Source organism: Chelonia mydas, chromosome 7, assembly GCF_015237465.2.
Source record: "Chelonia mydas isolate rCheMyd1 chromosome 7, rCheMyd1.pri.v2, whole genome shotgun sequence".
NCBI lineage: Eukaryota > Metazoa > Chordata > Testudines > Cheloniidae > Chelonia > Chelonia mydas.
Genome location: NC_057853.1, coordinates 105,627,292 through 105,771,470, shown reverse-complemented (window position 1 = coordinate 105,771,470; position 144,179 = coordinate 105,627,292). Strand labels below are relative to the sequence as shown.

Below are 144,179 nucleotides of genomic sequence, written 5' to 3'. Positions count from 1 at the left end.
TGGGAAGGAAATGAGCATTTGGAAGTCTTGAGTGAGACAGCAGTGTACATAACCAGAGGCAGAAATATAGGTCTGAAGGAAATTTTACCCTGAAAACTTAAGAGCCAAGCAAGTATAGATGCCCACTGGGTTCAGTAAAAGATTCGTGGATTGCAGGGAAGTCAAAACTGGGCCTGAATCCTGGACTTAGGCACCTAAGTATTTTTGTGGATCTGGGTCTAGATGGGTAGAACTGGAGTAGGGCATTGGCAAGGACTAGTTCTGTAACATTGTTCCCCTGACAGAAGCCCTGGGAGCATGTCTGGAAGTTGTGAGGATGGCTGCTGTCCATGGAATCATACCTCCCTTCAAATCCACATGTGTTTGCTGAGTAAGATAATGCTGAACTCTAATGGACAAAATAACTCTCTGGAGAAGCCATGCTGGCATTGCAAGGAGGCTGTCAGTGCAGAAGTAAGAGGTCTCTCAAGTGTACTGAGACTGTTCCTGCTTTGATTTGGTAAGTAAAATCTCTGGGTACATAAATAATAAAGTAAACAATAAGAGATATCAAATCTCTTGTAGTTCAGTGACCCAGTCAGACCATGATTACTATCATCAGGGCCAGGTTATACTAATTAAAATGAAATTGGGGTGATCCTCTCCCAACATTGGTTGTTAACCTGTCTAAGTGAAATAGGTGTGCTTTGGGGGAGCTTTAATAGACCCATTGCCAACCTCAACTGTTCAAAAACCACCAGTCAGGCCACAAGCAACTGAGATTTAAAACCAAATAAATATTGGAGGTGGTATTTACCTTTTGGTTTTTGAGGCTGTAGGGTACACTTGGGTAACCTTTCCCATGTGCAGACTAGAAATTATTTTAATTTAAGCTGAGACTGAGAGCTGGGACTCTAAGAAAAATACTAAATGTTGTGGCTGGCAATAAATTTGATTTGGCAACAGCGTTTATTGTTTCTGACTACAATTCTCACAGCTATAAGAATTCACCAGGAAACTCTTCAAACACTTTATTTTCAAGGATATTATTTTACTTTATTTCAAAGAGTTCTAAGAAATTGAAATTCTGAAAAACAAATTGTGATATTCATGTGCAGGCATTGTACTGATCAAACTGAAAGGTTAAATATAAGGTATTGCTGTTGGTGTGCAATTCTGATTATTAGATTATCTCTTGGCATTGTCGTCCTATTTTAGTGAGTACACAGCAGTTTGAAGGAGTGGATTTTTATCCCTCTTAACACACAGTCCTTTTAAATGGTGTAAATTGATCACTTTCAAGATAGCTAATGCATCAGATTAAATGTGTTCTATTACTTTTATCTTTAGAATGCAGTACAATTGTTAATGCAGTGATGAAAAGCCATCAAGCTCCCATTTCTGGTTCCTTCCAGACAACACAAGTGGATAATCTTTGTAAAAAGATATACCAGAGACATGTACTGGTATTGTCTGTATACAAACCTGCAGTGTTATGCTACCATTGTAAATTAGTTACATCCTCATTTCCTCCTCTCCTCCCAGCCATATTCAGGGTTCTGTGTTGAAGGCCATGTTCAGCTGCCAAGGATTGGCTTAAACTTCTAGTGACAAATTCTGCACAAATTGATTAAAAAATATAATCACCTAGCTCAAGTGCCCCAAGCTAATATTTAGGTTTCAGAGTAGCAGCCGTGTTAGTCTGTATCCACAAAAAGAACAGCAGTACTTGTGACAACTTAGACTAACACATTTATTAGAGCATAAGCTTTTGTGGGCTACAGCCCACTTCATTGGATGCATAGAATGGAACATATAATAAATCTGTGTATGTATATATAATATAAACATAAACACACAAAGTTGGAAGTTACCATACAAACTGAGAGCCTAATTAGGTATGAGCTATCATCAGCAGGAGGAAAAAAACTTTAGTGATCATCAAGATGGCCCACTTGATCATCATTACAAAAGTTCTCTCCTGCTGATCATAGCTCAACTAAAGAACTTTTGTAGTGATGATCAAGTGGGCCATCTTGATGATCACTAAAGTTTTTTTTTCTCCTGCTGATAATAGCTCATAACTAATTAGGCTCTCACAGTTTGTATGGCAACTTCCAACTTTGTGTATATTATACACATACACAGTCCACAAAAGCTTATGCTCTAATAAATGTGTTAGTCTCTAAGCTAATATTTAGTTTCTAGCTGCTTACTTAGAATAGCATCATTTGTAATTAACTTTTTTCATTATGAAAATCCCAGAGCAGGTGATCCCTTTTCAAATTCTTGATAAGGGATGCATGTTGCTCTGACTTTCATGCTGTCTGTGGCATCGCGTAGGCCTTAATTGCATTCAATTACAACAGTTAATTGCATAAAAGAGGAAGGAATGGAAACATAGCTTGCATTATGTAATTTTCTAATAAAGTTAGGGATGGGAGAATCTAATATCCATCCACTCAAATGACTCAATATCCTTTGCCTCATCCTTCTTGTTTCAGCAGTGTGTTCTGGTATGCAGGGATCTTCTAGGCTGGCCCCACAAGAGCAACCAGCTGTCACCTTGTGGAGCGCAACTGCTTTACAATACAATATACTATTATCATGGAGGCAGTAAGACTTTGTCTGCCCATCCAGTCTCATGAAAGTCAGGTTCAGTTCAGGAGGTTCAAAAGCCCCTCTTTGGGAATATTCACCCACTCCTCAAATAATCAGGGTGTCCCAGATTTACCAAGGTGTTCAATGTTCCCACCCATTAAACAGTCTCTTTGGGAGTACTCCTATTTGCCAGGCTTAGCTTTTCTACAAGGATGTGCCCCATGGCTCTGCAACTCCAAGACTGAGCCTTTGGCTCCAGCTCCCTTCTCACCCTGGCTCTACAGCAAGTCCAGCCACCAATTGGAGACTTTTCCCTTTCAGGGAGCAGTGTGTCCAGTAAACCTCTGCAGCAACACAGGGCAATCCTTTCAAAACAAGCCACCATTTATTAGTCAACTAGAGTCCAGGTTAGAACAATAGCCACAAAACTGAAGTCAGTCCATGGGAACAGAATTACCTGCCCACTTTCCCAGAGTCTCTTAAGATTTAACTATCTCCCTGCAGGTCTCTCAGAACCCTGAGTACATCTATCCTGCAGCTCCAGCCCAGAAAGACACTTCGTACCAGAGCACTAAAAATAGCTGAGTGGATGTTGTGGCACCAGCAGAGGCTTGGGCTAGCCACCCAAGCCTAGTCCCACCCTAACCACTGGGTCCAAGCTCAGGTGACTAGCCTGATCCTCCCCACTGCTGCAACATCAACATGTTTTTACCACATTGACGCTAGTCTGTCTGGGCAGGAGAGGCTTACCCTGTGTGTCTCTGTCCTGGCCTGCAGCAAACTTAAAACTCAGCATGTTCACACCTGCTCTTTGTCCCAAGTTGCAGTCCTGCTGTGTCCTCATGTTCTCCACTCTGGCGTGCCAATTGACTCTCCAGAGCCCTCCATTCATCTGTGCTAATTCCAATCAGTTCTAGATAGGTCTATATGGCATACAGCCATGCTCTACATCTCTGTCCTCGGGTAGCAATTAACCCCTTCTCACCCAGTAGGTAGCAATACAAATTGAATGGGTAAATTGAGTCACACATGCATTAAAAATATTGCAAAAATTACCACAATGGGCAGTAGAGAGCTATTTTCCATTGCAATGTGTTTGATGGAAAATAGCCTTTTCAATTAAAGGCAATTTTTTTCAGAATTTTGCATTTTCATAAATACTTCAAGTTTTGGAAATCCATGTGTGGTGTGGGTATTTTGTTTAAAGATAAACTCTTAAAAGTTTTAAACCATAATAACTTGGCTTTTGGGTACTGAAACCAACAGATTTTTGGTTTTCGTGTTTTTTGACTAAAACCTGAAATTCTGACCATTTTAATAAATATGAAAAAAAACATTAATTTCATGGGAGGTTGGGAAAAATATAAATGGACAAACTGTTTGGACAAGACCTTGAACCAAACCATTCAGTGAGCATCTGTCATTATTTGTTAATTTATATTATTTCTATGCTGTCTGTGATCCAAAGGATTGGTCCTTTTGAAGGATTGCCCCCCACTTTTTTCAATCCTACAAATAACAAGCTTATGTTTTAATTTAAAGATTTATGTCCACTGGCATCATAGTATCTAAATGTCTCTCAAACATAAATGGATTTATCCTCACAACCCTTCTGGGAAGTATTATGCTAGTATTATACATTGGTAACTGAGACACAGACTAAATGATTTGCCAAAGGTTCACAGGAAGCCAAGAACTGACCCTATATCTTCTGTGCTCCAGGCCAGTACCTTGAGTAGAATACCAACCTTCCTCCATAAGACCAGCCTTTAAGTCTCTGTGGCCATATCTATTCCAGGGTATATTCCCAGATCCATTTTCCCAGTTAGGGGGTGGGGAGATGTATTTCTTAACTCAGTTCCTTTCATTAGTTATCAATTTTCAAGTCTTTGAGAGAACCTCAATGCTGCTATGAAACTTCAAAAGTAGTACTGTGATTACTCCATATGTTTTCTGTACTGCTTTGAAAATGTACCCCACAATGACCAAATATTTAAAGATACATAAAACCAGCCAACATCACTAAGTCATTAAATTGCTGAGAAAAACAGGAACTGAAAGTCCCCATGGACCACACCTGAGCCTTCGGGGAATATTTGCATTAGCATGGTAGGCTACCTCTTGCAAAGACACTCGACTTCCTTTTAAGTGAGTTGGAGACAGGTCATCTTTGGTGTAATCCGTTCTATTTTTAAGGGGTGACTGATCTTTAGAGTCTCTTCTTAAATCTACATTTTAAATCTTACCTTTAAATCTAACTACTCTTTAGTTGTAGTCTCCATCTGTGCCAATCACTGCAACTGTGGTCTTTGTTCATTACCAACAGTCATGGCAAGAGGAAATAAAATATAAATGCTTCAAATTTAATACTAATTGTTGTAGAAATGTGGAAGGCTTGACATGCATGGCAAAAATTTTGCCATGCCAGCTGTGTTAGTGCACAAGTGAATCAAAGCATAGCTTACAGGCTGCATCCCTCTTGCTAACAGTGATTGGCCAGATGTTCACAACTGGATTGCTCATGTTACATTAAATGCAAGGCATTGGCTTCATTTCCATGACAGCAGCAAAGCACAGGCAGGAAATATACCAGCATTTTGCTTTCAGGTGTCCTGTGCAACTGTTTGTGTTTCATGTGATAAGTCAACTGCTTTTTCTTCAAGGACATGTTGAAAGATGAAATAATGGACCCAATATATAGCTGATGTAATAGCATTGAATTCAGAGGCATTATATCAAGGATACTTGCTCCAGTTTGTTTTGAGAGAGGCAAAGTTGTCACAAAGTGACAAGTGTTTTGTACATTAGATTTTAAGATACCCTGTAGTAGAGCCAAAGTTCTCAATCTGTGGTCATGAGGACTTTCTCTCACAAATGAGCTTTGTATCCCAGTGGCTGCATGATTTTTACAACATGGTCTTTTTATGGAAAACATTCAGTTTTTTGTAACTCAACATTAACATTCACAGAAAAAAATCATATAAAATCCACATAAATGACCGACATTAGCTAAGGCAAAGCTTTCCTGTGGTTTCCTCCATGGACTTTATTTCTTTTATTTGGGAGGCAGAGTGGATGGACACTAGGCTGACCTGAGTTCTATTTCAGGTTCTGCCACTGACCTGCTGTAGGGTTTCAGACAAATCTTTGTATGACTATTCTGTAAAATAATAGTGAGACTTGCCTCCTTTGTTTATATAAAAAAGTTGAGATCTGAATGAAAAATACCAAAAACCTAGATATTTATTTCAAGCTTTAGAATATAGGGTTTTTTGGTAAAGGCACATGTATTTTGCTGCTTCTCCTCCCCCACTGTGTGAAACATCTGGAGTGATTAAACATGAATTTTACTCAAAGAAATTCTGCCCCATCTGCTGAAGAGTTCTGAGAACTCCTGCACAAAGGCTATAAATACTTATGGAAAACTGGGCTCTCCCATTTTCCTTTTGCCATTCAGTAAGCCAGATGGCTTTTATTTGTGTAAGGTTATGGTGTTTCAGTTTGTTTCTGGAGTGTGGTGAAGTAAGAAGCCTAAACCTTGGATTGCCTATGGGATTTCTGTTTCTAACAGTTAAATGTGACAATTGTGGCAAAAAACAATGGACTGCAATAGTTCTTGCAGTCTGCTCCATACTTGCATGTGCTGATGAACAAACTACAAAAATCAAGCTAACAAAATCAACTTACCAACAGTTACCATAGCAGACTATCTAAAGGAGCAATGGTTACCTCCTACTCTCAAAATGGGGAAATACTTCAGTATTTGGAAACCAGTGTCTGGTAAATGTGGACTCAGGTAATCACTGTAGGCTAGTCTTAGGTAACTGAAATATACCATCTGCAGCTAACCTTCTTTTTCCATTTCTGCAACAAATATACCTGTGTGAATGTTAAGAGTGGTGGCTTGCATTTCATGATCAGCTCCTTTAAAAACCTTCAAAGAAACCCATCAGATGTTTCACCCCTTCATCTTTCCACCATCCACATCCACAATGGTTTTTAAATCTCTTTACAATCATAACCATTGTTACTAGATATTGTTATAACAAAGCTGTTAGATGGGTAGAGACCTTGACTCCATGATAAGTACAGACCATGTTTAAAAATTATGAATGAGATTTTTTGCAACACAAAGATCCAGAAACAGAAGCATTCCCTGATAAAACAAAGTTAGTTTCAACCAGAATTCATAGCTTGTACACACATTCCCCAAATAGTCACTGTCCTAAACATACAGCTAATGGTAGCATAAAATCCCTCCTTTACCTGTAAATGGTTAAGAAGCTAGGATAACCTGGTTGGCATCTGACCAAAAGGACCAATAAGGGGAAGATACTTTCAAATCTGTGTGGTGGAAGGTTTTTGTTTGTGTTCTCTCTGAGTCAGAGACCAAGCAAGTAATCTAGCTCCTACTGAATGATACATCTAATTTACAGAAATAGTTAGTAGTAGCAAGGAAATGCAGTAGAGGATCTTTTGTTTTAGCTTGTGACTTTTCCCTGTGCTAAGAGGGAGGTTTATCCCTGTTTTTTGTAACTTTAAAGTTTTGCCTAGAGGGGAATCCTCTGTTTTGAATCTTATTACCCTGTAAAATTACTTTCCATCCTGATTTAGAGGGGGTTCTTTTTTCTTTATAATAAAATTCTGTTTTTTAAGAATCTGATTTGGTTTTTAGGACACTAAAAACCAGGGTCTGGTCTGTGTTCACCTGGTTTACCTATTTGGTTGGTAGGCTATTCTCAAGCCTCCCCAGGAAAGGGGGTGAAGGGCTTGGGGGGGGGGGGGGATAGTTTAGGGAAATGGGAACTCCAAGTGGGTCTCTTCCCAAATCTCTAACTCACTTGGTGGTGGCAGCAGTACCCATCCAAGAACAAGGAAGGATTTGTACCTTGGGGAAGTTTAACCTAAGCTGGTAGAAATAAGCTTAGGGGGTCTTTCAGGTGGGTCCCCACATCTGTACCCTAGAGTTCAGAGTGGGGAGGGAACTTTGACAGTCACAAGCAGTTTAAACATTAGCTGCAGCCCATGTCACTTGCAATGTGTTTGGGCCACAACTGGCCCACAGGTTGAGAACCACTGATCTAGTCTGTTGTAAAAGTGACTACCAGAGAGGAGTGCAGCTATCATTCCAGAGATTTAAAAGCACAAGAACAGAGGGAAATAGAACAAACTACTGAAGAGAAGGGAAAAAGACTAGGTACATTGCTTTTCTTTCTTGTTTAATCAGCAAATCTCCTTTAGAGCCTAAAGCAATGGACTAGTGTTGCTTGTTGAGTTCACATGAAAATCAAGTCCCACAATTAAATGCAGTATGTTTTTTAACTTTAAAAATGATTGCAAAACAAAATGTTCAAAAATGGTCTACTGCCACAACTGTTCATGCAATCCCTGTATCTGGGCTTACATGTCATACTGTGCATCTGTGTACCTAATTTGCACTCACAGGTGTAGGTTTTCCAATTGCAAATAAGTTTACAAATGTAAGCAGAGTCAGGATGAGCTCTACCCTGACATCTGGTGGCGAGTCATGGTGGGTTGTGGCAAACTTCAGTGGCTGATCTCATTTGCATAGGCACACCCACCCTGCCTAGACAGTCACTTTGGCTGCTGTAGGAGCCCCAGTTTCTCTGTTACTGGGGCAGGAATAAACTTATTATCCTGATTGTGTGAATCAAGGACAGTGGAACTGTATATGGTCTCTTGTTATGATGGAGGGACTCACCATCAACTAAGCAGCCCTTGCTAGACAAGGGTCATGGATTCCAAAACCCAGTGAATGGAGAGAGGCTGGGGACAGGTATTAATACTTGGTGGTATGCACACCCTGGTGCTAATTGCACTTCCTCCTCTCTCCACTGTAGAATATCAGCTCATTTTGATTCCTTTAGGAGTCTAGTTACAGGCTGCTGAGCTGAGTTCACTTTGGGCTAATGGTGCACCAGCACTGAGGCTCCCCTACTACAAGCTGAAATCACAAGAGCTAAACTTACTAAAAGCTGAAATCACTGAGTTTTAAGTAGTGGGGGAGCCTGAAAATATATTGTGGAGCAGTTTGCGGGATGGCAGGCAGGGCAGAGTGGCTCGTGGAGCAGAGCAGTTTGTTGGATGCCTGGAGCAGCTCATGGGGTGGCTGGCAGAGCAGAGCCCCATGGAGAGGTGGGGCAATCAGCTTTGGACCACATAAAGTGCCCCTTAACCCCCTCATCTCCACCCAGGTTGGGAGGTAAAACTCTGCAGATAAACTTTCAAACTCTGGGGCTGCCCTGACCAGGGACAGACACTTGGGTTGTTAGACTTTTGGGACTTTGGGTGATTTTTGGGTTGCTGGACTCAAGAACCAAAGGGAAAGGACACGCCCCAATTTGCTTGGGCTAGGTTTTTTGCTCATGGCTTGTGTTATGAATCCTGTTGATAGTGGTTCCCCAACATAATGCCACATTGTTTCTCTTTGTTATTAAAAGGCTTTTTGCTACACTCAGACTCTGTGCTTGCAAGAGGGGAAGTATTGCCTCTTGGAGGCACCCAGCAGGGGTGATATATATATTTGTCCCAGGTCACTGGGTGGGGGCTCGAGCCAGTTTTGAAATGGGTTATTGGAATGGAACCCCTAGATACTGAACCCAGCCCTTGTTGCTGCCAACTCTGACAGGCAGAAGGGTTACACAAACAATTCTGAAAGGATTTTTTTTGGGGGGTGGGGATAGGTGGAGTTGCAGGCTTTGGAGGTCATTTGACTGAAGTAGTTTAATACTGTGAATATTCAGATTTAATTTGTAAAATTATACATGCACTATCACAACTATCCATGCATAACATGCATGAGAATTAGGTTCAGAGTTATTGATTCACTTCAAAAAATCTGACAATATACAATGCAGAGTTTGAGTTTTAACTGAAATGCCATTTAGAATGGCCAATGGTGGACATTATCTTTGTAAATATAGGAGTAAAATGATTCATCCAATCTGCACAGAGGATCTCAGTGTTCTTCTCTTAAATGCATAGATCTTAGTGGAAGTTTTTCCATGTGTACACTGGGGACAGAAGATCAGAATCAATATCCACCATATGTATGAGAGGATAAGTTTGCCTAACAGCAGTACATTTAATATAACACAAGCCAATTAACTATGCATGTATCCACCCCAGAAGCAAAGAGTTTAGCAATTTGTCTAAAATAAAATGGATATATAAATGCTTTTAATAAATCAACCAGATTATCTTCTTTTTAGAAAGACAGAATATCATTAACTTCCAGCAGAGTATTAACAGTTGACTCTCAGTGTAAATCTACATGGTGAGAAATAGGATAATTCATAATTAATATTCTTTCACATAATGAGCAAATACACATCAGAGACCTGTATCATTAAATTAGAATTTTATACTTCTGCTGTTCAGTAACTTAACCTGTGTTTCTGTAGGATGGAACTTGATATGATAGGAATAGACTGAGTAGCCATATTAAATATACAAGATCAGATCCCATAAGGGCTAGTTAAATCAATGTATTTAGTTTACACTCAAATTTAAGCCTGTTCCTCCTGTTTAAAGGAATGCAACACTCTTTGTAAGCCCTTTTTCAGGTCCAAGAAAGAGAACCTGACAAGAACACTGTTTTTAGATTATCTGAAATCTGAAGCTGTTTGCTGGTAGTCTTGGGTTCACATAACAGTGGTGACAAGAAGCCCTTCAAAACTGTCAAAGCTTACCCAAGAGGCAAAAACCTATGCGCTAGTCCTGACCAAACTAGCCAGATCCTTTTACTCATCTACCCACGCTGTTGCTTGCCCTCATCACTTCTGTCACCACTTGTGACTGCCACAGTCACTGTCCACAAGCTCATTGACAAAACACTCACTTTCCTAGTCACCTCCTGGGAGGAAGATGGACTAGATACAGTAGAGGTAGCTTCTCCCTGGGCTTGATTTCATTCTTCACCAGACCAAAGAAAACAGTCTAGACAAGGGGATCTCTTCTCCAGTCCTGGCACAAAAGCTAGGAAGCCATGGCTGTCCCTGAAACTTTCATTCTACTGCTGAGTTAAACAGTGGAATTCCCAAGATGAGCTATTTGAGAGAAGCAGCACCTTTGCTGGGGGTGGGGGGGAATCCCACTTGCTCCTGTGAACAAATGCTCTTGCCCCAGGCCTATGGAAAAATAGAACGACTAAAGCTAGTCACTAAGATACTGGAGTTTAATCTGCATCATGCAAAAACAATCTGCAATATCTAGATGTGGTGGTCACCAAATGGCCATCAAAGGGTTGGAGATGCCACTCTGAATGCCTTCAGCCTCTTTGCACATCCTCTTGGCATCTTAGCCCACTAACACACCAGATATAGGGCATTTCTGCTGTGTTTTGGCCATACGCAGTAGAGAAGGATGCCCCTCCAGGATCAGGCTATTTGGACGTGCACAGCACCACTTTACTGGAATGTCTAGTCAGTGGCGTAAAAACAAGCAGGAAACTTTAACGGGGCGGGGGGGGGAAGCAGGCAGGTTACCTGGATGGTTTCAACTTCATTTATGGCTGAGTATTGTAGAAAGCCTCAAGACAGTTAAAGTCCCTTGATATGAACTGTAGGATGAATACATGTGTTATAAAACTCTTTTACCTGTCCTAATGTAACAACTGGAGTTTTTAAAGCTCCTGTAACTAAAATCTCAGAGGAATATTAAGACAGTCATGACACAAATTGATATTACATTCAAGGAGGGATCTTTGGCAATAATAATTTAGCCAATTCACAAATAAACAAAGTCAAGAGTGCCTTGTAAATATTACTACTATGACCTAAGTGCTTTGGTTTTAATATTGTATGACATGCTAAATTTTCAATATTTTTCTTCTGATACATGCAAATCTATATTTCCAGAGTATTCAGAAACAGAATATTTTATTTAAATTGCTACAGAGAAAGAGCCAGAAAGCTTTCATCATGGAAAACACAGCTACAGCTGTAAATTACATATTAAAGCCATCTGTCCCCCTATGTAAGTGCATCATGCTGCTTGAAGAAGAAACATGTAGACGCAAGGATAGTGAGGGAAAGATCTTAACTATGGTGTGGATTCACTGTTGTAACTCAGTTGATCTTAGTTCCATTATGGCTGTTTAACTCAAACTGAAGCGGACTTTGGTGCATGCTTTCTCTCTAATCATAGGGTCTATAACTGTGTGAAATACCCTACAGACAAGGGAAGCAGTTGGCTACACCCAAAAGCCTGTCAAATGTTCCAGCTGGAGGGGACCTTGGGGGGGGGGGGGGAGGGAGGAAGCAGGCTTCCAAGAGCCACTAACCTGTTAGCCTTCAAAAAATGATGTCTTAGAAAAATTTGACACTGCTTAGATAGTGATCTCAGCACACCAGCTGCCTGTCATGCTGACCAATGTTGTACCATTGTTTTCTTGTGCTTCCCCATTTCTCTGTATTCCCCTCTTGTCTTTTACTTAAATTGCAAGATTTCTGGGGCAGGGACTACTTTGTCCTGTATTTGAAAAGCACCTAGCACAATAGGGTCCTGATCCTTAACTGGGGTTACTAGGCACTATTGACATATAATCTATGATCAAGGAAGGTTATACCTGAGGAAAGTGGCTCCCAAAGGCCTGGGAATTATCACCTTATTGGTAGAGAGCAAGAGAAGTCACTCTCCTGACTGGGGAAAGACATTCTTAAGTTGTATCTAGAATAGGCTTTTATTTATTTTGTCAAACTTACACTGTTCCGCTCCATTGCTTGAAGCAGTGACAAGACACTAGTGTAGACAGGGCTTCAGGCTAAGAAGCTGAAGAACTTAACCCAGTGACTTCTGGGGAGTATATCTATACTGCAGCAGGGTGTGAGCCTCCCAGCCTGGGTAGACAGACTTGAGCTAGCACAATAAAAACAGCAGTGTGGATGTTTGTGGCTCAGGTGGCCACCAGGCTTTCAATGTCACAACCAGGGCATGGGTGGTCATGCATAATGGCTACAGTCATGAACCTGGAGTCATGAGCAAGTGGGTCTGGAGATGGAGAGGAATAAGACAGTCACAAGAGTAATCACAGCTACAGGCATAATCATTCAACAGCCAATGACCTGATTTCCTTCAGCCAATCAGGTGGTCCAGCCAACCAGGTGGCCTACTACAGCCCAACTCAGCCCATTAATCTGCCTGGAGGCTGGGCTGGCTAATCTTCAGATGAAGAAACTTACTCTTGATATTACTGACCCACCGGGAAATATTTGCTCCTATGCTCTAGAGATTTGGGGAGTTTCACACCAAGTAAACTTTCAGTCCTCCACTCCAGCATATACACAATCTACAGGCATACACATCAAAGATCTGTGCTCGTTGGTTGCTTGTCTGGTGGGGAAGAGCCCAGGCATTTGGCAACCTGCTCAGTTGTCCAAGCAGCCCTATTAAGGGGTTGCCTGTTTGCCCCAATTTGGGGAAGGACCTCAAAGGTGGGATAAAACAGCTCCCTTCCAACTTCTTTTTACCTGTTGGAATGTTCACATTGTATTAACTGGACTTGAACTGAAAGACCATGAACTTCAAAAAACAGCCATAACTGACAGAACTCCATTAAATGGGTGTCGATGTTGCGGCTCTCAGTGAGATAACTTTCAGAAACTGGATCACTACATGAAATAAACCACCACTTCTGCTAGTGTGGGAAACCTGAAAATGAACAAAGGGTATATGGTGTCAGATTTGCTGTCAGGAAGTTTATCCTTAATGCATGTACCCCTCTGGTATTTATCAATGAGATCATCATGTGGCTGGATGTGAATACAAATTCAGGAACCCTGATTCTTCTGTCCATTTACCAACCAACACTTGACTACTCCAAACAGCACAAAAAAAAGGGGTTCTATTCTCAACTGGAACAAATCAAGAATGCCCCCATAAGGAACATTCTTGTGGTTCTTGGTGATTTGTGTAAGTGTGGGGAAGGACCGGGAGCATTTTGGACACATCATTGGCCAACACAGCATAGGTAGCCTCTATGAAAATGGCCAGCATGTCCTTGAGCTTTGCACCTCTTGTGACCTGATAGTCTTGAATACCTATTTTGCTGGTAGCAGGAGTAGCAAGGTCACATGGAGGCTCCCCTACCCAGAACACTGACATCAGCTTGACCTCATCCTGATCTGTCACAGAAACATTTGTGATGTACTGCATGCTCAATCAATACATAGTTTAGATTGCAACACTGACCATGCCCTTGTCAGGGCCAAGCTCTGATTACATCTTAAAGATCCATCATGTGAAGCCAAAAGACAACCCTCACCTCAACATCACTAACATGAAGGACTCTGACACTTGTGAAAAGTTTTAATGTGCGCTTGAGCATGTCTCTGAAAATGATCAACTTGATTCCCCTGATTCTGACACCTTATGGGAAAATTTCAAGAATAATATACTCACTACTGCCAAGGATGTCTTTGGAACAACAAAGGAAAAACAACCTGACTGGTTTGCAGCATCTGAACATCTGCTGTTCCCACTCATAGAAAAGAAAAAGCAACTTTACTACTCACCTAACTTTACTTCAACAATCAGCTAAGTCCAGAACTCTTAATTTCAAAGAGGCTAAGGAAGGTCCAGAAAGCCATCACAAAATGTACTCGGAAGTATTGGCAAAACCTGTGCAAAATGATTCAGACTTGCTTTGAAAGAGGGGACCTTTGTGGTACCACAATGATGGAAACAAAGAGGCACTTGGTCCAATTTGTAGGAAGACTGAAAGCAAAAGATACTACCATCCTGACTGACAGACAAGCTGGTGGACTGAGTATTGCAAAAACCTCTATTCAAAGGATGCCATTATGTTTGATATTGTCTTAGCTGCCATGTCCCAGCTTCCAACAATACAAGCGCTGGACCGCGAACTCGTGAAGATGTAGAGAAAGCTATTGAAGAGATTGTGCCTGGGAAAGCAGCCAGCAAATCAGATGCCAGCTCTCCCACCCATGCCTTTAGGGTAAGTGACCTCCACATGCTTTTCTGCACCCATTGGGAAGAAAGCCAGGATCTGATAGACTTAAACATAATTACTTTATACAAGAATAAAGGGGACAGAGCAGACTGCAACAACTTCTGAGGGATATCTCTGGTCAGCAAGGTGCTTGCAAGGTTCTGCTGAAAGGACTCAGTCCTTGCTGAGAGAATTTTATCCTGAGAGCCAGTGCAGGTTCAGAGCTGCACGCTCCATGATTGACATCCTTCACAATGTGCTTGTTGCAAGAAAAAAGCCATGAACAACAGGCACCTCTCTATGTAGCATTCATTTGACCTACAAAAGGTTTTTGATTAGCAGGAATAGCATAGACAAGATCCTGTCAAAAATTGGCTGTCCACAAAAAGTGCTCTCCCTATTTAAGGAGTTCCATGAGGGAATGAAGGCAACTATCCAGATTGAAAATGAAACATCAGAGTTTAGCATCGATACTGGTATGAAGCAAGACTACATCTTAGCACCTACCGGCTTTGGCATCTTATTAAGTATGCTTTTGGAAACAATCTGGCATACTGAGTCGAGGACAGATGGCAGCTTGTTCAACATCAGACAATTTCAAGCAAAAGGCATGTCACCAGCTCGCTATTCAGGATCTGATCTTTAGCACATGATGCTGCATATGTCTCTAACCTGATAAATTGCGGATCGGGATGAATGTTTCCCTGATACATTGTATTAAGTCTGACATGCTAATCAGTATCGAGAAAACAGGTGTCAGGTCACAGGGCACCAACATCTGACCTGAAATCTACATCAATGAAGCGCTGGACAATATGGATTGCTTTTGCTATCTTGACTCAATTCTAACCAGTCCACCTAGCCTTGTTAGAGAACTTGATGTGAGAATCGCCAAAGCCTCTGTCACCTTTGATAAACTTATGTCACATTTCTGGAACCCTGAACACAAAGGTGTCCATTTTTCAGGCTTGTGTCTTAAGTACCCTCTTTTATGGCTGTGAAAGATGATTCATGTACTCCACGCAGAAGCAGAGATTGAACAACTTCCACTTTGGCTGTCTCAGAAAAATCCTTGTTACTTGGCACCAACAGCTCATTAACAACAAGATCCTTAAGAGAACCAGCCTTACAGTCTATGCAGACTATGCTGGATGCTCACAAACTTCGCTGGCTAGGGCACATGGAGTGTATGTGTAACGCCAACAGACCCCGGTCGTCAGCAGGCAGGATTGAACTGGGGACTTCTGGAGCTTAGTGCATGACTCTCTACCATATGAGTGAAAAGCCAATTGGCTGTTAGCTAAGTCTGTAGAGCAGACTCATTTTATCTCTCTCTAAGTGGTCTCGGTGCCAGTAGATGGGACACAACACCACACCCAGAAGGTATGTGGGTTACATGTGCATAAAGATTGTCTGTCTGCCGAAGGCTGTGCTCTATAACCAACTCAAGAACTGCCCGCAACACAAAGGAAGGCCGAAGCTCCAACACAGCAACAAGGTCAAGCAAGGTCTCAAGAAATTCAGCATTCCCACTGACAATTGGGAGGACCCTGCCTGCAATTGCTCAGTCTGTAAAAGCCAGGTCAAGGTTAGTGCAGTCATTGCAAGTATGCTTCATCTGGTGAGTGGACCTGTAGCCACTGTGGCAAGGTCTGCCACTCGCACATCAGGGTCTTCTCCCACACTACTGTCAAGCACCATTGACAGGCTGACTTTGCTGTGTTTCCTGTCATCTGTCAAGATGCTGGATGGATACATTAGCTAGTGATGGGCGCTGGGGATGGGGTGGGGGAGGAGCACTGAATTAGTCTGGTTCTACCTGCAAGCTGCAGGCAGGCTGAAATATCCATTGTAACAGATTGGTAGACCTTATTGCCAGAAGAAAGGAAACTTCCAGGTAAATACAGATGCTCTATGAATGGCTTTCCCAGGTTGATAAGCCTGAATAAAACATTTCAGGATGTTCTTTGGCAGACTGGAGAAGAGCTGGTAGTATAATACCACTCGGCCTCTGATTTAGCTGGTGGACTAGAAGAACTTGAAGTGAAAACCTGTTGAGTGAGACTAGTTCTATGTGACTGTATTAAGGATGTACAGTAACTTGCTGTGATGCATTGTGGCTCATTGTAATGGGTGTAGATTTGATTTAACATTGAAATTTCATTTTCCTATTTAGATTGCATTAAAGAAGCAACTGTTGCTATCAAAGGTATACTCAGTTGCTATTGTAATTACATCTGTACAACAGCTACAGTGTGCTCAGGTCTTGCCAATACGTCTACCTAATATCTAAAATTAGAACAAAAATAGCCTTATTATGCCTTCTATGGAAATATATTGAGGTTGTGGAATCACAATGGGAAAACATGAAGTTAGTCTCACAGGCTGGCTTGCAGTGTGAACACATCATGTCATGTTTTCCATGTTGGCTGCATTTAGAGCGCTATACATCTTCCAGTCTAATCCCCTTCTGATAAATACCCATGTCTTTCCCAATCTGCTAAATCAAAGGTGAGGGGAGCTGGAAAATGTTTGTGCACAGTGGCATTTTCCAGAAGCCCCGTCAAGAGTAGGTCCTCATCGCTACAGGTGTTGACCAAAAACATAAGATCTCAGAATTTAAGATGACTAGTAACACAGTGAACGAAGAGAGGAAAATAACAAAATAAAGGCTTTTTTAATTAACATCTGCATTTTTGTTAGTCAACCTGTACTATATGTATAATATACTTGTATGTCCATTCACCTAGCTGGCACTAATTTACACGCGTATTAGCAGATTTCCAGGATAAATTCAATATATTGTACTTCTGTTCTTTTCACCCAGCTCTTAACTTTTTTCCCCCTACAGAATTTTGTTTGAAAGCACTTCTTCAAGGCAGAGTGGGTCATTGTGGGGAAACTTATTAAGAGTGAAAGGCCAGCATGTTTCCTTGTGGGAGTCCTCAATTTCCGAGAACACTTTACACATAATTCCCAAGCCAAGGAGACAATCCTTTGATGGAGGAAAGGAGATGTCTCCAACTGCTGAAACTCTTAGGGCCCACCCCTGAAGGCCAGTCTTTGATATCTGCTTTTACTCTTCCTCTATGCTGAAAAAGGGAATGATCAAAAATGGAAACATTGTAAATAAAACTAAGAATAGGAATACTACCACTGTGTCTAGGTACTAGTCAATTTATCACACTGACATTAGAACCACTGCGCGTAGCTGTGAGTATACTACAACTGCAACTGTTGATAGGACATCCATTGTACCTTGGGAGAATTCTATTGCCCTTCCAAGAACTTCCTTTAAACAAGATGTGATTATTTTAGGGAAAAACTCTAAAACAGCCAATTCTCTCTCCAGTACTTTCATTGAAGAGGGAGGAAAAATTGAACGGCGCTGATGACATAGAATGGAGAGATGAAATACACAACTCCAACAAGACTCCCCGAAGAAATCCATAACCAATGGTGCAGGTGCCTGAGCTCTAACTTTTTTCAGCTGCCTTCTTGATAAAGGATAATATTTTCTTTGTTATCTATTAGTAGATACTGAACTTCAGCAAAGTTCTTGTAAAAGGGTGGCTTGAATGTAGTCTGGAGCTCCTGGGGCTAAAACAGCCCTGATTACAGCAGCATTGAATCATAGTCCCAGGATTAAAAAGGAAGCCCAGGAGACTGCAGCTATGGCTGTAGATACAGCAGGGAGCAAGAAGGCTCCTGCAGGACCTGAAAAGCCAGCAGGAGACAGATCTCTTGGCAAGGGGACTTGGAGAGGACTGTGGAGAAAGTCAAACACCCAGCAGAAGGTACAGGGAAGCACAGACCCTCAGGACGGAGGGGCTGTACCCAGCTAAAACTGGGATAATGGTTGAGAACTTGTTTTATTTTCAAAGACTGTTTTTTGACTACTGTGCAAGTGGCACTGAACCAGGGTTGGGGCCTTGAGGGTTTGGGTGTACCTAGTGGATTAAATAAATGGAACCCTTGTGGGGATTGTTTCAATTGAGTTCTTAAAGGGCCCTGAAGATTTTGGGGGAGGGTGCAAAGCTCAGCATTGCAACTTGATGAACCAGCAGGTTCTCTCTAAAGCATACTCTGGAACAGCTTTTTAAAGCCAAGCTCGTTTGGCCCTGCTGACTGGAAACCAATATTGGTGACACAACTTTGAACTTCTATAATGCCTAGAAGCCAAGAATCTCTCATGCTTCACCAATGTTTAATGGATTAAACCTAATACCTCTTTGAAGTGGAGAACTCTTATCCTCTTAAAGATGAAGAAACCTTATCTGCACTAGAACTATGGCCATGAAGCTTACATCACCAGGGTAAGGAGATACAGTGGAGGATATGGGTAAGAAAAATGAAATGTAATTTATTTACAGCAGTGGCCCGATCGGGCAGCCTCTGTAGTTGCTGAGGTCTGCAACAGATGTTCTCAGTCATTCCTGGATCCAAGTAGCAGGGGCAAAGGTTGTAAATAGAAACTGAGATAAAGGATCTAATATAATGGTGGTTCATCACTCACCCAGATGTAAGTGCAGCACACAGGTCAGGCAGCAACAAGCGGAGTGAAGAAAGAGAAGGGAGGAACCGCTGGACAGAAGAGATGGGGAGCTTATACATACACATGTCATGGTCACCACAAAATATGAAAAAGTAAAGAGCAAAACTTTCTCCTAGGGCATAGCTAACTCTTTTGCTCTGTACTCTGCTCTGGGGAAGGGCTTTGCTGTAGAAGCACCAGAAATGGACCCAACCAGTGAAGTTCAGCTCCAAGCTTTCCAAAAGTTCAGTGGGATTTGAATTCTTATTTCCTGTATAGGCCCTTCTCTAACAGTGCTGCTTCCAATTACCACTTCTGTTTCTTTCTCTACCTCTCATATTGCCTGTCAGAGAAAGAGAAGAGAACTTGGCCTGCTCTAGTGATACCACAATGGTGAGACAGATCCACCATTATGAGGTGGAGAATAGTTACTAGGGCAACAAGATTTGCTTCATTTCTACTATAAATGGCAGCTGTCTATTACTAGATAAATTACCTCAAATTTCTAAGGCCCTCTTGACAATTGGTTGGAGTATTTTGTCAAGAAGTCCTGTAACACGGTGTTGCTAGGTGCTCAATTAAGAATACTGAAGGTCAACCACCATTCTCCAACATTTAAAGACTACTTTTTATGAGTTTTATATTGAACTGGCACCATTGTACCACTCATCTATTGGCTATAACTATGCAATGGTACATAAATAAAAATCCCTGAAATGTAAGTTAAGCAATAACACATGGTGGTGGGTCACATGGACTTGAAATTTGGGCATTGACTCTCATTCAGAAAAATGAAGAAAATCAAAATAAGTATATTTGCATTTCATTTCTACTTGAAATTTGCCTGTTTTTATGTATCCAATGATCAGGTCAGCTCTCTTGGCTGCATCTTCTGTTCCTAGATGTATGACTTAGCATTTGGCCATATGGAAACATTTATTGCTTGTACCTAGTTTACTGAGCAATCCAGATCACTCTGTATTTACCATCAGCCTCAATTTTTGTGTCATCTGTAAACTTGATCAGTGACTTTATTTTCTTTCAAGTTAATGTTAAATAGTGTTGGACCAATAACTGATCTGTGGGCAATGCCACAAAAAACACAGCTGCTTGGTGAAGCTTCCCTACTTAATATTACATTTTGAGACAAATCTGTTAACCAACTTTTAATCCATTTGTGTGTGTAATGTTGATTTTTGTATCATTCTAGTTCCTTAATCAAAATGTGATACCATACTAAGGCAAATGCCTTACACAAGTCTAAGTATATTACATCAACACTATTACCTTTATGAACCAAACTTGTAATCTCATCAAACAATGTTTAACTTGATAGGATCTATTTTCCATAAATATATGTTGAGTGGCACTAATTACACTACCCTCTAATTCTTTATTCATGAAAGTCCCATATCAGCTATTCAATTTTGCCTGGCATCAATTTTAAGCTGACAGGCCTAGAATTATCTGGGTCAAGTTATTTATCCTCTTAAAATATTTTCACATTAGCTTTCTTCCAGTCCTCTGGAACCTCTTCAGTGTTCCAACACTTATTCAAAATCAACACTAATGGTCCTGAGAGCTCCTTGGCCATTTCATTTAAACTCTTGGGTGCAAGTTATCCAAACCTCCTGACTTAAGAATATCTAACTTCAGAAGTTACTGTTTAACGTCTTCCTAAATTACTGTTGGAATGGGGGGAAAAAAAAACAAGGAGTGCTTGTGGCACCTTAGACTAACAAATTTATTTGGGCATAAGTTTAAGTGGGATTTAGCCCACAAAAGCTTATGCCCAGATAAATTTTAGTCTCTAAGGTGCCACAAGTACTCCTCCTCATAGTGTTTTGGGTTCTTTTTGCTGATACAGACTAACAGCTACCACTCTGAAACCTGTTGGAATGGAAAGTATTTTATCTCATGATGTCCTCTCCCTTTTTCCCCAAATAAAGAAGATACAGTTATTGAACACTTCTACCTCTTCTGCATTACTGACAGTTCTACCATCCCTTTCTAGTAATGGACCAATATTAGGACTCATTTTGTTCCATATATACTATTTTTAAATCTCCTTATTGGCCTTAATTCTGCTGTCCATAGATTTCTCCTTGTGTGCTTTTGCTATCTTTATCAATTTTTGTACAGTTGCTAGTTTTGAATTTATATTGTAAGTATCAACTTCCCCTTTTTTCCCTCTTTCCTTTTGCTATGCTTGATTTATTATTTTTATAGCTGCTTTCACTTCCCCTCTCTGCAAGGCTTTTTTTCAACCAGAATAGCTGTCTTTCTCAATTGTGGGATTGTTACTTTTGAGCATATAGTAAAAGGTTCTTAAGCATTTCCAAAGTGTTCACTTTTTCATGTTAAAATCCCCCCCCCCCCCAATGCTTTGGCTCAAAGCTCAACTTTGTGAAACTGACCCTTTTTTAAAGCCCTATATATATTACTAGTTTGGACTTGATTAAACTTTTTTGTATGCATACAAAATAATAATCATGGCCACTTGTACGAAAGCAACAACAAAATTTTAGTTCTGGATACAATTTCTTTTCAGATCCAACATCAAATTCTCCCACATTAACGCTTTCTGAGTTAGAAAATTGTCGTCATTAGAAATTCCAAGGACATTTTAGTATTGCAGCATAACACCTTGATGTATTACTCAGACTGATAACGTAGCCTTTTTTCCCCTACATGTTATAGATAGGAGGAGCAGCTCCTTAGGCAACTGTCTGCTTGTGTCATTTAGTGATCTGTAGCAGACACCAGCTTTTACCCCATCTTTTGTTTTATCTGTTAGAATATTAACCTAGAGGAATTCAAGATCATATTTCAGCAGCTCAAACAGGTTGTAATATTTGATATACAGTGCTAGTCCCCCTTCCTTTTTGCCCACCCAATCCTTAAATAGGCTGTAACCATTTTATTTTTTTTAAACATTCCAGTCATACAAACCTTTTCTCCAGGTTTCAGTAAAACCAATTCGTTTGAATTTTTGCTCATATATAGAACAGGAAAAATATTTGACATCTTGAAAGTTTTGTGAGATGTGAAAATTGTTTCTGTCCAGCTCTACTCCTAAGTAGTTTAGACAGTCTGACCCAGAGAAGCTCCTTTCTACTGAGATGGAGTATTCCAAACTGTACCACTCCCTCTCCAGAGACAGTAGATCACTTTTCCACAAAACCACCTACCTTACACGAGCAGTTCACATCCAGAATCTGTCCTTCCTTGTAGGACACGAACAATATCTGAAAAGATCACTTGGACATATTTCTCAATCATCCTGCTGAGTTTTCTGAAGTTGTCTGTAAGCTGTGAGGTGTCCCATGATGTAGTGTCATTAGTATGTACCTCACCAGTGTATCCTTGGCCAGAAGCCTGTCCAATCCTACAGTTACATCTTCTACCTTAGTTTCAGAAAGACAGAACATAGACCTTTTGTCCAGCTGTCCCTTGCAGAAAGTTCTTTCTGTTCTTAGTATAGAATTTGTAGCAGTGATTGTCCACCTTAGATTTCTGGAGATCCCGCCGTGGACACACTTGATTGTCTTGTAGGCTGGGCTGAGCAGCCATCCACAGGTATGTCCCATACAGTTCTCCATTCCATTTGAGCTGGCCTTTTAGAGATTTGTCTGCAGTTTCCATGCTGAGGACCTGGTATCTATTGGAAACTTCTAGCTTTGCGAATTATTCCTGATCCTCTACTCCGAGTCATAACCAGCCCATGCTCATCTGCTTCTCTTCATGTAAAATGCCACCTCAACCTCTTGCTTCAGTTTCTGAACTGACAATCCTTGTCTAGTTTCCACTCACTCTGTTTCCTTTGTTACTAGTTCCTTTCTTTCTTGAATTGGGGTTGGAGATGCTTCCTAAATCTGGTTGTCCAAAAACTCTTCAGCCTCTCTGTTCTGTAGTGTAAGTACTTGTCCTTCCAAATCACAAGTCCTTCTTCCAGCACAATTACTGACTTGCACTTCAGACAGAAGTCTCAGGCAGGAAAGAAAACATGGCACATCGGCTGCAGGTCATAATTGGTGTTCTATTGCTGGCCATCAGGGTATTGACTGTAGAACTGAGAACCTCAGACCCTCTCTTCTTTTACCTCCCTCTGAAACTCTCCTGTGGTTGCTCTTGTTTGTGGTCCAAGGCCTTGGTCCTTCAGATAACAGAATCATGAGTGGCAGCTTCAGTCTGACTGTTCAGGTTGATTTCTACTAGGGGGGTCAAAAAGAGCAGCAGGATTCTACCGAGGGCACCTGAAAATCATTGAACACAACAGCTGTAGCAGAGCACTTAGTGGCGTTCCACAGTGACCTTGTCATAAGATGTATATGAGGAACCTCCCAACAGCTGAGAAGGGTTATAGTGTAGCAGTAGTGCCACTTAAAACTGTGGTTTCGAGCCATCAATACCAGTCAGAGGAATTTGCCTTGGTACTTAACCCTGTTGATTTAAATTTAGAACATTATGTCTAACTCACAGTGGAATTTGTCTCAATGTTAAGTTTTTGTATTGCCACAGCACCCAGAAGCCCAGCAAGGAGTGGGGGTCCCATTGTCCAAACACATTCAAATATCTCTTCACCAAAGCTTTCTCCCTCACAGCCCACCTTAACCTACTATTTGAAGTGGCAGAGTACTCGGAGCATTGTCCTGTGAGCTGTTTATAAACCTCATTTCCCCTTGGCTTAAGGGAAGTTCAATAATACAGATCCCCCTCATTTCAGGTCAGGAAAGGAAAAATTGTGTATTGTTATAAGATATGCAAGGATATGTCTTGCCTTATTATTCATGGGAAAGACTGTCACTTTCTGAATTATCATTACTATTTTCTGCACCACCCTGGAGTATTCCCTGGAAGTCTCCTCTCTAGCTACTGGTTAAGTAGGACCCTACTTAGCTTGTGAGATCTCACAAATGGTATGCATAACATTGAAATAAACACAAAGGGACCTGATTCACCCCTATCTTAATCTAGTTTTACACTTGTGTAATTCCATTGAGTCAGTTTGCCAAATCCAATAAACCATGGTAATCAAAATCTTCATTTTTTTTTTCCTTAAAAATGAAGACACTAAGTGGAAACAACCCATTAACACAACACTTATGGTTAAAGTTTTGAAGGCACAAATAGTTCAGGTAGTTCAAGGTTAAGGCTTTTTTTTTGGCTACATTCCACCTATATATTAAGGCATAAAAATTATCACCTACAGCAACAGAAAGTACTTTACTAGGTATGTGCAGAGGAGTAGAAATATTGTTACCATGGCTTCCATAATTCTGAATTTCCTGATTTTTAGTGTATATAAAAATCTTTACAATGTAGATTAAATGAAGGAAAAAACTTTTAATATACAGTATATATGAAAGCATTTTATTTTATTTTTTAATCTGCACTTTATCAAGCTCAGTAAGTTAATGTGCTTGCATTTTCCTTAGCTATAACCATGAAATTGAATATGGTTCTTTAAATCAGTCTTGGCTCAGATTTGTTTTACATTATTATTTCACGAAACAGCTTTTTTTTTTTTTTTTTTTAAGTGATTGCTTTTCCCTTAAACATCTATGCCAAGGAAAAACTGGCTTGTCAAAAACACTAACTAATTTAACACATTTCTTGGTATCCTACATTACTTCACATAGATCTCAAATCCCCAATGTTAAAAAATAGATGTTTTGAAGCAGCCTCTTTGAGTCACTCAAGTAAGTACTTCTTGAGATAAATGACTCTAAAGGAAAATGCTCCAATGCTAATAAAATATCTGCTGGTAGCTTATTAGCCACAGCAATTTTTGCTTTCTGTACATGTCTAATAAACTAGAAAATAAATGCTTTCTTGAATTACAGCTAAAGGTCCATTTCACAGCTCTGATACACTGACAGAAGCTCACTTAGGAAAAGATCTCTTTTCCTCTTGACTCTATGGGTCATTTAACACCATGAATGTGCATTTTATATTTTTTAAGATACCCAGGCACAAAACTACCATGGACATCAATAGGAGTTCTGTATGCATTACTGGTGATATTAACCAGTGGTGTGGAGGGCCAGTGCATGAGCCTCTTCCCTGCTCACCCTCCTTGATCGAGCTGTGGGGTAGGGAAGCCAGAGGCCAAATGACTTTAACAATTACTTGTGTGCTGCTGAGGGAGTGATCAACCCTAAACAGGTAGTGTTTGTCTGTATAACTAGAGTGTGTTAGAATTTCCTGAAGAGTCACATGAATGAGACCACTCACAAGAGTTAGGACTACTTTGCAGGAACAGGGATGAGTCAAGATTGGGCTCAAGTGAGTTAAAGTTCCTGAAATTGCCATCAAATGACATTTCTACAGCTCTGATCCTTCAGTGAATGCTGCACAAATGCAGGGGTCCACTAATCCAGAGCTCATTTTAGGATCAGGGCCTAAGTGAAGTAGCTCGCTGTCTCAGTTGATGGGCCAACTGTAACTCTGACCCACCCTTATCTCTCTGAAAGTACCCCCTCTAGGTCTCAGGCCTCTAGCTGTCACCTGGCTCCAGGCAGTATCATGTAATTCATGCACTCTGGGTTGCAGTCCCCTGGTACTAACTGAATACCTCAGCAGGTCTGATTTAAGCTCAGACCTTTCAGTTCTGCTCCTCCAGGAGCAATGACAGTGGTTAATGCTGTAACCAATCTTGCTTTGTTTTTAGGAGGCTCATTTATTATTTAGAACAAAAGCATTTCAGAGAAAGCAGATCTTTAAAAAAATCAACATATCACACTACACATGACTAGCTTATGAGGTATCTAACCAATGTTCCCTCTAATTTTTTATGTCCATGTGTGGAATCAATTTTATGTGCACCAATATGGAGGTGATGTGTGACACATCACCTTCATATTGGTACACATAAAATTCATGTGGTAGGGGTGGGGCTGAGGGGTTTGGAGTGTGGGAGGGCCTTAGGCCAGAGGCAGAGGGTTGGGGTGTGGGCAGATGAGGGGTCTGGCTGGGGGTACAGGCTCTGGGGTTAGGTTGGGGATGAGGGGTTTGGGGTGTGGGATGGGGCTAAGGGCTGGGGCAGGTGGTTGGAGTGCGGGGGGGGGAGGGGTCAGGCTCTGGGGTGGGGCTGGAGATGAGGGGCTTGGGGTGCAGGCTGCCCTAAGACTGTGGTGGGAGGACTCCCCCCAGCCCTCTCTCACTGAAGCAGCTCAGAGCCAGAGGAGAAGCGCCTTTCCCCGGCTGTGGCAGCTACGGCAGGGCCTGGTGGGGCTAGGCTGGGCCAAGGGAGGGGCAAGTCTCTCTCGGCCGTGGCAAGTCCGGGGCAGGTCCATGCTGGGGCCAGCAGGGAGGGGTGCCTCTCCACCCCTTCAGGTCTGTGCTGGGGCAGAGGCATTTCTCCCTACCGCACTCCTGAGCTGTGCTGTTGTATGGCCACGAGCTTTAGGTGTCTAACCATCTTCCACCTGGTGGCCCTAGTAGGACCAGCTCCTGCTAGACTCTTCTGCAGATCCCCTCTGTCAGCTTGTCTCCCTGTCAGAGTTCACTGACAGCACAACATCCCCTGCTTACTCACACCCTCCCTCCCCCTTTGTAGGGAACAAGACACTTTTTTAACTGTTTATGTCCCTTTTGATCTCTAGCCTCTCAGCCTGGAAAAACAATTGTCACTTTAGCCTAGAGCCTGGAAGGATACCATTGTCTTTCAACTGTGTCCTTGAGTGTTTTTTATCTGGGAAGCCATTGTGTCACCTTCCCAGTGCAGACCCTATTGAATTTGAGCATTAAAGGCTTATAATAAACATTTTACTACCCTCAACATAAGTTAGATCAATATAGGAAATTCTAATAACCCATTCTAGTTATACAGTAACTTTACCTCACTTCCCATGTCACATACAATGTTCACAAAATGGTTAATCTCAGTATTCACATTGTTACATAATCAGAGGGTGTCTCAGTGTTGAAGGAGAAGTAGCCTCCCTTTTTTATAGGGGTGTGAAACATGGACAGTTTACTGCAGACATATTAAACAACTTGAAAAAATTCACATGACCAACAGCCATACATAACAATTCATGTCTGTCATACCCACACCGCCTGAAATCCATCTCACCACTGACTTATGTTTCCTTGGCCAAGTCACTTAAATTATCTGTATTCTCATCTGTAAAATGGGACTGATTATTCTGATGTCATAGGAGTAGTATTAGGATTGTCAATTTAAAAATTCCTGAATTAAAAAAAAAAACAACCTGAAAGTAATTTCAAGTACTTCCCTTGCCCTTGATTCCCCTGGCTGATTTCTATTTAAAATCACATTTCCACATATTAAAAATTGTTTTAAAGACCCACTCAAGCACCAGGGGAAACTAAGAAACCGATAATACAAGGCAAATTGTGCAGTAAAAAGTTGTTTTTTTCTCTAATCTTAACAGTTACCTGTAGCAATAGTAGATAAAAGAACTTCTGACAGAAGTCCATTCTGGGTTTTTTGTTTGGTTGTTTTTTTACAGTGATGGTGTCCCTCAAAGCAGTTCACGAGCTGTAGTATGCCTTGATGTAAAGCACTACATACAGGTCAAGTATTACAGATGTGTGGAGGGGCAGATTCTCTTCTAAGTTATACCAGGGTGACTACACTGTACTAAATAAGGAGAAATTGTCCCCAACAGATAAGAGTAGAAATCCATCTATCTAGATTGGTGATGAGGGCCATATAAATACCTTAGTATCAGAGCACTGCACAAAAGGATTAAGTATTATCCCCATTTTACAGATCGGGAACTGAGGTACAATGTCGGTTAAAGGATTTGTCCAAAGTCACACGAGAAGCTTGTGGCTACGGGAGGAACTGAATGCAGGTTCCCCATATCCCAGTCCAGTGACTTAGCCACCAGATTACTTTTCCTTCTAGAAGCAGTCTTTATACTGGAACATTTTGAGATAATCATTTAGTGGAATTAATGAAATATCATTAAAAACAATTTAAAATGAAAACCTCAGTGAGACTGGGAGAAATTTCTTTCCCATTTGATTGTTGGTCTAGTTTAGTATCTAGTGAAAAATTACAACCAGCATTTTTTCCTGGGTAGGAATTGTTTTGACTGATGGCAGAGTTACAGTAGGCACGAGTAGAATACCACAGATTTTGTTTTTATACACCTCCTTTCATACTTAAGATAGTCCCAAACTGATGAATCTGAGCAATTCCTGGGTATGGTGACTGTAAAGGCCAATCTGGCAGTCATTATCTATGACATTAATCTGTGATTCAAGAAAGCACTGGCTTCCTACTTTATGGGACACATAAATAAAATCTTCTCGGGTAAGAGTTCATGTCAGATATTTTATTAGCAATATAGAATCTCCACTAAGATTAATCTATCCACAACAGAAGTCATTGTGTACATTAAAAGATCAGTGACTCTAAGCTGCAGTAAGAGAACATCATTTGTTTTTTTTTAAACTGTGGATATTACTTAACGTTACCTTATGAACAGAAGAATTAGAGATGGACATATACAACCTCCATAGTGCACTTTTGATATTATATACGTCAGGGCCATTGGACATGATTAGGTGAATGGAGCCAATAAGTAAACAATGTGCAAATCATACAACAGAACATCACTGAATAAATGGGAAAAGTTCAGGACAAGTGCAAACCATTTTAAATCACAACATGAAACTTTAATGTCATACAAAGAGAGAAACAGTCTCAGTTTATTTCCAGATTAGTCAGGGGTGACAAAAACATGATTTTCCTCTTTTAGACAATTATAAACACACTTAAAAAAAACCCAAACAAACTTGCACTGCATCTAGTGCTAGGAGTCTGGGTAACAAACAAGAAGAATTGGAATTGCTCATTTGTAATTGTTCATGCATAAATTCAATCTAGTTAGTATTACTGAAACCTCATGGGATGATTTGCATGATTGGAATGTTAAATAAGTTATAACCATTGATTTTTAGGGAGGATTGAGTGGGCAAAAAGGGAGGGAGTGGCCCTGTATGTCAAAAATTGCATTACTTGTTCCTGAGTCACTGATAATTCAGAAGAAAATGATCTTGAATGCTTATGGATCAATGTTCTAACAGATAAAGCACAATATGGGCTATTAGTTGATGTCTGCTACAGACCACCAAATTACACAGGGGAACAGGATAACCACCTCCTTATGCACATATCTATAATGTGTAGGGAGAAAAAAGCTGCATGATCATGGGGGACTTCAAGTTGAATGACACATGCTGGAGGTCCCATGTTGCCGGTACAAAAACATCCTTGGAACTCCTAAGCATTAAGTTGACAACTTCCTAACTCAAAAAGTATTGCAGCCAACATGGGGGAATTTTTTCTTATAACTGGTCTTAACAGATAAAGAGGGACTGATAACAGAACTAAAAATTAATGGTAGCTTAGGTACACATGATCATGACTTGATCACATGTATAATGTGCAAGCAGAATAAAGTCCATATCAGTAATGTATATACTTGGTGCTTTAATAGGGCCAGTTTCATAAAGCTGAAAACAATTATGGGCCAAATCAGTTGGGAGGAAGAACTTAATAGAAAACAGTGAAAGATAATTAGGAATAATTTAAGAACACCTTACTAGATTCCCCAAAGCCTACAATCCCACAACTGAGGAAGAAGGCTGTGCTGATTAAAAAAAACAACCTAGTTTAGAAGAGAAGTAAAGGTAGCTGTCAACATATAAAACAACAGAAGAAAGGGGAATTTGGTTGAAATTAATATAAATCAGATGGTAGGGATTGCAGAAAATTGATAAGGGAAGCAAAGGGACACAAGGCAAAATCTATGGACAGCAGACTTAAGGACAAAAAAAAAGGAGGTTTTTAAAATACATTAGAAACAAAAAAAATCCTGACAATGATATTGGTCCATTACTAGATGGAAATGGTAGAATTATTAATAATAATGCAGAAAAGACAGAAGAATTACATAATTTTATGCTGTATGTGGGGAAAAAACAGATGATATACCCATATATCATATCATGTGGGGATAACACTTTTTTCATTCTACTAGCATCTCTGAAGGATGTTAAACAGAAGCTACAAAAGTTAGACAATTCTAAATCAACAGGTCCAGATGAGGGTTCAGAGAAGAGCCATGAGAATGATTAAGAGATTAGAAAATGTGCCTTCTAGTGAAAGACTCAAAGAGCTGAATCTATATAATTTAAGAAAGAGAAGGGTAAGGGGTGACTTGATTACAATCTACAAGTATCTACATGGGGAACAAATATTTAATAATGGGCTGTCATAAATATAAAGGGAAGGGTACCTACCCTTCTGCATACAGTGCTATAAAATCCCTTCTGGTCAGAGGCAAAACCCTTTCACCTGTACAGGGTTAAGAAGCTAAGATAACCTCGCTGGCACCTGACCCAAATGACCAATGAGGAGACAAGATACTTTCAAGGTGGAGGGGGGAAAACAAAGGGTCTGTGTGATGCTTTTGCCGGGAACAGATCAGGAATGCAGCTCAGAACTCCTGTAAAAAGTTAGTAAGTAATCTAGCTAGAAATGTGTTAATTTCTTTTGTTTAATGGCTGGTAAAATAGCTGTGCTGAATGGAATGTATATTTCTGTTTTTGTGTCTTTTTGTAACTTAAGGTTTTGCCTAGAGGGATTCTCTATGTTTTGAATCTGATTATCCTGTAAGGTATTTACCATCCTGATTTTACAGAAGTGATTCTTTTACCTTTTCTTTAATTAAAATTCTTCATTTAAGAACCTGATTGTTTTTTCATTGTTCTTAAGATCCAAGAGTTTGGGTCTGTGTTCACCTGTGCAAATTGGTGACGATTTTTATCAAGCCTTCCCCAGGAAAGGGAGTGTAAGGCTTGGGGGGATATTTTGGGGGGGAAGATGTCTCCAAGTGGGCTCTTTCCCTGTTCTTTGTTTAACACACTTGGTGGTGGCCACACAGGGTTCAAGGACAAGGCAAAGTTTGTATCTTGAGGAAGTTTTTAACCTAAGCTGGTAAGAATAAGATTAAGGGGTCTACAAACAGCTCAGGTGAGGTCCTCAATCCCCACTCTGGCCTCCTTATGCTAGGTAGAAGGATGGAAGTGTTATAAAAGATACTGAAACGCCTGCTTTCAAGCTAGGGGATGATCTCCCTGGTGCAGGCTCTGGGAAAGACAGATGTCAGGCTGCCTTCCGAGAACCCATCACAAGCCCTGGCATAGAGAGGCTGGGTGTGTGGGGGAGGGGGTGTGTGTGTGCAAAATGGGTTGTTTAGGGCTGGGAGCCACTATTCAGTATGAGTAAGGATTGTAGAATTTGACCTAAAGGGATTAAGTAATTTGCCCAAAGTCACACAGGAAGTTTGTAGCAGAGCCAGTAATTGAATCCAATTATCCAGAGTCCCAGCCCCGTAATTTTATCCACAAGACCCCCCTTCATCTCATTTTTGACTTTTCTGCCACTGTATTTGAATGTTTAACAGACTAATACATCCTATTTAGTACCTACAGAGTAGATGCGGCAGTAATTTACCTCTGCAAATATATCTATATTGTTAATTATTTCATCACAGTATTAGCTGAAAGAGAATATGTTGCCTGGGAAACAGGATTATTCTCTTTTTCAAAAGCTTTTAATCTTTTTTATGGTTAGTTTTATCCCTCATCCACAAGATTAAACTGACCCATTATTGCAGTCTGTCCAACATCATCATAGCATATGACTCCAAATCCTCAGTAGTAAGTTGACTTTTCCTCCACAGAAGTCTGTCCAAGCCAGATAGAACAGAAAATATGTCCATCTTTTTTTAAAGGGGTTATAGGCACAATGCACTGTTCATAACTGCAAACCTCCAGTTATTATAGACAGCACAGGTCACACACAGCCAAGAGCAATAAAGCAGGAGAAAACTCATTCTCTGCTCTGTTATACTGTGCTGCTCTCGTATTGACCAGGGCCCAGCCTTGTTCCAGTTTTCTTCAGACACACGTTAATCTGATCTCTCTGCCCAGTGGAATAATTAGGCACATGCACAGTGAGGAACTGCAAGATTACAGTTTTCCTCTGAGCTTTCTCTGACAGGGTAACAAGCCTTGTGGAAAGGAGCAAGTGGTAGATGTGGTATTTCTTGACTTTAGTAAGGCTTTTGATACTGTCTTGCATGACCTTCTCATAAACAAACTAGGGAAATATAGCCTGGATGGAGCTACAAGTAGTTGGGTGCATAACTGGTTGAAAAACTGTTTGCAGCAAGTAATCATTAGTGGTTCACAATCAAGCTGGATGGGCATATCGAATGGGATCCTGCAGAGACTGGTCCTGAGCCCGATTCTGTTCAATACCTTCATAAATGATTTAGATAATGGCATAGAGAGTACACTTATAAATTTTATGGATGATACCAAGCTGAGGGGTGGGGTTTTGCAAGTGCTTTGGAGGATAGGATATAATTTAAAATGATCTGGAGAAATGGTCTGAAGTAAATAGGATGAAATTCAGTAAGGACAAATGCAAAGTACACCACTTAGGAAGGAACTACCACTGCACACATAGAAAAAGGAGGAGTACTGTGGAAAGGGATATGGGGGTTATTGTGTATCACAAGCCAAATATGAGTCAACAGAGTAATAGTGCTGCAAAAAAGGTAAACATCATTCTGGGATGTATTAGCAGGAATGTCGTAAGCAAAACATGAGAAGTCATTCTTTCAGTCTACTCCACACTGATAAGGCCTCATCTGGAGTACTGTGTCCAGTTCTGGGTGCTATGTTTCAGGAAAGATGTGGACAATTTGGAGAAAGTCCAGAAGAGAGCAACAAAAATGATTAAAGGTGTAGAAAACATGACATAGGAGGAAAGATTGGAAAGAAATGGGTTTGTTTAGTCTGGACAAGAGACGACTGAGAAAAAACATGATAATAGTTTTCAGGTACATGAAAGGTTGATACAAGGAGGAGGGTGAAAGTTTGTTCTCTTTAATCTCTGAAGATTGGACAAGAAGCAAGAGGCTTAAATTGCAGCAAGGGAGGTTTAGGTTGGACATTAGGAAAAACTTCCTAGCTGTCAGGATAGTCAACCAGTGGAACAAACTGCATAGGGAGGTTGTGGAATCTCCGTCGTTGGAGGTTTTTAAGAACAGGTTAGACAAACACCTGTCAGGAATGGTCTAGTTATTACTTAGTCCTGCCTTGAGTGCAGGGCACTGGACTAGATGACCTATTGAGCTCTCTTCCAGTCCTACACTTCTAGGATACCCTTCTGTGAAAAAAAGCTGCCTGAAGGCTGAGGGTAAGTAAAAAAAAACTCTGTAACCTTGAGGGTATGCACTTTCAACCAAAGGTTACTTTTAGCAAGTAGAAGTGGCTTTACCACCCTGCCTACTTGACAGGGTGCATGACCCCTCCATTCCTGCAGCTATTCCAAGGTCAATGGGGAAATCCTATGGAAATTGGGCTATCCGGGGAAAGCTAGGACATTTGCACTGAGGCTCATTGTTTCTGTTACTCTTCATGGCAGACATGGGACTGGGCCAATCGCCAGCATTGTGCAGACTGAATGGCAAGCAACACCATATCACAATGCCCTGAATATTCTATTTCTGTATCTATTTGTAAAAGAGGGTAGAGAGTTTGTTGCAAAGAAATAGGCTCAGAAAAAGTCACAGAATAAAGGTAATGGTAGAGGTAAAGATCATATAGACTGTGAACATTGTAATAATTTTCCTAAATAGAAGCCTCCACATGCAAGAAGTATAGAATAGAAATTGATAATCATCTGTGTTTTATAAAACAAATGTGATCCTGTCCTTGCTGTTACTCAAAAATCCTATATAACTACTCCCAGCAGTTTGTTAATGGAGGTTAAGTCCATTAATCGCTATTAGCCAGAATGGGTAAGGAATGGTGTCCCTAGCCTCTGTTTGTCAGAGGGTGGAGATGGATGGCAGGAGCGAGATCACTTGATCATTACCTGTTAGGGTCACTCCCTTTGCGGCACCTGACATTGCTCACTGTTGGTAGACAGGATACTGGGCTGGACGGGCCTTTGGTCTGACCCAGTATGGCCATTCTTATGTTCTGTTTGCAAAAGGATGGGAACTATCTTGTGGTTCATCCATGAAAGAGGCTATAGAGAAAATTACATTGTATTAGTCATTTTGAACTGGTTTTCATGCACTTTAAAAGGAGAGCAAGGACTTCTCATTTCCTGTTTTAATTGAATCTAACTAAGTTACTTTTATGTTTGCAGTGTTGTTGTAAGTGTCTTGGTCCCAGGATATCAGAAAGACAAGTTGGGTGAGGTAATATCTTTTATTGGACACCTTCTGTTGGCGAAAGAGACCAGCTTTCGAAATACCCAGAGCTCTTCTTCAGATCTGGGAAAGGTATTGATGCTTTTCACTTCCAACTTTCTATTTGGAATTTGCTTGTAGGCCTTTGCCCTTAGTTTGAATATGACAAGGCATTAACATTTATAAATCTGGCTTTGCCTAGGCTGCAGCAAGATGAACATCTGTTCAACAAAGAAAGCTCTCAATAACAGACACTGCTATCAGTTAACAAAGCTGGATAGGTTCTTTTAAATCTGACGCAGGTGGGATTTTCAGTGCCATCCTAACCCAAGGCTAGTGAGCTATTCAGAATGTTATTTTACTGGCAGTGACTCACCATCCACAAAAACCTTCGGGTGAGCCATGATTCACACTCAGCTAGAGCGATGTTAAGGGAGAGGGTGATTATTTCTTCCACTTCTTTTTTTTTTTTTTTCATTTTCCTTCCCTTTGCCTTTCTCAGCAAGATTCTTTTAGGTGTGCAAGGCAAAGTGACATCAGGTCTCAAGAGTTTCAGTTTTAGGAAGAGAAAGAACTGATATTTCGCAGACTCAATCTTCCTTCCTTTGGTTCAATTTTAAAATAAGGCTTGTGAGAGGCTGCAAGCCTTCAGAATGTGCTAAGAGACCTCAACTTCCCTGAAGTTCAGGGTGAGTTCAGGGAGCTCAGCATCTCACAAAATCTGGACACGAACTACCAAGATAAACTGTTAATATGATGGTATGATAGTCTATTGTATTATGTGAGAAACAGTATGAGATTATGTATACAACTATCGTAATGCATATGTACAAGTGGGTGGAGTTATATCTGCATTTCCAACCTGATCATTGGCATTTCCTGACTTTTGAATCCCCAGTTCAGCAACATGAATAATCACATTCTTATTCAGCAAAGCCATACGCCCCAGCTTAGCAAAGCGCACCTATTCAGTAAAGCACTTAAGCACATGTTTAAATTCTATTGAAGTCAATGGAATTTAAGCACGTAGGACGGGGTGGGCAAACTTTTTGGTCTGAGGGCCACATCTGGGAATAGAAACTGTATGGCGGGCCATGAATGCTCACAAAATTGGGGTTGGGATGAGGGAGAGGGTGAGGGCTCTGGCTGGGGATGCAGGCTCCGTACTGGGAGCCAGAAATGAGGAGTTCAAGTTGCAGGAGGGAGCTCTGGTCTGGGACGGGGGAGTGAGGTGCAGGGGAGGTGGGGGGGGGGTAGGTGAGGGCTCTGGCTGGGGGTGCGGGCTCTGGGGAGGGGCTAAGGATGAGAGGTTTGGAGAGCAGGAGGGGGATCAGGGATGGGGCAGGGGGTTGGGGCATGGGGAGAGGCTCAGGGGTGCAGGCTCCAGGCAGCACTTACCTCAAGCGGCTCCCGGAAGCAGCAGCACGTCCCTTCTCCAGCTCCTAGGCAGAGGTGCATCCAGGTGGCTCTGCATGCTGCCCCGTCCGCAGGCACCGTCTCTGCAGCTCCCACTGGCTGCAGTTCCTGGCCAATGGGAGCTGCGGGGGCAGCACTTGGGACGGGGGCAGCATGCAGAGTGGAGCCCCCTGGCTGCCCCATGCGTAGGAGCCGGAGGGGGGCTTGCCGCTGCTTCCGGGAGCCATGTGGAGCAGTCCCCGATCCTGCTCCCCGGCTGGAGCGCCAGAGCAGGGCAAGCCCCAGACCCCGCTCCCCAGTGGGAGCTCGAGGGCCAGATTAAAACAGCTGGTGGGCCGTAGTTTGCACTCCCCTGACATAGGACATAGGGCTGGATGGGACTGACAAGGTCATTGAGTCCAGTCTCCTCCTATCACAGGCAATCTTATCAAATACTGTTCACAAATGTATCAAGCTCCATCTTAAAACTAGTAAGGCTATTTAGCCCCCACTGCTCCTATTGGAAGGCTGTTCCAGAACATCACTCTTCTGATGGTTAGAAACCTAATTCTCATTTCTAGCCTAAATGTATTCATGGCCAATTTATACCGCTTTTTTCTTGTGTCAATATTGTCCTTTATTTTAAATAGCTCTTCTACCTCCCTAGTGTTTACCCCCCGCCCCCCCACCATGTATTTACAGAGAGCAGTCATACCTCTTCTCTGAACCTGTTCCAGTATGTATTCATCTTTCTTGAACATGGGTGACCAGAACTGTACATAGTATTCCAGATCAGGTCTCACCAGCACAATAAGCAATGGCATTGATACTTCACTATCTCTGCCAGAAATACCTCACCTGATATATGAGGATTGCATTTGCCTTTTTCATGGCCACATCAGATTGGTGGCTCATAGTTACTCACTGGTTGATTAATACACCCAACTCTTTCTTCTCCTCTCTCATTTCCAAGAGGTGAGCCCCTAGTTTAGAGCAGAAATTCTTTTAGTCCTACACGCAACACCTTTCACTTTGTACTATTAAATTTCATTCTATTTCTATTACTCCAATCATCAAGGTCATCCAATTCTTCCTGTAAAATATTCCCGTCCTCTGTATTCACAGTGCCTCCCACCTTTGTCATCAGCAAATTCCATTAGTACACCCCCACTTTTTGTAGGACTTTGTGCCTAGGTCATTAATTAAAATATTCAATAAGATCAGTCCCAAGCCTGAACCTTGAAGAACTCCACTAGCAACCCCCCTTCAGTCCGATAGTTGTTCTTTCAACACCAACTGTTGTAGTTTCACTTTTAGCCAGTTCCTTACCCACCTTATAATTCTTGTACTGATCCCCATTTTCTCCTGTTTAATGAATATTTTCCCCTATGGCACTATGTCAAATGCTTCACTAAAGTCCAGATAGATTAGATCAATCACATTTTCCTTCTCTAAAAAAAATCCATTATCTCACCAAAGAAAGATACCAGGTTGGCCTGCCATATTCTAACTTTGCTAAATCCATGTTGCATCTTATCCCATTACATCCATTACCTTCATGTCTTTTACTATTCTTTTCTTCAGAATTTATTCTAAAGCCTTGTATACTATTGAGGCCAGATTAACAGATCTGTATATGCCTGGGTCATCTCCCCCCCCCTCTTTTTCTTAAATCATAGACTCACAGGGTTAGAAGGGACTGCAAGGGTCTTCTAGTCTAACCTCCTGCCAAGATGCAGGATTTGTTGAGTCTAAACCATCCTACACAGATGGCTATCCAGCCTCTTTTTGAAAACCTTCAATGACAGAGCTTCCCTAGGCAGCTTTTTACATTGTCCAACTGTTCCTACAGTTAGGAAGGTTTCCCTGTAGGTACAATATTAGCTATTCTCTAGTCATACAATATCACCCCTGATTTGATAGATTTATTAAGAATCCTTGTTACCAGACTTGCAATTTCATTTGCCCGTTCTTTAAGTATCCTGTGATGGTCCCCCTGGTTAGAGCACATTCATCTCTTTGCATGTGGCTTCCACCTTAGTTGTGGTAATTTTCATTTCTATATACACTTTCCCATTAGCTATCCTGCCTTTTCCATCCATGTTATAAATTATCATCCTTATTGAAACCCTGAGGCAAAGTTTGCATTTAGTTTTTGGGCCATACCTACATAATTTTTAATTTCTCCCCCACACTGACTGCACAGCAGCTCCACTTCTTTTCTTGTTCTCTTTTTATTTATGTAACTAAAGAACCTTTCACTATTGGTTTTAATTGGCTTCGCAATTCTAACTCAGCTTGACTTTTGGCAGTTCTCACTTTATCCCAGCATTTTCTGATCTACATAATGTAGCTTAATTTGCTGACCAATCCCTAAGTGTTTTACTGCATATGGATGGAATTCATCATGTGCTTACATATTTTGCTGAACTGGGGTGTAAAGTCCAATTGACTGCAATGCTTAAAGTGAAGCAGATGCTCTGCTGAACATGAATGCGATTACTCATGTGTTTAAAGTCAAGCATGTGCTTAACTGCTTTTCTGAATTAGGGCCTAGCTGTGCAACCTTAATGTAGATTTTTGCATTTTATTTTCTGTGGTTTTAGAAGGAAAACGTTTAAATGAAGAAGCTTCCATCTCTTGGGCTTCAAAGTTCCTTCTGAAAAGCTTATGAACACAGCACGTAAATATCATATGCTGCAAAATTTTGCTAAATATTACCTGAAAGCTGCCAGCCTGGACCTAAGCCACCTAGAACCTATCACTCCTGAATACAGCCACTAAAGGCCAGCTGCCCCTGACCAAAGCTTCCTGTGTACTGCCCTTCCTTATTCTGCCCAAATGGAGCTTGCTTAAAAATTCACTACATTTACAGATAAAGAAATGGGGGATGAGCTGCAACATGCTAGAGACTGGATAGTCACTGAGCTTACCCCATATTTTCCAGAGGGTCATTTTTGACTCATTTTCTCAAGACAGGCTGCTGTTTTTCTCTCTGAGGTTTCACAGCTATATTATTAGTGTCGGAACTAAGACCCAGATCTGCAAATGTATTTAGGGGCCTAACACCACTGACTTCAAAGGGAACTAGCTGCCTAAATATTCTTTAGGGTCTGGGCCTGACTGCACTGCTATATATTTGATAATACAATTATAGTCTAATTACTGGCATTGCATCCATGGAACAGAGTCGCACAAGAATGACAAGTTCTGTTCCAACATCAGAAGTACTTCTCATTAGAAGAAGATAACTAACTGCAGAAACAGAGTTAGTTTTACATTTGCAGCAGTGAAAGACATTTCTCAAGAGTAATTATTATGAAGAGGCCATCTCGCTGATCACATTATTTCCTTTAATACTGTTCACTGACCCAGTACTTCCCACCATGTGCATTAACATCGTCGCCTTCTTGCTGCCCCTCCTTCCCTCACTAACCTCCAAGAGGTCGATGTCCTCCTTCAGCTCCCCCCTCTCTCTTTAGCAAACTATTTGTTTCCCCAACATTGGCTGGCAACTTACATTCTTTTCCTCTTTTTTTTTTTTCTTTCCTGCTGCTAAACACCTTTAGATAAAACCCAAGGTTCTTTCACTGCAGCTTTTCCTTTTCGTTCAGCACTGCATCTCTGACTTCTTCAACCTGTTTGAGTCAGGGAGGAGTGGCCAGTACCACTTCTCCTCCTTAGCATATCCCCTCAAAATCTTTCACATGCTTCCTCATTCTCTCTGTTGAGGATCTTGTTAATTTCTTCAGTGAGACAAATGATGCAACCTGGAAAGAGCTTTCACTTTCCTCTACTTCCCTCCTGCTGTGTGATGTTCTTTTTCAGCCCAGTATCTGATCAGATGACTCTTTCACTCCTTCAACTCCAGTTGAAGAAACTGGATAGAAAGGTGACTAGGGAATTCCTTTCCACTCTGTGAGGATAGGGAGAGAAGCAATAGCAGCACACTCAAGGACACAAAGTCTAATGTACCATATTAGCAAAGGTGTTGGGGACACTGGGGCGTGGCCACTAGGTAACTCGAGGGGATGGAAGCCCCCGAGTGTCGAAGAAGCCCCCTCGCACTAGGCCCAAGTGTCCTTGACCCCCTCCCGCCTGGAGGCACTTGCAGCAGCTATGCGTACTAGGCCCAAGTGTCCTTGGCCCCCCTGCCTGGAGGCACTTGCAGCAGTTATGCTGAGGATCTGCAACAATATGTTGCAGAGTCAGACTGCCTGAAACAAAACAAGGCCAAACAGGGCAGATATGGAAGAACAATGCTGAATAAAGCAGCTTTATGTATAGTTTAACAAATGATACAAAAAACAAGGGAACTAGCTGGTAACTGGATTGGCTGGCTATATGGATACTTAGGGCAGCTTGCTATTGGATAAGTATGCTGAAGAAAGGATGTATAAAAGCCTGTGTAACTTCCTGCTCTGTGTGCAGGATTTGAGATTCTATTCTCCCTGTACCTTTTTGCAGCTGCAAATAAACTTTTCTGCTTCTCCCCCCCGTTGTGATTATTGGGTGAAGCAGACCGGGTAGCGAACCAACCCCTGCTGTTGTTTTGCCTCTTGGCACTGGGTGCCGGCAACAAAGGGACAATTACAATTAGTGAGAATTCAGTGTGCTCAGCACTTTGGCAGATTGAGCTCTAGGTGTGTACGATTATGTTGCCCCCAGTGGTGGATTATAAAAAGAAAAAAGTCCTGTTAGTACTACTAGTAAACAGAAACTTCATCTCAAAGAATAAATACTAGTGTTTTGGGATCTGAAGATCTTGAGTTCTATTCTCCATTGTAGTGTTTTAGCTGACAATTTTATACAGCCATGTATTTGTTCCAAGAGCAGGGTCCTAAGGAGCAGATAGAAGAAACCATAAGCTGCAGATGGCTATTTGAATGGAAGCCCAACAAACATTTATTACATAAATAAGAAAAAGTGTAGTAGCACCTAATATACCCCAAAATGTAGGCCCTGCTGCAAACTGGCATAACAATACTCCACTACCTGGAGATTGCCAATTTTTGGCCCCCAGTTCCCAAATTCCTTTGCAACCAGAGGCAATATTTAGTCAATCCCACTGCACCAAAAAAAAACCGGAACGCCCATACAACTTCACCACAAAAAACTGACATCTGGATCTATCTGATCCTTGCCTCTGCCTCACAAATTCCATGGCATGAATAGAGAATAGCAGCTGCCCCTACTCCACCAAAATAATCTGGATCCCTGTGCGTCCCAGCACTGAAAAACCTGACTATAGCAAATGGAGCCTATTGTTAGTAGCGATCACTCAAATAGAAATCTAAATAAAACAATCAAACAAGTGTAGCTTCTTCTATGTCAGTAGGAAAACCTGGACCCTCCCTTTTGCTTCCCTGTATTATTTTGCAAACTGGTGCAGTACCACTGCAAAAACACACAATGTGTGCTTTTGAGTTGCTCTTGCACTAGGATGTCTCAGTACTCAGAACCTGGGTTGTAATGGCTAAGTAGGAATGGCAATAGGTTTTTACCTAAGTACAAACAGGATGGCAAAGGGAGCCAGGGTTGGGGCTAATAACAGTAGACAAGTGCAGGACACCTGCTTTTGCGCTCCTTGTGAGGAGGGATGTGTGGGGATCTGGATTATTGTAGTGTAATTGGAATAGCTGCCATGTAGCTGGTAAAATTTTGGGGATGAGGATTAAAAAAACCCAAAAATGGTTCGATTCAGCTGCCGGATAACTATTTTTTACAATGCTGCTCTATCAGTTTGCAACAGAGGCTGGGTGTTGTGGCGTAGTAGGTGCTGTAACAACAGAGTTGGGGCATTGGGCTTTAAAAAATGGCAAGATCCAAATCACAGATAAGTCTTTTTCCAGAGCTACTGGGCCAGGATGCATCAAGATCCAGATATTCCCACTGAAATAGGAGTGGCCACATTTGTTTCCTATTTAGATTGTACGCTCTGAGGTTGCCCCCCCCGCCCTTTGTCAATAATCGGACGGCTCCTGGTGCTGGATCCGTGTTTTTTGGTGTTGTCCAGCCAGGAGAACGGGTTCATTGCGTGGCTTCTGGGTGACTGCTGCCAAAAATGTAGGAAAACCTGACCGGATGCAGCGGCTGGATGCGGCTGCTTTGCAGCGCTGCGAGGACAGGGGAGCTTGGGTGTCTGGGGCGGCGCAAGCGGCTCCCCGGTGCGGTGCTGCTTGGAGGCGCTGACTCCGGGGCCGCGCTGTGGCTGGGCTGGGGAGGCAGAAGCGGCACGAGGTGGGGGCTCGGGCTCCGCCGCTCAGCGACTCCCTGCCGCGGCGGAACCAAAGTGCCCCAGACGCTGGGGCGGCCCGGACAGCTGGGGAACGGGATCGGCGGGGGACTGCCCCGCGACGCTTCCGGCTGAGGCGCCGGGCTGAGGCTTCCCCGCTGCCGCGCAGAGCCCGGGCTACCCCCGCCCCGCGCAGAGCCAGGGGGGGCCGCCGCCCCCGGGGTTCAGCGCGCCGCTGCCGGGCTCCCCCTGCACAGTATGTTGCCCTACACGGTGAACATCCGGCTGTCGGCCCGGACCCTCACCGGAGCCCTGAGCGCGCAGAACAAGGGGGCGGTGGACTGGTGAGTGCGCGGCCGGGCAGGGGAGCCCTCGCTTGGGGGCGTGACAGGCCCAAGCTCGGTGGGTGGGGGTGTGAGAGAGTGAGTGAGAGTGAAGGGCCCTGGCTGGGGATGGAGGGCGGCTTCTGGTGTAGAGTCGGTTGATGAACCAATAGGAAAGGAGGCCTTGGAGCCCCGGAGGAGGAAGGTGGGGGGGGGAGAGAATAGGAAGCCCTGGCCTAGGGGTGCGGGGGAGAGGCTTTTCGGGGAGAGGCTGGGCGCTAGAGAGATGGAGGACCAGAGTCTTTGAAGTGGGGGAGCGAACTATGCCCTCCCTCCTCCTCCAGCCTTTCAGAGACAGCTGTCAACGAGGGGCTGTGCCTGACCCACTTTCTCTGTGACTGGGAAGGTTGTTACTCACTTTTCTAAGAGTACAGCATGGGCAGCCTCAAACACTGAAAACATGAGTTTTAAACATGTTTTAAAAAAACAGGTTCTTTTATTTGACTTCTTAGGTTTCTGAGCCTTTGCTTGGTATAGGGTACACTATAGTCATGTTTTCAGTTTCTTTCCACAAACGGAAGGACTAGGAAAATATAAAGCTGAGATTCCCACATAATCACTTGTCTGCAGGAGGTGAAACATTAAATCAGACACCAAATATCGTGGGACTTGATCACAGGTGCTGACTTTTGGTTTTGCTGGTGGGTGCCCCATCCCGGCTCTGCCCCCCTCTCCAAGGCCCTGCCCTCACTCTTTCCCACTCCACCTCTTCCTGCCCCCACTCTGCCCCCTCCCCTAGGTCCTATCCCCTGAGCATCTCCTGCCCGCTGCTCACTCCTTCCTGCCTTGAAGGTGAAGGGTGTGTGTTTGGGGGGGGGCTTAGCCTCCTCCCAAAACTGGCAATTTTCAGCATATTTATACACTTTTCATAGTCTGTTATTGAATGTGTGTCTGTCATTGGCATCTGAACAATGTAATCATTATTAAAATAGTAATGAAATATATCATTACATTATCATGAATTACAGTACAGACACTCCCCAGGTTATGCAAAACCTGACTTATGCAAATTCGCACTTAAGGAAAAAGTTCCATAAGCTAGAAATAGGATTTTCGAGTTGCGGAAATTTTTGTCTAATGTACAGGTATATGTTTCCAACTTATGCAAAATTCTAGTTAGGCAAGACTTTCCGGGACGGAACGATTGTGTGAGTCGGGGGGGCGTCTGTATATTAAATTCATTACATTCAGCTATAAGCTGTCTTCACTAACATCCCAGTGTAAAGACATTACGTTTGCTCTGGGCTTCACACCGGCTTAGGGCCTGTTTGGGAGCTGAGGCCACTGATGGCTGTGGGAAGAAGGTGGATGGAAGGGACAAGCATTGGGGAGTTTTTCCCCTCTCCCTGCCCCTTTCCCTTTCTCTTGTTTCTTCTCTAAGTCCTTGCTCCCCTTCCTGATGTTTTCCCCTTCTTGCTTCCCACCCATGTCCCTTTTCCCATCTCTCTAAGCTCCCCACCTCCTGGTGGCTCTGTCTAGTGCCTGTTCCCACCCACACACTCAAAGTGGCAGAGGAGGTTCCCTCTCCTTGGGTGGGAGGGTTGCCTAGTGGCTAAGGCACAGGTCTCGGGCTTAGAAGTTCTGGGTTTGATTCTCTGCTCTGCCACAGACTCCCTGCTTAGCCTTGGGAAAGTCACTTCTCCTTTGTGTGCTGTAGATCCCACCTGCCAAATGGGGCTAATGCTGACCCTGCCTGCTAGGCTAAATCCATTCATGGCTGTGTAATGATGGTGGAAATGGAGATACCAGTGTGGGTAGATTTGGGCTGAATTTCTCCACAGCCGGAGAGTGTGGGGAGACGGGAGAGAGGGGGGCTCAGGCCAGCTCTGCACAGAGTGGGGTTGGGGCTTCAGCTCTGTAACTTCTGCCACTAGGGTGGGTGAGGCTCCCGTGCCAGGGACTTCAGCCCCAAATGTTCTGCCAGGGTCCAGGGCCTCTTGACCGCCCCCCCCACCTCCCAGCATGACTCCTGCCAGGGTCCGGGGCTTCTCCTCCCTCTCCCCACGTGGCTTCTGCTGGAGTCGGAGCTTCTCCCCCCGCACCATGGCTCCTGCCAGGGTCAAAGCTTTTCCTCCCTTCCCCTCCCCCCAATGCAGCTCCTGACAGGGTCCAGGGCTTCTCCTCCCCGTAATCCACCACTGCACCAGCCGTAGCCTAGCTGGGCTCCTTTGGGTCACCTGATGCCTGCTGTGGCCGGAGTCGAGCCTGGCTACCAGGGAGTAACCAAACACATGGACGCCATGGTCAACAGCCCAAGAGGTGTGGGGCGTCCCTAGGTGAGCAGGGGCTGGCTGTGCTGCTGCTGCTGATAGCCCTGCACTCCTGCCCATGCCTAACCCTAACGATTTTTCATGTGTGTGTGAGACTCACTCAGCCCTTGCCAGAGCAGGGAGGTGGGAAAAAGCTGATCTGAGCCTGCCCGCCAAACAGTTGATCGCAGCTGCGCGCTGGCTACCCGCAGGAAACGGCTCATCTGCCGAGGCACCCGCAAAACAGTTGATCCCTGGCTGCCAACAGCTGGTCATCCCAGTGGGTGATGAGCACCCCCTATTTTTTTTTCCGTGGGTGCTCCAGCCCCGGAGCACCCACGGAGTCGGCGCCTATGGACTTGCTATATAATTGTGAAAATTGTCAGCACTGAGTTTGGAGGATCTGATCAGTTTCACTTCCTGCAAATGAAAACTTATCATAAACACGCTCTTGACAAATTCAGTTTTGTTAAATTTCCGTGCATCGATGACTGTTTCTGTTTTTGTCTGTTAAATATTTATATTGGTGTAGGGTCAAAAGCAGTGGTTCTCAACCTTTTTTGGCTCAGGACCCATTTATAAATGTTTATGGCCTGTTGTGACCCAGTAAATTGTCTGGGGGTGGAGGCCCTGGGGTAGTTTTGGTCAGGTCCTACCCAGCACTCATCCATCACCTGTGCTGTGGGACTGGCTGGGCTTCGCTCTCTGCAGCCTCCTTTATTGGTGTGACAAGCCACATGTGGTGTAAGTGTTGACAAACATAAATGGTAGAAACCTTCTGCTATGTGTTGTAGAGATGATACACCTATCTACCTATGAAATGGCAGATAAAAAGCAATATTATATATGCAATGCCTTGTATGTCCTCCAACTAATCCAAACAACTGCTCTGTCAGGGAGGTTAAAATTATACCCATTTTGCAGCTGGTGAAACTGAACAGGCTGCCTGATTTTTCAGTCCCATGCTTAAATAACTGAACCAACCCTCTGTCTGAGGACTTCTGCTTCCATATCTGTCAAGTCAAGACAACACCTTCCCCTCCACTGATTCCCTCGATATTTACTCAGAGTAGTGGACATTATCTGGGGTTCTGTGCTTGGTTCCCTTTTGGATTCTTTGCTTCAACTCCTTGACTCCAATCCTATTCTTGTTTGTCCCCAACCATTTAGCTGAACCTCATATTTTTGTGGTCCTCATATGTGGCAGTCAACCTCTTCTCTGAGGTCAAATAGCCGAAACTTTTGACTACTACTAAACTCACTTAAAATATGCCCCTTTTCTCTGTCAGTTCTCCCCTTCTTTGCAAAAACCAACCAACCAATATCCCAACAATTATGAATTATCTCATATCTTATAAAGGAGCATGCCATACTATGTAAGTTTTAGCCTACCCTTTTAGCATTTAAACAGCCTCTGACATACATTAGCCTTGCATTGAAAAATTGCTCCCTGTAGAGTGCTGGTATTGAGTTTTGTATGTTTTCAAGTTTTATTTTGTTGGGTAGGTTTTACTATTTTTATTTGTTTCCAGTAGCATGCACACAACATGCTTGATGTTGTACAAACAAGTGGCACACTTCTTGCCCCCAAGTGATTTTAATTTTAAAAATGATCAAACAGAGGCAGAGTGTAGGGGAGAGGGAGATGACAGTTAACAAAGCCCTCTCTTCATAATAAACACAATGCTTTAATGATACAATGATTTTTTAAAAACATATGATATAGAAGCAATCACAAATAAATCAACCATGCTGCTGTAGTTGCAGTTCAGCTTTATGTTATTACTTATTATACACAGTATCAGTTTTGTTGAAAATCCAGCTACAGAAATTCTAATGAAGTATAGATCATTGCTACTACAGTTTGACTTTACAGCTAAAAAAAATCTCATGAAATCCAAGTACACCTACTGATGGTCTGCACATTTATTTCTTTCCTTGTTTGATAGTAACATTGCTATTTTTCCAGGGGCTGGCAAGGTTTGATTGCATATGGGTGTCAGTCCCTAGTGCTAGTTATTGATTCCAACACTGCCCAGACTGTACAGGTTTTGGAAAGACACAAAACTACTGTTGTCAAGGTGAGTTTATTTGTTTCATGTTGTTTCATGTGATTCTTTTGTGTGTGTTGTTTTTTCTAAATTTCAGTGTAAATAACTACCATTTTATCTAATTTGATTTTCACATCAAATCTGGTATATAACTAATCTTTAAGGAATAAAATGACCTCTTTGATGGCTAAGATCCAATCATTTGTTGAAATTGAACAGGCATCTATGTACCATTATATTTTCGGATGTATGGAGAAACATCTGTATGTTTGTTAACGATACAGATGTGGCCAAAACAGAAACACACCTTAAAAAAACCAATTATTATACACCTAATACACATTGAAATTCTCCTTTGCTTTTGACTTAACTGATCTTTCCTTATTAGAAAAAGGCCAACATTGTAAACAAGATATATGCATGGCAACATACAGTTCTACTAACTTCACAATCCATAAAAATATTTTTGCCGTTTTCCTATTATTTTTGAATCTTACAAATATTTTTGTGGCTTAACGTAATAGCAGTAATGAGTCACCGGGAAGGCTTTTCCTGATAGGTAGCTGAGTTCATTATCATGGCACCTGCCAAAGAGACGCAGTCTCCTTGCAGATCAAGCACCACCCGATTGTTTTTGAGCTAAGTCTGGCTCAGTGTTCAGTCTGCGTCTGTCATTGGTGTTCTTATAGTGCTACTTTTGGCAACCATGTGATAGCTGGTTGTGCAGCAGCATTCCTTAGTTAGCGCGCTAACTGGCTGAGTTAAGTGCCCTCAATTTCATTTTGCAACATTTATCTCCTAGGAAATACTGCTTGTGCGTATTTGTGATGTTTAATTCCTTAGTATTTTCTTGTTGGATTCCTATTTTTCTGAGAAAATGAAACTGTGCTGGCATTCTTAAGTCATCAGTTCATCATGATTATCAATAATTATGACAACCCTAAAAAGATGACAAATTCTGAGCTCTTTTTAGCGATAATCTGCTTATCTGTGGATTGTCTAGTCTTGGGGAAGAGGTGACGCATGTTTTCTGTGGAGATTCCTCAGCTCAGAACTCCATCAAATAGTTTGTCAGGGCTTGACCTTGCCAGCCTTCAGAGCATGGTACAAGGCACATCAATTTGATCTTTTCTTAGACCATTGGGTATTGGTGGATTATTAGAGAATGATTGGTGCATTGCATGGCTGAGGGCTGTTTGGTGGACAGTTAGATTTCATGTCTGGTAATATTGAATCTGTTCTATCCAGATGCTGCAACAATAGATATATAACAAATTAATAAATTCCAAGTCCAAAAAGGATCATTGTGATTAGCTAGTCTGACGTCCAGTACAACACATAGCAATAGAAGATCCCCAAAATAATTCATAGAGTAGATCTTCCAGATATAAATCAGGAGTGGAGATTAAATTAATATTCCTCCCCTGAAAAACATTAATAAGGATTTGTGTGGGGCACTTCTTGAGGGACAGTGCAGTTCAATTCCCCAGTTTCTGCCCTATCAACCAAGCAGAGGGCAGGTTTGGGAGCTGCAGCGCAGGTCCTCCTTGGCTTATGCTCCAGTCTATCGACTGGAATGGTGGTCACACCTCGTCTGCAGTTCTTGTATAGTGGAGATTGGGCTGTATAAGAAAAAGTGGTCTGTTTTGACGCTGTAGACTGCCATATTTTTGAGTGAGGTGCAGAATACCATCTTGCAGTGTTCAAAAGGTTCATTTATAGTTGATCCTCTGCACTTGGATACATATCAACCCAAATAAATTAAAATAGCATCACCAAATCCTGAAAGCAGCTGTCTTCAGAGGTAAAATCTATCAAGATATTGCAGGTGGCTGAAACTTTGCGTATTTAAAAGTTGATAACTGCATAAGAGTACTTTTTATTTTGGTGGGGTGACAGCAATCTACCATGTTGTAATATTGATATGTTTCTTCAAATACAGTGCTTTATTTCATAGTAGCAGCCATGTTAGTCTGTATCCATAAAAAGAAAAGGAGGACTTGTGGCATCTTAGAGACTAACAAATTTATTAGAGCATAAGCTTTCGTGAGCTACAATGAAGTGAGCTGTAGCTCACAAAAGCTTATGCTCTAATAAATTTGTTAGTCTCTAAGATGCCACAAGTACTCCTTTTCTTTTTAATGCTTTGTTTGGGTTTTTTGGGGTGTTTTATATTATAAAATTAAACCTGTTTACATTGCTATGGAAACATTGGTACCTATTGAATAGTTAGGATTAGCATCTAAATACGGACAAGAATCCCTCTAGTCACATTTTAATGATTGAATTTAGTCTCCGGATTTGGAGCAATAACATGCCAGAGAGCAACTGAATTTTCTACATAAGTTTAGATCCACCATTTTTCTGTTACGGCCAGGCTGTGTCTCTGACTTGCCTATTGATTAATATATTTTTTTGTTTCTGTTGATAGGAGTATTTTTCAAATGTAAACATCTGGAACTGCTGTATAAGTTGTGTGCCATGTCGTATCTCCATATATGACAACACATTTCTATGCCACAAACGCTTTGATTAAAGCTTTTCTGTTTTATTACGTGTGTGGAGATTGTCAAAGAAATGTGTGGTCAAAATTTGAACAATAAATTATATTATCCTCGATAGTGGATGGAGCAATAAGTGATATGGACACATGCAAGAGGTTGGCAAATAACCATACAAATAGTTAGTCAGCATCATAACTGTTCTAAATTGAACATAATATTTAGGTATTACTTCTGTTGGTTAGAGAGCGTCCTGCAGTTGGTCACAAAATGAAAATGGAGACTGATGAGAAAGGTAACAAAAACATACCTATTGGCCAATCCACATGGATATTTTGGGGACCTGTATATTATGAAGTATATTAAAACACTTTTTAATGACTTTACTCTCTTAAGGCAAGATACTGTATAAGAAAATATATCAAATCATTCTTTACAACATGTTTTAAAATTATATACTCTGACATTACAATGAATGACACTCACTCTGGATGAGCAGCAGATTGTCGTCTTAGCCTCCTACACCCCTGACATGTGCTGGACTGTCCTCAGAACTGGTCATGAGATATAGGTAAATACCAAAACCTAAAATAGTGTCCAAACAGCAAATTAAACACACAGTGGAACAGGACAGTGGCAATATTAATAGCTTAGTTTAAAAGTTAAACATAGGTTAGTTAATAAATTATAACCGATATAATTATATATTATATCAACTCTTCTGCCTTATAATGATAGCATTATAACTGCATCAGGATAGCCATATTTTCCAGCAATTTTTTTTGATGTTATACTATTTCAACAGTAAGCTAAATGTTAAAGTCCCTGCAGTCTTTATATAATTTATTAGATCATTTTTCAAAACCACCATCTCTTTTATTAACTGGAGCAGACCCAGGAAAATGACTAATTTATGAGGAAAAAGAGAGGAGTGGAATTCTTTACTTTTCTGCTTTAAAGATCAGTGGACATCATATAAGAAATTATTATACTGGCCAAGATCTTTCTACACTTCTCTAGATGTATTCATAAATAATTTTCTTCGATTCCTGAACTTAATATTTAAGAAGTCTACTTACCACATTCCTTTTTAAAAAAACTATTACAGTTGCAAGTGACATAAGAAACATATTCTGAGTCCATTGTTACAAAGAAAATAACATAGGCTCCATTTACAAGGAATTTTCACCTAAAAAACTTGTTGGACGTTATGTTACTGGACTGCATACCCCAGCAGTTAACACTGTTAAAAGCCAAGAAATAAGCAATTAAGTATTTCAACACACTATCTGCAATCCATTAAACATAGCCTCTTTTTAACCTTAAGAACCTTCTATCTTTTGCACACATCTCTCTACCTTCATGTTGAACTATTAATGGGTATCCTTAAAGTCCAGCCACGTTTACTTTATATATTTACCCCCTTTGTCCTAATGAGTAATATAGATTTTGTGTGGCTTTAATAATATTATCTGTAGTGTATCTATATTTAGGGGTTTTTTTATTGGTGTGTAATGTCAGATTGCAAATAGTGATTGCCAGATGTTTGTCTGTAATGTTTAAACAGTTATGCATGGGTGATCAGTGTAGCTAGTGATAGTTCTGAAGTTCATGTGGCTTTTTTATATAGTAATTACAGGTTTGAAATCTACATTTGAGTATGCATTCACGTATTATATAATTGTTCACAGTCAAGCTTGCCCTTTTAGTTGTTAAGGTGAGGGTGATATGTGTAGGCTGTGGATGTTGGAAAGAAGTAACTGATGTTGCAAAGATCTTTCACCTCCCTTCCCCAGTTCAGCTCAATGTTCTGGCAGAACTGAGAAAAGGTGAGCAGGGATGTAGCAGCGGAGGTACAGGGAATGACTGAGGAAGTGCTAAGAGGGTTTTGGTTGGAGGGACACAGGGATGTGGCTGGGAACTTGCGGTGGTGGAGCCTAAGGTCTACTGTTCTGATGCACCCCGGGATTTGAAATCAGAATGCCAAGGAGCCCTTGATGTGCCAATGCCTTTGTGCAAAAGCACTGGACTTGCTCACGCATACACTACCTTCTTGGCCATCCAGACACCTCATGCGTCTGCTTAAACATCACTGTTCCCCACTCTCTCCCCTCCCCCCCCCCAAAAAAAAAAAAAAAAAAAAAGATTTGTTCAGCCTCTCATCTTCCCCAGACCTGCTCTGCTCCCACTCCAGAGCCTGCCTCCATAAACCTTGCTGCTGAGTCTGCCAGGTAGTGAGTTAGACATGCTGCACATGCCTAGTGAAAATAAATGACTTAGGCTTAGACTGTCTGTAGCTTAGAATTGTGTCATCCAATACATAGATACCGGACACCACACAACTTACATTTTGTTGGATGAGAATATTAATCTTTGAACCCCACAGCAAAAATGAAACTCTAACTTTTCATTAATAGTTGCTTGTAAAGTGTTTTGAAGAGAAATGTCTTGTATAATAAGTGCTAAGTGTAACAGTGATATCTGAATGACCTTGGAACAAATGCAGCTATCGGAACAACCAGAGATTGGAATCTGGTTATGGTGATCTGGTCTGGAAACTTATCATATTGATCTCTTTGGTCATACTGGTCAAACTACCCACCTGATCCATGAAATCAACCCAACTAGAGTGCTAAAGTTTCAAAAACAATGGTCAGAGACAGCTAAAAGGGGCTAGGGTTTGTGTGTAGAGGGTGGTGATTCTTTGGATGGAAAGAGAGATTCTAGACGACGCTAGCATAGGTGAAGAAGCAGCACCTGATACATTTTTTTGACGAAAGTATATGTAGGAACTGAAGAGAAACAGTCAAACAAAAAAAGTCCTGTTCAGTTACGTCACATGAAGGCAGACAGCTAAATATTGAGAAATTTTAAAAGTGCTTGTATGCAAATGCAAGAAGTCTAAATACAAACATGGGTGAACCTGAGTTCCTGGTATTAAATGAGGATATTATGTAGTAGGCATCCCAGAAACTTGCTGGAATGATCATAATCAATGGGACATGGTAATACCAGGATACAAAGTATATAGGGATGATAGAATAGGTCACACTGGTGGGGAAGTGGCACTATATGTGAAAGCAAACATAATCCCATGTAGTAAGAGTCTTAACTGACTCAAACAGTATCATAAAATCTTAATGGATAGAAATTCCATGCTTGAATGATAAGAGTATAGCAGTAGTAATACACCATCAAGCCCCTGACCAGGATGGTGACAGTGATTGTGAAATGTTCAGGGAGATTAGAGAGGCTACATAAACGGAAAATACAATCATAAGGGGAGATTATAACTGTCCCCATAAGCAGTCATGGAATGAGGGAAGATCCTCTCATGGATCAGTAACTGGTTAAAAGATAGGAAGCAAAGGTAGGAATAAATGGTCAGTTTTTGATGTGGAGAGAGGTGATAAGTGAGGTCCCCAAAGGATTTGTACTGGCACCAGTGCTGTTCAACATATTCCTTTTTCCAGATAATTTATGAATAAACAGTGAGGTGGCAAAGTTGGCAGATGATACAAAATTACTCAAGATAGTTAAATTCAAAGCTAACTGTGAAGAGTTACAAAGGGATCTCACTAGACTAGGCACCAAAATGCAGATGAATTTCAATGTTCATAAGTGCAAAGTAATGCACATTGGAAAACATAATCCTAACTATACATACAAAATGAGTGGTAACAGCTAATTTAAACCACATCAAGAAAGAGAAAACATAATCCTAACTATACATACAAAATGAGTGGTAACAGCTAATTTAAACCACATCAAGAAAGAGATTTTGGAGTCGCCATGGATAGTTCTCAGAAAACATCGGCTCATCGTGCAGCAGCAGTCAAAAAACCGAACAAAATGTTAGGAACCATTAAGAAGGGAATAGATAATATAACAGGAAACATAATACAACTACATAAATCCATGGTGTGCCCAAACTTTGAATACTGTGCAGTTCTGTTCACCCCATCGCAAACAAATATATTGGAATTGGAAAAAGTACAGAGAAGGGCTACACGAATTAGTAAGTGTATGGAATGGTTTCCTTAGGAGGAGAGATTTAAAAAGACTGAGACTGTTTAACTGAGAAAAGACAGGACTAAGTGGGGAGTATGATAGTGGTCTGTAAAATAATGAATGGTATGAAGAAAGTGAATAGGGAAGTGTTATTTGCCCGTTTTACATAACAGAAGATCCAGGGGGTCTCCCAATTAATTAGTAGGCAGCAGGTTTAAAACAAACAAAAGGAAATGCTTCACACAACACATAGTCAACCTGTGGAACTCAGTGTTGTGGGATGTTAGGAAGGCCAGAAATATAACTGGGTTCAAAAAAGAATGAAAAGGAGTACTTGTGGCACCTTAGAGACTAACCAATTTATTTGAGCATAAGCTTTCGTGAGCTACAGCTCACTTCATCGGATGCATGCAGTGGAAAATACAGTGGGGAGATCCGATGAAGTGAGCTGTAGCTCACGAAAGCTTATGCTCAAATAAATTTGTTAGTCTCTAAAGTGCCACAAGTACTCCTTTTCTTTTCACAATATTGTGACCTTTTTGAACAGCTGGCCAGATGAAATTACAAAACTGAAATTTGGCCTGGCATGGCCCTTCTTCAAGAAGTGCCTTTTGGTTGTTCTGGTGAAATTTGATTTTGATTTGACAAACTTTGAACCCCTTGAAAATTGCACCCCGCATATGCATAGTACATTCTTTTTTTTTTAACCTTGGCTCTTTGAGCAAGATCCTGGAAACTGGCCATACTGTTCTGAGGAGTAGGGAATACATGAAGGTGTCTGCATTGTCCTAATATAAGGGGTGTTGATCCAGTACAGGTAGCTGCTTCATGGCAGCTCTGTTTTATCACCTGCCACCTATGGCCCCCATGGACCATTGTGGCATGGCAATCATCTGGAGGTTGTAACTCCTGGCCCTTTCCTCAAAACGCCCCCTAAGCTGGAGACTCTAAAGAGAGAGGAGACATAGAGTTATGCCAGCCACCTATGACACTCTCACTGGGGGAATCCCCAAGAAGCCAGTTATGCTGGCTTTAAGGCTTTTTTCTTGTGTGCCAGAGCAATGCATAGAACCTTGCTAGGGGCCAGATTCTGGACCATAAAGCTCCTTCTTCGATGGTTCACTGCTCCTCCACGTTAGCTTTGCTCCTCCCTCTGCTGAGGGGACCTGGGGCCTGGCTCTGTAGCTCAGAGGGTTACAGTAGGATAGTACAGTTTAGAAAGGTTGTATTTAAGCGGGCACCTGCTAAGTCTTGCAGGGAAGGAGCAGTCTCCATTAAGTCTCTGAAGGTGCATGTGTGTTCCAGTGTAGTACAGTCCATTTGTTACAGATGATTAATTTGTGCACACAGTTTGCCGTCTTCTTACAAACCAGCAGGGCTTTGAAGTCTTGAGAGAAAGAGAGGTTTGGAGGGAGGGTTATGCCTGGGTGCTGACCATTTTTAAGATGTATACTTTTTATCATATAAAAAGTTTAAATCATATATTGGCCATTATGGCAATTAGTATAAGAATTAAAAAATGCTATATTCTGTCTCACACATTTAAGGTTTTAGGAAAATGTGTATTACTTTGTATACAATGTTTGATGGCAATAAAAACTGCACTTGTATATCTTCTAATGTGTACATGTAAAAAGACAGGTGCACATGCCATCTTAATTTTGGCATTTTTTGACTTTCCTTAACTGTGGAACCTTAAAGTTATCAATATTTGTATATAGAATTATTATAAACCGTGAATGCAGGGAAAATTATTGATTTATTGTGTAATTTTAGTCTTGTGCATGCATCTGTGCACAGTGGTAATATATTTAGGATAAACTAAAATAATTAAACTTGCACAACAGTTGCCAGTTTGTCTCTATTTATTAAACTGTAGTCATTTCACATGTATGTCACTAACTATTGCATAATCTTCTGGTGTCTGTGTTCATATAGTTTATATCCCATTTAGTGGGGTCAAACTAAAAAGTATTAAATACTTGTCTTTATTATACATAACTATCTATTTTAACCTGTTTCATTCATACCTTCAGGTTAAATGGGCTAAAGAAAACTACCATCACAATATTGGTTCTCCGTATTCTTTGCGCTTAGCTTCTGCTGATGCCTCTGGAAAGATAATTGTTTGGGATGTGGCAACGGGAACAATTCGCTGTGAAATACAGGAGCATACAAAACCAATCCAAGGTAAGGAAGGTGTATGCTATTTGTATAATGAGTTGTATTGTAAGAGGCAGTATTATTTACAAGTTATAGTGGTGACTGGAGGCTAGGACTCATGAATTCTATTCACAGGCCTGCCATTGACTTACTGTCTGACCTTGGTTACATCACTCTGTATGCCTGTTTACCCACCTTTAACATAGGTATAATGCCGATCTCCCAACAGCGCTGCTATGGGGTTTGTTTAATGCCTATAAAATGTTCTGGGATCTTCCGATGGAAAGTGCTATAAGTTAAGAAGTATTTTATTATTGATAAATGTTCATACAATACACTAAATAAACCTCCTTGTTTTTGAGTTGGGGATTTAATGCAGTTTGCAGTCCACATTGTAATAATACTTGTGCAGCATTACAGTGCTGTTAATCATGGATTTGACTGTATTCTTATTTAAAGTGCATTTTATATAGCCATTACAGTCCAAGCATACTAATATGTCAAATTAAAATTGGATTGTATATTCATAAGGAATAAAGGTTTCTTTGTTATTTTAAACCAGTATGCCCTAGATTCCTTTGAATATCTATATCTGTCTTCCTTGGCACACAGGAACAGGAAGACTATTTTATGCATAGGAACTGGTATAGAAAAGGCAATAAGATGGATTGGAAAAGAGAGCATTAAGGAGCAGGCAAATGGTAGCAAATGAGTGAGATGTAAGATGAAACTAGAGCTGATATGTGCTTGGGTTTAACTGGGCAGAGTCTTTCCTGGGTATCTGGCTGGTGAATCTTGCCCATATGCTCAGGGTTTAGCTGACTGTGATATTTGGGGTCGGGAAGGAATTTTCCTCCAGGACAGATTGGCAGAGGCCCTGGAGATTTTTCGCCTTCCTCTGTAGCATGGGGCACGGGTCACTTGCTGGGGGATTCTCTGCTCCTTGAAGTCTTTAAACCACAATTTGAGGACTTCAATAGCTCAGACATAGGTGAGAAGTTTTTTGCAGGAGTGGGTGGGTAAGATTCTATGGCCTGCGTTGTGCAGGAGGTCAGACTAGGTGATCATAATGGTCCCTTCTGACCTTAATATCTATGAATCCACGAATCTAAGTTGAGGCTGCAGTGTTTGAATGTAGAAGGAGTCAGATGTAGAAGGAGTCAGTGAAGAGACAGATGGGAGAGGGCTTGACATGATAGAACAGAGGTGGGCAAACTAAAGCCTGCGGAACCCTCCTGCCCGGCCCCTGAGCTTCTGGCCTGGGAGGCTAGCCCCCAGCCCTTCCCCTGCTGCCCCCCTCCCCTGCAGCCTCAGCTCACTGCGCTGCTGGTGCAATGCTCTGGGTGGCGGGGCTGTGAGCTCCTGCCGGGCAGCACAGCTGCAGAGCCCTGGCCTGACCCAGTGCTCTGTGCTGCACAGTGGCATGGCTGGCTCCAGCCGGGCAGCACGGCTGCCTGTCCTGGTGCTCTGGGGGGCGCGGCTGTAACACCGCCCGTCACCAGTGCTCCTGGCAGCGCGGTAAGGGGGCAGGGCGGGGGGGTTGGATAGAGGGCAGGGGAGTTCAGGGTGGTGGTTGGGGGCTGGGATGTGGAGAGGGGTCGGGGCAGTCAGAGAGTGGGGAACAGGGGGGTTGAATGGGGGCAGAGGTTCCGGGGGGGGCAGTCAGGAAGGAGGAGAGGGGTTTGATGGGGTGGCCTGGGGCAGTCAGGGTCTGGGGCGGTCAGGGGACAGGGAGAAGGGGTGGTTGGATGGGGCAGGGGTTCCTGGGGGGCAGTCAGGAATGAGAGGAGAGGTTGGATGGGGTGGCGGTGGGGCAGTCAGGGGCACGGGGTCTGTGGGTGGTCAGGGGACAGGGAGTGGCGGGGGGGTGGATGATGCAGGGGTCCTGGGGGGGGCTGTCAGAGGACAGGGAACGGTGGGGTTGGATGGGGCAGGAGTCCCGGGGGGGGGGGGGGGGGGGGGGGGGGGGGGGGGGGGGCGTCGGAGGTGAGAAGCAGGGGGGTTCAGATGGGGGCGGGGGGCAGGCCATGTCTGGCTGTTTGGGGAGGCACAGCCTCCCCTAACTGGCCCTCCATACAATTTTGGAAACTCGATGTGGCCCTCAGGCCAAACAGTTTGCCCGCCCCTGTGATAGAACATGCAGGAAAGGAAGGAATTTCTGGATGATCATTGATTTTTGGTTACAGTTGACAAGATATGTCAAGGAGGCATTTGCTTTTTACGTTGTCGTATCTGTATACATCTGCATGTTGCAACTCTTCAACGGGAAGCTATAGAAAATACCCACAAAGCTATGTATAAATAATCCTCCTTGCTTAGGAGTTGGAATGTTCTTTATTGTGCCCCTATTAAAAGATAAAAAAGGAGCATAGATTAAGACAGTGGTTTTCAATCTTTTTCCACCCACAAGCTAGAAACCACCCAGTTTCTTAGTGCAAAATACTAAATTTCACAGGCCTTTCCGGCCACAAAAATTTTTGGGCTCTGATCAGCATGAAACTGTAGGTGTGTTTGGTGCTGGGACTTGTGGAGGGTCTGTGCTTGATTGTGCTGGATAGCAGGCTCCTAATGCTAGTTGGGCTGGGTGTAGTGGCAATTACTGGTGATGTCTGGTGGGATGCTTTACCTCATCCCATCTTCCTTCAGCAAACTACTTAGCTCTGGAGGTTGTGGAAGCCAGCCCGATAGTCTCTAGAAGTGCTGCTTGCGCCAGAGCTCATTGTCATACTAGCAGGTATGGTGAATTGGTGGGAGGACTGAAGAGCTGCTCTAGGACTTAGTAGTGGAGTGGAACAAAGAGCAGCAGGAGAGGGGGAGTAGTAAACAACCTTCCTTTTACCTGGCTTCAGTCAACAGGTTACCATCCAGCAAATGCCTCCAGTGGAGAAGTCTTAGTCTGATGGTTAGAACCATTCTGCTTCAACCAGATTCGCTGAATGACCTTAGATACATCTCTCTCTCTCTCTCTCTCTCTGACACATCCTCTCTCTCACACACCCTCTCTCTCACACACTCACACACACACAATGCATGACATTGAGGATCTTGGGTAAAAACTACTTTATTATTATTGGTAGTAGGGACTTACAAGATCTCCTCTTGTGTATGAGATTCTGGTTGCTAAAAGAAACATGCAATTTTATTTTCTTGGGAATTTTTCAGTAAACAAGTTTCTGTGCAAACACATTTTGGCATCTTTTAAGCTCTCCTGTAATTTTAAAATCAAACCAAACTCCGAGTAAACCTCTTTATTTTACAGCTACCCACGTCCTTATTAGCATCACACTTTATAGGTTGTTTTATTTCTGAAGTAAAACTCAGAAATGAAGTTTTGTTGTGCAGTGAAATTTTCATGGTACATTTCCGAGAATAGTTGATAGTTCATTTGGGCTCCAAGCTTTTTTTTTTTTTCCCCCCTCTTCCAAACTCTCTCTGTGACATCAGCCTGAATCCTGTGTTTATCTTTAACTGTATTATCTGAAAAGCCACTTAACAAATTAGATTTTTGTTTCTTTAGCAAGGTTTATAAAACAGAAGCATAAAATAAAGTGGATAAAAGACAGCAAAGCTTAAACATGCTTTTGTTGGCTTCAGTTAATTCAATTAGCTTTGTTTTTTTCTCTAGAGTTACGGGTTTTTTTCTAAGATGATGGTACTGAGTTACTGAACGATTAGTGTGGCTTTTTACGTGTTGCTTAAAGCCATTTTCTGATTGTTTAGCACCAATCTGCCATCTACTCCTAGTAGTGTGTATCTTGTACCTTCTCACTCAAGGAAATCATTATCCCTGTTGTTTTGATGAATGGAAGAAAAGTTAGTGGGGGACAAAATAACAAAATTGTCATTCCTTTCCTCACCTTAAATTCGTATTTAAATGTATTTTTAGATCATCATCCTGCTTTACATTGCTGTGGTTTGTAAGCAAGGTTATCCATTCTTTTTCTGTTTAAGGTGTGAAACTGGTGGAGTTATTTTTAAGATTTGATTAACTTTTTATCCGTATTTTAAAATGTTTTGCACTACAAGCACCTCCCACCAGCACTCCTGAATATAATCTCCGTTGTAGTAAAACACATCTCCAAGCCACCATCTAGAACAGGGTACTCACAAAGTTTTCATAGTGTGAACCACATCTTATTAAAGAGATTATCTCACAGTTCATCTCCCTCCTACCATCACATAACATTCCTTTGGCAGTTACATCAATTACTTACATAGAAAAATAATATTGAGAAAGTTTATTGTAATTTTCAGTCTTTTAGTGTAACAAGAGTATTATCCTTTTTTTTTTAAAATCAGTCTTCTGATTTAAATTTAAATCAGCTCATTGAAGTAACTGAAAAATAGTATCTTCAAACAAAGTGGCATTTGTTAGCCAAAAGAAACATAGTGTCTATAAAATGGATTAATAAAACAGCTGAGTTCTGTATGCATATTTCTTTAAAGCTTCACCTCTCTATCCAGAGGTTAGTTAGACCCAGCGTATCCCCATCTCTTGTTGGGAAAGCCAGCCTACTTATTGCAGTTCATATGTCTGTCTGCCAGAGACCCATCACTTGCCACTGTTGCTGACAGCCCATTCAGCCTATCTTCTTTAAGGTTTAGGATTTCTTTGATCCTGGGCTTTCAGCCTGGGGAAGAGTAAACCATGTCAGCCTGATGGGAGCTGGGCACGGCATTCTCCAATTAACCCTTCTTCCCTGAAGAACTCGAATAGGCAAAACACACAGGAAGGGGAGTAGGAAGTATTAGCCCCATTTTATGAATAGGGAACTGAGGTAGAGAGAAATTGTGACTTGCCAGGGTCACACCCATCTGTGGCAAAGCAAGGTATTAAGTCCAGATCTCTTGAGTCTCAGTCCAGTCACGTGACATCCCTCCCCGTGTTAACCTTAATTTTCTTCCCGTGTGTGTATATATACGCAATATCTTTCATTTCATGATCTCTCTGTGAACTTCCAGTGCAATTGTTTAAAAAAGCACTCTAAGTTGGCTTTAACTACATTATTACTAGTTTCAGAGTAGCAGCTGTGTTAGTCTGTATTCGCAAAAAGAAAAGGAGTACTTGTGGCACCTTAGAGACTAACACATTTATTTGAGAAGAAGTGAGCTGTAGCTCACGAAAGCTTATGCTCAAATAAATTTGTTAGTCTGTAAGGTGCCACAAGTCCTCCTTTTCTTTTTACGTTATTACTGAGGTCAGTGAAATCTTACCATTGACTTCAGTGGGAGCAGAGTTAGGTCAGTGCTGAGTGTTTGAAAATTCAAGCACATTATACACATACACATACATTACATTATTTTAGCTGAGTCTGTATATTGGTACCTGGCTTTTTTAAAATGTCCTTCTCGCTCAGCTGAGTAGGTAATGACACACTGCATTCTTCAGCAGGATAGATTCAAAGTATATTCTCAATGTCATTGGAAGTCATTCATCTTTTTTAATTATTTATTTATTTTTTTAAAGAATAAAGGGAAATTATATATTGAAAACCATCCTTTGAAAAGATTTGGGTAATGAGCTCTTCTTGCCAGCTTAGAAACACATCAAAGTAATTTAATATTTCACACGAATGATTTGTGCACATTCTTACAGCATTTTTGTATTAACTTTTATGTTGGATCTGGCACATAAAAAAGTGTCATTTGTTAAAGTGAGCTATCAAATTAAAAATTAATGGAAAGAAAAATTGAGAGCTCAGAACTTTTTGTTATTTTCATCCTACTTTTGATAGTAGAGACATTGCATTTGTGTTCTGAGGGATTTAGGTACTATTTTACAGAACTTCAGAGTAGTCTGCAGATTCCATTTTGGTTTGGCAGTGCAGATTTTCCCCCTTATTTTTAGTTGTCTGGATTAGGAGATTTTTTTTTTTCAAGGGTGGTTGAGCAATAGGATTTTATTTAGATATGAAAAGAACATTTGAATGGAAATGGGTGAAAGAGAGCGGGGTGAAAACAAACAAATGCAGCTTCTACTGAAGGGAGATTCGCATTTTACAGTCATGTATAAACATTTGCCCACTCCATTGTTCTGTGGCCCATTCCCTTCTCCCATCCCTGCTAGCTAACTTCACCTACTGTTACAAGACCATGTACCTTGAATAATTTGGTACATTATGTCAAAGAATAATATGGTTGACATCCTCTTTCGTGACTAATCATATCACTTTAGCAGTATAGTTATTCTTTTGGATACATAGTATAGAATGATAATTTGAAGTTATTCCTAAACTCAGGACTCTATTCCAAAAGGAGAATTTGAAACACAGAAGTCCTTTGTTTTATTTTAATATATGGTACTTCCACTATTTTAGGTTTTCTAATAGCAGTGCATGCATTAGTAAATTGTTTTATACATTTCTTGGTTGTTTGAACTCATTCATTGTCAAACCAATGTCTAGGGTATGTTATAAACTAAAATAAATAGTTTCAAATATGTATACTTCAGTTGATCAGGACTAAGAACATGTCATCAACGTATTCTGTAAATAAAAACTTGAAGTAATAAAAGAATTTTTTTGAAATCATGAAATATTTAGTGTGGTGTTCCTAATAAGTCACTTTTTCAGCCTAATAAGGCCAAGTACTTGGAAGCAAAGTAGGTTTAAAACAAAATGAATATTTTTAACACTAACTTCAAGTTTGGCTAGTTGTTGCTTCTTTCTTTTGACAGACATGCAGTGGCTGTGGAATCAAGATGCTTCTCGAGACTTATTACTTGCAGTTCATCCACCAAACTACATTGTACTGTGGAATGCAGATACAGGCACTAAACTTTGGAAGAAGAGTTATGCAGAAAACATCCTTTCTTTTTCATTTGACCCCTTTGATCCTTCACATTTAACTTGTAAGCTTGTTATACAAAAGGAATTTCTTATTTTTATGATGTTTGTTTCGTGCTGACAGTATACTTGGTATAGTAGAAAATACAGGTAGTTTAGAAGAAGAAGTTTAGAATCTCTGGTTTCAGAGTAGCAGCTGTGTTAGTCTGTATCCGCAAAAAGAAAAGGATTACTTGTGGCACCTTAGAGACTAACAAATTTATTTGAGTATAAGCTTTCGTGAGCTACAGCCCACGCCGCTTCCCGCAGCTCCCATTGGCCCGGAGCAGTGAACTGTGGACACTGGGAGCTGCGATCGGCCGAACCTGCGGACGTGGCAGGTAAACAAACCGGCCCGGCCTGCCTGCCAGGGGCTTTCCCCGCACAAATGGCGGAACAAGTTTGGGAACCACTACCATAAACGTTTGTCTAGTATCATTTCTTACTAACTCACGAGCATTGTTTAAGTGAATCTGAAGAGGATTTGATTGTGTGGTTGGTGACTTGGCATATTAGGAGGTCATTCCATATGTACGCTACTTAACTGTGTATGAGAAAGGGAACAAGTGTCCAGGTTGTGAGATGAAGGATCCAGCATTATTCCTGAATTTGCTTAAGGCTATTGTTTGCAGTAATTGAATTACTTCAAGAAAGGCTGAAGAGCAAGAGTGATCTAACGTCAGAGCCTTGTGGGATCCCTTCTGAAAGTGAGGTGGGGTGATGGGGAAGAAGGCCCACTAGAAGAGCTGCTGAGGGACTGACTAGAGAAGTGGAAGGAAACCAGGAATGAATGGGGCCTTGGAAAGGCGGGTTTTCAAGAAGGGGAGCATCTGATCAGCAGTGTCAAAAGCAGCCAAGATGTCAAAGGAGATCTGTGCACAATTTAGTTGAAATAGCAAAAAAAAAAAAAAAAAAAAAAAAAAATGAAATTACCATTTCCATTTCTGAATTTAGCTCCATCACTACTCTTTTCTCCATAATGAGATTGGGTATAGTTTCTGCATTTTTCTTGCTTCCCTCCATGCAAATCAAACTGAAGGAAGGCGCTTTTGGGTGTATCTATGTATACATACATAATATAAAATTATGGAGATGTCCATCATGGCTTCATAGTTAAGGCTGAGTTGGGTTATGCAATCATGTAAATGTTATAATTAGAGGTTCTGAGAGAACAATTCTGCATGAGAATGGCAATGGGGACTTATTCTTGTGGGTAACCATGCTTTCCTTTTGCATTGTAAAACTTAATGAGGAATAGTTGATGACTGAAAATCAGCGTACGGAACTAATGTAAAAGGACAAACAAGAACTTTCTGCCAATAATCTGTACAGTATTTTTGTAATATACGGACTTAATTTTGAAAAACTGAGTTTTGTGGCCTCTAATGAATTGTAATAGACCATTTGCTGCTCTTTCACTAGAAGATTCCTGTTAGCTAGAATTATGAATTTCCCAGCCAGTTCAATATCATTAAAACTATTATAATTTTTCCGCCCAAAAGCTATATTAAAAATAAAACACCATAAGAAAATTGCACATCATAGTTTGCTATAATAAAAAAATGTTTTTCTTGATACAGTGCTCACCAGTGAGGGCATTGTGTTCATCTCAGACTTCTCTCCTTCCAAGGCTCCTGCCAGTTCAGGGAAAAAAGTTTACATCTCCAGTCCACATTCTAGTCCTTCTCATAACAAGCTGGTTGCTGCTACAGGGGCCAAAAAGGCCCTTGATAAAGTCAAAATTTTAATCACTAATGAAAAACCAAGGTAAGTTGCAAGTGTTTCTTCTGTCCACACAGAACTTTTTCTCTGGAACTATATATATATATATATATATATGTCATATTATAAATCCTGTAAATACTACTTGGATTAATTTATGATATAATATTTGCTAAAAAATCTTTGAAGGACAGGGAAATTGCAGAATTATTTTTTTCTCCATGTCCTAGCATCTCTAATCTTCTCCACTGTAGCGGTGAAATTAAAGGGCATCTGGCCCTGTGATTATGAAATGTGAAGAACCTGATGTCAGGCATCTACTTTTATTAAATCCTGCAGGCATCTGTTTCCTTTTAATTTTGATTCCCTGGATAAGGTTTAATTGAACCCTTTTTTAGTAATTACTTCTGATTGTTGAAGGGAAGAGAGGGAATTCTTACAGTAGATACATTCTAAAAGGTTTGCGAACAAAGAGCACTTTCCCATTCAACAAATCTGCTCTCTGTGTGTTTTTGGAGACATGTGCTTACATTGTGGACAAATAAGTTTTGCTAACTCCCACCCTATTCTTACAGATCCAATAATCCTGAAAGACGGAGTTGGATTTTATTCCTTCTCCTGCATCATCAGCTGAGTTGTTAAATATATCCCAATTGAAAGGCCCAATTTTGTCCTAATTTACAACTGTAGAAATCTATGGTCTTCAGTGGCATCAAAATGGCATAGTAAAGGTCTGCATTCTGATGAATAGTGATGTTGAAGAAACAGAAAAGAACACAGCTTAACTTTCAGATCTCAGCTGAGTTTGTAAGCCTGGTAGATAGGAACAAATCTTTTTATTTCTAAGGTGAGCAAATGAGCAAAATGATATAGAAAACATTCAAACAATGAATACTGAACCGCAATGCCATTTTTAGAGTAACTTTTCCTTAATAAATTGCACTTTGTTTCAGCATTTGAGCTAAAATTACTTCAATCATTATCAGAATTTACCACATAGTAAATAGATTGCACTTTATTAGTGATCTGCTAACCCTAATACGTACAACTGCTTGCCTTTATCTGCATTCCTTCAAGGAACTTGCTCAAAGGGTGCATATAATGTATGATTATTTTTCAAATATCTAATAATTTTTAGTATTAGTATTTTTAATAATTGTTAGTATCTTCTGAAATGAGGCAGTCTCGGTTTTTAAATGTATTTCTTCAAACTTTGGAAGATGATGTGTACCTAGTTATATGCATTTCTTAATTTTGGTTTGTAAAATCTGATTAGGATTGCATTGTACTCATTCTAAAACTGAAGTATAATGCATTTAAGAAAATACCAATTATTCATACCTTTTCCTGTCTCCAGTTTGCCAGGAGACTGTACCTCTTTAAAGATTTAACTGTGAACAATGCTGCTGTTACCTCCAACTTAATGTGAGGTGCAACTGTCCAATTAAAAGCCACATTGACTCATCTTCTTTCTGAGTAAGAAAAACAATGGCAAGCATATCATACCCATTTTCCCTATTTGGTTTGAGGTTCTAGTCCCAGTCTGAAATCTGTAAAGACTATCTGAGATTACCTCTCCAATCCCACTCAGAGTATTGTCTGCGCGGGCGTATAGAGTACGTGTAGCTACACGCCACAGTGAAAAACTGGCTGCATCCAAACTGCAGTGATAGTTACATGTTGCAGGGAAAAGCTTTCCCCCATCTGGAGCCTTTCCCTGCTTCTGGAGTCTTTCACTGGGGCTGGAAAAGGTTCCATCAGCAGAATACTACACTGCTAGGAATAGCAGTGTAGATGAGGCAGGCACTGTTTGGGTGTGTAGGGAGCTGTGCACAGCACATACCCTAAGGTTCTGGTGTGTCTTTACTCACCTGAGCAATGCCTCACCATCCACACTGCTCTTTTTACTCAGTCTTGGGGGGCATGTAGTGTCTGTACTCTACAGGCCACCATAGTGTGGACAGAGCCTTAGAATCTCTGTGTCAAGCATATTATGGCAGGGGTAGATGGCATAGTGTGCTAAGTGGGCGATCTATGACAGTTGAACAACTTATTAAAGGAGATTAGCATAAGTCCAAGTCTGACTATTTTCAAACCAAGCCCCACTTTTTTGGAAAAGCCTTCCTTTAATAATGAAAGCTGAGAAGGGCCTGATATCATTTCCCATGGAATATGGGATGGGGGGGGGGGGGGGTTTAGAGGAAAATCAGAAAACCCTAAATAATAGCAGCAGTAAAGAGAGACATTATTTTTGTGTTTAAGAGTAACTCTTAATTTCTTTTTATCCTGCACCTAGCAATTAACGATAGATGATTTATAAATAAATAAATAACATAAATAAAATCAGAATTTAAACCTGTATGTTAAATTTCAGTATTTTAAAAGCTAAAATTACTTCATTTTAAGTTATTCTAGAAATCAGCTAACTTCCATTTTTATGTTGTGATTTTTTTTCTTTTTGTACTTTTTTACTTGTTAAAAATACCTTCCAATCTGCCAGTGATTGTGTGAACAAACTAATCAGACTGTATTGTCAATCAGCGCTTAACGCCAAATTTTAGTGCAGATTAAAAATTCGGACTTCATTTTAATAAGCTGTTTAAATTGCAAATAGAACAGAAGACTTAATGGCATCTCATTTTGTAATCGTTTAAGAAATTGTGATCTTTATACGTTTAAGTTAAAGTGTGTGACATTCTTTTTATATTATTCTATCATGATCTGCTTGTGCTACATCAGATGGAATACTAGATTTAAAAAAAAATCAAGGAGATCGAATGTCCTGCTGCAGCGTGGGGTGTGTGTGTGTATATCTGTCTATAGATATACGCACACAGGTATAGTAACAATACATTAACAAAGGTGGAATTTGTTTCTGTGTTCTTCTGAATGCATTCTTAAACTTCATGTTTGCTAGTTACCTTCACACCCAAACCAATATAAATAGTCAAAGGGAATGAGAGAACAAAAAGTAAGTGGTACAGCAGTGATTGCTTTGGATTTGTTTTAGTTGTTCTTTAGTTATGAAGGGGGAGTTAGTTGTATGGGTTGGGCAAAACAAGAGAGAAAGGGAGAGCAAAAAGAAGTGAGCTGCGAGATAGATGATAAATTGCTCAGAATTTTCAATAGTATGAAGAGTTTACATAAGATACAGATGCCCTTTATGACTCTCTCGCAGATTTACAGACTAATTATTAGATTAAATGTATAGTCTCAAGAATGTCCTCTGTTTCACAGCCCCTCTCTTGTTTAGATACATTGCATTTGATTGTTAATAGTGTTGTAGTCAGCAACATGCTGAAATACTGTTTGTGCATTCTCAACTTCTTTATTTCAACTTTAACATACTTTCTGGCTGTGAGGCTAGTTTTAGTTAATTACAAAATAAAAAATTATGCACAGTGATATGCAAATTGCAATGAGCCCCATGAGTGAGGCTGATTTCTCATGAATACCAATAGATGCTTCAACTGCTAACGCTATTCACAGTTGGACAGCCTTTCTCTTGAAATGTGAAACCATTACATTACATTTATTTCCCTAGCATCATAAATTTATTCATTTTCCAAGGCTTTTCAGTTTGACTTTACTTTCCAGAGGTGTATTTTGAATTGTGATGGATCAAATGGGGTAACTACAACTGTCTTATCTGTTGAAGTGGGCAGTCCTTGGAAATTGGCTTTTGTGGCTGCATGCAAAATATTACCATGCTGCTATTAATTGTATTCTGAGTTTGAAATATGCTAATATCAAAACCTCTTTAAAGCTGCTCCTGCTTTCTGAACTATGTAAAAACTGCTTAATAGATGTGCATTTGGTGTATTTCAGTGCTGAATCTGTAACACTGAATGAGTGTCTTCAGTTGTCATATCTACCTTCCAAAAGAAACTACATGTTGTTACTCTATCCCAGAGAAATTTTGATTCTTGACCTTGAAGTGAACCAGACAGTAGGTGTAATAGCTATTGAAAGAACAGGCATACCTTTTGTACAGGTAACAAATCCAGTTTGTTTCTGCCTACGCTTATTTCATTTAACATTCTTTGCAATTAATACCAGCCCTTACTGAATTGTAGGTAATATAACTAGATAAATTTGATTTTTATAAATATCAAATATATGATTCTTTCTTTCTAAAGTTATGTTTCCTGTGTGGCTGTCAAAGAGATGTTTAGGCTGGGGTTTTTAGTCTGTAAAACCCAAGGAAAACTTTAATTTAGTGTGAAGAGCAAAGGTTCTTATTGTGCGCTAATATCTGAGAAATACTACTGAGCAACCATATATTCTGTACTGCATAACACTGTATCACGTAAATTATTTTACCATGTGCTATGAGGAAAAGCTGCTTTTACATCTATTGAAAGAAAATGTTTTAACATGTGACAATTCTGATTTCTCAGTTATAACCTATAAAGGAATCTTGAATTTAGAACTAGGGTCCCAAAACACGTAGAATGGTTTGTTCAAACTGTGATATGATCACAAAATTGCCCCCTTCATCTCAGCAAGAACAGTTGTTGATCAGCCTGGCAGGGAATAGACTGGGTGGAATAGGTTTGAGTGCTCCACAGCCTTTCTCTTCCATCCCAACCCCATTGCAAGTGAAGATTTGTCCTGGGCAGGGGTAGAGAAGAGGTGCCTCTGCCACCCATTGGCCCTTGGAAGACAGAGAGAGAGATGATTAGCTCTCCCATCCCTCCCATCTCCTTGCTGTATATAAAGTTTCACTGGCATGCATGCATAAGCCATTCTGGCGTGATTACTGCTGTGCTATCCCTATTGGAAAAATGGAGATATAATTTGAACTGCATTTCCAAGATTCTGTGCATCTGACCAGATCACTAGTTTTGGAATCCAGAAAGAATTTTTCCCTCAGGGGAAGATTCATGTAGTGCCTGGGGGAGTTTACTTTCCCATAGCATCCTGAGGACCTGATTAGAGGCTAATAAGGAAAGGATTTAAAAGCTATAAGTTTAATAAGTGAAGTTGGTAACTTCATCACAACCTTTGCCCGTGCAAATGGGAAGCTCAAAGAAATCAACTCCCAAATGTAAACATGAATAAGCAAGCTGGGAGATGGATGTAGCTTTAGGAAGGAGGGGAGACCATATCTTCACAGACTGAGGTACCTCTCCCCATTAAAATTAATAAAGTTGCAGTCTGCCAATTTAAAATCCATCTCTGCATCTGTTTCATTCTCCTGCATGCCCTGCTCAATTTTTTTTTTTTTTTAAATATGATGTAGCTTGGTTTCTGGAGATAAGTATGGAAACTGATTTTATTTGTTATTTCTAAAACATGATTGTGAACAATCATGAAGTTATGGTATCTCAATTGCAATGGTTAAGTTTTGTTCTCACTTAAACCAGTGTAACTTGGAGCAGGGCCTAGGTCAGTAGCTTTAGACAAGGTAAACTGGCTTTTTCATAAGCTATCTCCACATTAATCTTTCCTATTTTTTGTGAATCCTTAGTCATTTAGTTTGTCTGATCAAGATTCCATTTGGAATACTGACATGCTGTTGAGATATTCATACAGCAGAATCTAATCATTCAACATAATAGTTGCATTTTCCAAATAGTTTACATTTGTGTGGGCAGGGAGAAAATTAAAAGATTGAAAACTGTGAATTATGTTCACTCTAAACTCATGTCAGTGTGAAAATATTTGCAAGTTCCATTTTAAAATGAATTTTTAAGTGCTTCCTGGTGAAGAGTGGGCAGACTAGTTGGGCAAGAGTGGGAGAAGTGCATGGCCTTTAGAAGCAATGTGGCAGCCATAAGTTCCTCACCCACTTGACAGTTTCTTTTGATGAGTAACAGACAGTGAAAAGAAATAAACTAGATAGGGAAAAAGCTGGCCCCGATGCAGCAGGCATTGTTTAATTAAGCTCACAGAGGTCTACTGCAAATCCAATCTTTTTGTGGTGGTGTAAAAACTACCAGTGTGGAAACAATCCTGTGGAGAAAAGAAATTTCATTTTCTGTGTGTTTAGCTTTTTATACACAAGGTGACGTGCACTTTTCTGAGCATCTGGCTTTCCTTGATTAGGTAGCTAAATCAAGTCTAGTGTCTTATCGAAGCCTGTTTGTTCTTATGGAATCATGAATTCCTGGGACTAGAGAAAAAGTAGAGCAAAATATCATAGCTACAACAAATGTGAGTGCAATTGTGTATGTACATGTGGAAAGAATGCCCTCCCTCCAACCCCCCCTCCCCCCAAAAGCATAGAATTCCTCATAAGCCGACTGATTTCACCTGTACCAGTATCATTTGAACCATCAATTGATTTTCCCAGTTTAGTTCCAAAGATATTGATGATGCTATAAAAGAGAAGTTCTCAAAATGTGGTCTACACAGAGCTGATTGTTGATGACTCCTTATTTTAAATTGCTAAGTTTATATTAAAAGGCATTCCAATTACTCCATTTGGATGATAGTTCCTGGTGCTTAAACTCTTGGAATTCTTAGGAATTGCAGACATTTCTGTGAATACCCAGCAGTTGTCTGGCTACTCATGAATAATATGTAATCCCAAATTACAAGGAACTGAGGCTTCATTCACAAATATTTATAATATAATTATTCAAATAGCTCTAAAAATAAAGTTCCTATGCTGAATAATTTTATAACACGGTTTAAAAGAAAACCTATGCTGAAAATCTCATTGTTGAAGTGTGGATTTTTTATATTTTTTTTTTAAACTAAAGACTGCCACTGAGTTTGCTTAAATGAGGTCCTGGACTTTTTGCACAGGGGACTGAAATCTCCATTACAGTGCTTTTTTACAGGTAATATAACTAGATAAATTGATTTAAATAGTTCCTTAGTGATATGTTCTTTAGTAACTCCTTCAATATAAATGAGTGAGCACCTTCTGATGCATATTAACATAAATTGCACACTAAGTGATCTTGTGTTTAATTCAATGCTTTTTGACATCTGTTCATATAGGTAATTCCATGCTTTCAGCGTGATGGTTTGTTTTGTCTACACGAGAATGGTTGTATAACTTTAAGAGTTCGCAGATGTAACATTAGTATAACTGGTACATCAAATGAGGATCCAGGTGAGTTTGGTGCCAATAAATGATCAAAACTGAGTATGATGTCAAAATCAGCTCCTCTGGCCTAAATTTCGATTTATTTTTTTCAAATACAAGCACTTTTTCTGAAAAACATTAAAACCTGGGTCTTACAATAAATTGTATTTGCCTTTTTTTTTTTGTGATGGTTGGTCATGAGTTTTCTTGTCTTTTTTTCTTCAAATTAATTGAATTTCCACTGTTTTCTCCAACTTAATTCTAAATTCCCTTGGCTTTTAATTCAAGATAAGAGCCTGAATATCCTGAAAATCCTTTAATTGCTGAATAAATAATCTTTTTAAATTATGAATCATCTTAATAATCAAATCTGTAGGGAAAGTCCCAATAAATGGTATTTAATTTGCTTTACCGTGTCTGAGGACAAAGCAAAAGATGCTTATGTTTCTAAATGCATTATTATGTATATACACAAGTTTTTGGAAGCAATTTGCTCTGAAGAGTTTATTACAGTTTAATGTAAATTGGGATCAACTAATATAATACTGTAATTCCAGTTCTAAGTTACTAAACTTCTGTCATTGGTTGTGTAACTCAGTTAAATGTTTTAATTAAATTAAACAGGGAATAAAGGACATAAGCTAACTCTATATACATGCTTAATGCTGTAAATTTTAAAATCCGTGGAGAGTAAGTGGTGTTTCTGATAAGGTCTTTCGATAGGCTTTTGTAGTTTGTGTCTTTTTAGTGAGCTGCTATTGGCATCACGTTCCCTTGTTCCAATTTTACAAGCATGTCAGAAATGTATTTTAGATTAGGGAGAGCGGAGGATGTCCCAAGGCAAATTGGCTTTTGAGTTAGCGTATTTTAGAGATCTTATTTCACTATCTGCTTACTAATCTAGAGGACACCTTTCTTTTACTTATTTTGAAGAGAAGTTTTGGAAATAGAGAAATCATGTTTATAACGTTTGAAAAATTTTGATGGAATTACCCATTTTCAAGGTAAAAGGATAGAATTTAAGACCACCCGTTGTATATGTTAGAAGTGAAAATGTGTTTAATCATATTACCCTCCAAGAACAGTATCCTGTTTTTAGGTCTGAATGTTATGCAGCTTATACTTGGTACATTGATATTACAGATCCAGATCCAGTTCAGGAGCTGATTTATGACTTACGAAGTCAGTCTGATGCAATCAGGGTGACAAAGACAGTTCGCCCATTCAGTATGGTGTGCTGCCCAGTGAATGAGAACTCTACTGCTCTCATAGTCAGTGATGGCAGGGTGATGATATGGGAACTGAAGTCTACCGTTTCTGGCAGAAATTTACGTAACAGGTAATTGTATTATGTTTCCATTACATTGTTGTTTAATTGTATTTACACGAAGCACTTAATCACATTATGTGATGTGATATAAAGGTAACACTGAGTCATGCTTCTTGAAAATTTATGTGCAGTAGGAGGATTAAAATAGTTATAATTAACTAAAGGGCTTTAGATTTCATTTGTGTTTTGAGGGATTTTTTTCCCTCCTCCCTCCCCCCTTTCTTTTTTTTTAAAAAAAATTGTCTTGCAAATGGGAAGGTATCCAAAAATACTGTGGAGACCAACATTAACATTTTTTTCAAGGAAAATTTTCCTTCAGCTTTATCCCTCCTTCCTACCCTGAATACTGTCATTTAGCTTTCTTGAGACAAAACCATTTTCCTGAAGAAAAGACCTATGTGTTTTGATTGGATGAAGAAAGGACTGCCAAAATAGTCTGGAAATTAGAACACTTTTTAGTAGGTGTCAGGGAACATCCTCTTCCCGGGGAGCCCCCTCATGTCCTTGGGGCAGCCCTATAAGCACCCCTCCCCATAGTTCCCCTCTTGGTTCCTCATTAAACTCAAAAAAGAGGCTTTCATAAATCCGGTAACAAGAGCCCTCCTTAGGTCTGGTTTATTAATCCACTCAGGCTAGTTTCATGCTCCAGGTTGTTGCAAACTAAATGTTTGCATAGACAAGTCCTTAGATGGCTTAAGGAGGGTGGTTTTTACACCACTGTTCATCTACTTTCCTGAATTTGATCCATTGCTATAAGGCATTTGAGTACTGAGTCAGTTAAAAAGGGGTTGGGACAGGGAATATTCTGATGTAACCATGTTCTAAAATTATGTTGCTACAATGTTCTAAACTGTGTATTAATACTTTTTCTAGATCTGAGGTCTGTGGCTACTGCACTGATTAACTTAGTGTTAAAATAGGAATAGTACAGGAAAAATGCATGTATAAAATTTTGGATGTCAGTTCAGAACAAGAACTACATTGGGGTAACTAGTCACAAATATGAAGCAAAGAGGATTGGTTAGAAAATGTGTATATGGAAGATGAGACATGCTAACTCAAAGCAATTATTTCTGGATAATTGTCATATATTGGTGAGATTGTATATAGAAAATCACCAAAATAATGTTGCAGATAATAAGTAGCAGGGCATTTAAGTGACATTTGAAAGAACAGTTCAGGAAAAAACAGAACCAAGTGCATCAAGCAAGCAGCCATGCCATTTTGCATTCACAACTTTTTTTCTTCCTTTAAAGCAATTCAAGTGCATCACCTTTGTATTCGCCAGTCGCTTTCTGTGGAATTCCTGTAGGAGCATTCCAGAATAAACTTCCAGATCTTTCATTGGATAACATGATAGGTAAGCATTACAAACAGTAATTTTAGAGGTAGTCTTTTAAAACTAGAGAGAAAATCTTATGGTTTATGGATTATATGTAAATACTGAAGCTAGATTCAGAGTTTGAGTTGTAATGTTGAAAAACTGAACAGCATTTCTGTTTTTTAAAGAAAATATTCAATTAATCTTTCTATGACATGAAGACAACATACCTTGTGTGTGCTCCTCTTAAAAATGTAATGTTGGGAAAATAAACAACATTTCAGTAGCAGGAGAACCTTTGTATATATGGAAATAATGGTTACAGCTCCTATGAATCACGTGTGTGAGAATTTGGATTCACTGGAATAGCCCTATTCAAATCCAGTGCAGAGATACCCTGACTGTGAGATGTGACCTGTGCACCCATTCCCGACATGGTGTAAAGATATACTGCACTTGAATGAATTTTCACCCTCAGCAGACCACTGTTCAAAAAACCCTTCTTTTCGATAACTTGATATGATTTGGAGCATTAAGGATGGACACTTAGGACCTGATTCTCCATTATCTGCATATTGTGTAGTCATTTACATCAGTGCCATTCTGATTTGGTACCTTTCTTACAACTGCTTTGCATTGGCGTAAATGGCTGTGCAAAGCATAGGGCAACAGAGAATCAAGCTCTATTTTTCTTCTGTCTTTAACATAACTACTGTGCAAGTGCACTTAATGTCTAGAAGTGGAATATATACGGTAGTAACTTTCCAGCATTGGCTCTTCTTTTTCTCTCCAAATGGACTAATCATGTGCAAAACACCTTTGAACTCTAAAAGACAAAAATGAAGCCATTTCTGAGTTTATGGAAATAGATCAGAATCTACAAAATGTACATATTTGAATTCCTAAAGATAAAAATGGGGGCAGGTGGAGGTAAGAGGTTTGAGACTTAAGAAATTATCAGCTGAAATGTAAGTCTCCTGAAGATAGTTCTGCCTGTGTCTATTGCAACAATATTGAATGCCTCTTTAAATAAAAGTTACTACTGCATACATTTATTGGTAATTAATTGCCTTATTTTGTAAGCAGCTGGTAAGTATGTATCTACTGTCAGATTAAAATGCAATGCTTACAGAAGCTTCATTTTTTTTTTTTTTTTTTTTAATATAAAGCAGGACAAGGTGCAGTTACTGGTGAAGAACAGCTAAAAAATTATTTCTTTCAAGAAGTGCACCTCAAATTCCTGCTGACGGGGCTTCTCTCAGGACTTCCTTTGCCTCCATTTGCTATCCGTATGTGTCCACCTCTAACCACAAAAAACATAAAACAGTATCAGCCTCTCTTAGCTGTTGGTAAGTACTCTGAATGGTGTGCTTGATGTTTTGTACTTACGTGTGAAGGTAGTACAAAACCAAGGATAATTTTCAGTCTATTTTTAATACTGTGTATCCAGTCCAAAGCAGTGGCCGTTTTAGTAACTTTCATTAGAAATATTTTTTGCATAGTTTTGCTGCCAGCAGCTTCGGGCATATGTGGTGCAGCTTGTAAATGTAGGTGGTTTGGCTGTCTTGTGCTTAGAAACAGGTATTTTGGTGGTATTTCTGTCTTCCATGTTGCCTTCTGTTCATGGATACTTTACCAAAACCTGTTCTGTAAGGCAGTGATTGCTCCTCATTCCAAACCCTCCTAAAAATTCATTTCTGTATGCCATTTGTCCAAAATGAATTAATGAGCTTAATACATGCCTTAAGGCCCCGATTCAACTGAGTAACTAAGCATATACTTACTTTTAACCATGCCATTTTCCCTTGCCATATCTGGTTCTGACCTAAAGCTTCTTGATACTGCTGTGATTGGCATTGAAGGCCTGATCTTGCAAACCCTTGCTATTTAGACTCTAATCCTTCAACAGGCTCCATGTTGGCAAGACACCTGTGCTAGTGCATAGCACCAGTGACTTCACTGGGGTTCCAGGCAGGCTCAGGCATCTGCCTGAGTGGAGCCAGTTGCAGGACTGGGGCCTGAAACACACTGTAATGTTTGCAAGACTGGACCCTGATTCTTGACTTCTTCTGTGGCTGAAGTAACTCCCAGCATAATTTAGAAAACCCTTGGGGCCTGGCTAAATTACAGCAACCTCCCCAGGCTGCCCTATGGGCTTCAGCACTGCCTGGAGTGTCTGCAACATGGTATGCTGGCGTCCAGCCCCCAACGTTCCCATTCTACTTCCTTTCCCAGGGATTGCAAAGGGACCTTCAGAAGGCAGCTTATGGTTGTCTGTCACAACGTCTGTGCTGGGGAATCCTCCTGTGGCCACAACTTGGCGTTTTGAGGGCCATTTATAACATTCCAGTTCTCTGACACAGGATTTCACTCTGGAAATTTGTAAATCCTCCTCCTAATAAATCCTGTTTTAGTCCGTTAGTACAATTGCAAATAATGTCATCCAATAATTATGTAATGACAGTAGACTTTTTGAGATTAAAAAAGTTAAAGCTTTATTACCATTAAAACACCAAATTATCAACATCACATGTCAAAAATATGTATTGTAAATATCCTTAAATCAAACTCTGAGTTCTCAAGCAGCATTTTTTCTTTTCCTACCTGTAAATTTCTATTATTGATGGAAATATTTTTTCGTTGATTTATGTGTATATAGCAAATCAGCGTTTACTGACAAATATCTAATCCTTCCACTATAGCTTTGCCTTAGTATTTGTTCCAAGAGTGAAATATAAAGATTAAGAAACCAATATGTAGCTATAAAATGCATTCAGCAGCATAAGATAATATTTGCTGTACACCAAGAGTGTGTTCTTTAAGCACCAGTCTTTCATCCTGTTCTTTAGACCAGTGGTTCTTAACCTTTCCAGACTACTGTACCCCTTTCAGGAGTCTGATGTATCTTGCGTACCTCAAGTTTCACCTCAGTTAAAAACTACTTGTTTACAAAATCAGACATCAAAAAATAAAAAAGTGTCACTGTTGTTGAAAAATTGCTTACTTTCTCATTTTTACCATATGATTATAAATCAATTGGAATATAATATTGTACTTATATTTCAGTGTGATACTTGAGCCTGTTTTTCACTTTTGAGCCTTCTCTGAAGCCTGAGCCCAAGCAACGGGTCTGAAGCAAGTAACTTAGCTTCGTGGGAGCCCCTGTGGCGTGGGGTCTTAGACAATTACCCTGCACTTGCAATCCCCGTAAACCAATGGTGGGCAACCTGCGGGCTGCACGCAGCATGTCAGGGTAATCTGCTGGCGGGCCGTGAGACTGTTTGTTTGTATTGACAGGCCGCATGCGGATTACCCACTGATTACCCTGACAGGCCGCGTGTGGCCCGCAGGTTGCCAACCATTTCCCTAAACCCATCTTGTGAGACTGATGGGGCCTGCAGCTTCCAGGCTGAGAAATTCTGATCTAAATAAGAAGACATACCCACTGGAAGACCTCTGCATATCCCCTGGGGTACATGTTGAGAACCACGGCTTTAGACTGTCTTTTCCGTATCTATACCCATAGCAACCCTGTTAGAGGAGAAAAAGGCAATATTTCTACTGGGTTTACTATTAAGAAAAAAACCCAGAGAGTCTGTCAACTACACCAAGTAGAAAATAATAAACTTCATTTTCCATGAAGTTTTTTGATCTAATTGGTTTAAGCTAGAAGCTCTTAATACATTTATTGATTTGTAGTTTAAAACAGAAATGTTTTTTTCAAATAAGAGAAAGCAGAATTGTAAATACTGATTTATGAAAATTTGCCATGTTGCTCCTTCTGGATTATTGAGGAAACCAATTTATCTTTGCATATGATTCAGCAACTCTCCTTTGTAATAAAAGTAAAAGTACCTGGTACTTTCGTATCTAGTGAACATGCTTTTATGTAATAAAAAAAAATTCCACCTTTGTTCCCAAATCTTCAGCAAATTCTAAAAGTTGGAAGCCCTAATGTTTCCTGGCATAAACCTTACAATTTTTGAAGTAGGATTTAAACTTTAGCCCCTTAAAAATCAAAGTGCCCACTTGGTGCTGGAGATGTGAATTATTTATAGATTAAATCATTTGGAGTAGCTGTGACTCTTGTGTTTTCATTTTTAAAAATTACTGCAAAAGCTGCTCTGCATATATATTTTTTTCTAAAATACAAATGACTTTTTATAGGTACAAGCAATGGCTCAGTTTTAGTGTATAATCTTACCAGTGGACTTTTACACAAGGAGTTAAGCATCCATTCCTGCGAAGTCAAGTGAGTTTGTTTTTAATTCTTGCTAATCCTTTGGGGGGATAAGAATTATAGTATTTAGTATTCCATAAGCAATGCAGTCATTTTGACACACAAGAAAATTACCCGGTTGAATTTTCTGCCCTAGTATCTTTGCTCTGCAAAACCAATACCTCTTTGTGAAAATTAGATTGGACACTGCATTGAACTATAAATATTTGAATTGGTAACTAATGTGCTTGTTATTCTAGGATGAACATTGGCTGTTTGCATTTTCTCTAGAACATTGTAGGACAGAGAATTCTTTCTAACATGATAAACTTTATTACAATGTCTGATTTATATGGCTTTTACTATTCATGTTCCTTTTCTCATTGGAACTAATTCCACTCCATTTGTTAAAGTTTATTTTGTTTGTTTTTTCATTCATATTAAGCTGAAACTGCTGATGATAGAATTTTAGTACAAACTGAATTAAAAGCAGTTGATCTTAAAAAATTGTAAGACATGCATGTAATATTTAGATATTTTTAATAAGGAGCATAAAGAGCTGACATCATTTATTTATAGATATGTAATGCCATATAAATATATGGCACATGAAGAGTAATCATAGAATCATCATAGAAGATTAGAGTTGGAAGAGGCCTCAGGAGGTCATCTAGTCCAACCCCCTGCTCAAAGCGGGACCCAACCCCAACTAAATCATTCCAGCCAGGGCTTTGTCAAGCCAGGCCTTAAAAACCTCTAAGGATGGAGATTCCACCACTTCCCTAGGTATCCCATTCCAGTGGTTAAGGACCCTCCTGCTGAAATAGTTTTTCCTAATATCCAACCAAGACCTCCCCCACTGCAATTTGAGACCATAATCAGGAAGATGTGTCTGAATACCAAATTCAGGATCCATACTAGTGGAGGGAATAAAATATTTATTATTACTATTGATTATTTAGATCACATTTGAGGACCCCTAAAAAATTTTAAAATGGATGTGCAGACCCCTTGGGAAAGCTTAGTCTGCAGACCCCAAGTTGAAAACCACTGATTTAGATTTCAGTAGTGCCCAGAGGCTCTGATTAGGATTGGCTCCTGCATTGTACAAACACATAAGAAATATATGAGTAACAGAATGAATACTAACTGCTATTCAGTAACCCTGCTTTGGCTCTTCCACCAATGAACTTGTGGTGTGATTAATAGACATTATAGGGACTTGATATCTGTTCTAATCTTCATTTGATTTTTCTTCTTTTCCTACTAACAACTGGTTTTGAAATTATTATCATTTTGTATTCTGTTATGAAACCCAAGAGGTTACTAAATCCTGCTTTTTTAGTTTTCATTAACATGATTATAGCATTTAAAATTAAAAACCATTGCTAACATATTACATATATGGTTTTTAAAAACATTTTAAAAGGCTTCTCATTAAAGCTAAACCACTGTATTATACAATTTTGTATGCATGTTGAAAGCATAACTTTCAGAAAAGTTATTTTCATCTTTTCTTCCATTAATAATGGATACTAGTGCTGGGGTTTTTTTAATCTTTAGTGCTTTTGTATCATAAATAGAAAAAATCAATTTATCCATCTAATATGAAATTTTATACTACCACTTAAACTTTAGTTGTATTTGTTTGAATGACGCATCAATAAAATGTGGACCTACAAAAATATTCTTAAAAGGGTTAGTAGAAGCATTAGAAAATTGGAAGTGCTTCTGTTATAGTTATAAAAGATTCAGACATGGGTATGATTAATATTGCATCTTCTGAAAATATATTTCATCATATTTATAAAGTAAACAACATAATGAGAGATTCCTAATTGGGAAAATTTAATGTAAAAGATAAAGAAACCATGAATCCACATTGGACTACTGAAGATATGGCGATGGATGGCAGGGGAATTAAACTTTTTTTTTTTTTTAGAATTATTTTTTATATATTACATCAATGTGTATTTTATTTTGATTTAAACTGTTTTAATTTTATGGAGACTTAAAAAATCACTGGCAAGGGCTTTTAACTCCTCAAACTTCTTATACCCATTTTAGAAGTTTGATAACGTAACATTTTTCTGTTAACTGCTTATTGCTCGGTATGTTTTTGAACTAAACTAAAACTATCATAAATGTTACTTAATGGTGATAGGCATCATTTATTGTGTAGGCAGAGCTCTAAGAGACTAGCTTCGATCTCTTGATTTAATTCTTAATAATGTAGGAGATGTTTCCTATCCAATTCTAACAACTTCAAGGGAATGATTAAGCAATGTAAGATATTGCACACTAATCTTTGCAGTGAATTAAAATGCCTGGAATACAGGAAATTTTCCTTTAGTATGAACTCTTACTTAATCTCTAAAATAGGTAAAGGTTTCTGATTTTTTTTATTTTAACTGAAAATGTACAATTTAGAGAAAGACATCCCATGCACTCCACTTATAATAGATAGCATATTAGCATGCAGCGAAGCACCAGCCTAGCTTACAGTGCCCTCTAGAACAATAGCTGAATTAAAGTTTGGAGCACTTTGGCATAGGAACTGTCTTTCTTTTACGTCTGTACTGTGCTAACGTGATGGGGGCCTGATGCCAACTCTGGTCTCTAGGTGTTACTGCAATACAAATAATAATGGTTAAATTTTCTGGAGAATGGAAGTGTTCTTGTAGAAGATATGCATGTAAATACCCTTTGGGTTTTAATTTTGCAAGTATGTATGTTTTTGTGGAAAGACTGCTAAAATCTCTGAATGTATTTTATTCAAGGCATGTAATTAAACTTATCTGTGTTGAACAGTTATTTATTATTCATATTACTAAACCTTCCACAGTCAGACGAAGCAAAAAGATGATACTGCTTCCTCAAACATGGCACTATTGTATACTGGGTTTTTAATGTTGGATTAGAGAATAAAATGGAGGGCAACTTATACTGGTGTGGGCAAACAACTTTTATAGTGATAGTCTGCTTGTCATTTGAGAAACAGTGGCTCTTTGAGAATGGTATTTTACTCCTCTCTCTACTCCCAGCTTACATCGCATGAAAATGTACTACGTAGAAACATACTGTGTTCTTTCCTGGTTCCTGATGGCACTGAAGCCTAACTAGTATTCTCTTCAGGTGTTTGACACATTTCAGAAGAGAGAATTCTGTCACAATTATGAAAATTAATTTCTAATAGCTTGTCCACGGATTTCTAGAAATATTTTGCTGAGCTGCTGTTGTACAATGTCAAACTGCTAGTTTTGTGTTGGACAGTTATGCTCCGAATGACCAGAATTGGCATAATATGTATTGGATTCAAGTACCAATATGAAGCTTTCACTTCGCCATATTTCAGTTTAGAAAAGCAAGAGCCGTCCTTTCCAATGATTCATTTATATGTAATATATGATATACTATAAATCAATTTTGAGTTAATGCATTAGCGTTCTATTACTCTGGGTAACAATACTAATTCGGAACTCATAAATGTTGAATTTTAGTGAAGAATTTATTTTTAAATGATATAAAGATTAAATTGATTAAATGCTTTAATTATGTTCTGATGCAAAATTGATAATAACTTAATTTTAGATACCCATTAATAAAAAAAATCCACACATTGGGTCCATTCTCTCTCATAATGGTCAAATACCTATGAAAAAAGGCAGGAAGACGCCTTGTCTATATACAAGGCAATGGATACAGTTCTGCTGAAAGTGTTGTCTGGGGCATATTAAATACAGCACCTTTTCAGCTTCTCTTTATTAACCTTCCTCAAAGAAAATATTTTGTTATCATTATTGAGATTCTTACATGTTGGCACCTTAAATGCACAAACTGATTTTTCTTCAAATACATCTAAAGTACTTCTGCATTAAAATCAAAGTGTGTGGAAAAAATAATAATTTGGTGTTGAAAATCACATTAATTTTGGCTTTTTTTCTTTGTGATAGTAAGTCTACTGTAAAGTGACAGTATTCCTTCCATGGCTAGATTCAGCTTGTTATCCACCTAAGGATTTAAAAACTGTAAGAACTTATAACTCCAGTGATCAAAATCTTCATTTCCCTTGAAAGTGCGCATTGATCAGAGCTATAGACTTTAATGGTAAAATAGCTTCTAAAAAGTGCTATGTATATAAAATCCATGAACCTTACATTTTAACAAATAGATGTAGTCTACAAAACCAGCTTAGTGTAACTCTTAATTGCATCAGATAAATGGATAGTAGTTTTATGACAAAGTTTTGTAGAAAGGAAATATTCCAGCAAATGAGACGTCATTACTGATTTGCTGTATTAAAACTAGAACAGTTGTCTTGATTAGTGCAATGAATTATTAGTTTCTTCCAGATTGGTTAATATATGCATATGACAATAACAAATAATTATATTGCTTCGGCAGTGCAAGCATTTATAAAGGGAGGGAAATTCTTAGTTAATCTGGGTGTCATGGGATGCAATAGATCATTATTAACATGGACAGATGGCCAAATGGCATAAAAGGGAACAGCAGTAAAACTAATCCTTATTTGATAAGTCTGAGCTGATGACTAAAAATCTAGAACATGCTTCTGTTCTTTTAAAGATGACTGAAAATGGCCACTGGGAATAATAATAAATTATAATTACTCTGTGGTGTTTCTATAATGTACAACAACTTTGAAGAAATAATACAATTAAATTAAATCATAGAATAGAATTTGGCAACAACAAAGATTTGTTGGGCCTCCTAATCCACCTCCCAACCATTTCAGGATATTCCCTATAATATACTAACTGCTGATATGCAAACATAAAATGTTACATGTTTACATGAGACTGGAGTTTGTCAGGTCATCATACTTGTTGTATGGGGCATTTTTCAAATCTGTTTGGTTATTCACTCTCTCCTCCCTCTTCCTGTGTCCTTGATGTTGATAGGAAGGTAATGTTACCACCTCTACTAATTACCACCTCTACTAATTCCTGGCTGCTTAGAAGCATGTAAATCCATCCTGGCTGTCCTGGACTGATCTGTTTACCCACACAACTTTGTGTGCCAGATAGAACAGGATGTTCTCATATCAAACGTCTGGCCTACATTTATGGCCCACTTCTACACTGTGGTGAACATGTTCTGCTCCCTGTAGGGACAGACATAGCTTGAGATTTTGGGCAAAACTTTCCTACTGTTCCTCGATCAAAACGTCGTCTTGACTCAACAAGAGACTGTGTCAAGAAAATTGTGTCTAATGCAGTTTGAAAATAAAGATCTTGCATTAATATCACTTGATAACTGCATTTTTTTATTTTTATCATACATGTAAATGCACATGTATCCTGCTTTTCACATTTTGTTTAAATAAAAAAGTTTCTGTAAAATATAGAAAATTAGCTATGTATTTGTTTTAAAGTGTAGAATAAGCTATAGAGTAATTCTGCACTAATCTAGAACATTTTCTAGGCTCTCAAAAATTTCTGCTAATATGCTCCATGTATTCTGTTCTGGTGACAGGGGCATTGAGTGGACAAGCTTGACTGGTTTTCTTTCCTTTGCCACATCAACACCCAACAATTTGGGATTGGTAAGGAATGAACTGCAGCTGGTTGATCTTCCAACAGGTTAGTCTCTCGTGAGACGTCTGTATAGATTATGCTTGGGAAAGTGGCTGTGACAGAATTGCTTGTTGGGGCATACCCAGATTTGTATCTGACTTCAGTGACAAATAAATTATGCTTTATCCTGTTATCATGGCAGAGATAACATAACTAAAAGGAATTGAGCTGATTCTGTTCTTCCTTGTCCAACCACAGGGGTAAGTGCCTGTCAGATCTGTGCAAACTTACTGAGGGTAGGAGGTTTGCACAAATATCTCTGGTTTGGTCCAACCTAGAAGAATTACCACTTATCAGCAACAGAGTCAGCACTGTTTCAGCCAAGACAAAACAAGTTGAGCACCAGTTGTTATGTAGCCATGGATAAGACTGTCTCCAGATGTATTTTATCCATGGATTTCTGAAATGGTGCTGAAAGTGGTTTGTCTTGATCTAAACTTGCATTTATGCCATGTGCAGCTGAAATGGTGCTGAACCCTTTAATGATACACATCAGTGAATGCATAATTATTTTATTACACACCAGGTCACTGAGAGCAGAATTTGGCCTAAAGAGCCTGCGACCTTATTTGAAAGAGCAGAACTCAACTTTCAGATCCCAATCTGAGTTTATAGAGCTATTGGTTTATAAACAAGAAAAGGTTCTTTGATCAGGACACACAGGCACATGAATGACAGACACGCAGAATAGATTTTAAACAGCAAGCCACAACTTTGTTATTTTAACAGTGGGAAGAGGTGTTATGTATCCCCAACCCCTGCTGTCACATATCAGACATTTAACTGAGTCTGGTGGAGGGTTACAGGGCTCCTACCATACATAAGAACCGCCGTACTGGGTCAGACCAAAGATCCATCTAGCGTAGTATCCTGTCTTCCAACAGTGACCAATGCCAGGTGCCCCAGAAAGAATGAACAAAACAGGCAATCATCAAGTGATCTGCCCTCTGTCACCCATTCTCATCTTCTGGCAAACAGAGGCTAGGGACACCACCTTGCTCATCATGGCTAATAGCCATTGATGGACCTATCCTTCATGAATTTATCTAGTTCTTTTTTGAACCCTGTTATATGGTTTTGGCATTCACAACATCCTCTGGCAAGGAGTTCCACAGGTTGACTGTGCGCTGTGTGAAAAAAAAAAAAAACTTCCTTTTCTGCTGCCAATTAATTTCATTTGGTGGCCCCTAGTTCTTGTGTTATGAGAGGAGTAAATAACACTTCCTTATTTACTTTCTCCACACCAGTCATGATTTTATGGGCATCTATTGTATCCTCCCTTAGTCGTCTCTTTTTCAAACTGAAAAGTCCCCGTCCTATTAATCTCTCTTCAGATGGTAGCCGTTCCATACCCCTAATAATTTTTATTGCCCTTTTCTGAACCTTTTCCAATTCCAATATGTCTTTTTTGAGATGGGGCGACCACATCTGCATTCAGTATTCAAGATGTGGGCATGGATTTATGTAGAGGCAACGTGATATTTTCTGTCTTATTATTAATCCCTTTCTTAATGATTCCCATACCATATAACTAGGGCTATCAAGCAATTAAAAATTTTTTCACAATTAAAAAAATTAATCGTGGTTAATCGCATTGTTAAACAATAATAGAATACAATTTATTTAAATATTTTTGGATGTTTTCTATATTTTCAAATATATTTATTTCAATTACAACACAGAATACAAAGTGTACAGTGCTCACTTTATATTTGTTTTTGATTACAAATATTTGCACTGTAAAAAACAAAAGAAATAGTATATTTCAATTCACCTAATAGAAATACTGTAGTACAATGTCTTTATAATGAAAGCTGAACTTGCAAATATAGAATTATGGAGAAAAATAACTGCATTCAAAAATAAAACAATGCAAAACTTTAGAACGTACAAGTCCACTCAGTCCTACTTCAGCCAATCGCTCAGACAAACAAGTTTGGTTACAATTTGCAGGAGATAATGCTGTCCATGTCTTGTTTACAATGTCACCTGAAAGTGAGAAAAAGCATTCACATGGCACTGTTGTAGCTGGCACCACAAGATATTTACGTGCCAGATGCACTAAAGATTCATATGACCCTTCATTCCTCAACCACTATTCCAGAAGATATCCGTCCATGCTGATGATGGGTTCCGCTCGATAACAATCCAAAGCAGAGCGGACTGACACATTTTCATCATCGGAGTCAGATGTCACCAGCAGAAGGTTGATTTTCTTTTTTGGTGGTTCGGGTTCTGTAGTTTCTGCATCGGAGTTTTGCTCTTTTAAGAATCTGAAAGCATTTTCCACCCCTCATCCCTCTCAGATTTTGGAAGGCACTTCAGATTCTTAAATCTTAGGTAGAGTGCTGTAGCTATCCTTAGAAATCTCACACTGGTACCTTCTTTGCGTTTTGTCAAATCTGCTGTGAAAGTGTTCTTACCACAAACATGTGCTGGGTCATCATCCGAGACTGCTATAACATGAAATATATGGCAGAATGTGTGTAAAACAGAACAGGAGACATACAATTCTCCCCCTAAGGAGTTCGGTCACAAATTTAATTAACGCATTATTTTTTTAACGAGCTTCATTAGCATGGAAGCATGTCCTCTGGAATGGTGGCCGAAGCGTGAAGGGACATATGAATGTTTAGCACGTCTGGCTCGTAAATACCTTGAAACACCAGCTACAAAAGTGCCGTGAGAACACCTGTTCTTGCTTTCAGGTGAAATTGTAAATAAGAAGCAGCCAGGTTTGTAAATGTAAACAAACTTGTTTGTTTTAGCAATTGGCTGAACAAGAAGTAGGACTGAGTGGACTTGTAGGCTCTAAAGTTTTACATTGTTTTGTTTTTGAGTGAAATTATGTACCCAAAAAAATCTACATTTGTAAGTTACACTTTCACGATAAAGAGATTGCACTACCGTACTTGTGTGAGGTGAATTGAAAAATATTATTTCTTTTATCATTTTTACCGTGCAAATATTTGTAATAAAAATAATAATATAAAGTGAGCACTGTACACTTTGTATTCTTTATTGTAATAGAAATCAATATATTTGAAAATGTAGAAAAATATCCAAAATATTTAATACATTTCAATTGGTATTCTATTGTTTAACAGTGCGAATAATCACGATTTATTTTTTTAATCACAGTTAATTTTTTGTAGTTAATCGCGTGAGTTAACTGCGATTAATTAACAGCCCTACATATAACCACTAACTCAGAGTAGACCCACTTAGGCTCACCCTTAGGACTGAGCTCACTTCTGAATCTCTTCTACCTCCTGCCACATGTGGGGCAGTAGAGGTTACCAAGAGAGGGCCTCAGTCTGCAAAGACTTCAGGTCTCTCCTTTTTCCCACAGGCAGAAAAATCCTGGATCTCCTTTAACTCTGAAAGTTGGTCCCTTTTACCTTATCCATTCAGGCGAGCAATGAACATGGTTGCTGGCAGGCACAAGAGGCTTAAAATAGGCAAGTGGTGGCCCACAAGAGCCAACTGGCTAGTTGGTTTGTCAGCCAGTGGGAAGACAGTGGAGCTGGGAGTGGAGAGGGCAGCCACTCCAACCATGCATGGGCTCTTGTATCCGCCCCTCCCCTGGGCACTGTGAACATCCCCTACAGTCCATTGAAGATCCCTCTGCCATTAGCTCCCTATTTACAAAATAAGCATGTTTGATATCAAAGTTACTGGGGAAACAAATGATACCCCAAAATGTGATGGTTTATGGTATAGCTATACTTTAAAGTAAAAATCTAGTTTGTGACACATGTATGATGCTACATTATAAGCTGATATTCTACTGAAATTAATGTTCATTCTTGGTTTTTATATAAGGTTATTATTTAAAAATACTTTTTGAAAATAAACTTGCTGTATATATGTAATAGATATTTTAACAATAAGTTGTGGAGAGTTGAGACAGTTTAAAACAATGCATTGCAAGTTCTTTCTAATCAGCTTGTTAGTAAATTGTCTGTTGAAAGCTCTTTGGCCTAGTTGTCAAACTATCAAACACGGAGGGCTGAGGTGGGTGAAAAATGCATCTGTGATCTTTGAGTTTAATGGTTGCACAATACAGAGAAATTTAATTTGGAAGATTAGAGAGTTTCTAGGAATGGGAAGCACTTTCACTCATTTTAAATTGTTTTAAAATGTATAAACCTAGAACCATTTAATTTCTGATTGAAGTTTTGTAACACACCTGAGTTTTGTAACACACCAATAATTCTGAATTACTTTATGTAGCATGCAACAACTTTTAAAATGATATAAAAGTACTTTTCTAATTTTATAAGCACTTCTAAGGCATTGCACAAAATAGCTGTTTATCTAACTTTGCTATTGCATTTTTTTTTAATCTTTTATAAAACCAAATGAGCAGTAAAGAGAAAAGAAGTGGAAAATATATTTGTGACATTATAGCTAAAAGAAATTTGGTTTCCACTAAACTTTTTAATCTACAGAAATTCCTAAATAGTAACATCAACTTCAAAAAAAAAAAAAAAAAAAAGTAATAAAAAGACTCAAGCTTTCCATAAGCAGCTATGTTCTCAAGTAAACTGAATTAGCTGTGATTTTATCAGATGCTGACAATAACTAACCTTCCCCTTTTGTCCCTTTAGTAGCTTCCTAGAGTAGCAGTCATGGACTTCCCAATTTACTATTTTATCAATAGATCTGTAAGCACTAGAAAAAGAGTCTGCATGGAGGGTTGAAAAAATGTAGCCCAGTTGTGCCTTTTGCTAAAGTTGCCATTATATCTTTAGTATATTAATAATGAATGTTTAGAGAACCTGAAGGTATTTTTTCAGTTATGAAGAAAACAAACTTTAATATTCCACACAGGCAGACTTTTTGCTCTACTGCTGATGATTCACTGCTGACTTCATATATCCCATACATGCTTGGCTATTTTAACTAAGGAGGAAGTCTGCAGCCATAGGAAAAATACTCCGGGGGAACTGTGCACCAAAAAATTAAAAATTCTGCACACAATATTTTAAAATTCTGCATATTTTATTTGTCAAAATAACACAATATAATCATGCCGGTTTCAATTATTTTGGAAATTTATTTCAAAATACCTGGCAGCAAGTATGTCTGTAACAATACAGACAATAAAAAAGATTCAGGAAATGTTTTTTTTTGACAGATTCCTTACTAGGCATATTTAATATGGAACTTTGAGTAATAATTCATTTAAACTACAATACAGAAACATATTTTCTGCACCCCTCAGTGCAAAGTCTTGGCGGAGTCAGGGATAAGAGAGGAGCCAACAGAGAGGGAAGTAATTGCTGGACAGGAACCTCGGAGTGAACCTGGAGGGTTGTTGGGTGTGAGTGTAGGAGAAATATGGAACAGGTGTTTTTTTCAGGGTGAGGGATTGTTAGGGAGTTGGGGTTGGTCCCCCATGCAGACCCTGGCTGACCCCTAGCCTCTCCCATTCAGTCGGGTACATCTGCCCCTGTGTGTCCCTGCACCCCCACTCCCTCCTGTCTCCATGTGACCCTGCACCCCCACTCCCATTTAGCCCCTGGCTCAATGTTGTCACCTCACAAGCTCCTGTGCCTCTGCTCCAATCTGTCCCCCACACTAGCCCTTCTGAACCTCAGTCTGTGTGATCCCCAGCAGCCCTGTGTGCCCCACTCTGTCCATCCGATGCGCCCCCCTCCTCCTTCAATATCCCATGCCTCCTCATCTGACCCTATGGGTAGGGCACTGTGAGTTGGCTGGGCCACTTTTGTTTAAAACACCTTTAAGTCTATGACACTAAACAGTTGTATAGGTAATATAAAGCTTTGCTGAGAAAGGACAGCAAGTTTCATTATTGGTATTCAGCAGTGATCACTTCATTTTGAAAGTTACAAGTACAAGCCATCAGGAATGCAGTGATTCACTGAGTGCAAATGAGTTAATACTTCATTTGAGAAATATTTATATATTTCTTATATTCAAAAGGAGTTAAAAAAATACAAGGGGAGAATATGTTTTTGGTATGAAAATTGAAATCCATTTGAGGTTTCCTCGTGGAGCAGTCATTAAATAGATATGAAATATTGTCTATGAGCCACAACTCAACTAACTCGCTGAGATGTCAGTATTTGCATAATGCCAATCATGCATTAATTCCAGTTGTTCCACTCTGGAAGTGAGATTGTTGTGGGGTATTTTCTCAGGGAATAGACAGTATATTATGTTTTAGTGTCTTGAAGGCAAATAAAAGATGAATAACAATGTGAATAGAGAAGCAAGGGATGTGACAGGTCAATTACAGGGGTTTTACTTCTTTGGGGTTACTATTTTTTATTCCCCTCTCTTTTTTTCCCCATATAACTTCTGTATTCTAGGCAGGAGCATTGCATTTCGTGGGGAACGAGGCAATGATGAACCAGCCATTGAAATGATAAAGGTGTCTCATTTGAAGTAAGTAGATTAGCCTTGTAAAGCTCGTGTTATCTAGTATTGAATTTTCAGGAGATGCTTGTAACAGACAGAAGTAAACTGGGATGAGGAAAGACTGCACAAGGAGAAGGTGGAAAAGAATATGCAAATTAATCAAAGGAAATAATCTATTTTTAACATATGTTTGTTACTGTAGGCTTTTATTAAAATGTGAATGTTTATGTAATGGATATTTTCACAAACTTCAAAATCCCACTGGGTGGCTAGAATAATTAAGGAGGATTTTCGTCTAATAGTTGTATTTTGATGTCCAGGGCCACTAGAGAATGGTTGTTATGAAATATTTTTTGCAGAGTTTGGGTTTCTCCATGAGTTTCAAGGTCTTTTTAGAATCTAAACCTTAAATAAAATCAGAAGTACAGGGTTGCATATCGATATCTTCCTGTGTTTTGCCCAGCATTTAACACAGTTAGGCCCTGAAATTGCCACCACAATTACAAATTAGCAGGTTCAGTCTGAAGATGTAGACCATTATTAGGTGAGAACAAAAAGGAACAGTTAGACTGGCAAGAGATTAAGATGGGTTAGGAAAGAGGCTATAATACCTTCAGTTTGAGGGAGAAGGTAGAGTTGATAACTTACAGAATATTAAAGTGTGAATTTTACTTTTAAAATGTACAATGTGAAAAAACAAGGAAACAGCGTGTATCCAAGTCATAAAAAGTTACTTTGCAAAAGTCAATTGCAAACTGTGGTGTGACAGAAAACTGCCCGGAAAACAGGGGGTTAACTCTAGAAGGGGTTCTCTGCACCTGCACATGCCCTTATGGGAAGGCAAAGATCCTGGATTAGAGACTTGTAATTCTCCACAGGATGAAGGCAGGAAATTCCTTAAGAATAACGTTTTGGAAGGCAAAAGTGGCAAATGAATTAGTGGTTAGAAGATTCCATATCCACGTACTGCAGGACTATGGTGTGAAGTCTTCTGATTTTTTTGTTTCTTTGTAAATATAATTTAAACAATATTGGATTCAATATAATTCTATAAAATGTTTTATTGTAGATTTTTTGTTTAATATAGCAGACAGCTTTCGTTATATAATAAGCATTCAAATATGAAGAGCTTACAATCTAGCCTTGTTCTCAGCAGAATATTATCTTCAGTAGGGGGAGAGAGCGTGAATTCTATAGCTAGGCAGTCTTGAGATCAGATTATCCTCATTTTATTATGCTAGAACAAAATCAGAATAGCAGAATAAGTATTTTTAAAAGCCCAGTTAGGTAGCTAATCTGTAAACACAGTTATGTTTTCTTGTATTAATATTTGTACAATGAGAGTCTGCTAAACATTTATCTCAGGTAAATGAGTTTTTGTCAAATCAGTATATACTACTACCAGCTCTTCTTTGCTTTAGCAGACGGATTTAGAAATGAAAAGTTCTTTCATTTAAATCTTAAAAAAAACAATATTTACTGTGTAGTATAGATCCTGGATTGGGTAAGAGATTGTTGCAACAGCATCAAGTTTAACAAATTCACATTTTAATTCAAATTTTCTTCTTCTCATTAGTCTCCATATATGCCAGGAACCTTATGATAACAATGTTTTAAAATTAATTGTGGTTTATGGATGTATATATATCAGGAAATGGTAATATGAGTTTATGTATCAGTTTTTGCAACAGTTTTCAAAAGTAATTCCACAAGTACCATGCACTACTAAACTATGATAGTGACCAGAAGTTTTGGATCATTTAGTTTCTAATTCTGTAATGAAATCTAGACGTTTGTTCCCATGAGAAAAGTCAGAGGGGTTCTGAATGGGTGCAGCATTCCAGTTCCACAGAACTTGTTGCGAGATCGGGGCAAGTCTAAATTTGTTCAGTGTGTTTTCGCCCTCTACTTAAAAAATAAAATTTAAAAAATAATAATAATAAAAAACCCCACACAGACGCACACATCAGCAACATGATGCCAGTAAGAAAAGGTAGAAAATAAAATACTTAAAAAATAAACTGGAATGTAATAAAGGTCTCATTTATTTCAGGCAGTACTTAGCTGTAGTGTTTAAAGACAAGCCTCTGGAACTCTGGGATGTCAGGACGTGTACTCTTCTTAGAGAAATGTCAAAAAACTTCCCTACCGTGACTGCTTTGGTAAGGAATCTAATCTGTTGCTTCTCATTTGAAATGTAAATGGTTATTAAATTTGTATATCTTGAAATAATATGATTGTTTTCTGTATTTCTCTATTCTACAAACACAGTCTGACCTATGTCCCCACCCCTACTCTTCTCTCACAAACTAGGCTATTAAGGAGGGAACGCTATTTTGAAAAGATGCCCTCCTAAAACATAGGTTTGGGGTTTTTTTTCATAAAACTAAATCTGTAATTGGCATCATAATTATTAATCAATAAAACTAGGAAGTAAAAGGGACATATTTTCCATTTTCCTAATTAAAAATTCTCACAGGAATGGTCACCTACTCATAACTTGAAGAGCTTGAAAAAGAAACAGCTTGCAGCCCGTGAAGCCATGGCCCGACAGACGGTTGTGTCCGATACAGAACTTAGCAGTGTAGAATCTTCTGTGATCAGGTATTGCCCATCACTGTCTCATATGATATGGTAATACATCAGTTATTCTTCAGAAAAGTTCTCTTACTCTACAGATTGTCACTCGTTAATAGTGCTGTTTGATACGTGCCATCCAGATGCTCTCCCATGGTGGAGGTACCTTGAGCTGTCCCGTTAAAGCAACTTTGCAGGCTCTTTTGTGCCATTTGAACAGCACAAAGGAGCCAAAGAATGGGCCAGAGTCTAGCACTTGAACATGGTCCCTTGATTTGACTGCTGAGCAAGAAAAGTTATCTCAACAGACTTTAACAACATCCTTTAGTGGCCTACTTCTTGAAGTCAAATTTTAATTTTCCACTTGTGCACTGTAATAAGTGTATAAACCAATTTGTTATTTCAGGACTTATGTAGACAATTCTCAGGGAAAATACTCCCTTCCAATCTACTGTCTATTTTTATGTATTTGTTGATTGGGGCCACGACCTCTTATATCCATTTCAAGAAAAAGAAACGCCACCTTTATCTTATTATCTTTCTCTTAAAGCTTATTACAGGAGGCCGAAAGTAAATCTGAGCTGAGTCAGAACATTTCTGCCAGAGAGCACTTCGTGTTTACAGATACCGATGGGCAGGTTTATCATCTCACGGTGGAGGGAAACTCGGTAAAAGATGGTGCAAGAATTCCACCTGATGTGAGTTCAATATTTTTGTCTCATCAGTGCTGTCGTTTGTTTTCATATTTACTGTTGCAGAAAATAGCATGACATTAATATTAATAGGGATATGCATTTTAATGGCAAATATTTACCAGAAATCAATAATTGGAAATATGAAACCAAAAATCTAAGATGTAAAACATAAACTAAAATTACTGGTTTTAAAAAAAGGACACTTAGAGTTTTGTAGGACTATATGATTTTATGTAAATATTCAAACAGTGCTCTTATTTACAAGAGCACATTAATTTGTTATATATGTGATCACTATATTTACTTGGAAAGAACAATGGAGGATTTTTGTTCATTGTGTCCCTGTTTTGCATAATAGTATGTAAATGAGGGAAGCTGTATGCAGATGTTGAAGGTGTCTGAATTCTTATGGAAATAGTAAATACAGCATTTGGAAAAAGGAAAACACTCCATTTATGCTAGCTGTAGAATGTGTTTTGTGTCTGTCTTAGACTTTTGTACAGGTATACACTATCATATTCGGTTTAAGAAAACAGTAGTTTCACCTATGTATGATGAGACCAGGCATTAACCAATTTGATCATATAGTAGGCATCTGATAGCAACTGCTATAGATAACAAAACTATTTCCATTGTTTGCCCAATTAACATAACCCAAAAAAGCAGCACATGTTTTGAAAATTCTATGCATGTTTTTCACGAGAGATTTTTTTCTTTAATTTTTGAGCAAAATACTTTTAGCTAATTTTGATTTTGCAGATACTTTGTTCCACTGCTTTGTGGGGAAATGGGGGCATATTCTTTCAGACAAGACAACAAAAACAGCTGAAATTAAATTTCAAATGTGGTGTAACCATAGTCCCCAATGAGCACTGGCGCCTTTGCTTCGTTTGAGGGTGGAGACTCTTTTAAAATAGTTTGTATTTATAAAGCATTTCTGAGAACATTTTTTTTTTTTTTTTTTTTGGATAGAGTGGGATGTATGGAGCGGGTGTTGGGCATCTTTGGTCATCTGGATTTTTTAAAACCGAGCCTAATGAAGCCCTGCCCATTTTGTGATATAATTGCACACTTTCCCCATAAAACCTGACCAGGATGATGATGATGTGTCAACTTTGAAAAGTTGACTCTTAAGCATGAGATCTCTTTCTATTACTTTTAAAAATCACAAGGAAAATAAAGGTTAAAAAAAATATTTATGCAACATTAAAGGCTTCACAGTTAATTTTTACACTTCCTGAGTATGATTCTGATATTCCAACAGCAAAGTTAACTTGGACAAGTAGTATTCCCGTTTTTCTGTTTAAATGTGTGCATTATATATTTGTCATAAGATGCATGCCAGTAAACATACAAGATGATCAAAATGAACAGGTTGATATTTCTGTTGGAGCCTTAGTTTGTGCATTGTGTGACTTGTGATTTAACCATTCATCCTTAACGTTTCACTAAATGGTTAATTGCATTTAATATGAGCATATTTAGCCTTGATTCTGTAAACACACATGAATAACTTTACATGTATTAACAGCCCTATTTAGCTCAGGGGAATTATTCACATATGTAAAAATTTAAGCACCTGTGTAAGTGTTTGTGGGATTGGGGTCTAAGTCTGTTTTCTCGTTTTCAGTGGGGACCGGTACATCAGTCATAGCCCTGGAATACAAGATTTGCAACACTAGATCAGATTACTCGTCGATCAGTTCTGGTAGCGTGCCTCTGGTAGTGGCCAGTAACTATTCCTTCACAAGAAAGTGAAGCCTACCTTTTGCCCAAAACACTATCACATGCTGCTAAACAATTGTGCAGTGCTGCATGTTAAATGCATGTGATGGGGTTTAGGATAGGGAAAATGTTTGAGCTTTAACTTGAACCAAGACTTGTTTGAATTTAGCTTATAGTGGCATGCCTAAGTACAAAATGTTGTTACTGGTCATAGTTATGTATTTGAATCAGAGATATGTAGTGGCAATGAATTTCCATTTATTTTTATTTTCATTCTTAAGATATTTTAAGCTGCAGATGTTCTGTTGGATTGTTCTTTTTGCTAATAGCATGTGCAGTACTACTTACTTAAGGGCCTATTACTGAAGTGAATGCAAATTTGCCTTAATAAGGAGCACAGAATAATATCCTATGGTTCAATAGCCAAATCTTAATTTTTTTTCTTCATGGGACAGAAAAAATAAAGTTCACGTACAACCTTTATGCAGTGATTTAGTGGCTAAACCAATGATCCCTACAACCCCTCATAACTATAAGTGACATGTGACATTCTCAGGTTAGCCCCCAGTGGCTAGTAGTCAGTCTTACTAGGCAAAAGTTTCATGGTATAGTTGGCAATATAGACTCTGAAAAGGATTGAAACCCAAGATCACACTCTCCTGTGACTCCTAAAGTAATTGGTTTGCTCTAGGAAAGATGAAGTCTTCCTTGTTGAACAGTTAATGGAGCTTGCCCTGCAGGTACTTACACCCTATCTATTTAAAAAACCTGTTTGTCTTCAGACTGCTTCTTAAAAATACATGTTGCAACATTAGAAACCCGAATATTTCTCCATTTGACACCTCTTATCCTATACGTTTCAAAACATTTAAGTAACATTGTTAAATGTTACTCATTTTATTATTCCATTCTCCTTGTTTAGGCCAGCAGTCAAAATATTGCAAAAATCATTCTGTTCCATGTGACAGGTTGTCTGTTTTCAGAGATAGTGGCAGCTTTCACGAAGAGAGACCAGGTATTAAGGATCCAGTCTTTGATGGCTTTAGTAAATAATTTAGAGCAGACTTGGGCACAGGGGATAGAAAAAAACAATGGAAAAATTGCTGTTTTATTGTGATTTCTTTTCCTTGGGATTTAATGAAAAATTATGTATTTGCAGAGTACATTTGCAGAATTTAGGAAATAGGTGGTGAGTTTTTACCTGCCGTTACATAAACAAAGCATTTTTAAAGACCGAGGTCTACTGAAATATTTTTTTAATTTATGTATATTGTGTGCATGTATATATAGCTATAACAATACATACAAAAGTTACCCATATAATCATACAGATAGTTTATGATATTTATGTCTGGTAGCTTAGACAGCAATTTTAAAATATATCTGAGCATTACAAGTTGATTAGGACAGAACAATTTTATAGATGTTCTTCATATACTTTGAGTTTTAGCTTAAGACAAAAGTAGTTCACTAGAAAGTCTAAAAAGTTTGTTCAGCATAATCCAGTAACATTAAATATTCCAGACCAGATGTCTCTTAAGAATTATTTTTCTCTTAATACCTCTCAACAGATTAAATGTTTAGGAGTAAAGCAAATACAAAATATTGGGATAAAGTTACTTAAATACACACAAATCCCTGACCTATTTCTAGAGGTGTGCTAAAGCCACAAAATCTGGGTTTCAGACAGTCCAAAGTTCAGTTGCATGGTCTTGGTTTTGACCAGCTCTTCATCATTTTTGAATAGTGACCCTAAGCTATGGTTCATGACAGACAGTGGTAAATGGAACCCTTGCTGGTGATCCATGCAGAGTTGACCGGATGTATGGTGCTGAATCTCCTCGTTTTCAGCTTCTAAATTTTATTAGAAGAAGCTGTAACTATTTCAAATATTTTTCTAAAATTACTTTTCCATATCATTGTCAGAGGAAAGAATGAGGGCCCATAACACAGTTTAAGATGCAGTCCAAATTATGAAAAAGCTTGACAACCCCTATTTTAGAAGATTAAATGACTGTTAGTTCTCACTTTCACTTTACAGAGGTTATAACAATCAAATTAGAATATAGGTTCCCTGACTGTATTATGGTTGCAGTGAAAAAGGCTCATTGGAGACTATAACACACTACGCATAGCTCTGTGTGTCTCTTGCTTATGGCTGCTACGCACAGTGAGGCAGGAGTCTTTAAGCATTGGCACTGTCTGTGCCAGACAATGGATTTAGTGACCCAAGATTTTGGATATTTTTTTTTGTAAGCTCCTATCTTCAGAGACGGTTTTACAGGTAAATAATACATTATAACCTGTCAAACAAGGAGAAAAATGTTTGCAGACACTTTTTAGTCATAAGTTTGGAGGATGTCACTTTTCATGTTATATGATGGGTTGTGTTTATACCAGTAAATTTGTGGAAAACCTAACTATTTATCTAGATACTTACATGGACCTCGTCACCATAGAATCTGAGCACCTCACAGTCACTAATGAATTTTGTCTTCATATCACCCCTGTGATTCCCATCTGAGACATAGGCAGATTAAGTGATTTGCTCAAGATCACACAGGAAGCCTTTACTGAGCTAGGAATTGAACTGAGGTCTCCTGAGTTCAAGTCTGGTAGCCTGTCCACTAGATCATCGTTTTTCCTACTTCTGGGGCACAACAGAATTATTGGTTGGAAAATGCATTATCTGAGCTACACGTAACACTTTTTCAATCATGGTTTTTACATTGTGACCTGAAAAAAAAAACAAAAACTTGAGACCAAGTTGTAGAACAAGAAATATTAAAATCTAGGTGCAGACTAATTACAGCTTTTGCCATTTTAGATTAAAATTTCATGTTGCATTTCAGTGTTCAAAAACTGAATGTTGCCGTCTAATAATTAACCTTGGTATGAGTTTCTCTTAAGTTAATCATTTGTTCAGCTGTAATTTCTTTTGTAGTGACATTCAAATCGTGAATTGTACAGAAAGGGCTCGAGTTCACTACAGATTTGTAATGGGTCAGAGCTCTCTTTTTGGGACCTTTTAACAATTTTTTTGCTTCTCTGAAGTGTAGCCACTTTCCGGCATCAAACATGAAGGCTCAGATAAATTTATCTATCAAATTGGAATCCTCTTATTTCTATTTCCTAGTATAGTTTGTTGGTCCTGTGAGTGTTTGATAGTTCAGTCCTGTCGCTTGGGGTTTACATGCAGCTAGGGACACAAAAGCTTTTCATTGCTTTAAAACCCCAAATCTTTCATTGCTTTAAAATCCGAAAGGTGAAAATACAAAACACTTCATTCAGGACAAAAGGTCTTCAAAAATATGATGTGGCAGATTCTGTCCTCTGACCCAGAACAACTCCATTACATTCAGCTGAATTGCTTTGTGGTAAAAGAGAAGAATTTGGCCCATTAGATTTATCTATTGTGGAAAAAGAGGAAATATCCGTACTGATACATTTATGCCGATGTATGCTACTATTAATTACAGTTTTATTCTTCTTCTGAAATACTTGCAGGGAAGCATGGGTAGCGTTACTTGTATTGCATGGAAAGGAGATACGTTGGTTCTCGGAGATGTTGATGGAAACTTAAACTTCTGGGATTTGAAAGCAAGAGTATCCAGGTATGAGTGTGGATAAAATCTTACTTATTCATATGAAATGAAGGAAAGGTAAACGTTTTTATTTCTTTTTTTTTCTCTGCAATAGACGATTGTGTGTTGTCTGAGATAACTATTCAGGATTGTATTTTTAAAATGAAAATTCTCAGTCATGTCCTAGCAGAGAGTGATTAACCAGAGAGATATTGGGCCATGTTAATAGATTTACAACTCCCATGCCAGAAGGTACCATTGCGATCATCTAGTCTGACCTCTAACACGGGCCATAAAACTTCCCCCAAAATAATTCCGAGAGCATATCTTTTAGAAAAACATTCAATCTTGATTTTAAAATGGCCAGTGATGGAAAATCCACCATGACCCTTGGTAAATTGCTCCTTTGTTTATTTACCCTCACTCTTTAAAATGAACTCCTTATTTCTAGTCTGTATTTGTGTCGCCTCAATATCTAGCTTTTGGATCTTCTTGTGCCTTTCTCTGCTAGAGTGAAGAGCCCACTATCAAATATTTGTTCCCCATATAGGTACTTCTAGACTGTAATCAACTCGCTCCATTCTTCTATCTGTTATGATTTTTTTTTTATAGCTGCCTTCACTTACCCCCTAAACCAGGTCTTTGTTTTTTAACCAATATGACTGTCTTCCTCAGTGTGGGATTGTGGCTTTTTGGGCATCTAGTAAAGTTTCCTTAGACCATTCCCAATTATCATTCACATTTTTCTGATTAAATTCTTCTTTCCAGCTGATCTGGCTCATAATTGGTTTCAGCTTTGTGAAATTGGCCATTTTAAAGCATCAAGTATATACATCACTGGTTCGGACATTATAAATGTGATCAAGTCATGATCACTTATACCAAATTCACCATTAATTTCTGGTTCTGTGATATAGAATGTTCTCACTAGTGTAAACTGGTATAGTTCCACTGACTTAAATGAAATTGATGATGATTCACACCAAGCAGAGAGCTTGCCTGTTATGTTTAATCCAAGAAATCTTATTTCATTATAAATTTTGATAACTAATAGTATTAAATGTTCTCCCCTCCCATGACCACTTTTTTTTAATAGCACTGTCAATTTTTGATATTTTGTGGGGCTTTTGCTAATCTATTTAGGTAGCCTTGGAAGTTTAGTTCTACAAATTTATACAGGATTAAAGTGTAAATGCTTAAGGGAGAATTTATATTAACAACTTGTGGCATATCTGTTCCTGAGAATGAAATTGAACCTGTTGTCCTTTTGTCCCCAGGGGGATCCCCACACACCGAAGCTGGGTGAGAAAAATACGCTTTGCCCCTGGGAAAGGAAATCAAAAAGTGATAACAATGTACACTGATGGAGCTGAAGTTTGGGACACAAAAGAGGTGCACATCTATTTCTTATCAGTATTCCCGTGTGTGCAAAATATGCTGCTTTGAATTAGAGACTGTCAGGTGCCCAAGCAATCTGATTAAAATAATACTTAATCTGTTGCTGACATTGGTATAATAGTTACCCAGCCTTTCACAAAGGACTTCTCATTTTTAATTTTTTCAATCTGTTTTCACTTGAGAAGTGCCTTTCATTATGAAAGCTGACACTCTATTGAAATATACAGTTTTACCACTCTTCCAGTGAGTTTGAGTTGTATATGTTGTTTTGAACTCTCACTTAGAAGTAGAAAAATCTCCCTTCCAAAAACTTTATCAAAGTTTAATGAACATCTACATTTATGGAATTGTAAAGTTGTCTTATCTTCAGAGCTTGGTTTTAACTCACTTGAGGATATGAGAAGGCCAGACACTTATATTAACATTGGCCATGCTTCTCCTCCTGCAAGAAAAATCTGTATTAGGGAAAATGCTCTTAAAAATTCTGGGATTCATTTTACGTAGTTGGAGTTGCATTCCTCCCTCCAGAGGTCCATAGACACTTGAACTCCATGGATTTCACAGGCAGAGTAGGCTATGACCCTGTAATCCTTTCCCCGAGGAATGATGTCTGAGGAATGTTCTTGCGAGTTCTGTGAAACGCCTCTGGGAGGCACAACACAGAATCTTGACCAGTGTGATTAACAGCATTACTAAAAGCGAAAATGTCTTAATGTTTCAAGGTGCAGATGGTAAGCAGTTTAAGAAGTGGAAGAAATGTCAACTTCCGAATACTGGATGTGGATTGGTGTACCTCAGACAAAGTGATCCTGGCATCAGATGATGGGTGCATCAGAGTTCTAGAGACAACTATGAAGTCAACATGTTTTAGAATGGATGAACAAGAATTAACAGGTCTGAGAGATCTCAAGAGCACCTAATGCTCATGTGTTTTGAATTTTCTCTTTTGCTACAGACCACAATATATTTCATTTGGAAGGGTGTGCAAAATAGTCTTTACTATTTAAAACTGTCAGTCTAAGACAGAAGATGAGGTAGCTTACAAACACCAGAAACTTTGGGAATATGGATCAGTTTTATAATAATAGGATATACAGCTTTTGATATTTCTAAATAACTCATATTTTGCTTTTTTAGTTTTATCTGCATAAATATGCAGCAAATGAATGTATAAATTCATTGCATTAGAACAGTCATTCACATACACAGCATGAGTTTTAGTCATGTTTGTGATACATGAAAAATTGCTTTTGTTATACTGCTGTATATTTCCAGAGTTTGAATCCTGCTCATTGACTGTTTCGATGACTGGCCAACGTGGATGTTTCCATGAAATTGTAGAAGAGCATCAGTTTCTGACAGCCTTGTTATCTGACTTTTTACATGTTTTTAGCTAGCATAAGTTCTTACAAAAAATTGCTTTTACATTCTTTTGTCGTTTGGGATGAACTGTGCAGCTAAAATGGTTAATACATAAAATCGTGACTTGAAGATGATCCAGTTTTTTCAAATTGTGGGCCAATCCCATTAAAATCTTTGAGACTACTTGTGGAGTAAGGTATTACTTAATGAGAGTAAGAGTATCATCATTTGATGCTGTGTTTGATAGATATTCTGATTTAATATACTTTGCTAACTTTGTCTAAAATAAAAATGGATTGTTTTCTCCTGACACTATGAAGGCTATAGTTTTGACGAAAGACAAGTAACAGTGGGATCAGCATCATTGAAGGATAGTTTAGTTATCATAAATTATCTTTTGAGACCTGAAAATTAAACTGTGTCAATGCATATTTATTTCATTAACCTGTCGTGCTTAAAGAACAGGGTATCACAGAGTCCAAGAATTTAGTGTGATTCAAAAAAGGATTAGACACTTATAGCAATAATGAAAACACTCTCAGGTTACATGAGATAAGATAGAAAATATAAGAAATAAAGCCATCATAGTTTTGTATTGAGGAAAACCACTAATAGTTGGAGGTTAGAAAGAAACTTCCCATAGGAGCAGATTATTCACTAATTTTCTAGGACAGGAAATCTAACCCCTTCTTCTGGAGCATCTTACTGGTGTCAGAGACTAGATACCAGACTAGATGGACCACCAATCCGATTCATTATGGCAATAGTTAAGCACAAGTATCCCTACTGACCAGACTTTTTGAGGCATTCAGTATTGATATACGTTTAGTTTAATTCCCTCCCTATAAAACCATATTGATGCTTCCTGTTTTAAATACAGATATTCCTGAATACTGTGATAAAGACTCAGTTTCACTGGAGTCCATAGTAATTGTGATGTGTAAGGATGAGGCATTCTGGCATACCTTGTATGAATTTCTTTCACATCTGCTTTATAGAAGCATCCTGCCACATACATCTCTGCTTAACTCAAATTTCACTTTTACTTTGCAAGTTCATCTGCAACCAGATTTTAACTAAACTGAAAGCCAGAGACCGAGGAGACCAGGTTCTGATTGTAAATGTCTAGTGACTAACTGTATCTCCTAGAAAATCTTTTTGCTCATGTGTAGCAGCAGACTTCCATGTGCAATGATCCATGCTGTACATCTGGGATTACAATCTGGCCTAACATCTAATATTTTATCTTCTGTTACAGGCAGCTACCTATATATTTTATAGTTGTTAAATGCTGTGTCATTAGAGGTTAGCTACTCATAGATCTTGAATATGACTCATTTCCTTCCTCACTTTCTTTCTTCTATTTCAGAGCCTGTGTGGTGCCCTTATCTCCTTGTTCCAAGGGCCTCATTAGCTTTAAAAGCCTTCTTGCTGCATCAGCCATGGAATGATAAATGTACTCTAGATATTTTACACATGTAAGGCTTTGTTTTAATTTTCTGTTCAAACTTTTAACTGTTATCACATGCAGGTCCCCTATGTATTCTTTGGGAGGAGGTTGTTAAATGGGTGAACTTCAGCACTTAACGAGTAGTCGGAATGGAGGGGCAATACTTCCCTCTCATCAGACCAGAGCTATGTGAGGTCAAAGGTTTGTTTTATTTCAAGTGGCATCAACCTACCTTCATCTTTGAAAACAGCCCCTATGTTTTTAAGACAATAGCAATTGTCTGTACTCCGAATTAGAAACTCATGCTACATATTGCATCAAAAAACAAAAATATGTTTTCATTCTAAAAGCAGGTGATTTCAAAGTTAGAGGTGGCCACTAGAGAGTAATTCCAAGTGCCCTTTCCCCTACACTAATGATCATGTTTCCTCTTTAATGGTGCAGATTCCTATCAGAATGGAGCACCTTATCAGGATGTAACATTTATTATTTATAGGGCAGTAGCTTAAACCCCATGAGGATTGTTCAGGGCAACATACAGACCATAGGAAGAGGCACACCTTGCCCTAAAGAGTTTGCAATCTAAGAAGATAATCAATGTGCAAAATGATATGGTCAATATATGCAAACTTATTTGCATGATATATATTATTAATATGGCCTTAATGCAAATGAAATATAAAGTACATAAGTCAAATGAGATGGTAAGGAGGTGGAAGCTAAAGGGGCTAGGCAGGACGCCATCATGAAGCTTGAACTCCTCAAAGAGAAGCATGACGGTTTGTGATGAGATGGGGAGCAGTGAGTCCATTGGGGAGCAGATGATTTCAGCTTTGAAAGGAAGGGAATAGGGAGTTGAATGGGGTATTGATCAAAAATGGAAATGGAGTGAGAAAGAGGAAGGGGATGCAAACAGCAAGAGAAGAGAAGATAGACACTTCCACTGCAGCCTTTGGGAGCCATCTCAGGGCTTGTCTACATGGACACTTAGTTCATGGCTAGCTGGAGTGTGACTATACCTTTCACTAGCCTGCCGTGCTCTAAGTGTCCAGGTGGACTGTGCTGCCGTGCTCTAAAAATTCCCTTGTATGCTTTGATCTATGCTGCCTTGAAACAAAATACATTAAAGCTCAGTTGGGAATTTTTAGTGTACAGCAGCAGGGTCAACACGGACACTTATTGTACAGCAGGCCAGTATGGGGTAGATTCACACACCAGCTTGCTGACAACTAAGTTTTTGTGTGGGCAAGCCCTCAGTTTGGAGGATGTGAGAGAAGTAAAGACTGCCATAAGAAAGAACAGCTGCAAACATGCTGGCCTTCATTTTCCAAAGTGAGTAGTGATTTTGAGGGCCTCTGTTTTTGGGTGCCTAACCAGAGACTCCTTAAAGGGAGTGGTTTTCAGAAGTACTGAGCACCCACCCTCTGAAAACTAGGCCCCTTTCGGGTTTCTCAAGTCGGGCACCTAAAAAGTAAGGCACCCAAATTCATGAACCACTTTTGAAAATTAAGGCTACAGTGTTGTACGGGGAAATCTAGGTTTCTGTGAGTTCAAGATGGAAGGGAGTGAGAGGTGAATAGATTGGGGATGGTCTTTTTATGAAAGCGGGCATTCTAGAATACAGTAGAACCTCAGAGTTCTGAACATCTCGGGAATGGAAGTTGTTCATAACTCTGAACAAAACATGGTTGTTCTTTCAGAAGTTTACAACTGAACATTGACTTAATGCAGCTTTGAAACTTTACTATGCAGAAGAAAAATGCTGCTTTTAACCATCTTAATTTAAATTAAACAAGCACAGAAACAGTTTCTTTACCTTGTCAAATGTTTTTTTAACTTTCCCTTTATATTTTTGTAGTTTACATTTAACACTGTACTGTACAGTATTTGCTTTTTCTCCCTGTGTCTGCTGCCTGATTGCATACTTCCAATTCCAAATGAGGTGTGTGACTGACTGGTCAGTTCATCTCTCTGGTGTTGGTAACTCTGAGGTTCTACTGTAGTTGAAAAAGAGGTGGAAATGGGGGTGAGATTGATGAGTGAGGGACCAGTGTGGGAAAGCCATGGTAACAGTGGGTACGTTGGGCATAAAAGTTAAGAATAAGAGGATGGTCAAGATTGGATTTATTATTGCTGAAAATAAGCAGGAGTAAGCAATAGAGAAAGAAGAGGAGATAGGAAAAGAACTTGTGAGACAAGTGGGATTGAGGATTAGGAATGGGCAGGCAACGTAAAAAGGGGGAGACCTAAAGGTGAGTGGGTAAGAAGGAAATGCGAAGAGAAAGGAGACAATAACAGAGATGTGGGAGTAATGAGGGTGAGCAGGAATGAAGAACAGGCCATGAATAGTACTTGGAAACTAGTAACTGATGTCCAAGATTTTCTGTCTAAACTGTTTTTTTATTAAGGACATGAGAACATTAAGTTGGCTTCCACCATGTTTCGTGTTGTACATAGCCTAAACTCTTCTACCACTTCAGATAATATTGCCAATATAGTTATGAGGAAATATAAAATTCTTAGAATATATATTCCTGTTAAATCAAATGTTTTCTTTGCAGTGATTATCCAGAGAATGAAAATATTAAAAATCTGCTTCAAAAACAGTTGAATTCATTGTCCAAGTAAGCACCATTTTATTAATGTTTTAACAAAGTACTGCTTTGAATGAGGTTGCAGCAGCAAAAGTTGTAATGATTGGTTTTTCATTTAGCAGCCACTCTGGAATAACTTTATTTTTGTATTAAAACATTTGATTGTGCTTAAAGATAAGTACTTGTTACAATAAATGAAATTTAACTTACTTCATGACCTGCTTTGTCTAATGAAAAGTTAACGGTAGCATTCTTACCAAATCGGAGATCTTTCTTAAAACAAATTGTTTAATATTGGCTTGACAGTCAGAATAATTTACTGTATTAAACATTAAAGTGGGATGAAACTCATGTCTAATTTGAGACATTTAGGTTGTCACATTGTTGATGCCATAGACAACAGTGGCTACCAGCCAGAGGCCCAGGAATACTCAGCATTTAAATTCAAATGGCATTCACAGTTTATTGGCAACTGTTTCTCAACATGTCTGCTCCTCAGAGTGCTGCCTGGGCCAAATGGGTGCAGCCTATTAAAAAAAATGTATCAATCGAAACATTATGCAGAATTTTAAACCCTAACCAGAAAAATATCACATTGGTCCTTTTGAAAATCCTACTCTTTCAAGATAAGTTACTCTTCATGGGTGAAGTTCATACTTCTGACGATATTACATCAGTCTCCCTGGTTGCATAGCCAACAGATGGCAGTACATTCATTTAAACTATTAAGGCAGTCTTTGCAGCTAAGAAACTGGAAGCACTTCCCCTTTCCTCCCCTCAACCCAAAAAAAAGGCTAATTTTCTTTTGTATGCAGAAAAATGTATGCAAAACCTGAATTCATAGATTTATAATAGATGTATTTGATGTCCAGTGACACCATCCAGGTTATATTTACATAATTATGACATTTGTTATTAATTTAATTTTATAATATTTAGAATTGCTACAAACCAATATTACAGCTTCAGGTATACTCTTCTGGTAGTTCACATTTATTGCAATACATGTAAGTCAGAAGGCATTCTTGACAGACTGATTTTAACTATTAAAACTGATAAACAGTGAATTGCTCCTGTAAAGATTTCGACATACTTAAACTTGGTATAGTTCCTATTGCTGTGATGAAATATTATTTGATAGAGGCCTTTGTTCAGGTCAGCATGAGATAAACTTCTTCTTTCCTTGTCTGACAAGAAGAAATAAAAGTCTTCGTTTTCATTTGTAAACTTTAATTCCTAGATGTAATATATAGTACTTGTTTTTTAAAAATCCGGCACAGCATATTACAGATCAGATATGACTTTCTGCTTTTGCAGTGACGTCAAGAAACTTGTGCTTGATCCTGAATTTACTCTATTGCAGAGATGTTTACTGGTTGCAAGGTAACAGAGATTCAGATAAAGTCGAAAGGTTTTTCTAAATAATCCTGACCCTGTCAGCACTTACAAATGTGCTTAACTTTAAGCATGTATATAGGATTATTAAAATGAATGACACTAATGATGTGCATAAAGTTAGGAATGTGTATGTATTTCAAGGATGGGGTCTAAGTTATTATCTTAGTGAATTATTTGTATTTGCACTGAGTTTTATATTACAGTGAAAAGACTCCTTTAACGTGATTGAACAGAATTGCATTTTAGAAAGGTATAAGAAACGACCGTGCCCACAGTGAAATAGTAGTTGTTACTTGTACAATGCCCAAAAATGTATTCGGTACTTTACTAGAATATAGAGTCCAATCTCTCTCCCAAAGAGTTTACAACCTAAAACCTAGGCCCATATGCAAGCAAAGGAAAACAGAAAGTGGGGCTCTTTTTTAATTCCATGACCGTTGTCATGTTGTTGTTCTGCTCAAATGATAATTTTTAACCTGTTCTGCATTTTTTAGTTGCTTCTAAGCTTTTATGATTGATTTTTTTCCTGGTGAAGCATAAAGCAACCCAGAAAATTAAGTTAAGGATAGATTAGGTTCTGAATGCCTTCACTAAACTAGTTTGTGGAGGGATTTACTGAGCTTTAACTAACCTTGTAAAAGTCTTTCCTCCAACTTGCTACTTCCTAGTTTGTCGAACATATTTCAAAAGAGATCATTGTTTGTGATGTCGTATATAAGTCTTATTGGTAACCCACAATATTTGTGATGCCGAAAAGAATGTACCTTATTCTCTGAATAAAGAAATTATTTTAAAATACAGAACAATTACTAGTAGTATGTGGGAAAAAAATCTACAATGAATAAGTATTATGGTTACAAGTGATTGTATTGGGGGGTGCTGGGAATTTAAACTAGTCTGATGTTGTAGCTACAATGTATAATGGTAGGGTTTGCTTCATTTTGGTTTTTGACTTCTCAGACTCTATGGGGATGAATCAGAACTGCATTTTTGGAGTGTTGCTTCCCATTATTTGTACAGTTTCTCTCAGGAAAAAGCACAAACTACAAAAACTACAGATAGTCTGCAAGAAAAATTAATCAACCCGTTGGATATATGCTATGACATACTGTGTGAAAATTCCTACTTCCAGGTATTGAAAACCGTTTATAATTAGTATTTAGTAGCTGTGTGACTAAATCAACAAAATGACGAGCATTTCTTCCCTTTTGAATTTAAAGCTCCTACATATAAATGCCTCACTTTTATTTCAAAGTAAAAGATGCATGACTGTGTGTTAATAATGGAATTTTACCCTTATCTCAGTGTACTTGTTATTGTGAACTTAAAGCACTCAGTACTATTTAAAGGCTGGGCTTTTTTTGTGGTTTAATAAATAAATAGTATTCTAGGCTTATAAGATCATTTGTATGTACTTCAAATTTATATATATTTTTAAGATCACATATTTTTGCAGGTGTTTCCAATTCATATTATGGAAAAGTATATTTTATATATATATATATATATATATATATATATATATATAAAATATATTTCATATATTAGCTAGTTTATTCTCAGATTTGTAATCATTTTAATTTTTCTCTGCAGAAATTTCAGCTTGAAAGGGTACATCTACAGGAGGTTAAAAGATCAACCTATGACCACACCAGGAAATGTGCTGACCAACTTCTTCTCCTGGGGCAGGTTTGTGGGTGGCTTGTTTGTTTGTAATGTCCCTTACCTGTTTCTGTGGGTTTTGTGTGTTCTTTTTAATACTTCCTCTATCCAGACAACATTATGTCTGTCTTATCTAGGCTGAGTTTCTTCAAGCTAGCCTACAGGCAAGACCTAGTCTTGGCTAGACAGCTGGGTATGTTGTTCCACTGCACCATCTGGGTCCAATGAAATGGAAACACAGTTAAGTGTCATCCCACATACGAAAATCACCTCAACACCCATCCTTCTTTTGGAACTCCACGTGGATCTTTCTTCAGTCAGATGACCAAACAGATACTACCCTTTGAGTTCTCTGAAAGAAAATAATCAAGCTGCTCAGATAGCTTAGTATTTGCAGGGAAAAACTGCTAGTATTGGTATGCAAGTTTACAAGACGACATAGTGGTGTCAATGACTCCTGTCAGATCTAAAAGATTTGACATGAATAAAGAGATAATATACCAACACAACCAGTGCAGCCTAAAATCAGATTTTACTAAGTATACATAATGCCTTTCATATTTCTCCATAATTCGTTAACCTATCAACTATAAATACAGTGAATTTCAAAAAAAATGTGCTAGGTTATTGCAGGTGCCACCCTTTGGGTACCTGACCAGTTTCTTTGCTTATACAGTCTTATTTCACCCCTACTTTTTAAGTTGCTTTTCTTTCCTCTGTTGCTCTGTGGAAGACCACACAAACAGGGAAAACTGCATACGCAATTTACTGTTTCCCCTATGTAGGCCCTCTTTCTGGAAAGCACTTAAGCTTGTGCTTTAACCCTATCCCTATTCAGAGCATGTGTGCTTAAGTGGTGTCCTAAATAAGGTGCAATCTTGAATTGGGACTATAGTCAAATTAGTAAACAAACTTGAAAAAATAGATTTTTTCCTTTTATCTCTGTTACTATAACTGTTTGTTGTTTTTTTGTTTTTGTTTTTTTTAAACATCCAAACAAAAGTGGGGGGTTTTTTAAGATGATGTAATTTTATTTTTTCTCACCAGACTGACAGAGCAGTACAACTATTATTAGAGACAAATGCAGAAAACCCACATTACTACTGTGATTCACTCAAGGCATGTTTGGTCACTACTGTCACTTCATCAGGTCCTTCTCAAAGCACCATTAAACTGGTAGCAACCAACATGATAGCAAATGGAAAGCTAGCAGGTAAAATATGTGTTTTCCTTTTGTTTGTAAGCAATCAATACTGATAATTATTATGGAAATTAATATGGTTAGACAAAAAGCCTCATTTTACAGTAAACCATATAGGGTGCTTGTTTTATAGGGTTTGCAGATGTACAAAAAGCATTAGACATAATTTTAAGTACTTCAAAAGAAGGCTGAACAAGTCAGTCTATTTTTTTATTGCAAACCATATTCCAGAAATGAACCTGTTTGCAATTTATTGCTAATCCCAGAGAAGGTTGCTGTCACATTCCTAATGAAAACAAAAGCATATTTATTGGATAAAATTAAAACACACAGGTTGGAAATGAAAGGCCTTCTATATTTCAGTTTGTTTCAAACCCATTAATATATAAATAGGCTCTTAGAACTATATCTTTGTGTTTTTCTACCTCATGTAATAGATGCTTGTTGTAAGGTGACTGGAATTTCTGAAGTCATGTGGTGGAACTACTTATGTTTATAGGTGATTAGACATTTCTTAAGCATATTACTCTGTTTTGTTAATATTTTTTTTTAGGGCCTAGGCTACTTTTTGAAAAAAAAAAAAAAAGTTTAAAGGATGATTTGCAGAAATCGGGCTGCTTGTTTGGTATAATTCTGTGACACCGATTAAGTCTACATGGTCCAATGATCTCCTTAGCATGTCTGTTTGAGGCAAAGAGAAGCAGAGGCGAGGTTAGAACTTTGTGGAGCATTTCTAAGCTCTGCAGATGTCATGTAAGGCAAAGGGAGATGGTGTCGTGGATAACCTTCAGAGCTCCAAAGCTCTACAATGCATGAAGAGGTGGGTGTTAAGAACTGGAGACTTTGTGGAGCTCCTGTATCCCAAGAGGCAGCAAGGGACCCTTTCTGGGGGGATCTGTTGCATTTAAATAGCAACTTTTTTTTTTCCCATTAGTTGAGAGTCAAATTTTAGGTAATCTACTTCTATTTTCCAGAGGGAGTGCAGTTGCTCAGTCTAATAGATAAAGCTGCTGATGCGTGTCGTTATTTGCAAACCTATGGAGAATGGAACCGTGCAGCATGGCTTGCAAAAGTATGTAATTGCTCAATCCAGATTATTACCCAGATAGTACAAAGAAGCCCTGCATCAGTTTTTGGCTTATTTTAAACTGCAGTGGCATTTGGTTTTGTTTATATACTGTCAATGATTCAGTTAGCTCGCAACTAAAGTACACTGATGACTTTCTTCATTGTTATTATATTCATTGGTTACGGCCTACATTTTTTCCCATGACCTAGTCAACAATGCCACCTGTAACTATCTCTATATCTTTTACTTAGTCGTAAAAGAAATTTTCTTTACTTTAACAGCTTGCAGAACATTGGAAATAAAATAAGTATAAATTAAACTATGAACATAAAAGGCCTGCCTCAAGACGTATATTTATAGAGATTAGTGTGGATTTCGAGGTCCTTCAGACTTGAAGAACATTCAGTATCAATTCAGAAACATATCAATGAGAAAAGTTCTTTCCAATGCATTAAGCTATAATGTCCCAACCCTGCAACTGGATCATTGCTGGCAGACACCTTCTCCCATAGGGAGCCCCAGAAGGTCTCCCCATGGGCACAGAGGCCCACCTGCATGGATCGGATTGTAGGATTGGGGACTAACAATGGTCAAAATTCCCAGTTTTCGAGTTTGTCACCAAAGATTTGTCAAAGACATTTTAATAACCTGTTCTGATTGTTGTCTACATTTTTCTTTTGTAAAATTGTATATCCCTTATGTGATTTATTTTAATGTCTTGAAAAAAATTAAAATAATAAAAAGATAATATATTTCACTTTCATGGATGTCTATCCTAAAGTAATAAAAATTTCAATCTGTTTAGTTATTTCACTGGAAGAGGTAAGGGAGTGGGGCAGTATAGATTTTTCCAAATCGATGAGTCCCATTTTTATTTGCCCATTTTGGTTTTTTAGATCTTCAGGAGAAGTTGACATTTCTCCCATTGTATTTAATTCCTTGACACTTTTGATTGCAGTGAATCCTGTTAGTGCAGTGGCTCTGTCTTTCCAGACTAGTATACCCCTTTCAGGAGGCTGATTTATCTTGCGTACCTCCAAGATTCAGCTCACTTAAAAACTACTTGCTTACAAAATCAGACATAAAAATACAAAGGTGTCACAGCACAGTATTACTGAAAAATTGCTTACTTTCTTAGTTTTACCATGTAATTATAAAATACATCAATTGGTATATAAATATTGTACTTATATTTCAGTGTACAGTATACAGAGCAGTATAATCAAGTCATTGTATGAAATTTTAGTTGGTACTGACTTCACAAGTGCTCTTTATGTAGCCGGTTGTAAAACTAGGCAAATATCTAGATGAGTTGATGTACCCCCTGGAAGACTTCTGCATACCATCAGGGGTACATGTAATGGAATGCATAGCAAGCAAGCCTGATTTCCTATGTCAAGGTTTAAGTAACCTGAGAACTTTTTTGTGTTTCTCATTTTCCTCATTATTACCATTCTAGGGACCAGTGCATTTGGGAAGTGGTAACTTGAGAGAAACTCTAAGTAAGAATCTGCTGAGTTGTAATGAAGTTACAATCAGATGAAATAATGTAGTAAACTTGTACATGGCTTGTCATGGAAATGTTTTCTTTAGTTATATAGCAGTTGGTGCATTCAGACTTGGGTCTTCTTTATCTCCCAAAGGTTCGTTTGAATTCAGAGGAGTGTGCTGATGTCTTGAAACGTTGGGTTGATCACCTTTGCTCTCCCCAAGTTAACCAGAAATCCAAGGCCATCCTTGTCCTCTTATCGCTAGGGAGTTTTACAAGAGTTGCAGAGATGCTGCACAGGTAGAACTGAATGAGCACATTCTCTACACTGCTTTGTCCAAAATTGTCAGCTGAACGTATGATCAGGAAATATGTGTTTTTCTGTGAACTTCTTACATTCAGTTCATTTTTTGAACAATTCATTCTGTTTTATTTAGTTGACAGTTACTTCAACAGCATGTCATCCTTGTCTATGTGCTTGTACTGATGCTTTTTCTGTAATTTCAAGGGAACATGTTGGCATTTTAAATTTTCAGCAGCTTTTAAAGGTGCCAGCATCTAAACGAGTGCTAACATTTTATAACAGCTGTTACTCAGAGCTAGTAAATTGAACCTTGTCCTTTCAAAACTTTAGCATCAAAGATCAACTCTTTGAATACTCTTGAATTATAGAGTTAGATAAGCCAGATCAAAATGGTTTGAACTTTTAAATCTTCCTGTCCTAACAGTTTGTTTGTTTTTCTTTTCAACAGCATGAGGTATTTTGATAGAGCTGCCTTATTTGTTGAGGTGTGTCTGAAGTATGGCACAATTGAAGTTAATGAAGATACAAATATCCTTTTCCAAAAGACATACAGTGAGTGTGTGTGTGTGTGTGTGTGTATATATATGTATGTATATGTATATGTATGTATATATATATATATATATATATATATATATATATATATATAAAAATCAGCTAGTCTGTACAGGAAAAGAAACTCCTAATAATTATGTCCCCCGGGGTGTGTACTGTACTTCTTGAAGGAATAACAGAATAAGAAAATGCGTGGAGAGAAAATATACACCCAAATCATAATACCAGGCTCTTCCTGTATTCTGTTAAATCAGTGGCACTGGGAAACAAACAAGGGAGCAAGAATAAGAGCAAACCTATGGATACTACTACCTAAATTCACACCTTTACATTTGGGAATGGAGAAGGGAGCAGATGGCAGAGTGTTGATGCTGATGGAACTTCGGCTAAATTGCTGGTTACTGCTGGGCACATAGCGAGGTTGAGCTAGCTAGGCTAATAAGGCAGTTATCTTTTTAAAAATTGTACGCCACAATGTACATTGAATTTCAGGTCTTTTGGCACACTCCCCTGCAGTGTGTGCTAAAGGATCATCAGTTTACTAAAAAGATCATCAGTTTTGAGCTTGTAAGAATTATGTAAGTTATAAATCGAAGTGTAGTGTGAGATGAAAGCTTAACAATAAGAAATCCACCTGAGAACTTGTTTCTTCCAGTGTATACTTCTGCTAACGTGTTGAATCTTGAAAATTGTAGCCATTATAAAGATTTTTATTTACATGAATTTTGGGATGACCGGGTGCTCCCAGCTGACAAAGCCACAAGTGAGTCCTGTAGATCATCCCAAATTATTTTATTGCCAATATCTTGCAGTCTGTTTGCTAAAAATGGGATCTGTGTACCATAAGAAAACTCATATATGTCAAGACAAGATATTAAATTTTGTATTGTTGTATCTGGGTGTTCAAATTAATTTCCATAGATCCTCATCAAAATTTTGCTGTTTTTAATTTGCTGCCATTAGACGATCTGGAAAAATGGTGCTGAGCAGCTATGTGTAAATCATGTGCATTAGGACTTTTGCCTTAATTTGTGCTTAGAGGTTATATTTAGATGATATTTGGTATCTTGTTCCAGAAGTGAACAAGTGATTAACAGCAGTGTTCAGCATTTCCTGCTTAGACAGGGGTTGGTATAAGCCTGGTTCTGAGCCTTCTCCATTATCTCTCACTTCTGTTTTCCTTAACCGTCATTTACATAAACTAATCCATGTAGTATTTGCGGATTATGCCAGAAGTTTGAAGACATTGGGTTTTAAACAGGGTGCTATTCTGTTTGCTTCAAAAGCAGGAGCATCTGGTAAAGATTTATTGAATGAGCTTAAACAACCTGAAGAGGAAGTGACTGAAGAGTGACAACTTCGTCTGTCATAAAAATATAAGATTTCCATCCGATGGGGTATTTGTTAGTTACATTTCCAAGGTTAATGAGATTCCATTGTATGAAAATATCCTTTCTCTTGGACCATTACATTAGGGATCATATATATAGGATGTTTCATTTGGACGAGACTTTTTTTAAAAAATGTATGTGGAGACAATAATAAGAACTAGTTAAGACAGAATTTATTTTTAAGTTATCTCAGATTTTTTTTTTAATTATCCTCACTTCTGAGAAGAGGCATAGAAACATCTGAAAAATCATAGAACTGGAAATGCTTTTAACTTTTTGATCCTAGGCACAGAGATCAAGGTTCCAGAATTTGCTAAAAGATTTGTTAAATTTGTGGGAGGGCTACTTTTACTTTTTTAAGAGACCTTTATAGACATTTGGAATTGATCATAGGTGAGTTTATGTGCATATATTATGGATTCTGTACATTAATAAGAAAAATTAGTCAATGAATAAATGTAAATCACAAAAACATGCAGTGGTTTTCTTGCCATGAAAACCATAATTTTTGCCCAACCCCCATAATTATTTTGGCTAAGTCCAGCGTGTTTTGACATTCTCGAAGTTAGCTGTGCATATTACCTTTGAAAACTTTAAGTACAAGAAATCCTTAAAAAGTACTTACAAATTTCTCCTTTTTAACTTTTCAAAACCCATCAAAAAGTGTTTTCTTCAGCGCATTAGTGTGGTTATAATTTTTAAGACATTCCATATTATTTTAAATATGAACCTCCTCCATGCCTTAAGGACTAAATGCTGCCTTGCACTGTACTGTTCAGTTCTTAAGATTAAAAGGAGAAGAAAAGATCCTACCACACAAGCTGCAGGGCAGGATCTCTCCACAGCATTCAAGATCACTAGGAGAAAGGGCTGCTAACACGCATGCTCTTGCGCCTCTTCTGAGGTTTAGGAGCTATTGTGGCATAGTTCGCTGTTGAATGTGCTGCCATCATCAGTTGGTAGAGAAAGCATTTTACGGAATAACGAAGTATAGACTTCAGTATGTCATTCCCTACCTTACTGTGAGGAGGGATCCCCTGGTTGACAGGACTTAACGTAACAGATAATGCCTCTGGCAGCATCTCTGCTCCTGATTGCTGTGCCAGCCATACAGTATTTGAGCCTCAGCATAGGGTAGTTTCCAGAACATCCTAGCTGCTTGTTTGACCGTGTTCTTTGCATTACTGTTGCTTGTGGCAAACATATCTATTTAACGATTGCATTGATTAAGAAGCATTTTCAAAGAAGTCTGCTGAAATATGATTTGCCTGGATTGTGACACTGGACTCACAAAATGAAGGTAAAGGATACTGAAACTATGTCAGTTAAGGAACCGTTAATCACTTAAAATTAAGTTACTGTCACTAACTAATTTAATATGTGATACTGTAAAGAAGCAAAGCACTTAAATCTTCAGAGTGGTAGCTTAGCAGTTGTTTTGACTTCATGCATTACACATTAAAAGTAACAGAACATAAAATTTCCCCATGTCTCCATATTTGTTTACATCTCTAACTCCAGAAATGTTTTTAACTGTAAGCCAAACTGGCATGTATGATAAAATTTCAATACATGGTGGGTTTTATATAAATAGAAAAACACTTCTATAAACAGGAAACTGAATGTTTTAACTATAATGTATCTGACTTCTTCCTGCCACATGTTCCACATACCATAATGTACATTCCTTTAGTGTATTATAAACAAAGTACATATAATTATGTTAGCTTTGAAAAATATATACAATAAAATTTGCCTTAAGCATTTATTTTGCCTAACTCATAGTTGAAAAAAAGTTAATGTAACTACTAAGGATTAAATTCTGGCACCTTTACTTACACTGAGTGTATCCAGAATTACTCACGTTCTTTTCAGTGTGAGTAAGCATATCAGAATCTGTCCTTAAGCAAATCCTTATAGGCATTTCTCAGTAAGTCTCTGAAAAAATTCTGCATATGCTTTAGTGTACAGTTTGAATTTTAAATCTGTGATTTCATGTTATGAAAAAAAAACTTATTGAAAAGGCCTTCCTCCTACTGGATGTGTTTCTGTGTGCTTCGTTTTTAAGTATGAAGGTTGTACATCTTGCACAAGGTTATTTGATTTTTGTTATCTTTATGCACAAATTATGGACAGTGTAAAAATCATTCCTAAAATCCATTTGGATATGAACACAGTCACAGAATGTAATTAAAAAATACTCTGACAACCACTGTGGTGTGTTTGATTTAATTCAAAAATATTGCAATCACTATACAGTAGGACACACCCCATCCACTCAAAACCTTAAAAGCATGGAAAGAAGTTAGGGGAAAGACGTGTATCCCTTTACACCTTTCTGTTGTCTACACTGTCAGTAACACACTCAAACACTCCATAAGGCTTTCACTTCCATCTCCAACCAATATCAGAAAGCATTATGTACCTCAGCTTCCTCAAAATTTGCACTCTAACATGAAAGCTTAATGATGACTATGTGCCTTGATATCGATTATATCAACAGATCAGCACATCTGGCTGTCACACATTTCATGCATTTGGGAAGTTATTTTGCTGTAACACTCTGAGGTCTCTGTCACTAAGCTCCTAGTCTCTTCTTTCCCAGCTCAACTTTTGTCTAGGGTTCAGGGGTATTGAGTGAAGGACTCTCACTCTGGTGTGCTCTGTGTCTCCCTTACGAGTGAATGACAGCATTCTGAATACAGCAGATTCTTTGTCAAATTAAAAATCGTTGAGTTCATTTTGGTGAACAAACTTGCCATTATGGCTTAAATATTGTAAAATACGTTGTGGACTGATATTCCTGATGTATAACTGAGATTCTAGAATCAGTACAGCAAAATGTGGCCAAAGGACAGGTCCTAGAGCGTGTGAGATTTCTTGCAAAATGGTACAAATAAAAGTGAGACTGTCCAATCAAATAATTGCCAAAATGGGTGATTTTTAAACTCTTGTTTTTTGTATCTTGTTTCTTGTATTTCTTTTATTATCAAACCTCCATGAAGAATTTCAAATGGTGTTTGCTATCTATATTCTGTGTGTTTGGTTTTTGTCATTTCATTGAAATTTTTACAAAATAAAGATTTAAAGCACCCATCAAAACAGAACTCTCTAACACAGCCTTAAGTATGATGCTGCTGCACCATAGTAACAGTGAAGAAACATATAGGAATTAAGTTTGCAAACAAATATGCTCCATAATTCTTTGAATATCTATATAACTAGCAGCTTTTTTATATCAAATCAAGCTTGCTGTTGGTTTTCTGAACGCGCCCTTTGCCAGTTTTAAAATTTACTTCAGAAGGACCAAAACCCCTGCCTCTAATTAAGGAGTCTGACCAAGCTGTTTGAGTGTCTTGATGGGGAGCTTGCAAAATACACTTTTTAGAACACAAGTAGACTTACAGTAGTGATCCCTTCTTTCTCACCCATTGAAGACAGCCTTTAGTCTCATTGGATGAAAAGTTGTCTATTTTTTTAGCTCTTTGAATTACTTGTGTATGACTCTACATAACTACATAAGCTTTTTTAAATTTGTGCAGCTGTTGTCTGAAGCTCATTCAGTCCCAGCTACCGTTCTCGGAATCAGAGAAAAGTTTGCATAAATGTTGGGGGACAGCTGTAGTAAGATTTTAATTTGAAACTATGTTGTTTGATCGCCTGATCCTGTGATAAAACAAATGAAGTTCAAACTATTTAAAAAATGGCTCCTACATCGATGATAACGTTCTTGTTTTAAGATTAAATGAAATGTCCAGAGTGTACTCTTTAACAACTGTGTTTTAATATAAGCAAGCCTTTAGAGTTGCATTATAAAATATTATGTTGCAATAGAGGTAGTCTGTGTAAATTGACAATTAATTACATGAATTAAGTGTCTAAAATTCGGTAGTATATCTGAAATACTTTGATGTGTATACTACATATATATTTGATGGGCATATATCTATGGAAAATGACAAACTGTTAGGATGCATAGCAGTACAAAAATGATGAGTACTATATTGCAAATGAATCATTAAATTTATTGAAATTTAAAACATCTTTGAGAGTGTGCCAATTTAGAGACTTTGCAACCAGATAAAGACATATTATTGTACATCAAGAAAATCCAATCCAGGATGATGATGTGATCAATGCCTGAATAACTAGTCTAGGAGCTTAGTTGTTTTTGCAGGAGCTGACCCTGGGGACAGGGAGAAGAGAACATTCATGACCCTTGAACAATGAATTTGTTTAGTTTGGATGATCACTAGCTGAAGCTAAATGCAATTCAGTAAGGATTCAGCTAGCAATTGATTTGGAGCGTAAAAGAATAATTACAATCTGGCAAAGACTTAATGTTTGGGTTTGTTTGTTTTTTTAACAAATGTTTATCTTTAAACTAGAATTCAGGAAAATACTGTTACTAGAATGAGTCCTGCTTGAGAATGGAATCCTTTATGGAGTCTGGAATGGGAGGTAATCAATCTTATGGCACCCATGTATCATGGAGCACCTATGAACTAATATCAAGGCACTAAATACTTTTTAGTCTGATATGAGCAACAGTTATTCCATTTTTAGCTCAGCCAGAAGGCAGAGTGCCACCTATTTAAGCAGAGTCAAAAAGGAAAGAACTAAGGCACAGAAGAAAACTGTTTGCATGCCAGCACTTGTAAATGTGGTCTAGTTTGCTGTTCGATTTCTTGATACTGCTGTATGCACAAATTATATTTTTTATCCAAAGAATTTTCCATATTTTTATGATGTAATAATGTGTGAGGAAGACACGTCTGTATCTGATGAAAGCATCAAAACCTCGGTTATCACATACAAACCAGAAACTACTAAATCTATTAAATTTAGCTTCATTGGATCTCATCTGTAGCTGTCATATATCAACAATTTAATTTCTGAAGTGGATAATTTCAGTTAATATATCTAATAAAATAAAAAAGATATTTCCATTTTGTTTTAAAGACATAGGGCAATCTTAAACTTTGGGATACTCCACCAAGTTATAACTGATGAGAGTCCTGTTTACTGGAACACTTCATAAGAGACTGGACAAAATTCTGACAAAAATTACTCTTGGAAGCAATCCAGCACTGGTAGAAGGATGACAAATGAGCTAATAGCTCTTTTTCTATCGCTATGATTGTTCACTCATACAGCACATCCAATTCACAATGTAAACGTTGTGTGCTGAGCAAGTGCAAAAATTGCAGTATGCAGATCCGGAAGAATTTTGCCTTTATTTGTCTACTGGATCAGAGTAACAAAGCAAGGAGCTTTCTTAATCAAAACATTGCTTATCTGCATGCATGATCAAGTTGACCAAATAGAACAATGATATTGAGAGAATTAAAGTCCAAGACTAAGGTGGTTGGTTTTTTTTAAAATGTGTGTCTTTTATGGGTGTGCATACTGAGTTTTGAATAGATTCTTGTATCAGTTATCAAAATGAAAGAGCTCTTCCAATTATTTATACATGATCTCCAAAAACAAGTGTATCTTAGTCTAAATATTTAAGAAAGTTCATTTGCCTTTAGAGTGGGTTCTATGAGCTGCTATAGCAGTGAGTTCTAACTGGCTCTAGGTGGGAGATGTGAGAAAGTGAGGTTCGTCAAGTGATTGCTCATGTCCATTCCAAGAGGTGATTCCAATTAGATGTGCACGCGCCTAACTGGAATGGACATGAGCAACACATCTTGAAGAACAACAGTTACAAGAAGGTTAGTAACCATTTTTTCTTCCTGTGATTGCTCATGTCCATTCCAATTAGGCACGCACACATCTAATTGGGAATCACCTATTGGAATGAACATGAGCAACACATCTCAAAGAACAACAGTTACGAGAAGGTTAGTAACCGTTTTGTTGATTGAGTGATTGTCTTTAAGTTTTCATGGATGTTTCTCCTTTGCTCCTCCTCTAGCCCCTCCTGAGTTTGATTTTTGTTTATATAGGTCACAAGTGACACTATACTATGAGAAGATGGAAAACACTCATGTACTTGACTGATGTGTTTGATATCTTCTGCCCTTAATGTTTCATGTCTTTTCAACTGTAGTTTACTCTAGGCAATGTAACTTAATTCACATATGCAGGGCCATCCTTAGCGGGGTGCGGAGCCTGGGACAAATCACCCCACACCGGCTTGGGGGCCCCACTCTGCATCAGCGACTGGGCTGGTGGGATGGATCCGGCCTGGTTCTGGGCCACCTGCTGCTGCTGGCAGTTGCAGCAGCCAGGACCCCAGGCATGCGGGGCAGCAGCACTCCCCAAACTCCTACGTCCCATGCCTATGTCTTCTGGGACCAACTGCACCGGCTAATTGCACAGGCCCTGAGCAGTCACCCTGATTCGCCCTACCCAAGGGACTGCTCTGCACATATGGGTAGAGATGACACCCAAAGTCTGCACCCAGAAACAAATTTCCCCAAATTTAAGGAGGTGATTGGATCCAGGGTTTTTGTTCAGGCCCTCACCCTTCACGAGGATTCACTTCTTATTCCAGTAGTACTAGCGTTGCATCTCCAAATGCAATGGATGGAAAACTATTTTTGCTTTGCTTTGCATCAGATGGCTTCTACAGTTCAGTGAAATCCACTTAAAATGAACTTGGATATAGCAAAACTCCAGTTATTAGGGAAGTAGGATGATTCTCTTCAATGCATTTAATAGGACTTTCTACTTAAATTGAAATTTCCCTGCATTGCACTATAAATGGCTTCCCCCGGGCTAATCCCTTTGGAATATATTTACATTTTGTCTTTATGGAAAAAAATAACAAATGTCCAATAACTAGGACTCATTTATGCTTTTGAGGATCAATTTAATTACATCAGGGAAAGCCTCTTAGCAATCTACTGTTCTTCAAGCTTTGGGACAGATTGTGAAACTTTTGCTCACACTAAGTAGCACCTTTCTCCATAGTAGTTTCTTTTACATCAGCATAAGTTATTCAGTAGGAGTAAGCTGGTCATATGTTCTGTGTCAATACAGGTGAATAAGGAACTGTGAAATATAAGCAGAGGTAAGGAAAGTTAATTTACGGGACTAATAATCAAGTTGGGTTTGTTAAGGTCCCAATCCTTCAAAGACTTTCATAAATTTAACTTTATTCACTACTAATGCTTTTAATTAAATGTGTCTTTGCATAATCCTGGCCTAAATGAGATCATTGGTAAAGTAAAAGCGTGACCCTAGTTAAGACATTATGGAAAGGGGAAACAATTACACAGTTAGGGAGACCAAAAGGCTGTAAAAGATGCCACAGGTAATTTGTTGGCAAAAGAGAGAAATGATGCTACAAATAAAAATTAACTTTTCCCTGTCTGTTCAGAAAGGACAGTTGGGAACAGATGCCAAATATTAGAATGAATTTCCCAGTAGAAGTAGTACTGAAGCAAATCAGTTAAAGGATCAGAATGTACAGTGGTTAATTAAACTGGGGCAAAAAATAGAAAATCCTTTTGATGCTCTTATGTACTGTCAGGAGAAAAAAAGGCAAAATATTTTAAAATACTAAAACAAAAACAAAAAGAACATTGTAAATGAACACTAATGAATAGATTCTGAAGTGATACTTGCATGTACTTAAGGGCAAAAGCTTAGCTTTTTTTTTAAATCATAAATTTAAAATACAGTTCCATGGAACTGGGTCGTTAAACAGTCCTCTTTGAAATGTGCTAAAGCTTGGGAACCAAAAAGACAACTGACTAAAAGCAGTCAAACTTAATCAATCTATTTTCATTGTCCAAAAAAAAACAGCAAAAATAGTGAAAAGTAAAATAAATTCTTTAAAACATTATTTCAGATTTAGTCCCTGATGCTGCAATTGTCTGCATGTGGGTACGTGGCAGTGCCAGAGCCCAGCCCTATTGAAGTCAATGGGGCACCCTGCTGGCAAAACATCCCCACACAGTGAATTAGAGTCCGTTAATTACTGTATGTACGATGGCACGAGAACCACAGGAAAGGCCTTAAAAATGTGAAGTTGGAAGGAAACTCCTGTTTGGGGAAACTTAAAAATGCACATTTGAAAAAATGTTCTTTTGTTTGGAAAGCACCTAGGGTATTTCACAACAGAAATAGTACCAGTAGAAATAAACAGGCTCATTTATGGTGTTTCCCTTCATGATCCTGGGTCCTTCCTTTTTCATTTTCCAGTATGTGCCGTATGTATGAATACAAAAGTTTGTTCTTTATCTGAACGATGCCAGGATCTTCATCTTGGGCTTGTCCTACGTTGTTAACATGCCAAAATTTTGAAAGGGTTTAAATACCTACCTTTTAAGGTGCCTATTTGATACTAGAAAAGGGTATTCTAGACTCTAAAGCCTAAGCAAGGGCTTCAACGCTTTTAATATCCTAGGGTGAGATTTTCTAAGCAATTTAGGGGATTTAGATGTACATCTTCCCTTAATTTTAAGGGAAGATGTATGTCTAAATGCCCTAAATTGATCTGAAATCTCATCCCTAAATTCTCTAACGGACAACCCAGCTACTGCAAATGCAGGGTATTTTTGACTTGTTTGTCTTGCCATTCCTCTGCAAAATATTTTCCTCCTATGCTGTCTTCCTCTAAAGCATTAAACAGTGCCAGATTCAAGATGCAGAACTTGATAGGTTTAACCAGACTGGATAGAGTCCATCTTCCTATTTCGGAAGGGTGATCCAAAGGCAGATTCTGCCTGTTTTATTCTGCCTGGCTTTTGACAAGAACTTAGTATGTCTGCTTCATTTCAAGAGACTCTACAAAAGTACATTCTGACAATTGAGAGGGAAATTATTAATTTCTATATTGTAAATCTTGACAAAAGCAAAGAATACGAAGGGAGGTTGGTGCATGATGGACACAACCTGTTTTTTAAGAAATAAGTATCAAAATGTGAATGGTCCCTGTATTCTATAATAGAGAACCCTGATTCTTCCAGTGTGATATAGTACAATGTTGTTCCTTCAATCCATAGCAGTGAATTAAGCTGTAATGAAATAAAATGAGCGGATAATTTAAATGTAAATACTGAAAAGGGCCAAATATGCATATTACTGTAGGTTGTAGGACAGTGTGTATTATGATACATTATAATTGATACCACATTCCTCTGAAAAAAGAAAAGGAGGACTTGTGGCACCTTAGAGACTAACAAATTTATTTGAGCATAAGCTTTCCTGAGCTACAGCTCACTTCTGGTTACCATCCAATACAGAACAGAAAAGGGTACAATCTTTTATCCCGTCACTTGTCTGGCATTGTATTCGGAATATCATAAGTTTATCCTAATTGAAGCCTTCAGAATGTATCTTCATTGAGTTTAATTCTGATTTTTATAATGGATTTTTTTAAACACTCCCAATGGCTTTCTGGCTTAGGCAATACCAATTGGAGAAAAGGAAAAAAATAAATATTGAAGGGGGGAAACAACTGTCATATCCAATAGGCAATAACCAACATAAACTTTTAGGGGGTAAATAGTCGCTGTCCTAAATATAGGGAATATAAAGGTCAATTCCAATAGCTATGTCCAAGATCTTGGGTCAGTTGGAGTCATGATGTCAGTGAGTGAATTTCCATTATTTTCAAAGGGATATTTGGTCCTAATTTTTTTATTTACTGGAACAAAGGATCAATATCTGGCCTTGGAGCAAAAGTTGGAGGGACAGGAGGGATTGTAAAGTGTCCATAATTGGCAGGTAGGTGGGAATGACTTGAGATTACAGGGTCTAATGCTAGAAATATAGTGTGTGTTGGCTGCAAAAGTTTCAAAACTAATGTTACCCAGAGTTTTTAGAATTGACAGCAGAGGTAATTTAACTGTTTCTTGTTAAGCATTGTTAGGAATAAATTAATGGGGGCACAGCTTATTTGTTTGATAAATTATTGGCACAAGCAAGAGGCTTTTATTTAAAACTTTTTTATTAGGTTTTAAGCATTGTGTGTATACACATGCTGTAGCAGTAGGTTTAGAGCATTTTAAATATTTGTAGTTATTTGAAAAGTTTGAAATGGTTTTGAGGAATTAGAAGCCAGGTTTTTGGGGGCCCTCCCTTTTGTTTAGCTACTGGGGAATTTAGGTGTTAAATTTTTGATCAGAGGAAAGGTTTTTTTGGACTGCTCTAAAGCAAATTGCTTTGCCTAATTTTGTATAGCTAATTTTAAACAAAGCACATAACATATAGTGACTCCCTAATGTGTTACCAATTTTTTTACTTTCAGCAAATAATAATCTCTCATTATTAAAGCATTTCTAGTCATAATAATAATGAAATTTACATGTCAAAGGTGACAGAGGTGCTCAAGACCAAGGTCAGCCGTCCAAACATTCCTTTCATTCTTACAATACATTCACTTTTTTGTTTTATTCTCCCATTCTGATAGCAGAACTCCAAACATGCAGTTATTTGGCCTTTCCTCTCAAAGCCTAAGATTTTCCTAGCTATGTGATGTTTGGTTTTCAGCTGGAAGTGGCTGAATACACAAGATGGCTGCGGCACTATCAAATTCCGGGGTACACGCAGGAATGTCAAATTCTGGGGTAACACGAGCACAGTGACAACGGCAATGATATTTCGAATAGTTTAATTTTTCTAATGGTTTAATCAACCTCAGTTAAAGGTTTTGTTTTTTTATGAGTCAAATACCATAAGATGAAGGTGTGTTTATTCTATTTCATAGGTGCCTTTGCTTCATTTGGCAAATAACATTTTCTTATTTCAATGTAATTTCCCTATAAGTTTGATACCCTCCATTTCCATAGCTGTTTTACAGAGAGTTATTCAGAGTACTAGCATCCCGCATGGTTGAAACCAAGTGCCAAAAAAAGGGGCTTTTAAAGAAAAAAGTGATCTTGTTGACATTTTATTTTCTCTGTACCACAACAGGAGATGATGTCATGCTGTATTAGACTAGTCTAGCTTCTGGTTCCCTTACAAGCGCTAATAAAAAGCCACAAACAACATATTTTAGTTGACAATAATTCTGATGATCGTTTGTTTTTCCAGAGCAATCATTGTCTCAGATGCCTTTTTCATAGTCTAGAGGTAGGATGCAAAGAATATACATTATTATTCATTTTTATTATACTCTGGACTTGAGGGGAATGTTTCATATTCATAATTATCACATCATTAAGCTCCTTATCTGAATCTGAAATAGAAGGCAATCCACTTTCTGCATATCTGTCTCCCATGAGTAAACTTTTCCATTGCCCAGACCATGCCATACCAATGGGTAATTGTTGAGAGATCATTTTGTTTCCAGCATGGCAAGACCAATCTTGTTGCTATTCATAGAATCATAGAATATCAGGGTTGGAAGGGACCTCAGGAGGTCATCTAGTCCAACCCCCTGCTCAAAGCAGGACCGATCCCCGACTAAATCATCCCACTATTAATACTACAGGTGTAAGATCACTTGACTGCAGTCTAGAGGTAGGATCATTTCCTGGATACTCTGATAATATAGCTATTGGGCCATCTGGGAGATTAGAGGAAGTTATCAAACACACTTGCTCTCTTAACAGCAGCCAATACTTACAAATGTTTGGATATGCCCATTAAATACACACAGAATCTCCACACGCTCTAGCACTTCCCCAAACCAGTTTTATAGACTCATCAGAATCTAGTGGAGTGTGCCACCAGGACAGGATTTTATAACCGTTTTCCCTAGTTGCTCTCCATATTGAGGATGATGATCCTGTATTTGTGCCTGTGCTGTCTCTGAAATTTCCTTCCTCACATCTGTCTGCCATCTAGTTTTTTACCTTTTAGTTTGTCACTCGCAGTGTTGTATACAAGCAGGAAATTAATCCTGTGTTGTGTGACTTAGCCTCCACTGTTGTAGCTGTGTTGGTCCCAGGATATTAGCGAGACATGGTGGATGAAGTAATACCTTTTACAGGACCAACTTCGTTTCCCCAGCTGCCAGCAGAAATCTGCTTCTGGGTGGGGAGGGGGAGCGGATTCCTGTCTGCAGCTGGGGAAACAAAGTTTGTCCAATAAATGGTATTACTCACCCACCTTGTCTCTAGCTTCCACTAGCATTTCAGATGGCTCTGTTAATACGTTCCTGATTATGCAGTTGTGTCTCATAATATCTTACTTGTGGGTATTGATAAAAATGTAGTGCTCAATGTCTAAATTGAAATTGAATCTCCTGGAAGAGTATAAAATGGTTCTCTTTAAACAATTGTTTTATTCAAATTCTTGCCTCCCTCCCTCCCCATACTCCAAAATATGTTGGATTTTGGTTCAGTTATATTCTTGTGTTAAGTGGGGTCACAACTGAAGAAAAATGATATTTGCTTTATCCTTTACATTTTACCATGGAACTAATGTGCCAACTGTATAGAAAAACTGGTCTGAATTCTTTTGAAGTGAACAAGACCACTAATGAATTTACCACTGGGCATGTGCCTGTTCTAATAGAAGCCAATGTGTATCAGAGTTTTGATTTAACCTATTTATTACACTTTTTAATAGCAATACAGACTTTTAATGAAGAGATTGCCGGTAACGTTTCCTGAACTCCCACAGTTCGCCAGAGTGAAACTGAAATCCCAAGGCTTAACTGTGAAGAGCCAGTCTGCTTCATATGGTCTTCACTCTTGAGGACATATTCATATTAATAAGTATTTCACAGAGACACATTTTGCAGAGAATACACTCTGCAACTGAACAGTTCTGTCACTTTGGGGTTTGCAACAAGGTACTCTAGATCCAGAGATGAAAGTAAGCTGGAGAGCCAGTACGCTGTGCCGGACCAGACCGGCTTCCCCAGGGCACGGGGCTCCCTGCAGCAATGGAGCCCCAGGGTAGTGGCAGCAGGGCTCTGGTGATGATTTAAAGGGCCAGGGGCTCCGGCTGCTGCGGGAAGCCCTGGGCCCTTTGAAGTGCCGCTGGAGCCAAGCTGCCGGAGCCCTGGGGTAGCAGTGTCAGGGCTCCGGTGTACCCCAGGGCTCCGGTGGTGATTTAAAGGGCCTGGAGCTTCACTGCGGTAGCAGTGGCCAGAATCCCGGGCCCTTTAAATCGTCCCTGAGCCTCGGGTCTCCCAGCCGCCTCTGCAGCTGGTAGCTCCAGACTGATTTAAAGGCCCTGGGGCTCACAGCCAGAGCCCCGGGCCCCTTAAATCTGGATTTAAAGGGCCTGGGTATTTAAATGCCCTGCTTCTTCCGGTTGAGGCCACAACCCCTATTCAGGACTCCGAGTACCGGTACGTTACTTTCCTTTAAGTTACTTTCACCCCTGTCTAGATCTCAATTATGAATAATGTTGTCATGGTGATAATGTAGTCATTCGTCTTAGAGATGAGAAGCCACATTTTTTTTGCTGAAGTAAGTGGACCATATTATATAAGTTCCTTGGTTTTTCATCTTTGGCAGCAAATCCACTTGACTGAATTTTGGTGCTTAGTGACCTGAGCCCTGTTGTTCTTTCCAAAGGGAAAGTAATTCCTTTCTATGGGTCAAGTTTGTAGGTCAGTCATCCAATTAAACACACCACTTCAGTGATTTTATGTCAACAGGAATGCCAGGCACATATATTTAGCCAATTTAATAATGTGATATCTCAACTGAATATAAATTAGGGTGTTATTGCCTTGGCCATTTTTGACTCACTGGCTAATTTCATTTGCTAAGTGGGTCCAGTTACCGTTTTATTTTGAAGTTAGAACTCCCTTACCTATTCCATTTATTAAAATGGTCACCAATTAAAAAGTTAATACTGATACTTAAAGTGTGATTGTTTACTCTAGAGTCCACACCCTAATTATCTTAACATCCTTTATACATAAGCAAGGAAATAGAAGAGCTTGGTCCAAAATATTCCAGCGCTGCCTTATGTTATTGATTACAGTGTTAAAAATGTACAGTTTTTTTAAGGCTCAATCAGCCCAAACTATGTTTATCTTCCATGAAGCAGAAGCCCTAGAACCTTTGTTTTTTAATGGGGGAAGGGGAGGTGTGTATTTCAGGGAGGACAGGAAGTTCCATGGGGAGGTATACACACCCCAGTAAGAATTGTTTTATAATCTGGCACTTCATGTTCTAAAATTACTCCTGGTCAAATCTGTGCTTTCTGTACAAAACACACCCCAACTATATTTATGGAAGTGCAAATCCTAGAGGCCCTAGAGACAGGCAAATGACTGAGTTACTGAAAGATGCTGTTGCAGTAGAAGAGTTTTTGATTTATGTTTTTGCCAAGGAATTGGCAGCCTCCATAAGGTCAAGGCTGAATAAATTCTTGGACGGCTCATTTGTGCATTCCTAACACTTAAGCAAATTATTGCAATCTCTGATGCCAGTTTTTCAGAATACCCTTTTTTAAAAATTCTGAATATTGTGTGAATTAAAAACAACTTCTCAGTTACAAAATGTCATGTACCTAGGTATTCAAAGCCTCCACAAGAACCTATAAAAATGTCTACTAATGGTATTTTTTCCAGTTAATTCTGATTTTAATTTTCTTTTGTGCTCTTTAGTTGTGTATTTACTTTGCTCCTTAAAGGAAAAAAGCATAAAATAGAAAATGTCTCATTTAGATGGCGACTTGAACTTTTATCCCAGACTCTCCATGTGTGAGTTAAAGATTCCAAGACACTTTTCAGAATCAGCGGCTGACGCTGGTCTTTTGACTAATACTCCAGCTCTCAGTCAGTTCCAATGTGCACAGTTATGAACTGCTGCTGAATTCATAATAGCTTCCATATTTATCTACATGGCCATTGCTCTAATAGTATCCAACACATTGGATCAAATTTATCCTCAGTGTAAATCTGTCAGTCTAATGACCAGGGATGAATTTGGACCATTCTTTTTAAAGCACCTGTGGAACAGTTTGAGCATGAATGCAGGTGATGGCTTGTATTCTAAACTTCAGTTATCAAATACATAGACTTCCAAGAAACACAGGTGGATTTATTCCTTCATCTTTCCAAGGCAGAGGCGTGCCATACAATTTACATCATCTAGGTTTTTCAAATGAGACTTTTCAGTCTCAGTCTCTTATTTGCTCTGTGCTACTTTACAATTCCCTTTGGGGCTTTTGTTAAAAATAGAGATTAACTCAATATCCTTGCCTCCACAGCCCCCAGAAATATTCTTATTCTATATTCTAGGTAGTTGGGTACTTTCTGTCTCAGAAGGAGGTATGGCCGGAGTGCCAAATGGGAATTTCATGGAGAAGACATATGCCCATGCCAAATGGGAATTTCAGGAAAGACATATGCCCATGGTTTGTAAAGCTATTTTGGAGCTTTGGAGATAGAAAGAACAGTTTAAATGTAAAATATTAAAAGTTTTTATAAAACCCAGTTGCATTAGATAAAACTTTGCAAACAGGTCATCATAACAAACCTTGAACCTTTCCTCCAGAGTTCAGACACCAGGTAGCTGTGACTTAGAAAGGTATTCTGGGTAATGTTATGCAAATATGAATACAGCAACTCTATTCCCCTTTCTACATTCAGTACTGCCAAAAGTAGCTTTGTAACAGGAGAAGGGTTCCGAATATTTGTAAGTCAACATAAATTCAAGTTGACTTTTCAAGGATGAGACAATCTTTTCTATTAATCACAAACATATTTTATGGCTTCTGGATTTTTTTTTAAGCCAGTCCTTCTAACACTATAAATCAGTGTTTTCTGATTAGTGTTCATCAGTTCCTAGCACCTCTCCCTACTACTGCATCCAGAATGCTTGACTCCCCAGTGTGAAATTGATGGGAATCAGCACAAATCTTCTAGCCATTTTTTTCATGCCACTCCCAATTTCTGCATGCTCCCTGGCCTGAAGGGGAATTTGTCTTGACAGGACCTTGTGTCTAGCCATCAAGATTGTGGAATTGTATTGGTCGTAGTAGTGGTCTGATCCCCCAAAACAGAACTGTGTGCAGAAAAAGAGTTTCTACATACATTGTAAAAAGAAAAGGAGGACTTGTGGCCCCTTAGAGACGAACCAATTTATTTGAGCATAAGCATAATGCATCCGATGAAGTGAGCTGTAGCTCACGAAAGCTTATGCTCAAATAAATTGGTTAGTCTCTAAGGTGCCACAAGTCCTCCTTTTCTTTTTGCGAATACAGACTAACACGGCTGCTACTTTGAAATCTACATACATTGTCTAATCCCAAACAGGCCAAGAGTTCTTGTTGTCATTAGGGTGTAGTTTCTGGATCAGTAACTGGTTAATGACAGGAAACAAAGGGTAGGAATAAATTGCCTGTTTTCAGCACTGGGACCGGTGCTGTTCAACATTTTCATACATGAGCTTGAAAAAAGGGGTCAACAGTGAGGTTGCAAAGTTTGCAGATGGTACAAAATTACTCAAGATATATTAAGTTCAAAGCTAACTACAAAGAGTTACAAAGGGATCTCACTAAACTGGGTCATTGGGTAACATATTGGCAGATGAATTTCAATGTTCATAAACGCAAAGTTGTGCACATTGGAAAACTTAACCCCATCTCTACACACAAAATACTGGGGGTCTAAATTAGCTGTTACCACTCAAGAAAGAGATCTTGGAGTCATTGGGGAAAACATCTGCTCAATATACAGTGGCAGTCAAAAAAAGCTAACTGTTAGGAACCATTAGGAAAAGGATAGATAAGACAGAAAATATTATAATGCCACTATACAAACCCATAGTATGCCTACATCTTGAATAGTCTGTGCAGTTCTGGTCACCCCATCTCAAGAAAGATATATTAGAATTAGAAAAAGTACAGAGAAGGGCAACAAAAATTATTAGGGGTATGGACCAGCTTCCCTACGAGGAAAGATTAGAAAGACTGGGCCTGTTCAGCTCGGAAAAGAGAGAACTAAAGGCAGATATGGTAGAGGTCTATAAAATCATGAATGGTGTGAACAAAGTGAATAAGAAAGTATTATTTACTCTTTCACATAACCCCAGAACCAGGGGTCACCCAATGAAATTAATAAGTATCAGGTTTTAAAAACACAAAAGGTAGTATCTCACAGTCCATAGTCACCTGTGTACTGCATTGCCAGGGGATGCAGTGAAGGCCAAAAAGTATAACTGGGTTCAGAAAAGAATTAGATAAGTTCATGGAGCATAGCCTATTAGCCAAGATGGTCAGGGATTCAACCCCATGCTCTGGATATCCCTAAGCCTCTGACTGCCAGAAGCTGGGACTAGACAACAAGGGATGGATCATGTGATGATTGCCCTGTTCTGTTCGGAAGCATCAGGCATTTGCCATTGTTGGAAGTCAGGATCCTGAGCTAGATGGACCGTTGGTCTGACACAGTATGGCCATTCATATGTTCTCTTGTATGTGTTAGCTTTGCCTAGAAAGTCAGTCTGTACTCATTCAATGAAACTTACTAGGCCTGTTTTAAACAGACCAATGGTAATGATGATAACAAACCATCAGCCAATAGCAATCGATTCCTTTTGGCTAGTTCTCTCAACATTCTGAATACATTTTCACATCGCTTATGGAAGTACCTGGTGGCTTATGGCCTCTGGTTTTTAAAATTAAAACCTACAGGCGCAGGATCAATGAAGACAGGGGGTATTATAGAATAAGCTCATCTATTTCAGGTGGTTTATTCAAGTATCTGAGGATAAAAGAGAACCAACTTATATAAGTGGTTAATCTGAAGTTTATTTCTTTAAAGATTCAAATAAATTGAATTTTCATAATGATTTGGATACACTAGCCAAACCATTTGGAGTGCATATTATGTATACTACAATCAATGTGGACTGCGTGCATGGTCAACAGTAGCTATACATCAGCATTATGCCATGTTCTACTGTGGTAATGAAGCTTACAACGTCCTTTATAAAACTAGTTCCCTTTCTCTGAGAGTTTTACTGCTAATTTTCTCAACAGGAAGTTCTATATGGCATCCTCCAGTTGGCTTACATAATATTGCTCCTGAATATCCAGAAAAATAACTTTTAGTACCAGTTTTACTCTTCACTTGAACAACATCTGTTAGTTATAATGGATTTTTTCCCTCAGATTTCAGTAACTAGCTATGTTGTTTGTATTACTAGAATAGAAGAGGCTGCAACATGCTTGGCACTGTACAAACACATAGTAGGCGACAGTTTCAAGCTCTCAGATTTTATTAGACAAGGTAAGAGAGTATTATCCACATTTCACAGATGGGGAACTGAGGCACAGAGCAACTTAGTGGCAAGGTCACAGGGTCTGTGGCAGCACTCAAAATTGACTGAAGATTTCCTGAGTCCCAGTCCAGGTCTTTAACCACAAGATCATCTTTCCTCCCTAAATGGGTGTGGCATAGAATATTTTTCTTTCCCCTCTATCTTTTCAGAAAAATAGTATTTAAGAATGGTTATTTAACAAATCAAAACTACTTTCTATTTTGACTCTTGCTCCTTGCTCTACTTTGCGGTTTACCACTGGTCTGGTTGCTTTTCCCATGCTGTAAAGTAAGTCTGTTTTCAATTAAAAGCAAACTGAAAGAGACATGAGTTGACTGCAGGAAGAAAAACCCAGCACTTGTTATATGAAGAAAAAGCAGGAAGGTAATTTGTCATTGAAAGCTTTGTCCTGTGTGTGTTGTTTTCCGGTACCAGTTTTAATCCCAGTAGGGCCTTTCACTATTTTGTTACTGTCAGGCTAATAATAAGGCTTTTGCATGTTGTTGTTTTTACCACAAATATCCTGCTTAAAGTGGAATCTAAGCCATTCATCAAAAAGTCAACACATATTTTACCTAAACCTCATTGACTCATTTGTCCTGTCTAGCTATTTCTATGTCATCCCCCACGGACTCTAAGGCAATTACTTGTAAAGAATACTGTTTTCCCTTCTGGTACGTGTGCTGATGCACATTGAGCGGCTTATGATGTTTCCCCATCTGATGCCACCTGCTGAACCTAGGGGAAAATTTAAATCTCCATTATACTCACAAATTCATAATCTCAGGATGGCCTGGTAACTGAAGTAAACTATGTAGCTCTTATTCTCCCTCTCCTCCATGTTAGGGAGTCAAGACATTGTGGACAGATAGGAAGAGAAACAGGAGGCTAGAAAACCATCACTCTGTAGGGAGCAGCCAGAATAGAGGAGAGCTAGTAGACCTCAAGGGAGGGTGGACAGATACTGAGAGGGAGTCACAGTGAAGAGAATTTTAGGAGGAGAAGAGACAACGAAAGGAACCTAAGAACAAGAGAGGCCCTGGGTCTCTGCTTCCCCACTGAGAATCAGGAAGGAGCTGACTTTAAGGAGACCACAGGCGATGAGGGGCCTGTCACGTACCTACTGAAGAAGCTGTGGAAACAGGGTGAAGGTCATGCCACTCCCCCACAGAAGAGTCACAGGGAAAAAAGGGCCCCACTCTCTGGAGCAGTGGCACCACTTGGGGGGGTGAGCTTAGCAAATGTGCTCTCTCCCCCCCCAAAAAACTTTTTGTACTTGCTCAAACTTCCATAGGCCAGGTGTTGGAGGGACATGGCCTGACCATTTTTAAGCAGTGGTCTGGTACTAAATCAGTATGCCAGCTGCTGGTGTGGTCTGGAGTATCATGCCTGCTGCATGGTTGCAATGCCACTGAAATTTAACCCAGCTGCCTCTCCATACAGATGGAGGGGGGCCGTGGCCAATGACATCATGACCTGGCACATAGGGAATCTGTTCCTGTACAGAGAAGTGCAGAGGAGTCCACCGAGAACTTGGCTCCTGGCAGCACCAGCTCATGCATTGTGTGGGTTAGAGGGAGGGATGACTCCTCAGCTGAGGGAGGGGGAGAACTACTGGAATTTGCTCCTCCTCCCAAGAAATATCTGCATTAGTCCCACTGCTCTGAAGAAGTGTAACTTTAAATGCTCTATTTTTCATCAAAAATGGTGAGTGTTGGAAATGTCACTTCTACAAATTTCTGCAAGTATCGATAGCCCCATGTCACGTCGGGTGAAGCCCCACCCTGCCACTAACTTGTCAAATCACTCCCACAAATGTTCCCTTTAGAGGTGTGGTGCATGCCACACCAGAGCTATCTTCATTAGTGGAGGCCAGCACTGAAAGGTAGCACAGCATATTTTACTTTACCTGCAGCCTTCCAGAGGCACAAAGCTTTGTGGCCCACATAATATGAATAAAGAACCCAACTCCAGAAACAAAATTATCCACTTTATTTCACCATGACTCAGTGTGGGTCTTTTGCCTTGTGGAGTTTCCAAATACGTAACAATGTCTGCATTTTATCCATGCCCTGAATTGTGCCCTTTCCGTTTATACATTCTTACAAGAGGCATCTAATATGATTAATATTGCCTCTCAGTATCTAAACCTTTAAACAGCTATGGAATCATAGCAATGTAGGGCTGGAAAGGAGCTTGAGAGGTCTAGTCCAGTCCCCCCACACTAAGGCAGGGCCAAGTATACCTAGATTATCCCTAGCAGGCATGTGTCTAACCAGTTCTTAGAACCTTCCAATGACGGGGATTCCACAACTTCCTTGGAAAGCCTATTCCAGTGCTTAACTACCCTTATAGTTGGTAAGTTTTTCCTAATATCTAACCTAAATCTCCCTTGCTGCAGATTAAGACAATTACTTTTTGTCCTGCCTTCAGTCGACATGGAAAACAATTGATCACTTTCCTCTTTATAACAGCCCTTACTTTATCTGAGTTATATTATCAGGTCCCCCTCAGTCTTCTTCTCTCGCAATTAAACATGGCTAGTTTTTTTTAGCCTTTCCTCATAGGCCAAGTTTTCTAAACCTATTATCATCTTTGTTGCTCTCCTCTGGACTCTCTTCCATTTGTCCACATCTTTCTTACAGTGTGGTACACAAAATTCTACACAGTACTCCAGCTGAGGCTTCATCAATGCTGAATAGAGCGGACAGTTACCTCTCACGTCTTACATACAACGATCTTGTTAATACACCCAAGAATTATATTAACCATTTTCAAAAAGGGATCCATTATTGGCTCATATTCAATTAATGAACCACTATAGATCCCCAGATTTTTCTGCAGTATAGCTTTCTGCAGTATAGCTTTTTCTGTTTGTAGTTGTGCATTTGATTTTTCATTCCTGTGTGCAGTACTTCACATTTATCTTTACTGAATTTGATCTTGATGATTTTTTATCAAGTCTCCAATTTATTAAGGTCATTTTGAAATTGACATTTGTCCTCCAAAGCACTAACAACCCTTCCACACTGGTGTCATCTGCACATTTTATAAGCATACTCTCCACGTCACTAGTCAGATCACTAATGAAAATATTGAATAGTGCTGGATCTAGGACAGAGCCTTTTGGAACCCCACTAGATAGAACCATTGATAACTACTTTATTAGTATGGTCAATTCAAAGAGTTGTGCACCCACTTTATAGTAATTTCACCTAGACCATGTTTCCCTAGTTTGCTTATGAGAATGTCATCTGGAACTGTGTCAGAAGCCTTATTAAAATCAAGCTATATCACATCTACTGCATTCCCAACACCCCCTAGGCCAGTAACCCTGTCAAAAAAGAAATTAGCTTGGTTTGGCATGATTTGTTCTGGACAATCCATATTGACTACTACTTAGCACCCTCTTGTCTCCTGGGTGCTAAAAGCTGATTATTTAATAATTTGTTTCAGTATCTTTCCAGGTATTCAAGTTAGGATGACTCTTGTATAATTCCCTGAGTCCTCTTTGTTCCCCTTTTTAAAGATAAATACTATGTTTCCCCTTCTGTTCTCTTGGACCTCGCCCATCCTCCATAAGTTCTCCAAAATAATTGCTAATGGTTCCAAGATTGTGTCAGCTGGTTCTTTCAGTAACCTAGGGTGAATGTCATCCCTGATGACTTGAATACATCTAGCTTGTCTAAATATACTTGAACAATTTCCCCTCTTCTCTTCCTCCACCCCCCTCCGCCCCATTCTGGTTTGTGTTCCTTCCCCCTTGTTGTCAGTTTTCTTACCCAACTAATATTAACTGTGTGTCATTTTTCATTAATAGCAACCAGAAGAGGGCAGCAAAGATCAGGGAATAGAGCAGACTGGGACGAGGAGACAAGCTAGCTACTGTATAGTGGAATATTATGAAATTAAGTTATTTTGACAATCCACCACCCACATGTATATACTCCCTAATCTACTTCAAATAATGTGGCAGCTCCAAGGCAACAACTAGCCAAGCAGTAGCTATTTCCTTAATAATTATGAAATTCAGTTTAATTTATAACTGTCTGGGTAGGAAAGGAGGATATCATGTTGGTGTCTTACACTAACCCTCCCCATAAAAAGGAATTAGAAAGAGGGAATGACGGGTTGTATGCAAAGACTAGTCCACACTTCACTTGGAATTTTTCTAGGCTGGGAAAATAAGGCAGGATTTTAAACACAACTTTGCCCCTTATGCAGACAGAACAAAGATGTGTTTTCAAATCTTTTAGCTTGTCATGGTCAACTCTGGCTCATTTTATCCCTCTGCTGAAAGATTCTCTTCAGTAGTCATTATTTATTATAAAAGTCAGATGTTTGTCTTCTATACCTAAAGTATCATTCATAAAGGAAGGATATCTCTATTCATTATTGGTAGCATAGAAGGTTTTAGCTGTGCTTAATTCTAAACTACAGGGAGCGTTTCAGACAAATTGTGCTGATCTGGAAAACATGATTTTGTTTTTTGTTTTTGTTATATTTACAAAGAATTATCAGCAGAATAGAAAATAGAGATGACATATCCCTCTAATCTAAGCATGAATTGCAGCAAATATGTCTTGAATTGCAGCAAATCGTTACGTCATTTATGTATTGGACTGGAGTACACTGAGATCAGATAATGCACCTTAAAATGTCAGGACAACATTCATATGTACAAGCATAGATTACAGTAGCTAATTTTATGTGTGTAGGAGGAAGAAAGGGGCATTGAAAACTTATGACAGGAAGGACTTTCTGTGTTAGAGTTTTCAAAAATACATACCTCAGAGCTTGCTCGTATGTACATGTTTTACTGATGAGTAATGAATTGTTGGTTGGGTGATGGATTACAGTTTAAGAACTTTAAGTAAACTGTGAAAAGTTGGGAGTGTAACTGACCTCAGGTGAGAGGCACCAATAAGTGCTGGGCAATCTATTGGCCCAATTCGTCTTCATTTCAAGTTCAGGTTTCTTAAACATGCTGACTCTTGCATCACATGGTAAACATGCTGTGTTGGCTACACTGTTTATGGTTTCTTTTGAGGAGGAACCCAGACCAAAACCCACTCCTCCTTGAAATGTCTATACATGCTGTATTATTTAAAGCCCTGTGTGAAATTATTTGGAACCGCAAGGAAGATACAGAAAGAACAGCTTTAGCACATTATAGTAAAGGATCCCCTGAACTTTCAACTGTAAAAGTCAACAAGGAAATAGATTTGGTTAACAAGATGACAATTCATTTGAAGTTATTTCTTACAGTACTTCTCACTGTTCTACACAAGCACGTAATCTTTGCTAGCTGTGAATTAAGGCACTGGTGAAATTCTTCACCATTGCAGAGGCTCAGGCCCCGATCCAGCAAAGTACTTAAGTACATATTTCATTTTAAGCACATGAATAGTCCCAGTGTTTAACTGAATGGTAGATATTTGGCTGTCAATAGGATACTCGTGTGCTTAAAGTGAAGCATGCGTTTAAGTGCTTTCCTGGATTGGGGCCTTAGATATCCTGGTCAGCAGTGCTATAAAAAAGCATTAGAGAGAACTAGTTCTGAACATTTGATATATAAATGATTCTCTTATTCATTTGTAGGCACAGAACGGGGGAAGGGGAAATACCATGTAAAGTCATTTTACAACAAGGATTTGTGACAACTATCAAGATAAGTATAATTTAAGATTTTCTTTGATCACAAAGAATGAGAAGTACTTGTGGCACCTTAGAGACTAACAAATTTATTTGAGCATAAGCTTTCGTGGGCTAAAGCCCACTTCATCAGATGCATCACAGTTATCCTTTGAACACAGTTACCCTTAATGTTATGAAACAAACAGTTATATTTTAAAACATAGACCACATATTACTCTCAACCTGAAAAACTTAAGGACTTAAAAAATGATTATCTAGACAATGCCTCTGTTCCTTACTGAATACTGGTTGGCCGCAGCCCTGTTTTTAAGTTACTCTTGAATGTGTGACTGTTTTGTTTAGTTCTGTCTAAATTCCCACAAGGTGGCAGTGTCTCAGTATGGGCTTTTTTATGTCTGAGTCAGTAGCAGTTTATATTGAATTACTGCATTTGCAAGGGTTACAGGACAGCATGCTGCTTTCCAGACAGAAGAGCTATAAGAAGGGGGTGGTAGCACCCTGCAGAATTGTTATGGAAGATCGGATGTGCTAATCTACCTCACTCCTCTGGAGTTGCCCTTGATTTGGACTTTCCAGCCATAACATTGATAACACATCTGAGGTTATATTAGAAACTGTGTGAGCCTCAAGAATTAATGTCTCAGATCCAGGTCTCTAGTTCAAATCTGGCTTTCTGAGGGGCCAACTAAAACTATAGCGTAAACTCCCCGAGGGACTAAAGAGCATCACAAACCTCCCTATCTTCCTAAGTGCAAAGTGCATTTCTTTGACCTTACCTTCTTTAACATAAACATATAGCAATGTGTGGATATAGTTAAACACATTCCAAAACAAAACACTCCACTGCACATATTTCTCCCCCTGGGAGAGGATGAGAGAATAAACATGTGACAGATGTTAAACATGTTGCTTAATGCAGTACTGAAAAGTGCTCAGACACTGCAGCTATGAACGCAGCATAAGAAACTTGTGTTGGTGAAGGGGTGCTATGTGACACAGGATCCTTGACAAAAGGTCTCCCGGTTCTTTGCAAACTACTTTCACCTCAGAGCTGCCAGACTCACTACACCAAAAACAGATCTTGCATGATATTTATCCATAAAGACTAACACGTAAGGTATCTATAGAAAGCTCATAACTTGTCAAGATTCATAATCATTGTAAGATGTATGTACAGGTAATATTTAATGAATAATGCAATTATATTGAAAGTATGCTTTATGAACTTGGAGTAAGAGTTATTCTCCAGGGATAATATGTCTCGTTGATGGCCCATTCAAACAGGAGGGAGTTGTCACCCCACCAGGGTTAGCTGGTGATGTAATGCAAGGCTCAATTGTCAAGCCTTGCTCCATCCGAAGACTTTTAATGGAAAACCATCAGAGATAACTGCAAACAATTGAAACCACCTGGAGATAAAATAGGAACATTACAACAGACAGAGAATCACCCTGCCTATTAATAGAGACAAAAGACTGTTTCAGAAGTGAAATACAGGGTAGGGAAAGGCACTCTGTATACTTTCCCTGAGGAGACATCTTTGGGGAGTGGCGATGTTCTCGTGCAAAATTGGATCCTGATTCACATGAAGCCAGCCAGCTCTGTAATAGACTGAACTTTGGGGCGGCAATCAGGCTGATTTATTAGATAGGAAAGGTAACTATTAATAAGTGTAGATTGTTTTGTATCAAAGCCATTTGTTTTCATCCCTCACTCTTGCTTCTGGTTAGCATTTTAAGATAAAAGAAAAGGAGTACTTGTGGCACCTTAGAGACTAACCAATTTATTTGAGCATAAGCTTTCGTGAGCTGCATCCGATGAAGTGAGCTGTAGCTCATGAAAGCTTATGCTCAAATAAATTGGTTAGTCTCTAAGGTGCCACAAGTACTCCTTTTCTTTTTGCAAATACAGACTAACACGGCTGTTACTCTGAAACCTGTCATTTTAAGATAGTTTGGTATCTTCCCATGTTATTTATTTAATACTCTGAAATATCTCTGTGTTGGTATTGAGGACATTATAGCACTTATTAAATCAAAGTGAATACTTGATTGTAAATAATTCAGTGAATTTCTTCTCTTTTGCTGTTCACAAACTGTCCATGAGCAAATCATAATTTTTGTTTCATATCTCTTCATTAGTAAAAATTATTTGCTAAATGCTTCCTATGAACCACTCTTGATCTATAGATTCTTTGTAGGCAGTTCATTGCAAGTATCAACAATGAAAGGACATGAAGTGTCAATTAGTTTGGATTGATCACATGGTATTGTTTGCGTCCTGTGATTGGATGAGTTTAGCTCTTGGAATCAGATATCTGATGTGAATAGTCAGTCCCATTCACATTAGGTGAATATTTACCAAACAGTTCCTTAAAATTTGCTGAGATAGTTCTTCAGCTGGTGTAAATTAGTGTAGCTCCATTAAAGACAATTAAACCAGCTGAAGATCTGTGCTATGGGTTTCCATGTATATTTTTGTCAAACTCATTGGCACTAGACTATTCACAGAAAGTGAATCAAAAAGAAATTTTCGGGGAAGGGGGGAGGGGGTTAGAAAGACCAGCAAAGCAAATTCCTAATTTTTATTCAAGTGAATATTTGCTGAAAATGTTTAGAGGCTTTCATTCAACTTTGCAGGTGTTGATTTAATGCAGAGGTGTATATTGCATCTCAGGGCAGGCCTACACTGCCGCTTAAGTCAATCTAACTTACATCGCTCAGGGCTGTGAAAAAGACACACATCCCCGAGTGAAACAAGTTACAGCAACCTGAGCACCATCCACACCAGTGCCATGTCAGAGGGAGAGGCTCTCCTGCCAAGAAGGCTTCAGCCTCTTGTGGAGGTGGAATAATTATGGTGATAGGAGAGCAGTCTCCTGTTGGCACAGAGCATCTTCACCAGATGAGCTACAGCGGTGCAGCTGGATTGGTGCAGTTGTGCCAATGTAGCGCTGCGAGCGTAGACGTGCCCTCAGAGAGAGCAACCTCAGCTTCCTTGAGAGTCTTGACAGTCCTGTGTCAACCAAATAGATCTCTGACCTCTTTGGTATCAGGAAAGTAGAAAACAAATAAAATGAAGTTTGCCTTTAATATTCATCGATTTTAAGGCTGGAAGGAGCCATTATGATCAACTATTCTCATCTCCTGTATAGCACAAACCACAGACTTTTACTAAGTGGTACTGCATCCTTGCTGTAACTTCTGGTAGCGTTAGACCAGATCTTTTATGAAGAAGTCAAATCTTGATTTAAAGACTTCAAGTGACAGAGCATCCACCACATCCCTAGGTAAAGTGTTAAAATATTCTGCCTTATTTCTGGTCTGAATTTATTTAGCTTCAGCTTCCAGCCATTTAGCATTTTGATCAAATAGAGTTTGTACCACTTTCCATTCACCACCCCAAACATCATTTTTTAAAATTGGGGTTAAAAGCCTACTTAATATTGCTAGGAGAAGTATCACTTGTCCATACTAAGTATGAATTTCTTTGAGAAGAGTACAATTTAAAGGAACACACAGTCACACCTTTTCTCTCATCTTCTAATAACCGAATAAGTCACTGCTACAGAATTCTTCCTCTAAAGCTTTACCTGACTAAAAGTTAATGCTGGGACAAAGGGCCATTTTGTCAAAAGTGGAAATTTACTGAAACTCATCATTCCTGGGGCATTTGTATAATAAAATGAATGCTCTTTCCCTTGGAAAGCCTTATAGAAATATGCAAGAATTTTTTTTTATTCTCTCTATATTTTTTGCCAAATATTTCCCTGTCCTCATTCCTTTAAGCATTTATGACTAGGCACCATATCGTGTCTTTGCTGTCTGAAAGCCACCTACCTGAGAGGTCAGCTTTGATTTTTATCAGGCTCATATTTTAGTAGAGTCAAGGTTCCCAATAATTATCAGTGCCGAACCTCCCAGCAATAGGAATTCCGGCTGCTACAAAGCCATCATTTGATATCTTGGGACAATTACATACTGATGACAGAAAAATCCAAGCCTGGCTAAACTCAAAGTGCTCCCAATGCTGCTGCTCAACACACGGTGATCATTTTAATTTATTCCTGAATTATGTTAAATTTTGTTTCTAGGCACAAAGTAGTTTGTCATCTGAATTTTTTTAATGCATATTCATGGTTATAGAAGAGCAGATTTTGTTCTTTTCTTCATACTTTCCTAAGATGAAAGTTATTAAAGCAAGGAGAAAACCAGTGAAGCAGCAGATTAGTTTCATATTAGGCACTGATCACAGAATAAAAACACACATTGCAATGCTAGTTGTGACTAGCATCTTTAAGCTGCAGGATTTGCTTTACAAATTTTTTACAGCACACGTAACAGGGGGTCCCAAGCATGTTCATCACAGTACAGGAAGAGGCATGCTGATTTTGCACCATACTATCAGGTGAAATCTAGAACCCGGATTCTAAGTGAATCGAAATATTGAGAAATCATCAGGTATTTTTTTAAAACACAAAGTTTGTCATCTTCCCTTGCTAGTAAATCAGGATCTCTCATAAGCTATCATATTCTTACACTATGTACTCAGTCGAATCCTTTCTCCATGACCGTGTTCCAAATTAAACTTTAAGATTCCAGGAAAATTCTAACACATGTTTAAAATCAGTCAGAAGTTAACTAACAAAGTAGGTGGGGGGGACAGACTTTCCTTCCTTGTGCAGCAGTTGCATTTCATCTGCTTACAGCATAGGGTCGCTTTCATTTCCAAGGGCTGGGATGACTTGTCAGAATGTATATGGGGGGAGGGACAGCTCAGTGGTTTGAGCATTGGCCTGCTAAACCCAGGGTTGTGAGTTCAATCCCTGAAGGGGCCATTTAGGGATCTGGGGCAAAAATTGGGGATTGGTCCTGCTTTGAGCAGGGGGTTGGACTAGATGACCTCCTGAGGTCCCTTCCAACCCTGATATTCTATGATTCTATGGCAAAATAAGAGGTTAAGGAAAGTTAACTTGAATAAGTATCAGTAAAAAGTTTACTTTTGAGAGTGTACTGTGTAGTATTGCTTGTTCACAAAAGCAATACTAAGAACTCTAGGCTGTAAGGGAGGCAGAATGGTGAAGTGGACTGGAATTTGGGAGATCTGGATTCTGTTCTTGGGCAAGTCACTTTGTTTGTTTTTTTGTGCCTCAGCTTCCTCATCTGTAAAATGGGGATAATGTTATTTGCCTGCTTTTGTTCAAATGCTTTGCAATCTATATAAGAGATTACTACTATTTATTTATTCTGTAGGACTGTATAAGGAGACTCCAAACAGCAGACTTTGGGACTGTAAGGGGAAAGTCTGTATTAAAAACAAATGGGTCGTTATATGACTAATAGTCTAGGACCTTATTTTTTGTTTAAGTGGGAGGCGAAGAAGAGTCAGATGGTGACAGGAAGCTGTAACTGTAATTCCAGAAAAGCAAACTTCTGTTGCGTTTTTGCCGTATTGTGCTGATTTCAACGGGAGTTTTGCCTGGTAATGAGTGTAGCATCAGGTGCTTTAGACATTAACGACCATGAAGCATTATTCAGTTGATAGCACTCTAGTAACTGAGTAGATTTTTGAAGCAGAGTTACAAAAAGCTGAAATTTCTCTAAATGCTGAATGCCTCGTGCAAAGAGGAAGTGTTGACTTTAGGGATCTCTTAATCAGGTTCAGATCCCACCAATCATCTCATGCAGCTGCAGATATATCAACTCCCACAGAGTTTATTGGGAAGAGCTCTTTTGCATGAGAGCTTAAAAACTGATGGGGCCCTGTCTACTTTTTGTAATTATTATGCCTTTTGTCCTTTCAAGGGTTTGCCTTTATGTTTCTGGCCAAAATTATCCTTCTTCCCAATCCTCTTTGTTGTGCAGTGTGGTGTGTGGCATCTGGTTGCTTCCCTCCATCTCAGAGCTGGCTGCATTTTGGTGGTGCTCAGACATGATGGTGAATGAAGGCCATATAATCCACCAGGATATCATATAAAGTATACTACTGTCTACAGGGCTGAGTACTCCTTTGGCATATATGTTTTATATAATGGTTATAGTACCCTATATAAAATATTATTGTCAAAGTATTTTACATTGGACCCATAAGAGGACACCACACCAGCTTGCTGTTACGCTGAGAGACAAGTCAAAATGTTTCTGATTCATCAG

At 39.0% G+C, this 144,179-nt stretch overlaps 1 protein-coding gene and 2 long non-coding RNA genes across 7 annotated transcripts in view; 2 read left to right on the top strand and 1 right to left on the bottom strand.

Moving 5' to 3' along the window:
• The window catches only part of LOC122466668, a 20,402-nt gene extending 462 nt beyond the window's left edge, over window positions 1–19,940 (top strand). Inside the window, exons 2-3 of the long non-coding RNA XR_006292374.1 lie at window positions 285–499; window positions 17,403–19,940. This is a non-coding gene — a long non-coding RNA (uncharacterized LOC122466668). The remainder of the gene's footprint in view (window positions 1–284; window positions 500–17,402) is intronic.
• Window positions 19,941–33,223: 13,283 nt separating this feature from the next.
• On the bottom strand, window positions 33,224–42,034 carry LOC119566753. Of its 2 annotated transcripts, XR_005226034.2 has the most exons (3): window positions 40,483–42,027; window positions 36,599–39,656; window positions 33,224–34,179 (listed from the first exon to the last, which is right to left on the bottom strand). It is a non-coding gene; the product is annotated as an uncharacterized LOC119566753 (long non-coding RNA). The 2 variants fall into 2 exon arrangements; XR_006292114.1 differs by lacking the exon at window positions 33,224–34,179 and having other exon boundaries at window positions 39,082–39,656; window positions 40,483–42,034.
• Window positions 42,035–42,059: 25 nt separating this feature from the next.
• On the top strand, window positions 42,060–116,444 carry WDR11 (WD repeat domain 11). Of its 4 annotated transcripts, none has more exons than XM_037903360.2 (29): window positions 42,060–42,319; window positions 46,577–46,688; window positions 55,207–55,360; window positions 62,010–62,183; window positions 63,738–63,924; window positions 67,708–67,873; window positions 70,834–70,948; window positions 72,065–72,260; window positions 73,508–73,611; window positions 74,742–74,921; window positions 77,740–77,824; window positions 83,288–83,394; window positions 89,730–89,805; window positions 91,832–91,940; window positions 92,258–92,382; window positions 92,906–93,053; window positions 98,283–98,389; window positions 99,637–99,751; window positions 100,480–100,651; window positions 102,489–102,597; window positions 105,131–105,193; window positions 106,481–106,546; window positions 107,522–107,693; window positions 108,155–108,250; window positions 109,271–109,436; window positions 110,399–110,496; window positions 112,137–112,282; window positions 112,735–112,814; window positions 114,038–116,444. In XM_037903360.2, exons 1-29 carry the CDS (start codon window positions 42,234–42,236, stop codon window positions 114,193–114,195), a joined length of 3,672 nt encoding a protein of 1,223 aa, XP_037759288.1. In that variant the 5' UTR covers window positions 42,060–42,233; the 3' UTR covers window positions 114,196–116,444. The 4 variants fall into 4 exon arrangements, 3 of the variants coding, with proteins under 3 accessions (XP_037759288.1, XP_037759291.1, XP_037759290.1); XM_037903363.2 differs by lacking the exon at window positions 114,038–116,444 and adding an exon at window positions 112,925–114,021 and having other exon boundaries at window positions 112,735–112,860; XM_037903362.2 differs by having other exon boundaries at window positions 42,091–42,319; window positions 74,745–74,921.
• Window positions 116,445–144,179: the final 27,735 nt, after the last annotated feature.

Excerpts from the sequence above, each read along its gene's own strand:
- WDR11 (XM_037903360.2), top strand. The coding sequence starts at position 42,234 with ATGTTGCCCTACACGGTGAACATCCGGCTGTCGGCCCGGACCCTCACC. Across the intron at positions 73,612-74,741 it reads TTCATTGGATAACATGATAG|CAGGACAAGGTGCAGTTACT; the intron begins GTAAGCATTACA and ends TTTAATATAAAG. Across the intron at positions 106,547-107,521 it reads AGATGTTTACTGGTTGCAAG|ACTCTATGGGGATGAATCAG; the intron begins GTAACAGAGATT and ends TTGACTTCTCAG.